The sequence below is a fragment of the Panicum virgatum genome, chromosome 1N, assembly GCF_016808335.1.
Source record: "Panicum virgatum strain AP13 chromosome 1N, P.virgatum_v5, whole genome shotgun sequence".
In the NCBI taxonomy this organism is placed as follows: domain Eukaryota; kingdom Viridiplantae; phylum Streptophyta; class Magnoliopsida; order Poales; family Poaceae; genus Panicum; species Panicum virgatum.
In genome coordinates, this window is record NC_053145.1 from 8010382 (window position 1) to 8149854 (window position 139473).

At 46.0% G+C, this 139473-nt stretch overlaps 10 protein-coding genes, 3 long non-coding RNA genes, 2 other non-coding genes and 1 pseudogene across 29 annotated transcripts; 5 read left to right on the plus strand and 11 right to left on the minus strand.

The window, feature by feature from the left end:
• Nucleotides 1-5135: 5135 nt before the first annotated feature.
• LOC120654982 lies at nucleotides 5136-5930 on the minus strand. Its single transcript, XR_005667243.1, has 2 exons — nucleotides 5718-5930; nucleotides 5136-5595 (listed from the first exon to the last, which is right to left on the minus strand). It is a non-coding gene; the product is annotated as an uncharacterized LOC120654982 (long non-coding RNA).
• Nucleotides 5931-7083: 1153 nt separating this feature from the next.
• LOC120654983 (ultraviolet-B receptor UVR8-like) lies at nucleotides 7084-10162 on the minus strand. Its single transcript, XM_039932686.1, has 4 exons — nucleotides 9837-10162; nucleotides 8723-8939; nucleotides 8345-8657; nucleotides 7084-7914 (listed from the first exon to the last, which is right to left on the minus strand). Exons 1-4 carry the CDS (start codon nucleotides 10145-10147, stop codon nucleotides 7433-7435), a joined length of 1323 nt encoding a protein of 440 aa, XP_039788620.1. The 5' UTR covers nucleotides 10148-10162; the 3' UTR covers nucleotides 7084-7432.
• A 428-nt stretch (nucleotides 10163-10590) lies between these two features.
• On the minus strand, nucleotides 10591-32748 carry LOC120654984 (dehydrodolichyl diphosphate synthase complex subunit NUS1-like). Of its 10 annotated transcripts, XM_039932691.1 has the most exons (8): nucleotides 32256-32748; nucleotides 32131-32177; nucleotides 31677-31818; nucleotides 12747-13035; nucleotides 12101-12168; nucleotides 11766-11988; nucleotides 11550-11646; nucleotides 10591-11348 (listed from the first exon to the last, which is right to left on the minus strand). In XM_039932691.1, the coding sequence occupies exons 3-8, from the start codon at nucleotides 31755-31757 to the stop codon at nucleotides 11231-11233; spliced, it is 876 nt and encodes a 291-aa protein (XP_039788625.1). In that variant the 5' UTR covers nucleotides 31758-31818; nucleotides 32131-32177; nucleotides 32256-32748; the 3' UTR covers nucleotides 10591-11230. The 10 variants fall into 10 exon arrangements, with proteins under 10 accessions (XP_039788625.1, XP_039788628.1, XP_039788623.1 ...); XM_039932694.1 differs by lacking the exon at nucleotides 31677-31818; XM_039932689.1 differs by having other exon boundaries at nucleotides 31677-32177.
• A 1349-nt stretch (nucleotides 32749-34097) lies between these two features.
• On the plus strand, nucleotides 34098-40116 carry LOC120654986. 3 transcript variants are annotated; one of them, XM_039932698.1, is made up of 14 exons: nucleotides 34098-34439; nucleotides 35481-35562; nucleotides 35680-35783; nucleotides 36018-36144; nucleotides 36239-36333; nucleotides 36587-36710; nucleotides 37236-37316; nucleotides 37985-38083; nucleotides 38213-38386; nucleotides 38493-38580; nucleotides 38664-38734; nucleotides 38817-38885; nucleotides 39173-39307; nucleotides 39607-40116. In XM_039932698.1, exons 1-14 carry the CDS (start codon nucleotides 34399-34401, stop codon nucleotides 39823-39825), a joined length of 1509 nt encoding a protein of 502 aa, XP_039788632.1. In that variant the 5' UTR covers nucleotides 34098-34398; the 3' UTR covers nucleotides 39826-40116. The 3 variants fall into 3 exon arrangements, with proteins under 3 accessions (XP_039788632.1, XP_039788633.1, XP_039788634.1); XM_039932699.1 differs by having other exon boundaries at nucleotides 34099-34439; nucleotides 35481-35587; nucleotides 36104-36144; nucleotides 39607-40083; XM_039932700.1 differs by lacking the exon at nucleotides 34098-34439 and having other exon boundaries at nucleotides 35481-35566; nucleotides 36104-36144; nucleotides 39607-40083.
• A 921-nt stretch (nucleotides 40117-41037) lies between these two features.
• LOC120654987 (probable calcium-binding protein CML21) lies at nucleotides 41038-44122 on the plus strand. Its single transcript, XM_039932701.1, has 5 exons — nucleotides 41038-41329; nucleotides 41894-42128; nucleotides 42344-42543; nucleotides 42983-43157; nucleotides 43697-44122. The coding sequence occupies exons 2-5, from the start codon at nucleotides 41936-41938 to the stop codon at nucleotides 43807-43809; spliced, it is 681 nt and encodes a 226-aa protein (XP_039788635.1). The 5' UTR covers nucleotides 41038-41329; nucleotides 41894-41935; the 3' UTR covers nucleotides 43810-44122.
• Nucleotides 44123-53776: 9654 nt separating this feature from the next.
• On the minus strand, nucleotides 53777-55639 carry LOC120654988 (probable LRR receptor-like serine/threonine-protein kinase At3g47570). The gene is made up of 2 exons (XM_039932703.1): nucleotides 54419-55639; nucleotides 53777-54295 (listed from the first exon to the last, which is right to left on the minus strand). Exons 1-2 carry the CDS (start codon nucleotides 55545-55547, stop codon nucleotides 53925-53927), a joined length of 1500 nt encoding a protein of 499 aa, XP_039788637.1. The 5' UTR covers nucleotides 55548-55639; the 3' UTR covers nucleotides 53777-53924.
• Nucleotides 55640-60231: 4592 nt separating this feature from the next.
• On the plus strand, nucleotides 60232-64384 carry LOC120654989. Its single transcript, XM_039932704.1, has 2 exons — nucleotides 60232-60671; nucleotides 62251-64384. Exons 1-2 carry the CDS (start codon nucleotides 60285-60287, stop codon nucleotides 64093-64095), a joined length of 2232 nt encoding a protein of 743 aa, XP_039788638.1. The 5' UTR covers nucleotides 60232-60284; the 3' UTR covers nucleotides 64096-64384.
• A 3215-nt stretch (nucleotides 64385-67599) lies between these two features.
• On the minus strand, nucleotides 67600-69102 carry LOC120654990. The gene is made up of 3 exons (XR_005667244.1): nucleotides 68500-69102; nucleotides 67973-68044; nucleotides 67600-67889 (listed from the first exon to the last, which is right to left on the minus strand). It is a non-coding gene; the product is annotated as an uncharacterized LOC120654990 (long non-coding RNA).
• Nucleotides 69103-78908: 9806 nt separating this feature from the next.
• Nucleotides 78909-81964, plus strand: LOC120654991 (annotated as a pseudogene).
• A 618-nt stretch (nucleotides 81965-82582) lies between these two features.
• On the minus strand, nucleotides 82583-82681 carry LOC120657887. The gene has a single exon (XR_005668419.1). It is a non-coding gene; the product is annotated as a small nucleolar RNA Z152/R70/R12 (small nucleolar RNA).
• A 129-nt stretch (nucleotides 82682-82810) lies between these two features.
• On the minus strand, nucleotides 82811-82912 carry LOC120657886. The gene has a single exon (XR_005668418.1). It is a non-coding gene; the product is annotated as a small nucleolar RNA R11/Z151 (small nucleolar RNA).
• A 2361-nt stretch (nucleotides 82913-85273) lies between these two features.
• On the minus strand, nucleotides 85274-87661 carry LOC120654992. Of its 2 annotated transcripts, XR_005667246.1 has the most exons (4): nucleotides 87443-87649; nucleotides 87110-87193; nucleotides 85737-86243; nucleotides 85274-85644 (listed from the first exon to the last, which is right to left on the minus strand). It is a non-coding gene; the product is annotated as an uncharacterized LOC120654992 (long non-coding RNA). The 2 variants fall into 2 exon arrangements; XR_005667245.1 differs by having other exon boundaries at nucleotides 85737-87193; nucleotides 87443-87661.
• A 921-nt stretch (nucleotides 87662-88582) lies between these two features.
• On the minus strand, nucleotides 88583-95490 carry LOC120654993. Of its 2 annotated transcripts, none has more exons than XM_039932706.1 (22): nucleotides 94695-95490; nucleotides 94444-94531; nucleotides 94261-94351; nucleotides 94083-94163; nucleotides 93864-93998; nucleotides 93638-93759; nucleotides 93266-93430; nucleotides 93077-93182; nucleotides 92855-92960; nucleotides 92642-92752; nucleotides 92365-92537; nucleotides 92161-92278; nucleotides 91658-91882; nucleotides 90925-91115; nucleotides 90673-90840; nucleotides 90425-90530; nucleotides 90226-90354; nucleotides 89991-90149; nucleotides 89707-89910; nucleotides 89417-89611; nucleotides 89261-89332; nucleotides 88583-89062 (listed from the first exon to the last, which is right to left on the minus strand). In XM_039932706.1, exons 1-22 carry the CDS (start codon nucleotides 95298-95300, stop codon nucleotides 88949-88951), a joined length of 3465 nt encoding a protein of 1154 aa, XP_039788640.1. In that variant the 5' UTR covers nucleotides 95301-95490; the 3' UTR covers nucleotides 88583-88948. The 2 variants fall into 2 exon arrangements, with proteins under 2 accessions (XP_039788640.1, XP_039788639.1); XM_039932705.1 differs by having other exon boundaries at nucleotides 92642-92755; nucleotides 94695-95300.
• An 862-nt stretch (nucleotides 95491-96352) lies between these two features.
• LOC120653928 (keratin-associated protein 5-1-like) lies at nucleotides 96353-97070 on the minus strand. The gene has a single exon (XM_039931594.1). It carries the CDS (start codon nucleotides 96915-96917, stop codon nucleotides 96660-96662), a length of 258 nt encoding a protein of 85 aa, XP_039787528.1. The 5' UTR covers nucleotides 96918-97070; the 3' UTR covers nucleotides 96353-96659.
• Nucleotides 97071-111217: 14147 nt separating this feature from the next.
• Nucleotides 111218-116462, plus strand: LOC120654994 (protein DNA-DAMAGE INDUCIBLE 1-like). 2 transcript variants are annotated; one of them, XM_039932707.1, is made up of 16 exons: nucleotides 111218-111421; nucleotides 111791-111823; nucleotides 111925-112049; nucleotides 112585-112693; nucleotides 112783-112899; nucleotides 113193-113258; nucleotides 113658-113720; nucleotides 113844-113888; nucleotides 114195-114256; nucleotides 114754-114847; nucleotides 115241-115333; nucleotides 115413-115482; nucleotides 115646-115722; nucleotides 115817-115871; nucleotides 115969-115994; nucleotides 116080-116462. In XM_039932707.1, the coding sequence occupies exons 1-16, from the start codon at nucleotides 111356-111358 to the stop codon at nucleotides 116209-116211; spliced, it is 1233 nt and encodes a 410-aa protein (XP_039788641.1). In that variant the 5' UTR covers nucleotides 111218-111355; the 3' UTR covers nucleotides 116212-116462. The 2 variants fall into 2 exon arrangements, with proteins under 2 accessions (XP_039788641.1, XP_039788642.1); XM_039932708.1 differs by having other exon boundaries at nucleotides 116083-116462.
• Nucleotides 116463-117185: 723 nt separating this feature from the next.
• On the minus strand, nucleotides 117186-122609 carry LOC120654996 (subtilisin-like protease SBT5.3). The gene is made up of 10 exons (XM_039932709.1): nucleotides 122312-122609; nucleotides 122080-122177; nucleotides 121820-121984; nucleotides 120316-120424; nucleotides 119060-119621; nucleotides 118875-118972; nucleotides 118547-118792; nucleotides 118323-118437; nucleotides 118008-118221; nucleotides 117186-117908 (listed from the first exon to the last, which is right to left on the minus strand). The coding sequence occupies exons 1-10, from the start codon at nucleotides 122545-122547 to the stop codon at nucleotides 117361-117363; spliced, it is 2391 nt and encodes a 796-aa protein (XP_039788643.1). The 5' UTR covers nucleotides 122548-122609; the 3' UTR covers nucleotides 117186-117360.
• Nucleotides 122610-139473: the final 16864 nt, after the last annotated feature.

The window sequence follows — 139473 nt, forward strand, 5'->3', positions numbered from 1 at the left end:
GTAGAAATATTCTATGCCATTATGTAATTTCTGATATGATTATATATGGTCGTATGTGTTTACGTAGTGAATACAGTAGCATCAATCTATGTGATTTTTATTTACTAATGATTAAAAAAACATTTGACCAAATAGGATCTTAAGACTACTTAGATTGGAGTATTTAATGAAAAATATATGTGTCCACATCACCATGCCAAGAGAGATGGCAACGACGCAGCTATGTGACCTGAGACCACCCTCGCATGTGCCGCCGCAATACTACTCTACCTTCTTGCTACTGTGCTGTTGGCAGCTTTGGAAATGCCGTAACAACGTCATCTTCCGATCCCAGCAAGACACGCTGCAAACAGTCCTGAGGTCCGCCCGTGAAGACTCTAGACTTTGGGGATGCCGCCTGCCGATTGATCATAGACACATTAGTCTGTCTTGGTGTTCTCTCTTTGAATCGGCAATGTAACACTGATGAAAATTGTAAAACTCTTTGTATTCTGATGGGCCAATCAGGGCCAGAGTAATGAATCAGGTGGGGGATCCCCCCCCCCCCCGGTTGACCTTCAAAAAAAAAAAGAATTGACAGACTTGAGACAAAATGTTCATCTCACATACAAATCCAATGAGAATTTACCAGAGAAACTGGTACTGTAATTATTTAATTTGAACAGCCACAAAGGATCTATGAACTTCATTTTGGGCGCTAACAAATGTGATATAATCAGAAAAGAGTCCATGACAAGTTACTGCTACTCTGTAAAGTGATAGCTCTTAGTACAACAACATTAAAATAACGTATCTAGCTTGGGGGGTCCTAGTATAGAACAAGCATGTTTGTTAAGGCAGCACTGGTTTAGCAAATCATCATATCACTGGGCTAAGTCAAGAGAACAAGTACTGAAAGGCAGTCAGGCGCACACAAGGTATAATTATTGAATATGTTGGATCTAACCTAGGCTAGGACGTTCCGTTGAGCCAAAAGCTGTCTAATTGCAGGACAGCATAGGCCTACAACTTCCCATTCCATAGGCCAGATTAAAGTTCTAAGTCCAAGTCAGGTCAAACCTGTAAAATCATGTTACAGCTAGCCATGCACTTTGGTACAATTGTGGCCGGGTGGAGATGACAGCCGATTGATTGTAACTACTCTTTTTTTTTGTAATTAGTGCCTCTTTTCCATGTCTATCTAATCTTCTCCTCAAGTGATTTATGCAAAAAGTTAACTTATTTAAAAGGGACATGTCTTTGGCAAATTAGGAACTAGTGAAATCATGCAAACCACTTTGGTTTTAGGCATCAAATTAACACTAGATTCCAATGAAGTTAAGTCTGAAGAACCATTGTAATATTAGAATTTAAAGTTAATCAAAGATGGTAAAAGTTTCTTCTTTTTTTGGCCAAGACTTTCACCACAGACGTGTGGTTTAGTATAAAACTGCAAGAAGATATTCATGGTTTTTCTAAGGACAAAAAGTCAACTTGCTTTTGCAATTTAAAGACGATATAGATCAATGGTTCAATGAATAAGTTTTGTCCCGAACTTGTCGGCCTATTTTCTGCCGGCAACCACAGTTGGTGACTTGGGATTGGTTGAGACATAGACACCCTGCCTGCTCATACCTTTTTCAATTCTTGTCCAAAATAAGCAATTGTGCAGAGCGTATCATTCTCCAACAGAAACACTCCAGTGCAAGCGTGCAACATAGACCCCAGCACAGTGGGTCGACATAGCGTGGTCAGCACCAGACCAGGTTATTCCAAAAAAAAAAATGTATACAAAATGGGTCAGCAAGTCTTGCAAGTCAAAATATACCAGTTTAGATGAATAATATAGAAAAAGAGGGAAAGTGAATGTAGAGAACATTGTTCATGAACAGTTGACCAGAGATTACTTTCAGAAGGAACGAATAATTCAAATAATATTGGATGTGAGGCAATGATTTCAGTTTACAAACATGATGAAGAAACAATTATGCACATCTAACAAAATGTAAAGATTTGGACCAACACTTGGTTGTGCAGATATCATATCTTAAGGCTCAGAAAGACCACAAAAAACCAACACATCTGTGTAAAGATTGGATTAGAATCTATCACCAACTAGGGCACTTTATAAATCAACATAATATTTTACACAGTTAATGCTTCGCCACTCATCACTACTAAAGACACAATAGATTGCAATCTATGCAAGGCATGAACAGGTAGATTGCTAGACCATCACCCTACTTGTAGGTTTCATATATCTAAAGAAATATAGGAAATATTAATATGCTAGACAGTGCTTACGATGGTCCAAGGAGAATAGGAGATCTATGAGGCTATGGCTATGAAAATTTTCAAACTAAAGAATCTTTCCTCCAATCTAGCCCCACAGGCAAATGGCTGAACATTCACTGAACTTCTGGAAATAAGCAGTTAAGCACTAATCTTTAGCATTTCAACTGTTCTTTTCCATTCACTGATCACATAATTTATTGCTCCTACATCTTACTGGAATGAAAGCAAAAACCCTAGGATGCTCAACTAAGCCACCAATTAGAAATTTTATAGCTTACAAAGATTCCCTCATCCACCCTCACCTTTTCTCAATTAGTTAACCTTTAATGTCCATATCGTAAATGTACCAATCATTCTTGCACTTTCAAGTTTTCATGCCTGATCTTGACGTGCCCGCCTTGGATAATTTAAAGGAAAAGCTAAACAGTTTTAATGGGTATTATTTGGTGGCCCCAGGCAGTGTCCAAGCAAGGAAGATCATGCCCAAGATGCTCTGCATCAAGCTGATTGTGACATCAATCTTTGTGGCTCAATAGTGAGGAGAAAAAAGAGGAAGGTTGGAAAAGAAAAGCACTAACAGCATCTGGAAAGATGGAGTGCACATAACCACCATCATCGCAGGTTTTAGAATATGACATCTTTTGATTACTGACTGTTACAAACACAAATAGATAAAGCAGTACCAATTGAGTACCAAACATGAATTCTTCTCTAGTACATCGATACCATTTTGGTGTCAGACAGGGTCATGAAAAAAAGGGAAAACAAAGGAAGCAAAAACTATATGATCAGCTGATAGTTTTTATTATAAATATATTTCAGCTTATTCACGGGACATAGTCAATAAAGCTCAAGAAAGAAGCATCATAGGAAAAACAGCATCTTGTGATAAAAAAGTACTTTTCAAGATTATGGATGACCAAGACGGATGATGGGTTCTTGCATCACAACCCTGTAACCCCCCTTCATCAGTGGGCTGTGTGCATGGAAGATTCCTCACAGTTTCAAGCTTTCATACTTAGTAGCAAATTAAGTGGACAACAAGTTGATCATTAGGGCTACAATATAGCAATTATTTAAATGAACACTTGCCATTAAGCAAACGGTAACACAGAAGCATCAAATAAAGGGGGTCCATAAAGCAAAAGAGAAAAGGGAATAAGGGTTCTAAGTCTTAGCACAATGGACAATGGTTATTAAAATAAAAGGCCTATGTGAACTTCTCAAGTATATTGCTTATTGATCAGATCAAGGTCCAATGCTAACTAAACAACAAAGCAGGTAGTTTAACAATCATTGTGGTTTCAAATTACAAAGATCATTGTTATGTTTTGTATTACTTAGTTTGATGGAGTAAAAAATTCAGAAAGATAACTGCAGATTCCTAAATTCCATTAGTTTGCACTGTCCCCACTCCCCAGCCATCCATCTACCTACCTTTTCTTGTATGACCATGTACAGCCACTGCTTTCATCCAATACTCTGACCAACTGCAACAAAAATAATTAAAAGACAGAAGCTGTGTTTGATCCTCCCAGAAAGTCCATATATATCAAAAGATGTCGAAACAATGCACCTTTCAAAGGCGGAGCGCTATTATACTTCTCAATAGACCCACTAACCAAGTGACTATATTTTACAATACATCTGCTTTCAGGGAAAAATGTGATGTCAATTCTATTAATTTCAATACTATTGTTACCATTGACAACTGCTGAAATTTTCTATGAGAACCATGCCTTCCTATTACAAGTTTTGCATCAGTGTAATGAAAAATCAATATTCAGAACAATAAAAATTATGACCAGAATGGATCCTATATACAACATGAACTGAAATCAGAGAGCAAATAACATCTTTTCATAAATAGATTATTTTCTGCCTTAACGTAAACAAAAAGGGAATGTTTAGCATTTGACTTAGCCAAGTATATATAACTAAGAGCCATTAACAAATTGTAACCACCTTTTCAAATGTAAATTACATGGAACCTAACAAGCAAAACTCATTTCTAGCATAAAGAACTATAGATGACATACTATTTTTAGATTAAACCTTATATGCCGAAACACACTATTTTAGATAAAACCTTATATGCCGAAACATACTATTTATAAGGAAAACAAACAAAAACTTCAGTTATTCCTAATAGATAAGGAATATTACATAAGTAACTAGCAAACTCATTTCTAGCATAGAGAAATATAGATGACATGGTTCATCAACTTATGAACAAGCCAACATATTACAGAATTACCATACCATGGACATCAAACAAATCAAAGATACCACAAAACACTAACTATATTGATGTCTATAGGACATTCTTCCTGAAATAGTTGATTCACCGCAAGTGTCTGGAACCAAATTTGTGCTTAAATAATTACTATGCTCGCCTTCTGCACTTGTTGCTTGCTTTCTGTGTCCATGCAGTAGAAAATATTTTCCATCTGATGTGATATTTCAATCTGCGTGGCATCCCTAATTGATGTAGGGTTTCAATGTGTAGACATAGGATAATTCAAATAAACCTAGCTCAATTCATTTTCAACTAGTGATGAAATCGCAGAAATGAATACAAAATATTTGATTATACCAGGTATACAAGAAAGAATTGGTTATCCAGTTTAAGGTGGCAGACATAAGAAAGGAGAAAAGGCACCTGACATGGCATTGTAGCACTCTTACAAATGCTGAATTCTTGATTCCAGATGAAAATTGGAAGTATGCAGAACTTCTTTGCCACTAGAATGCATGGAGCCATTTGCTTACCACACAAAAGATGATGCGCAATAATCTTCACTAACTGAGTGAAGTAGAAATGCATAACAATGATAGTGTAGGAACATTATCCATCAGAATTGTCTAAACGAGAGCTTTCTGCCTTGATTACATATACCCCATTCGCTTCAACAGTCATAGTCCCATAGAAATACACCTTAAGAACCCTTACAGGAATAACTGGTGTGAAATAGGAAAACACTCGCATCATTCAACATTTCTGCACGGCAACAGTGGCTCAGATAAATTGTGTAAATTATGAAAACACTGACATTAACCAACTTTTTTCTTTCTACAAAGATTGTGCACAGTACATTATTCGGAAGCTACTGTAGTTTAGTGAACATGAAGCAGAAAAGCAAAAGTGACCCGTCTCATGATCCTACCAAGAGAGGAACTCTCCACGGTACGCCTGCCTCCAAGCAGCGCCTCACACGTCCACCCCAGCGCCGCCGCCACCGCCGTCGAGGGCCTTGAGGCCCTCTGCCACCGCCCGCGCGCGGTTCTGCGCCTGCCTCTCCACCGCGACGAAGTAGAGGCCTGTGCACGGAGGCGCCAGCGGAACGAGGCCGCATCAACGTTGAGGCAGTTAGGGGAAGGCCGCGACGTAATGGTAAGGAGTAGAGCAGCAGGGACTCGGGGATTTAGGAACGGGCGCTTACTCACGGCGCTGCCCAGGGCGCAGATCCACAGGATGCGCTGCGACCACCTCTCTCCCACGACGCCCCGGCCTCCCAGCCCCATCCTGTGGTCGCCGCCGCCGCCGCCGGCGAAGCCGCTCGCTCCGACCTGAGTTCTGTTGTCTCCGCCGCCTGCCGACCGATTCCCGGGGCGGCGTGTCAGTGTGCGCGTGCGCCCAGACGAATGGGCTCTACTTGGGGCGAGTATGTGAAGAGAATGGTTTCTTGGGCTGGGCCGTAGAGATGGGCCGCTAAGTAGTTTGATGGGCTTAAATTGCATGTGCTCCGCTTGCGTATGATCCCCAGAAAACCTATCCATCTTCCACAAGATTTTTTCCAACTTACCTTCCAGTGTTTAAGATTCGTGCAAACAATAACAGCTCTTGGATCCAACTCAAACCCTAACTTCCTCTCTCTCTCCTAACCTTCTCTCTCCCGCACCCCGCCGCCGTCCGCTCGCGTTGCGTCGCTACCGCCGCCCGCGCCCCGTACGCTGCCGTCGCCCACGGCCCCGCGCGCCGCCCCGCGGCCGCGCACCCCGCCGCCCCGCGCCCCCTGTGCGCTGCCTCGTCGCCGCTGCTGCGTGCTGCCCTGCTCCGCGCGCCGCCCTCGCCGGCGCTGGAGAAGAAGACGCCCCGGTCGCCGGAGAAAGGTGCCCTATTCAACTTTCAATTTTAGTATTTTTCAACATTCCGTGACTCCAATTTCAACATCCCGTCTCTACCGTTTCAACAATTCGAAGTTAAATGTTGAACATATTTATGAAAAATGTTGAGGTGATTCTGTTGAAATATTGAACATATCTGCAACAACTAATTGGGCCAAATGATTTTTAAAGATAAATAGCTTATCTATCTTCCGCAAGGTGTATAGGAGCCCCCTATGATCCCTGCCTCGAACAAGTTTTTCTTAGGCTGAGCAAGTTTTTGGTGACAAAGTATCAACACTTTGGAGTAACCTGTTCAAAAAAAAAAACTTTGGAGTACCATGGGCAAAGGGCGACTGATATGAGGATGCAGAACGTGATTTTGGAGACTTGCACTGCAACAGTGGTAGATGCTGTAAATGCTCATTAGCTGGACCGAGGTTCGGCTAGTGGCTTGCTGTGGGAACTGAAGGAAAGTTTATGCTGTAATTTCATTTGCAGTCCCTTTGTATTTAAACCCCGATCTTGTAATCAGGTTGCCCATAGTCTAGCTGCCAGTGGTGCAGGTCTGAACCCGGGTGCTGGTCCGATGGTGGATAGTATCCCAACTTGTGTTAATGTTTTTGTAGCCATTGATATGGCGCAAAGTTCAGAGTAATGGAAATCGATTCCATGTTCAAAAAAAAACCCTTTGGAGTACCATTGTCATAACTCAGATCACGTATCAGCAATTCAGCACATCAATTAGCATGCTCATTTGCTTTAGAAAGCACGTAAATCAGATCATGTATCAGTAGATTCAGTAGCGTGCCTAAAACGATGGCACTGAGACTCTGAGAGACTGAGAGCAAGGTACATCATCCTTCCACAGGGCACAGGCCAATGGTGCCCAGATGAATGAGGCTATGAGGCCTGGCATGGGCAATGCGCACAACGGTACTGGCCATACTCCGCCGTGAAAGGTAAGTGTTGGATTTCGATCACCTGACTGTTATCGGTTCCAGTGACCAGATGAAGGATCAAATACATCTTTCACTACCAGCATGTCAACCTAGTCGGCAACCAGGAGGAGATTGTGGTCCATCCCTGCTGCAACTTGCAAGACTTGTGCTCCTTCCAATGTATCCACAAGACACGGCTCTGCCTCATCAATTGAGCTGCCCAGACCTAACCTGCCGTTGCGGCCAGATCCCCACGTCCAAACTTCTCTCGATGTGAGAACAGCCGAATGAACTCGGCCAGCCGTGGTGGATACCGGCCTCTCCCCATTCAGACAGTTGACCAGTGCTGGTATGTCTTCTTTGCCGGATCGCCCAAGCTGGGAACTACAGTTCCACCCCCATGAGAGGACCCCTGTTTCCACATCATCAGTGCCTTCAGTTGATGTATGGCAGAGTGCAAGGGAGTGGCCAACACTTGCTGACACGGAGAATGGTTTATAGCTCATGTCAACAGGAAGCAGTTTGGATAGCCCGGCCTTCCTGCCCAGCTGTCCGTAAGTGTTGTCACCACCGCTCAGTAGAATGCCATCGGCTGGAAAATTACAGAATCCATGTGAGGCAGTCGAGTCAACAATCAATAGGATGCAGTTATAATGATGGCATAATTTTGATGGTGATGTCTAACAAAACATTAGCATCCTAGCAGAACAAGAGACTCGCTGCACAACTGTCCAGCTAGATCGTATGTTAACTTTTCCACACAATGAACTATAACACAACCAAGCAAGAATTGTCAAAATGTGATAATGAATCTTGGATAACCGATGATTATCTGACATATATACTATTTGCAACTACAGCACAAGGTACTTTCCAATGTCGGCCGCATGACACCAAATATAGTTGATGCAGAAGTATGACAAAATACCAGAAAACAGCATGGAAGCATGTGAAAATCATTAAATATCACAAATGTGCACAAAAGGGGGGGGGGTCGGTTTGTAGCAGAAATAAATACTCACAGAAGAGGATCAGGGAATGATCAAGCCCACAAGACACATCAGACACCTCAAGACGACTGACTTCATGAACAAGGGATGGTTCCCAGATGATGGGCATATTGTCTTCGCTCCGAATTTTCTCTTCAACCATCTTTTCAACAGCCTCCATCATTGAACTAGAATATTTGTCTACTGTTTTGCCTATGTATTCTTCCGCAGAAAGTACCTTAGTGCTTTGACCCATTTCTCCTAATCTTCCATTTTCTGAGTAGCCCCAACCAAATAGTTTTCCATCCTTTGTCAATGCCATGGCATGCCCCCATCCAAATGATACCTACAATTCCTTCAGTTAATGTCATTGCTCATCCAGTTATTTAATTTCTGGGAGAAAGTTAGCACCTTAGCGATGTCGTAGCTAGCAAGTGCTTCAACTCTAGATGGTACTACAGCCTCTACAATGTCCTTCCCAAGTCCAAGTTGGCCACGTTTTGACCTTCCCCAAACCCATAAAGAGCCATCAGATCCAATTGCTGCTGAAACAACACCTGAAGCAGATACAGCTCGAACTTGAACATTTTCCAATCCTCTGACCTGTTCTGGGTTGCTCCAAGTATTCCTGACATTCAATGAAACAGCTAGATAGTTTTGTGCATGTCCAGTAACATTGCATAAGAACAAGATAAAATAAGCTAATGTTAAACTTATCAATCAAATCCTGTTTATTCACCGCTAGCATGGACCACTAAAATATGATTGCACCTGTCCTCTTTGAACCATGTTTGTTTTCTATATTAATATTTGAGTTTCAAGGAACTGGAAAGCAATAGAGGAAGTTTAGCTGGTATAAGGCAATGGACAGAATGTTAATATTCTAATAGAACATATTCAACAAAAAAAGAAACTGAAATCAGTAAAAGAAAGCATTGGCCACGCACACACACAAAAAAAAGTATAATCTTTCACTCCTCCATCACCTATTCACCTTCTATGTTTCTTTCAACAAATGGTCGTGACTCCTGTTGTTCCTAGTTCCATAATTATCCTTGGCTCTTTTAAGTCCTGGTATATTATCCTTCCGCAATAAACATTTTCTCCTTCAACTGTTTATCAGATGAAGAAGATATTTCAATAAATCAAAGGGGCTCTTTCTTTTTTCCATTTACTTCTTACTCTTTTCCATATCCCTGATGCTTTCTCCTAATTATTTTGTAGTACATACATAATTGACACCGCAACCACACGATGTGCGCTTTCTGCTTATGCGTATCTGTTTTTCTTCCTCCAAATCCACATATGCGGTGCAATCAGGTGATTGCGTGAGTATCAGGAGGAAACCACGTAGCTTTCACGTATCCATTCTTGTGCTAGTACGGAGCAAACACATCGTGGTTGATTACTCATTTACCCGATGCTGTATGCTTGTATCAAACTAACTTCCATCTAAAAAGAGGGAACAAATTTGAAGATAAACCGTGGCTAAAAAGAGGAAAGTTGTATGAGGGGTTTTGATCACCTCGGGGAGTGAAGCCTGCGACCGAGCTGGCCCTCGTCGTTGCGTCCCCACGCCCAGACCTCCCCGGCGGCGGATACGGCGAGGGAGTGGTAGTGACCGGCGGCGACGGCGCTCACCGACGGCGGGAGTGAGGGCACGAGCGTGGGCACGTAGGCGTCGGCAGCCGGCGGCGCCTGGCCCACCGCGCCGTGGCTGTTGTCCCCGAACCCGTACACCGAGCCGGCGCGCGGGGCCCCGCCCCCTCCGCCGGCGAGCGCGGAGAGGAAGCGCCGCGAATCGAAGGCGCGGGTGCGGGGGAGTAGCGAGCGCATTGTGCGCGATCGGTGTTGCGGGGGAGACGACGGTACGTGGGTTGGGCTAATTGGATACCCGTGCAGAAAATATGGCCCAATAAGTGAATGGGCCTTTTGGACTAAATAGGCCCAGGTTGTCATCTTCGGCCTTCCACCACAGTAAACAAACTATGGGTTCTCTCAAAGAAAAGGTAAACCACGGGAGTTTCATTTTTGCACTCAAGAAACACCCTTCCTCAAAAAAAAAAAGAAACACCCTCCAGCAGAAAATTAGTACAATAAAAAAATTACGTTAAAAAAAAGTGCAATAAAAATTAATGTCCAAAGATAGGTGGCAAGAAGGGCCATACACTGATACTCATTGCAATTCCAGGTTAATAAAAACAAAATATGCCCAATACAAGCTCAGTAATACTGATTGCCTGAGAATTACCAAGGACTGAAATAAAACAACAAATAAAAAATTAACTGGCACACAACTTTCATTTTTTAAACGAATCAGGCAGAAGAGCTGTTGATTATATTAAAAAGAAGAATAAACCCAAATTGGGTGAAATAAAAAACTATGGGAGTAGTATAGTGTACAACAATAAACTATGGGAGTTAATTTAGTTTTCTACAACAAAATACAAGCTCCACGTGCACATGCTGCCTTAAGCCATAAGCCATGGAAGCTTCCAGTGTTTCACCACACAAGACGTTCCCTTCGACCCTACAAAAAGGCAGCACAAAGCAGATAGCCGCTATGACAGGATTTTTACTTTTAAACGGAGGTCAGTTCTGGAAGCTGTGGGTCGTCTTCTGCACAACAAATCGGTCCTCCTTTACATTAGTATCCACCGTCACGAACCTGAGGAACAGGCTGTCAGGAGAGATCATTTAAGTAAAGATGACTGGCATTTGATTTAACTCTTTTCTAAAAAAAATCGTGCATAGAGCTGTTGGTTGAATCACATTTCAAGATTTTCATCCCAGTCTGAAAGTTCTGCTCAAATTTAAAAGAGTGCAGTACTTACAGAAACTTGATGTGTAGTTTGACAGCAAAACAAGCTCTATGTACAAGTTGCGTAAAAAAGACTAGCCATTTGAAAATCTGATGGCTTAACATCTTCCAACAGACAGCTTACCAATCTTACCATAATTTTGATGTTTTTGTGCGAACTGGCACAAGACTTTCACAATGGAACTGTATTTCATTGATTTCAGTGGTCCCATATGCCTGTGCAACAAATATAGAGATTTTATGGCTGTGAATTGAATTGGTAATAATCATAGTAAGTTTTCCAGAGGAAGAAACCAACGAGCACACACACCAATTATTCAGGTGGAACAACCTTGCATGTGATTGGGGGCAATGGGCAACAAGGGTGCAACAAAATTGCTTGTCATGAAATTAATGAAGAAGAGAAATTAGACTTACATTATCTCTGTGTAACGTAATCTCCAAGAAGGAAATCCCAAATGGCATCTAACTGGACCATACACAAGAAGAAGATCAAGTTCTGGTCCGCCGCTACCTGACGAAAGGTTTGGGACGTTAAGTGCTTATCCAGTATGAGAAGTAGAAATGCCTAGTTAATGGAGACAGCAAATTTAACAAGAATAATAAGGAGTCTCTTTTCCCCCCTAAACATACCTACTGTTCTCAATGCACTAGCCATGTCAGCTTCTGTAAAAACAGTAAACATTTTATCACATCCACGAGTATAGGGTGCATAGTTGTTGCAGCCTTTGCAGGAAGCTGAATAAAGTAAGTTTGCTGCTTTCGCAATGCCTTCTTTGGCATCAGAACCAGAAAGACACTCTATAACCATCCCTCCATGGCTACAATGTGAACTCTTGGTGTTTGCACAAACATCCTACATGTTGATAGCAATGTCAATTATAAGATGGATAGATTAAACAGTAGGAAAGCAGGCAACAATTGTCAGAATACAACTAGACCAATGGAAAGCTCTACTTCTTACTTACTGAAAAATTACTTGTGCTCTCATCTCTGGAGGCTTCTATACCATGTTCAATTGATTCCTTTATTACTCCTGCAGTGTATTGTTGCACTATTTATTGATTTATTGTGGAAAAATTAATGGAGTGCTAACTTAAAGACAAAAGTAATAAGAAAAATCATGAGCATCTAGACATTACTACATACTTCCAATTTAGTTGGATGCTGTAAACCTTCCAATTTCAGTCCTATTATATTCATTCTTTAAGTATTTGATTTGATGGGCAATTCAAATTCGTCAAAGTGATTTTAATATTTTATACTAAAAGTATGATTTGGAAGTTATTCTTTTTGCAGTACAAAAATACAGCTGTGATTTTAAGAGGTGAATTGAGGAATGGTATGTAAAATAAATCAATCAAACAGACCATGTCCCGTATTTGTTTCCAATCATTTCTAATCAGAAGTTCAGAACTTCTGTTTTGTTCTTTTTGGTAGAGGCCGGATGTTTTTATCCTTAATCTTAAAAAAAAGAACTTATGTTTCGTTAAGGAAAGCTATTACAGGCAGATGATAGGACAATAATATGCATCACTGGACTGAAAAATGAGAAGAGATACCTAACCCAAATCCAAGTAAGGAAGCATGTAAGAAAAATGCTCATTGTCACACCTTCTATGTCATAGAGAACTACATACTTGATTCCAACAGTGGAGAACCAGTGTAAAAGCTGTTTGATCTCCATAACATTCTTTGCTTCTCTGCTATCCACTACCACTCCCAAGCACTTAAGTCTCTCAAGATGTAGAATTTGGTACTTGGACAACAACTCAGATGAAATGAGGTAGCATTCTAGTTTCTTACTCAAGCATGACCATAAATCAAAGAGGCTGATTGCCATGTGGATGAGGCACCACAGCCATCCTAAGATGAGCCTTAAAATCATGTTTGACCAAAGTATCTGCATTAACCAAGATAGAAACAAAAACTATTACAAACTTCCCAAAATGCAACACAAAATGACTCGCATCATTAATTTCCTATGTTGTATTTCAAGACGTATTCAGGGAAAAGGAAAATAACAACGTCTGTCAAGCACCAGAACTATAACAGTTAATCAACTCAGCAATTGATGTCGAGCTGTTGTTTCATCTCAACACATGTTTGACCAAACAAACAAATATTATCCCAACTCCTCAAAAACATGAATATTGATAACATGCACACACACATAGAAGAGAGATAATGCCTTGTTGAAAGAAAAGCCCAACACTATGTACACATCGTGTAATCTTTTCTCTAAAAAAGGAATGCATTGTCTAATTTTGTAGCATATTTCAATCAACAACTTTGAGGGCTGTGTTGGAGTATATTGAGCCCATGTGTATAGAGGCCCATCTAGAGGCTCATGTATAGGTATTATATATACCCACCCTTCTAGGGTTTGAGGAATACAAGCCATTATTCTCTCCTATTCTCTCTCTTTCATGGTATCAGTCCTCCCTCTTCTCTCCATGGTCGTCGCCTAGGCCCTGCGCTGCCGCCGCCGCACATGGCCGGCCGGCCGCCGGCGCCGCCGGCCCTCTCCTCCTTCCCTCCTCTCTCCCCTGCTTCTGGCCCTGCTGCGGTCGCTGCCCGGCCTGACTGGCGATTCGATTTGGTGCCCGTCGCAGCTCGACCTGCGTGGCCCCTCCCCTCGGTCGCCGCCACCGCGGGCCCCCTGCAGCAGGGCGTCGGCGCCGCCGCCGGGGCCTGCGCGGGTGCTGCGCCGTGCGCCGCCGCCGCCGTAGCCTTGGCGAGTGCGCTGCAAAACCCCACCGCGGCTGCAGCCGCCGCCGACGCCCTCCGCATGGCCGAACTCCCCGGCTGCGGGCGCGGACTCGTGGCCGCCCGCAGCGTCCGCGAGGGCGAGGTGCTCCTCTCCGAGCCGGCGCTCCTCCTCTACCCGTCCGCCCTCGCCTCGGCCCCCCTGCAGCCGGGTGCGAGCGCCGCCGCCGGGCCTGCGGACCCCCTGCAGCAAGACGCGGGCGCCGCCGCCGGGGCCTGCGTGTGAGCCGCCGCCGGGCACGCGGGTCCCCTGCAGCCGGGCCTGCCGGGTCCTCTCCAGCCCGCGCCGCCCGTGCCGCCGCCGGGGCCTGTGCGGGTGCCCGCCGCCGCTGACGCCGCTGCTGCTCCTCTCCTGGCATCTGTGGCGCGCATCTGGCTGGAGCGGACTCGAGCGCGGGGACGACCCTGTCGAGTGCCTACGCGAGCTCCTGCAGTGTTGCGACCGTCGCGCCCACCCTCATGCGCGCCGCCGCCGCCCCTGCTGCTGCCGCTGCAGCCCCTACTGTCGTCAGCACCAGGGCCCTTCCCGTGGGCGCGTGGACCTCCGGCGCGGGCACCCCTCCCCTGTTACAGGCAGCCGCCCAGGCGCCTCCTCTGCTCCAGGGCGCGCTTCTGTTCCAGGCCGCTGCCCAGGCGCCTCCTCCACTCCATGGCGTGGGCCGCGCCGCCGACGCTGCTGCCTCCCTCGCCGCCGTGCACGCCGCGCAGGCTCAGGCCGTCGCGCCCGCAGACCTGGCCGCCGCCGCCGCCTTTGTGGCCGCCGTCGCGCCCGCGGCGCACGCCGCGCAGGCCGCGCGGGCCGCCGCCTCCCTTGCCGCCGTGCACGCCGTCGCGCCCAGGGACCCCGCACGGGCCGCTGCCTCCCTCGCCGCTGCGCAGGTTGTTGCGCCCGCCGCGCAGGTCCAGGCCGTCGCGGGCCCTCGTCCTCAGCCCCACCCGGCGGCCATGCTCGCGCGCTGCTGCTCCCCTGTTCGCGCCGTTCTGGACACCGCCCGCTCCACCCAGCCAGCAGCCGACCTGGCCTGGGGGGTGGGACCAGGCCGCACTGGCGCATTCCTTCAGCGCCATGGGGCGGATGCCGCCGGTCTGCACCGAGTGGATCGCCAACTAGGGTGCCTCCTTCCACACCACCCCACATGCTGGTATCCTCTCTTCTGTCCGACCCCCACACCCCTCTTATCCTTCTTCCATCATGGTTGGTGACGGGTCTTGTCTTCCTATCACCGCTGTGGGTTCTGCTCGTGCCTCTTTTCGTCTTCCCAATGTTCTTGTTGCTCCTCAGATGTTCATAACCTTCTTTCCATTCGTCAGTTTACAGCTGACAATTCTTGTTCCATCGAGTTTGATTCTTCCGGCCTCACTGTAAAGGATTCGGCCTCCCGGCGTCCGCTACTCCGTTGTGACAGTACGGGGCCCCTTTACACCCTTCGCCTTCCTTTTTCCGTTGCACCACTCTCGCCTTCTTCTTCGCCCTGGCCGTCTTGGTCTGCCACCTTTGCCACGATGCCGTCTTCCACCACCTGGCACCGCCGTCTTGGTTACCCTGGCCGCGATGTTTTGGCTCAGCTCAGTCGTAGTACCGATGTTCCTGGTACTAGGGCTCCTGCTGAGCCCCTCTGCCATGCGTGCCAGCTCGGTCGTCATGTTCGGCTCCCTTTTTCTTCTTCTTCTTCACATGCGACGCATTATTTGACCTTGTTCACTGTGACCTGTGGACCTCTCCTGTACTTAGCCTTTCTGGTTATAAGTACTATCTGGTGGTGGTCGACGACTTCTCGCACTACTCTTGGACGTTTCCTTTGCGCGCCAAGTCTGAGACTTTCCCCACCCTCCTCCACTTCTTTGCCTGGGTGTCCACTCAATTCGGCCTCACCGTTAAGGCCGTCCAGTGTGACAACGGGCGGGAGTTCGACAACTCCACCTCTCATTCTTTCTTCCTCTCTCGGGGTGTTCAACTGCGTATGTCTTGTCCGTATACCTCTCCTCAGAACGGCAAGGCTGAGCGGATGATTCGCACGATGAACGACGTCGTGCGCACCCTTCTGATCCAAGCCTCTCTGCCCCCGCGCTTCTGGGCTGAGAGCCTCCACACCGCCACCTATTTGCTCAACCGTCTTTCGTCCACTGCTTCTCCTGCTCCCACTCCACACCACGCTCTTTTCGGTAACCCTCCTCGCTACGACCACATTCGGGTCTTCGGATGTGCGTGTTACCCTAACACCTCCGCCACTGCTCCTCACAAGCTGGCGCCCCGCTCGACTCATTGTGTGTTCCTTGGTTACTCCCCTAACCACAAGGGGTACCGATGCTTTGACCTCACCTCTCGCCGCGTCCTGATCTCCCGACACGTGGTCTTTGACCAGTCGGATTTCCCCTACTCCACCTCCTCCACACCTTCTCCTGATCCCGAGCTGGAGTCTCTGTTTCCGACTGACCCGGTGGTTCAGCCACCTTTTCCTGTCTGTCCTTTACCTGCAGGTTTTCCCGGTACACTGACACCGTTCCCGGTGATTCCCGCTGCGCCGAGCGCGGCCCCCGGACCTCCGATCGTGCCGCGCGCGGACCCGATGTCTCCTGCTGCGCCACGCGCGGCCCCGGTGCCTTCCCCTGCACCTGCACGGTACGCTCAGCCGGTGCAGGTATACCGGCGTCGTTCGGCGCCGACACCGGCGCCGCAGCGGTACGCTGAGCCGGTGCAGGTGTACCGGCGTCGTTCGGTGCCGACACCGGCGCCGCCTCCTGCTCCGGAAGCTCCTGCGACACCTCCACCGGAACCGTCGCCGCCGCCGCCTCCACCGGCTCCCTCTAGAGCCGAGCCGGCGGTGTACCACCCGCCCGTCGTCCATCGGGATCCTCGGCATATCCATCCCATGGTGACTCGGCGGATGGCGTCTCAGGCCGCGACTCTCTTCGCCACCGAGGGCGAGCCGCGGTTCTCTCCGGTACCCTCCTCTGTCCGCGACGCACTGGCAGATCCTCACTGGCGTCGCGCGATGGAAGAGAAGTACGCGGCTCTCCTTGCCAACCAGACGTGGGACCTCGTGCCGTGTCCGTCTGGTTGCAATGTAGTCACCGGCAAGTGGATCTGGACGCATAAGCGTCGGGCTGATGGCACACTAGAGCGCTACAAGGCTCGCTGGGTTCTCCGGGGTTTCACCCAGCGGCCTGGTGTGGACTACGATGAGACCTTCAGCCCAGTGGTGAAGCCTGCTGTAGGATCAAGAACACCGACTAGAGGGGGGTGAATAGGCGGTTTAAAACTAAAACCAAGAACACTAGAGAAATTTAATTAGTAATAAAGGAAAGCCCTATGTTATGCTACTACTATCTCTAGATGGGTTTGCAACCTAGGATGACAAGATACAAATCAAGCTCTAGTGAAGTAAATTGCTCAAAGTGAAACAACAATTAAAGTGAGCAAGAGAAGTAACCAAGCTTGACACAAGAGTTTATCCCGTGGTGTCGATGACTTGCCGGTCACCCCTAATCCACGTTGAGGTGGATTCCAAGAATCAAACGCTCCTCTATCAAGAAACTCTTGATCTTGAGCCGGCTTGAATCAAGAAACCTCTCCACACCTCGATTCCACTAGAGTTGCTCTTCACCACTCCGATGAGGTGAGCACAAAACCTCTCACAACCGAAATCGGGGCTCCTCAACAATCTCCTTGGAGGTGCTCCACGAAATCCTCTTCTCCAAGCCGTCTAGGGAGCGGCAACTCCCAAGAGTAACAAGTTGATGACGCTTGCTTGAAGTTTCCCGAATGCCACAAAGCTCAAACTCTTGATGCAATGCACTAGGAAGCTCTCACACTCTCAAGAATGCAATCTCTAAGCAAGTGTGTGTGAGAGAGGGATGCCTTAGCTCTAATGTGTCAAGAATGCTGTTCAAATGGCCAAGAGAGTCACCCAATGGCCGGGCATTGGGTATATATAGACACCCCTCAAAAAACTAGCCGTTACACTCTTTTCTGCGAAGTCACGGACCGTCCGCGTTTCAAAAACCGGACTGTCCGCCGTTATAAACCAGTGAGTCAGAGTGCAATAAATGCATGTCAGAACTAGCCGTTAAGCCCTGGCGGACCGTCCGCAGTTAAGAGTTCCACACCACCAGAGACTAACATCGTCTCTGGAACAACTTTGAGGTTAGCCTACGGACCGTCCGCGCCTCAGCAGCGGACCGTCCGCAGTTTAACTTTTGAGCCCAAACCAGAGAAACATCCTCTCTGGTACAAACCTGAGATTAGCCGGCGGACCGTCCGCGCCCCATGGGCGGACTGTCCGCCGTTCAACTTTGAATCTCACACCAGACAGACACCCTTTCTGGTACACATTTGAAAAACAGTGGCGGACCGTCCGCCCACCTGGGCCGGACCGTCCGCGAGCCCACCAGAGACTCTGCAAGCTCTCTGGAACGGGCGCGGACTGTCCGCCCCTCTGGTGCGGACTGTCCGCCGTTACTCAGTCAGCTCTCAAACTTAGTCTTTTTCAAATCTTTTCAAAACACCGTTAGCCCTCATGCATGCAACTAGACATTTTGAGCAAAATGGCACTAAAGACCCGTCAAGCATGAGTACACAACCCCTCTTGATAGTACGGCTATCTATCCAACAAATCCGGTCACTTTTCATCCACTAAACGCTTTGTGACCGGTAAAATACAAAAGCCCTATTTTATACCTTTGCCTTGAGCCCGAGCTTTGCTCATCATCTCCAAAACTCCATACGTTCACAATCAAATCTCTTTCATCCGTGGATCAACCTATACTCATTTTCTCAACTGAAATCGTTAATCCACAAACTGTTGTCATTACTTACCAAAACTCGAATTAGGGGCCTAGATGCTTTCAATCTCCCCCTTTTTGGTAATTGATGATAACACTAAATTTTGGAGTGATAAAAGTTTTCAAGTCAACTTTATACACTAGGCATAAAGTGGACTTGGAATTGAACTTTGGAAGAACTTACTCATTTTCTTGAAAATTTCAGAATATGGTATGAATAAATTCACAAAGTTCGATGAGTAGAGAGAACTCCCCCTTGATATATGCATATAAATTTTCATGAATACTAAGTACACATATATATTTGAAATTTTTGACGGAGTTTTCCCTACAAGTGGAAATCGAGGCATACAAGATACAAGATATATATGATATGAATTTTAGCATGGTTAGCACAACCTCATAACCACAAGATGAACATAAATAGATAAGAGTAGCACAAACTAACATAGTTCATCACACATTACAAACCAAATGTTCAAATCCAAACACAAGTCTCAAACCGATCAAACATAAATATGTAAAGCAATACAAATGATCATGAGTGGCAAGCGGAAGCCAAAAGCGAATGATCTCCATGAGAAATCCATGAGCTCCCCCTGGATCCAAGCACTCCAAAGCTCCTTCTCCCCCTTTGGCATCAATTGCCAAGAAAGTCAATCCATCGGCGGTGGAGGAGGTGGCGGTGGGTAGAACGGCTGGTGCGGGTAGAACTCTGGAGGCGGCACTGGAGCCGGAAATACCGAGTAGAAGTGGTCTGAGAACCCTGTAAAGGCTGTGCTGAAAGAATCAAATCTCTGCTCTAGCTGCTCCTGCCTCTGCTCAAGCTGCTCAAACTGCTCAGAAGAGGGCAAATCCTCAAAACGTGAGTCAAGTGCTGCTATATCTGAGTGTAAACTCTCCTGAAACCCCTGCATCTGAGCCATCATGGGCTGAAGCATCTGCTGTTGCATGTTCTGAAAGTTGAGGTTCATCTGATTCTGCATCTGATTAGCCAACTCCGCAATCTGAGAGGACATGCTCTCCTGCATGGATGCAAAGTATGGGTCAAAATAGCCAGCTGGAGGAGCCCACTGCTGCTGTGCTGGAGGGTGCGGTGGTGGCATGGCATGCTGAGCTGCAGCTGCTCCCATGTGAGCATCATCATCACTATCATCATCATTCCCCTGTACATCAGCATCCATATCATCTCCAGGGAAAGGAGTCAGAGGCCTCAAAAGAAAAGCATTGTCATTCTTAAATGGCCTGAAAGGAGTGTGCTTGCTTTCACATAACCCTCTGAAGCTAGTCTTAACCTTGATGATGGACATAATATATGGAGCAAAATACAAGTTCATCTCCATGTTAAGCATCAAATCTGCAAGCTGATCCATGATGAGAGCAATGACATTTATCCTATTTCCATTCATGACATGAGATATCACATTCCAATAGTGTCCTCTAATCTTGTCCTTGTTGCCACTCTTAGGCATGAATGTGACTCTAGCAATCTTATTGATCACTGCAGGATGATGCCTCAGACCCTGAGTGCCCCCAAAAGTTCTAGCAATTCCAAGATGTGTAGGCTCATAGAACATGGGATAGTCATTCTCATCTAGAGGGTTTTCTAACACAATATTCATACTTTGCTCACTAGTGATGAAATTATAATCCAATTCATTTGCCTCAGCAAACTGTGCAAATGTAGCACCATAGGTTCTTTTCCCAGTTGTCCACCTAAAAGTTTCCTCAACCATGTTGATCTCTAGAGTGGCATAGAACTGGCGTATCACAGTTTCATTCCAATCACACCTATGCTGCAGAAAATTAGCTAACCCCATTTGCTGAAATCTATCCACTAGATCAGACATGACTTGATGTTATCTCATATAGCCTAGGTCAATGGTCTGATGTTTGAATACATTTTTCTTAATTAGATGACCAAAGTAAACATCTTTTTGTACCTCGGTTTTGAAGAAGAGAATGTTGGTGTCACAAGGCAAGCTGAACTGATCCACTGCTCTTGCATTTGCATAGCTTTCTACAGTCCACTGTCGACTAGGTAGATCCAGCCCCATCAAATCTGTAACATCATTGTCAACCCCCTCAGTATCTTCTTCTGAAGACTCATCACCAACATCTCCCATTGAAGATGCAGCAGCCATCTCACTGACATTTGGAGCATAGTCCACATCATCCGAATCATCACTGTCTCTTTGCCTTTTAGAAGTCATTGCCTTCTTGATTTTAAAAGCTGTGGCCTTGATGATCTTCCGAGGTGGCCTGAGTTCAAGATTTAACCATAAGAACAATTACTAAAGCAATAGGATCAATCCATAAAGATATAACTCAATTCAGCATTTCTGAAAAATCTGATACTGGCGGACCGTCCGCTCTTCTGAACGCGGACCGTCCACGGTTCATGAACTACCATGGCGGACCGTCCGCGTCCAGCAGGCGGACTGTCCGCGACCCATCTGTTCTGCGCAGGAACACAAAATCGCCCTCATCTTTGATTCACCCATATTTTGAGTTTTGATTCAAATCCACCAACCAAATTATAACCAAAGCATCTCCTCATCACTATGAATAAGATCCCCCAAGTATTTTCAAGAGTCCATGGTCCAAAAATAGATCGGAGCATCTAACCCTAACTCTTTCCAATAAAGAAAACCAAGAACAAGAGTAAGGGATTCATCGAAATACCGAGTGGACATGATGCACAATCTTGAGAAGAGTCCGGGGATGTGCTCGGACCGTCCGGGAACCACTCCAAAAAGCCTTGACCTTGTGGTCTCCCCCACGTGCTTGAGAGAGAAAGAGAGAGAGCTTTTGGATGTTTGGGTGCGGTTTGGTGGAGGGGAGTGAGAGGGACATCCAATATAAGTAAAGCCTGGCCGACCCCACCTTTCTGTCCAGTCGTGGACTGTCCAAGATGTCCTGGCGGACCGTCCGCCTTTGAATTTTGTACACTGCCAACTGACTGAAACTGCCTCTGGTAAAATTTGCCCAGCACAGGCGGACTGTCCGCGGTCCTTTTGCGGACTGTCCGCAATGTATTTCTGAGGTTGAGAACTTCTCTGCAGAGCCTCTGGTGGACAAGTCTAATGAACGGCGGACTTTCCGCCCCTTACCCGCGGACTGTCCGCAGTACCAAATTTCAGACTGTCCAGAATTGTGCCAACTTTCTCAATTCCAACCTCAATTTGGGATCATTGCTCATATAAAAATCCAAAAATCTCAAATATTGCATGAAAACCTTCAAAAGACTCATATGAGCAAGTTTCAACAAGAATTCAAAAATAAATTGAGTAGAATCATGAAAACTCATAAATGGCTCAAAAATACCTCAAAAAATCAGAAAAATGAAACAACTAGTGCATGAAAGAACCATATGCCACATGTGCTAGTTTTCAAGCCACATTTGAGAGTCAATGATATTTAACTCATTTCTCAATTTGCAAAACCGAGATTCATCCAAAGGCTTGGTAAATATATCGGCTAATTGATCATCCGTGCCAATACCATCAATCTTGATATCACCCTTATTCACATGATCTTTAAGAAAATGATGGCGGATATCAATATGCTTGGTTCTTGAATGTTGAACCGGATTAGAGGCAATCTTCACGGCACTTTCATTATCACACAACAAGAGAATTTCATCAAATTTCACACCATAGTCAAGAAGAGTTTGATTCATCCATAATAATTGTGCACAACAACTTCCGGCCGAGATATATTCTGCTTCGGCGGTTGAAAGAGCCACGGAATTTTGCTTCTTTGATGATCATGATACAAGAGATCTTCCAAGAAATTGACAACCACCGGAGGTGCTTGTTCTATCAACCTTGCACCCCGCATAATCCGAATCCGAGAATCCAACAAAATCAAAATGAGCACCCTTGGGATACCACAAACCAATATTAGGAGAATATTTCAAGTATCTCAAGATCCTTTTGACGGCGGTCAAATGACATTCTCTAGGTGCGGCTTGAAATCGTGCACACATGCAAACACTAAACATGATGTCGGGCCTAGATGCGGTCAAATAAAGCAAACTATCAATCATAGAATGGTAAAGCTTTTGGTCAACCGGGTTACCTCCCTCATCTAGGTCGAGATGACCATTGGTGGCCATAGGAGTCTTGATTGGTTTTGCATCTTCCATACCAAATTTTTTCAAGATATCCTTCACATATTTTGATTGACACACAAAGGTGCATTCCTTGGGTTGCTTGATTTGAAGTCCAAGAAAAAAACTCAATTCACCAATCATGGACATTTCAAATTCCCTAGACATCATTTCACCAAATTCCTCACAAAAACTTGGGTTAGTTGAACCAAAGATAATATCATCAACATAAATTTGACAAACAAACAAATCTTTACCAATATCTTTAGTGAACAAAGTAGTGTCAACCTTACCAATTTTGAAGCCCTTAGAGGTTAGAAATTCCCTCAATCTTTCATACCAAGCTCGTGGAGCTTGCTTAAGACCATAAAGAGCTTTAGAGAGCTTGTATACATGATTTGGCTTCTGGGATCTTCAAAACCGAGAGGTTGCTCAACAAAAATAAGTTCACTAATCTTGCCATTTAAGAAAGCACTTTTCACATCCGTTTGAAAAAGTTTTATGTTGTGAGAGCAAGCATAAGCTAATAAACATCTAATAGCTTCTAATCTAGCAACGGGAGCAAAAGTTTCACCGAAATCCAAACCTTCGACTTGAGTGAAGCCTTGAGCTACCAATCTTGCCTTGTTTCTCACAACCATTCCATCTTCATTTTGCTTGTTTCTAAAGACCCATTTAGTGCCAATAACATTATAATTCTTGGGCCTCTCAACTAGATTCCAAACTTGATTCCGGGTGAAATTATTTAATTCTTCATGCATAGCATTCATCCAATCCGGATCTCTCAATGCTTCATCTACACGGTTAGGTTCAAGAAAAAATACAAAAGAATAATGTTCACAAAATGAAGTAATGCGAGATCGAGTTTGTACACCCTTACTAATATCACCCATTATTTGATCCACCGGATGATCCTTGGCAAGAACATGATGAATTCTTTGAGGAACAATGGGTTCTTGAGATGATGAAGAAGGTGCACTAGGTGAACCAACTTGATCTTGTACTTGAGAATCATTATTACTTGAATCTTGTACAATTTGTTGTGCTTGATCATTTGAGATAGAAGTTGAAGGATTAACTCTAATAGAGATAGAAGGACCATCTTCATCTTCATCTTCTTCTCTTGGTCTAACATCACCAATTGACATATTTTTCATTGCATTTCTCAAACCATCACTTCTCACATCATCAAGATTTTCTTGTTCATTATGAGAACCATTTGTTTCATCAAACTCAACATCATATGCTTCTTCAACAATGCCATGAGTTTTGTTGTAGACCCGATAAGCCTTGCTATTAGATGAATATCCAAGAAGAAAACCCTCATCACATTTGCTTTGAAACTTTGATAACCGAGTTCCCTTCTTGAGAATATAGCATTTGCAACCAAACACTCTAAAATATGATATATTTGGCTTCCTTCCAATGAGCAACTCATATGGGGTCTTGTTATGAAATCTATGGCAATACAATATATTTGAGGCATGACAAGCCGTGTTGATTGCTTCGGCCCAAAAACTATCCGAAACATTGTACTCGGAGAGCATTGATCTTGCCATATCAATCAAGGTTCTATTTTTCCTCTAAACAAGATCATTTTGTTCCGGAGTGTACTTGGTTGAGAATTCATGCTTGATTCCTTTCACATCACACCATTCCTCAACTCTTGTGTTTCCAAACTCACTTCCATTGTCACTCCTCACTTTCTTCACCTTGAGCTCAAATTCATTTTCGGCCCTTATAAAGAATTTCTTGAATGTGTCATATGTATCGGCCTTGTAATGAAGAAAGAAAACCCTTGTATATCTTGAGTAATCATCTACTACCACAAGACAATAGTAATTTCCACCAATACTTCTATATGTTGTAGGACCAAATAAATCCATATGCAGTAATTCCAATGGTCTCTCGGTTGACATGACACTCTTAGTGGGATGAGTATTTGCCACTTGCTTTCCGGCTTGACATGCACTACAAAGCTTATCTTTATCAAACTTCACATTCTTCAAGCCAACTACTAAATCATGCTTCAAAAGTCGGTTGAGTTGCTTCATGCCAACATGACCAAGCCTTTTATGCCATAACCAACCCAATGATGATTGAGTGAATAAGCAAGTGGACAAGTTTGCCTCTTTAGTAGCAAAATCCACAAGGTATACATCCTCATGTCTAAATCCCGTAAAGATGTGATCTTTTCCATCCAAGCTAGTCACTACAACATCATCTTTAGTGAAACTACACTTATATCCAAAATCACTAAGTTGAGTGACCGCTAAGAGATTAAACTTGAGAGAATCAACCAACAAAACATTTGAAAGAGAATGATTGCTTGAGATAGGAATTGTGACAACTCATTTGACTTTGCCCCGGCTATTGTCACCAAAGATGATGTCACTATAGCCGCCTACATTTTCATCTAGAGAGGAAAACATCATTTGATCTCCAATCATGTGTTGAGTGCATCCACTATCAAGCACCCAATGTCTTCCTCCGGACTTGTAATTCACCTACAAAGAGGAAGTAACTCTTTTAGGTACCCAAACTTTCTTGTGTCCTTGAACGTTAGTGACCACATTAGTGACCAAGACTTTTGGCACCCAAATGGCATTCTTTTTAGCACCATTTATAGGTATCCCAACAAATTTTGCACTAACATTGCCATTTGAATTTTTCATAAGCATGTAACTTGAATCAAAGGATATGACTTTCTTGTTGGTGCAATTCTTCTCAACATGACCAACCTTCTTGCATTTTTCACAATATAGCTTGCCACTACTCTTCACAAAAGTAGTTTTGGTTTGCACAAAAGTCTTCTTCCCTTTCTTAGGAATATATCCAAACCCTTACTTGTTTAAGGTGAACTTTTGGCTTGTCCAACAATGATTAAACTTTGCTCTACTATCATAGCATTTTCTCAAATCATTAGTCAAGCAAGTAACCTCTTTCTTTAACAAATCATTTTCCATAATGAGAGATTCATTGCAAGAAGGGTTATCAATTTTGGTGCAAAGAGAACTAGTAGAGCTAGAGCCACAAGATTTATCATCAATTAAATCACAACTAACACCAATACTCAAAGTTGCTTTTCTTTTATGATTAAGCAAGGTATTGTGAGCTTTCTCAAGCTTCTCATGAGTTTCTTTGAGATTCTCATAAGAAGTCTTTAGCTCCTCATAGGAATCTTGAAGAGAAGTAAACTTCAACTTCAAGTCCTTCAACTTAGCCTTTTCCTTAGTCATGAATTCATCGGCATCATTAAGCATTTCAACAAGATCATCATATGAAATTTCATCAAGTTCACCATCTTGTTTTACCTTTGCACCACCCTTTGCCATAAGACAATGTGGTGTAGAGAAGAGTGATGGAGCCTCCTTGATGGCGATCCCAACAACTCCCTTGGATGGCTTGTCATCATCATCATCGGAGCTTGCATCGGAATCCCATTCAACAAAATAAGCTTGGCCATTCTTCTTCTTATGATGAACTTCTTCTTCTTTTCATCATTTTTCTTGTCCTTTTTCTTGTTTGGACAATTGACAATGATATGACCTACTTCACCACAATTGAAGCAAGTCTTGTCCCCAAAAGGATTCTTTCTTGATGATTGACCTCTCTTGCCAAAGTTCTTCTTGCTCATCATTCTATTGAATCTTTTGACAAAGAGAGACATCTCCTCATCCGATTCTTCTTCTTGGCATCCACTTTCTTCTTCATTTTTGCTATCTTGAGCTTTGAATGCCACATTTTTCTTTTTCATATCAATTTCTCCACCATGACCTTCATCTTGAGATTTCTTGAACATGTCATGGATGAGAATTTCTCCCAATATTTGTGTGGGAGTTGCGGTCTTCACATTTGACCTTACAAGTAAGGTCACAATTGTGTCATATCTTTCCGGAAGACATCTAAGAAATTTGTGGTTGAAATCCCCATCCGGTACCTCAAATCCAAGTACCTTGAGGTCATTCACAATGTCATTTAGCCGGTTGAACATCTCGGCTATACTCTCATCCTTCTTCATGGTGAATTCACTAAAATTCCCTTTAAGCAAATACAACTTGGCCTCCTTCACGGTTGATGTGCCCTCATGAATTTCCATGAGCTTCTTCCATATGTCATTTGCATTTGTGAGGCTCTTGACTCTATTAAATTCGTTCACATCAAGAGCACTAAAGAGCACATTAACCCCTTGATCATTTAGTGTCTCATTTTCCTCATCTAGGGGTGTCAAACTCTTTGGGTCCAAAATGACATATCCATCACTTACTACTCTCAATAGCTTTCTACTCATGGCTTTGAGATGAGCCGACATCCTAGTCTTCCAATAATCATAATTGTTCCCATCAAAAAACGGTGGCTTCCCAACATGAATCCCATGATCACTAGTCATTGTTCTACTCTAAGATGGTTAAATCCGCAATTAATGGAGTACTTAGCTCTGGTACCACTTGTAGGATCAAGAACACCGACTAGAGGGGGGTGAATAGGCGGTTTAAAACTAAAACCAAGAACACTAGAGAAATTTAATTAGTAATAAAGGAAAGCCCTATGTTATGCTACTACTATCTCTAGATGGGTTTGCAACCTAGAGTGACAAGATACAAATCAAGCTCTAGTGAAGTAAATTGCTCAAAGTGAAACAACAATTAAAGTGAGCAAGAGAAGTAACCAAGCTTGACACAAGAGTTTATCTCGTGGTGTCGATGACTTGCCGGTCACCCCTAATCCACATTGAGGTGGATTCCAAGAATCAACCGCTCCTCTATCAAGAACCTCTTGATCTTGAGCTTGAATCAAGAAACCGCTCCACACCTCGATTCCACTAGAGTTGCTCTTCACCACTCCGATGAGGTGAGCACAAAACCTCTCACAACCGAAATCGGGGCTCCTCAACAATCTCCTTGGAGGTGCTCCACGAAATCCTCTTCTCCAAGCCGTCTAGGGAGCGGCAACTCCCAAAAGTAACAAGTTGATGACGCTTGCTTGAAGTTTCCCGAATGCCACAAAGCTCAAACTCTTGATGCAATGCACTTGTCGACTTGTCACGTTGGGCCCACTTGTCGGGGCCCCAACGTCCTATGTATCCGCCCCCTTGGTCTATAAAAGGGGGCGCCCGCTAGAAGGAAAACTCAGGCTGGGTGAGAGGCAAGGCCCGGCATAGGATAGATTCATACACAACAGCAATCAAAACTTCTCCCAGTGGACGTAGGGTATTACGCTCCGGCGGCCCAAACCACTCTAGATCGTGTGTTCTTATGTGCTTATCTCAGAGCTAGATCAGCCCAATCGCCTAGTACCTTCCCGAGCACCCCCTCACTGGGAATAGGCGGGTGCGTTTCGCCACCCGGCTGTGGGTACCCTAGAAATCCCACGACATTTGGCGCCGTCCGTGGGGAGGATCAGGCGCTGGCTGGATCTTCAGGCTGCTGGGGCCGTGTTCATCCTCTGCAACGACGAACGAGAAGATGAAGAGAGGCATGGTGGCACCTACGCCGCATGTTACTACGCTGTGGCACCAGCGCCCTCGGTGCTACGGTGCACGGCAGCGGCGCCTGCTGTGCGTCGCCACTGCGACGCCTCAGAGCCGGCACGGTGGTGCGCGGGGGCGACGCCTGTTGCGTGCCACCCCGCGCCATCCCAGTGTCGGCTCAAGGTTTTCTCTCAAGCAACGGCCATGCTTCCTCTCCGGCGGCATGACGTCGGTTCAAGGCTTTCTCTCAACATAGAGCCTCGAGCCGACGGTCATCCCGGAGGAAGTTGGCCGTGTCGTCCTGCCGTCGCCAGCACCGGAGAGCCGCCTCAGCGTAGCTTGGTGCTGCTGCAGACAAGGCCCCGCCGCCAGGCGCGGGGGCCCCTGGCGCTAGCATCAAGGACAAGCCGGCGAACGACCGCACCTCTCCGCGCTTCGCACCGGTCCTTCTGCTGCGCAAGGGCGTCTGGCTTCTATCGGCAGACGACGACGGCGGCAGGGGGGCCCTCCCATTCAAAGCCAAAGAATTTGTCTCATGCTACCTAAGCATATGACAGCTCTTGGGCAAGGAGTGGCCCCCCGAGCTCCCGAGGTGATGCTGGATGATGCAGTTCAGGCACATCCAGGGCGCCTTCACCTCCGACGACCATGAAGAACCCCGGAGTAGTGATACCACTCCCAATCAAGAGAAGAACATGCTGTGCAGCCGAAGGTTACTCCTAAAATAGGGCTGGGAAAATTCCTCCTTTGTAATAACGTGGCGCCTACGTGTGAGTCCAGAGCGGTCATGGTCTGACCTTGTAAACCCGACCTCTGGCCCTATCGCACAAACAGGCAAGCTACGGTCCGGAGCGGTAGAGGTCCTACCTCGTAATCCCGACCTCTGATGTATACCGTGACAACCACAATAATAAAGGAGATCTTTCTCAGTTTTATCTTGGCTCCACCTTGATTACATTTTATTCGCCTTGGTTTAGCTTTTCTTTCCTCTAAAACAGAATCTTCCTATTATTGCTAACAATCCAAGATAAGTTGCTGGCTTGTGGCCAGGTGGGGACACCCCTTCAAGCTGGAAGGCAGTTCGGACCCCTAAGGACCTGATCCGGAGAAGTAGTACTCGTATCCTGGGGTAGAGAAGCTCCGCGTAGCTTAGCCTGGTAATGTACCCTAAGTTTACATACTTCACTACCCTGTTACAAGTACTCTAGTATCCGAGAACTGCTGTCTTTAGAGGTCCCGAGCTCCCTTCTAGTATAAGGCTTGGTTTCTCGCACCTTACTCTCAGATCCGGTGATATATTTCATCGGATCATCAGCAACGACTCAAGTCCACTCCGGTGGCCCGCTTCGGCGGAGACCGCTCGCCACGGTCGACTCAAGTCCACTCCGGTGGCCCACTCCGGCGGAGACCGCTCGCCACGGTCGACTCCAGTCCACTCCGGTGGCCCGCTCCGGCGGAGACCGCTCGCCGCGGTCGACTCAAGTCCACTCCGGTGGCCCGCTCCGGCGGAGACCGCTCGCCGCGGTCGACTCAAGTCCACTCCGGTGGCCCGCTCCGGCGGAGACCGCTCGCCGCGGTCGACTCAAGTCCACTCCGGTGGCCCGCTCCGGCGGAGGCCGCTCGCCACGGTCGGCTCAAGCCCACTCCGGTGGCCCGCTCCGGCGGAGACCGCTCGCCACGGTCGCCTAGAGCCAGGTCCAGGAGGTGGTGCATGCTCCCTGAGCGATCTGAGGTCTGTGTAGCCGCTTAGCTTGGTTCCGCACCTTAAGCCTACACCTTCGTCGCCCTGTGGAGAGCACTCTAGAGCCTGAACCTGGCAACCGGTGTACCGGCCTCAGGGGTCCGGAGCACCCGCTCTTTGTATAAGCATACCGACGCAATCAAGTTTGCGTGGAAACACATCTCGTTAGTGGCCCCACCCGCGGGTTCGTGCCTCTCCCGAGGTGGGCCCGGGGGCCACTGTCGGTACTCCAGGACTGGGGTACCCCCTCTTACTGCGTCTAGGCAAGAGCCTTGTAGTTATCCTTAACTACGTCCAGCAGCCGGACCCCTGCGGTCCGGAGCCCTGCTCACCCAACAGCGGTCCCGGACCCGTCCCCTGGTTGGGAAAGGTCCGGGAGCACCACGTGTCCCGGGAAAAGCTGGCGGTCAGCCCGAACGGCTGGAAGCTCCGGACCTCCCGAAGAGGACCGGATCCCCAGGGAATCCCGGACCCCCCATGGGGTCCGGGACCCCCTGTATAGTAACCGGATCCCTCTCCAAGGAAAGGACTCGTCACCCCGCCTCGGGGTGGTCCGGGGCCACTACGTGTCAACAGGCCCAGACACGTATATAAGGCTGCTTGGTCTCCTTATTAAGGCTCACCTACCGCGGCATTCATTACGACAGGAGGACGTCCGCATTAATGTAGCAGAAGCCGAGGCGATACTTTGACCAGGGGACACTATTGATCGCATATTACCAAGATAGTGGAGCTGCTGGCGCCGCCCACGCCGCGCCTGCCAGTCTGTCATAACAGATGGATACGACGGCTCGGCTTCACCCATTATGACGCCTACATAATAGCCTCCACAGGCCACGCCGCAAGCTACGCTCCCCCAACGGACACCTTGGTGACGGGACAAGAAAAGACCACCTTTTGTCATAGCGCTAGCAGGGCGTGGGAGCGTATCGGAGGAAAGATTCGTAACCACTGTTGCCATCTAAATACTCTGCGCAGTATGCTGCGCAGTCACGTTGGGCCCACTTGTCGGGGCCCCAACGTCCTATGTATCCGCCCCCTTGGTCTATAAAAGGGGGCGCCCGCTAGAAGGAAAACTCAGGCTGGGTGAGAGGCAAGGCCCGGCATAGGATAGATTCATACACAACAGCAATCAAAACTTCTCCCAGTGGACGTAGGGTATTACGCTCCGGCGGCCCAAACCACTCTAGATCGTGTGTTCTTGTGTGCTTATCTCAGAGCTAGATCAGCCCAATCGCCTAGTACCTTCCCGAGCACCCCCTCACTGGGAATAGGCGGGTGCGTTCCGCCACCCGGCTGTGGGTACCCTAGAAATCCCACGACAGCTGCCCTCCTCGATCTTCTCGGAGTTTCAATCCAGCCTCAACGTAGCTGGTGGCTAGTTGTGGCTGGGGGGTATTTGCCCTTTGTACTCTGTTTGTACTCTCTTCTTGTTCAGTCTTGAACACCGCTGCGTCGGTAGTTCAGACTGCGGGGGGGTGTTGGAGTATATTGAGCCCATGTGTATAGAGGCCCATCTAGAGGCCCATGTATAGGTATTATATATACCCACCCTTCTAGGGTTGGAGGAATACAAGCCATTATTCTCTCCTATTCTCTCTCTTTCAGGCTGCACGCCCTTCCAACCAAAAACTTCCGTTGCAAAAAAGAATTACTACTAAGAAATACCAAAACTTGAAGAATATGGAGGCTCAAGAAGCTTGAAAAAGTTTGCCTCCACCAGCTAATGAACAGCCGGTAGACCACCATCTTTGCCCTGGAGGAGGCATGCAGCTATTTTGGCTTGCAATTCTTATTTTGGTGAATCCATCTGAAGGTACAAGCAAGCATAAAAACAAATTTTTTTGAGGCGACATAAAAACAAATTGGTAAGGCTGATTGATGCTATAAGACGGTGCAAGGTATAAGTGTAACAACAGCATGGCTGGATTGAGTGGGGTACTTCAGGACACATAAACTAGAATATAGACTATAGACAGACGCTAGAAAATAGGGTAAGCCAGCTCAAGCCCAGTAAAATTTGGTTCACCATCGTAACAATCAGATGGAATTAAACATGTCTTCTGCATTTTACTTTGCAATAATAGGCACATATTTCGGCAAAAAATATCGTGGCACTTACAGTTTTGAAACCATTAGAGACTTCAGACATAAGTGTGCTATCCTTTCCTAAACACATATAATTAAAAGTCGGGTTAAACTAGATACGACCTAAGCAACTGATGAGACCTAACAATAGAACTGTACCTTAAGAGGAGTTTTACCGACTAAAGTCTATAAATTATTGGAGGCTTCAGGCTTGAGTAAATGGTTGGTGGGTGCATTATCATGATGGGCAGCATATAAGGCCCAACCAATCTTAATTAATGGCCATCGCGATCGATGCATACCTGAATGAACAGGACACATGCGGCGCAAACCTGCAACCCATTCAAGCAACGCAATCTTGGGAGTTGAAACTTGCTAATCAAAGCTACCAGATTGGTAGTAAGAAAGGATTTGCAGTGCAGATAAATGTAATGTCAAACCCAACAACCTGGCATCACAAAACCGAGAATGGGACCAAATCCCCTCACCACGCGAGGAGGGGATGAGAGCGCTGGCGGCGGGCGTGACGGGAGATGCCCGGACGAAGCCCGCCGGGGTGGGGTGGGGGAGTGCGCCGGTGAGGCGCTGACGGCGAGGGAGGTGGGCGAAGGAAGAGAGGCTTGGAAGTGGTTTTGATGGGCTCGAGTTAGGGCTAAGATTGGCTGGTTTGTTGGGCTGGATGGACGTCCAATGCTATAAGCCCATTTTTGGTTTACGATCTCGACGTCACTTGTGCTGGCTGGTCGCCTCGATATTCACACATATTTTTGTATTGGGGATCTCAATGCGTATTTTGAGTTCGACATATTTAAAACACAATCATATACTATAAGAATTAAGAAGCAGGGTAAAACCTTGGGTAAAGCTTCTCTTTAAAAGTACGCAGTGCATTACAAAAACTTACAATATCAAGAATTGAAAGTTTTGCCTATTATGTGGATCTCAAATGTCTATCAAGATTTTCTTTTCATGCAAATGCACCATGGGCCTCTTGCTTCTGTGAAGCCAAGCAAATAAGCATATATTATTTGGGGGGATAAAACGCTACTAATAATCTATAAAATGTAAAAGTTTTTATCTAATGCTCCGATTTACTGGAAGATTGACGCATTGATACGATATCGACATGAGGGTTTAGTTTCTTTCAAGCCCTCGATTTAATTTCAGAGCGTGGACAACTAATAATAATATTATGCTTTTCTGCCAATTGCTAGTGGCACCAATCTTTGTCTAGAGCCATGAAAAGTGGAAATGTCCAATATCATAGGGCCCACAAAGAAAGTTGGCAAAGGGAGAAACCGGTGAAGTCTAAGAAAGATAAGATCCTTTTTTGAGGTGCAGTGTAAAAGTTCTTTTTTCGATAATTTTCAACATGACAGCGTGTCAATACCTAGAAATGCTTGTTATACATTGTCTTTTATAATTCCCAAACTTGTTACAAACCGGATCTCCTTGTCAAACAAGCAATAACTTATGCTTGATCGGTGAAAATAATCAGGTTACTTTGTACCCCCGTCCTAAATTATTAGTTGCTTTAGCTTTTCTATAGATGCATAATTTTTTCTATACATCTAGATATATTACATGTCTAGATGCATAATAAGATCAATGTATCTAAAAATTCCAAAATGTCTAATAATTTAGAACGGATGGAGTACCTAATAAATGTAGAAATATCAAATTGTTTTACAGTTGCACTAAGATTCAAATAAAACATTTCTAGACACTAGTGATTTGTCATCGTGGTGAAAAGACATTCAAAATGTTTTGCACAAACAAACTCAAATGTTAAATTTGACAACCCAAAGACCAAAAATTCACAACTAGCAAGCCACACCATCATACGCATCACCTGCACAGTTTGTCGTACGTCTTGGTAGTACGCTGCACCTGGCCTCCACCTGCAACGGCCGACCACCATCAATGACCAAGACCCGAATTAAACACGACAAAAAGAATTCAAAATTAAAAAATCCCACCCGATCACCTCCGCTTCATTAACGTTCTAATCATTCCGCTCGCCCGCGGCCATTGCTCCCTCTCGCTCGCTCCTCCTCGCCCGCCTACCCCCTCCCGGATCCCCTCGGGCCGCCGGATCCGGCGAGGCAGAGGGGCGCGCCCCGCGGCAGATCCGAGGCGGCTCCGCGGAGCATTCCTCTGGCCCGGGCGGGCGCCACCTGGCAGGCGAGGGGCGTAATTCCGAGAGGAGGACGAGCCAGGAGGCGCGGGGGGTGGTGGATGAGCGCGGGGAGGCCCCGCCGCGGCACATCGTAGGAGCCCCGCGCGCGGGCGACAAGGCGCCATGATCGAGCAATTCGTTAATTTCGTCATCCGCCCGCCCCGGTACGCCCTGGCCCCCAGATATCCCGAGCTGCTGCAATTGTTGCTCTGTGTCTATTATTGCACATCAAATATGATGCGGCATTGGATGTTGCCGTATTATTCTGAAAATTGGAGCGCCGCGGGATCAAATGCTAGCGTTAGGTACCCCTCCAACCGCCGCAAGTGCTGCTGAAAAATATGGTTTATTGGCTGTTCATTTGGCGTTGTTGATTGAGGGATTTGTTGAGGCCCAAATAACACATGCAAATGTACGATTTCGAATTCCAATGGTGTATAAGATCATGAGATTGAGGGTTGTTACTTACTGGTTTCAGGCTTTCAGCAGGTCTGCATTGGTTCTTTTTATGTCGTTGCAAATCTGTACCATGTGCTATAAAAGCAAGGGTTAGGTTAGGTACGATTGCAATATTCATTGTGGTTGTCCATTTGTCATGTTATGTGCAGCTGAACTTGCATGAGCGTGCTGTGTGATGCTCATAGCTGTAAAGCACCACTTTCGTGTTAATATATTCATATAAGAATAATGTTTAACTGCCCTTTTAATGTTATCTTCTGCTCGAGCTACAAATTTGAGATCCTCACTGAGGAGGGACCGTGTGTGAATTTTGGGTGCTATTACTTGATGCTGTATTTTTTTTTTGTTGCAACCTTTTTGGAACACTGCTGTAAAGTGTAGCTTTGTTTAGGATGGATGTCTATGATTATTCTGCAGCATTAATTGGAACATGGCACACTTTCTTTGTTCCTCACATTTCAAAGCTGAGAATCTCATGGAACATATCCATATAGGCTGCCTGTTGGTTATATAATTTTTGTTGCAAATATGAGTTTGATGTAAAAGTACAATTAGCTGATTGATGACTTTGCACTATTTGATACACATTTGTATCATTTTGTACCTTGTCTTTCTAAAATGCAATAATGATTGGAGTCCATCAAAATGGGAAATTCTTTGAGCTAAAAAAAGTTAAATTCATTGAACAAGTTAAGGATTCATCCACATATCTGGTGTACTGTTACTGAATGGCCTCTAATTTGCAGGTCAGAATATAATCCAGATCAGTATCTATGGGACACAGAGTTTATCCTCGCTGGACGGAAATACAAACGACTAGACTTGGAGGCAAGTACGGAGATCAATTATCGAGGTTTTTTCTGTCTTTAATTTGCTGATGAGAAGTTTGATGGCAACTATAAGCATCTTTGTTGATAACCTTATTGTTATACCTGCACCTGGCAGCTTACAAATGCAAGAGGCTACATCTTAAAATGCAGCCACTATGTTCCTGCTTTTATCCCAGAGAAGACTGCGCTCCCATGTGTGGTCTACTGCCATGGAAATAGGTACTTAACTTGTCTTCTCCATGTTTCTGTATGTGTGATGGAGTGATGATTCTGATTCTGATTTTGTGCAAGTCGCTTTATATTGATACACATTTCTAAGCCTTTGGAAAATCATCTATGAGTTGGTAGCGCAAGTTACAATTTTCTGCACTCCTCTTTATTTATATCACACAGCAGCTCAAGCAGTCAATGTATCTCTTGGAATTAAACAGGCTTTGCTTTGATTCAATGCAGCGGATGCCGAGCAGATGCAAATGAAGCCGCTGTAATACTGCTTTCTTCAAATATCACTGTTTTCACACTTGACTTTTCTGGGTCAGGTCTATCGGGTGGAGATTATGTCAGCCTGGGTTGGCATGAGGTACATAACCAGTATCAATGTTGTTCTTTGCTTATTCTACATTCATATTTTGGGTGATCACACACTTCTGAAGTTCTCAACAATTTACTTCTAGAAAGAGGACCTCAAATGTGCAGTGTCACATCTCCGGGCCAATAAGCAAGTTTCCACTATAGGCCTTTGGGGGCGATCGATGGGTGCTGTTACAAGGTAATTTGTAGTTTTGGATAAAGTGCATTTTTTTTTACTTGGTGCAAGATCTCTCTGTTTAACTTCATGTGATTCATTATTTTAAAAAGCACTGTGTATTGAAGAGACTCTTGGTTCTTCCATGCACTTTTCAAATGATATTCTCAAGATTGTCTTCAAGCTTTAAAGTTTATTTCAAGGTCAAATATTTCACACCATTTGATGGATCTCCACTGTAATTTATTACAATATTTTGTATACAAATGTGATACAGCCTACTCTATGGAGCCGAAGATCCCTCTATTGCTGGCATGGTATTGGATAGTGCTTTTACTAATTTGTATGACTTGATGATGGAACTTGTCGACGTTTACAAAATTCGAGTCCCTAAATTCACGGTATGCTCAGCACACCTTCTGCATATGTGTTACTTTTGTGCAATTACAATACTACCACAAGAATGCTGGAAATGTGCATTGCCACACTACTTTTATGGCTTTCACATTCCTAACTTTGAAAGCATAAGACAATAGGACATACTTTCTTTCCCTTTATATCGAACTTTCACCTATGTTGTTGTGTTAATAAATGAATCTGCATGCTCGCCATTGGGCTAAATTTGGGGCATTCATCAAAGGATGGAGGCAGTTGTTAGATCTAGTGAAGTTCCATACTACCTTCCTTACTAGCGCAAGTGCTTTTGCAATCCTAGGGATAAGTGTGTAAGATTGGGTATAATGTGGTCGATGTATTGCATTGAGCCCCTTGGACGGTATATATAGAGTACAGAGACTTGGGGGGCAAGGCACCTCCCCGATACATATGGCAGTCCGGGATTACATATCCTAACCTATCAAATATACTCTAACAAAGTGCTTTAGTTGTAAAGTTTTAATGGCTTGTTCTGAACTTCGTCCTTTCAGGTTAAGATGGCTGTACAGTACATGCGGCGAATCATTCAGAAAAGAGCCAAGTTTGACATAATGGATCTTAATGTTTTAAAGGTATACTGCCTATACCATATCTCTTCATAACGTTAATTTGACACCCTGAATCTTTAATATAAAACCATAGAAGAATTCAACTCATGATGGTTGTACAAACTATTTCTTACTTATACAAGTTATTTTTATATTTTGTATTTTGCATCGTATACATGACTTACTGCTGTAAAAATAAATATAACAGACCTTATAAATGATAACACTATGCTATTTTTTAGTTGCTTCTAATATGTCAAGTTCATAATGAAAACCAGTTAACAACCTCTTCAGATAGTAGAATTGCCATTTTCCAGTTTCCATGTGGGATGTTTTATAACTGTAGAATTTCCAGCAAATTTCTGGAAACCCCATTTCTTTCTTTTTCTTGAGTTGGTTCAAATTTATTGTGAATTTCCTTAGATATGTCTGAGCAGTATTGGAATTGAACTTTTGCTCTATGTTTTTTTTTCTTTTTACCTAAAAAGCTGCTCGGCTAAATGGTTTCCAGTTTCCCAACAGTGATATTTGGTTATTGCCAGGATTTACATTTTTTTGGTCCTTTGTAGTCTGTATTATTTATTACTGATATCTCTGCATGCTTTATTTCCTGTACAATTCAGGTAACTTTTAAAAGAACCTGCTTATACTTCAAATTGATCTAACTTAACCGTTCAATTGTTCTTAACCAGTTGGCTCCCAAGATGTCTATCCCTGCATTATTTGGTCATGGTTTGAATGATATGTTTATTCAGCCCCACCATTGCGAGCATATTCACCAGGCATATGGGGTAAGTGTTTGTGTAGCCTGCTTTATAAAGAAGGGCATATAGATTTCAGGACATTGCTAGTCGACTATTGCTGCCGAAGAGCATACTAGTCATTCTGTCACATGTTAATCATCGCCTGGTTGTGTGCAGGGGGATAAAAGTATAATAAAATTTGAGGGTGATCACAATTCCCCAAGACCTCAATCGTATTATGATTCAGTTTCAATATTCTTCTACAAAGCTTTGCGTCCTCCTCTGTTGCCTTCAGCACGTTCAAATAAGCGACTTATGGGTGCATATAAAGCTGGTAACATAACCAATGAGGTAAAAAAATCATGAAATACTCATTCCACAATTCATTTGAACCTGGAATTATCTCATATGGTTTGACTTCTAAGGGGTCACCTTTGTTATTTTGCTGCTCTTGCAGAGCTTCTTCTCTGTATTCGTCAATGGTCTACAGTCAGCTAACACTGCCGCCTGCAGTTCATCGACAGATGCACCTAGCATTCCGAATGGTGTGGTACAGCTCCTTGAGCTGCTTCCTTGTAATGTTATGTAAGTGGTTGTATACTAACTTCTTCACGTGAAATTGTTCCAGCTAAAACACCTGCAGTTGAATTGCTGTCAGAAAGATTGAACCAGCTGTCTGTTAAGAAAGAGACTGACTTGGTAGGTTTCTTGATGTTTTCTTTGTCTGATATGAAGCCTTTTTTTCTAACTCTTTTCCTTATCTGTATTCCACTAAATGTAGGGTTTCCTTATAAATGAAAATCATAGTCTGTCAGAGATGGATGGGGATGGTGTTGGATCACGTTTGCAGGTAAAGTTCATTGTATAACAACGAGTTGGTTTACCAGAATACTGAACCCTGTATGCTTTAGTCAAGTTTAGCATTATATACATGTGATGCATTCTCTTGCCTTCCATCGACTTGTCCGTCGCTTTGTGTTAATTTAAGCTTATCATAAGATATGGCGGTTAGGTTTTAGTCCAAGATGGCTGAGTGAATGCCATCAGAAACACAATACAGTGTTAAGAACTGAGGTTTGATATACTTGATACCTGCCTTTTGTGAATTTACTGATGATAAGTCTTCCTTTCTTATAGGATAAAATTAGTAGGCACAATGAGGAGTCCTGCTCATACACGAGCTCCAACAGAGAAAGTTGGGGCAGATGTTCATCTTTAGGAGCGACCAGTGATGATGAATCATTTTCAGGGGATAATAACGATAAGCAGGAGGTACAGCTCTCAGTTGCTTGACAATTTAGTTATTTAGTGCTTGTTATATCTTAATTAAAGCTATAGTTTTCACTAGTCAATTTCTTCAAGCTGGTGGCATTTAATTTCTTAAACCGACTCTCATATTCGGTCCCTATATGAGAGCTGGGATTGTACGGGACCTTTTTTCTTCTCTATAATACAAAGAAGCGCAGTTCTCCTGCGTTTTCGGAAAAAAAAGCTGGTGGCATTTATGCAACACTTTTGAAATGATTAATGCAATAAAAAATCTGATCTTGTAATTGATCTATGCATTGTAGAATAAGGCAGTGAAGGCTCTGGCTACGCCTCTAAGACAAAGCCAGAGGAAACCATCTGAGAAAGCTAAGGAGAAGAAGATCCGAGTACTGTGGAAGAAAATTAAGTGCGATAAGGTGGAGATGGCCGGGGACAGTCTATCACAGCGCTTCAGGATGTGCCTCGGGCAATCTCCTCGGCACAGGAGGAATAAATCATCTGGAGCGCTTACAACTTCATAGCCCTGACAAGCCTGCTTGAACCACAGATCGTCCTGATTCTGACCGACTGTTGTCACTGTGACACTGTGACCTGTAACCATAGGTGAATATACCGTATACGTAGCTTGACGCCACAATCGCATGCCAGGATGCTCAAACAGCTGAGAGGTGCGCCCTTGTATCATCCCCTGTAATTGCCACCTCCGCCTTGCTGTTACATGTAACTTTCTTACCCCACTTTTGCATCTTGTAGATGCAATGTGACAACAGCTTGTTGGTGAAATGGAATGGGTTTGGTGATTTTATCTTGTACGGCCATTTGTTTATAATTCTTCGGGCATCCTGTTCGCTATTATTTTGTGGAGCCCTTCCTTCGAATGGCCATCCATACCAGCATTCAAATGCAAACTTTATGGATACTCCTCCATTTTTACCACTGGAGAAAAGATTTGCTCATCATTGCTAAAATGGTGTACGTGGCACGACACGTCGGCCGACTAGCTTGGACTCCCCGTGCGAATGACTCTACCCCTGCCTTATCCTTTACTACCCGCCTTATCGTGTCGTGCCACATATATACTTTTTGATAAAAGATGAGCAAATCTTCTCTCTCAAGCGGCAAATATGTAGATCCGTAAAGTTGGTATTTGAATTCGAAAGGGTTTCTAGCCTAGTGGTTAGATCATATGCGTAGCAGGTGGGAGCGGATTAAATTGCTCTGGAATAAAAAAATATAAAAAAGGCGCGGGCCAACCTAATTGACTTAGGTCCAAAAAAATTTGGCATTTGAACGCGGGCTGTTTGTATGAATGGTACGAAATTAAATATCCCTTGCTTAGGTGAATGTGAGTGGCGGCACCTAGCTCTATTGACATTAGCATAAAAATGGTCCATTTAAGCAATTTCCTTTTTGAAAAATTGGTAAGCCAGTTTACAGAAACAAACCGTTTCCACTGCAATATAACTATATAAGTACTTCTATAACAAAAAAAACAATTCTTAAAAAAATACGATCCTAATATATGCAAGTAGAGGTCTTATGCTGCAGCTATTTAATTGGAATATAATTTAGATATTTGATTTATAATTATATTTTTCTATAAATTTTAGAAATTAGTTGCATGTACATGCATGCTAGAGCACCCTCTAATTTTTGACACTACTGCTGTGGAGCAACGTGTCATTTTGGGAATTTCCACCCACTATTGTTGCGCGCTGACGCCAGCTGCAAGCTGGCACGAGGAACGTTGGTCGGAGTTGGCGCGGCGCGGGCGTTTCGCGCGTCCGCTCTCGTCGGCTCCCCACCGCCCTCGGCGCCGAACACGCCTGCCTCGCCACCCCATCCACCACCAGATCCCCCACACGATCGAGCGCATCCTCTCCTCCACTCCCACCGCAACCTGGCCCTCTCTTCCCCCACCCTCTCTTCAGCGCCGTAGGCGCCCCCCCGCCGATCGCCCTTGTGCCCTGCGGTGGCGTGATTGCTGCAGATCCATCCGGAGTTGGATTCGCCTCATCTTTCTTGGTAAGGCAGAAGTAGTTGTTTTTCCCTCGGGATCGGATAGCTTCGACGGATCGCTCGTCTTCTTCCGCGGAATCTTTCTCCCCGATTCGCTGGTTGTGTGCCGATTTGTTTGCTGCTTCGATCGCTGGATCTTTTCCCCCAAAATATTTTGGCAGCGTTAAGTTCGCCCAAGGTTGTTACGAGATTCTTAGCCTACATCTGGACGTTGTTAACTTTCCTTTTGTTTGACGTTTAATGCTAATTGTGCCTCCCCACTCTAAATCCTTCAGTTTCGTGGAGGGAAATCTCGGGTCAAATATCAGATATAATTGCTATCATTCCACTAAAAAAAACTCGGCCGGGTGGGGAAAGACCGCCCCACCGGTATTAACTTGAAGAAGCCTCAGCTTCCCCGACCGAGAAAATCTCCGAACCCTGGCCCCGCCCTGACACTGTCTATCATTCCACTGGCAGTGCTGTTGTTGTTTTGTTTTATCTGAATCAGAAATAGTACATGTTTTGCATTCGCCACGGTTTTAGTCTCCATTGTTAATGCCCAATCCTGAATATTATTTGCATCTACAGGCACGAAGGTTTTGCCAATTCAAGATCGTCAACATTGTGGAAATGGGAGGTGTAATCAGTGGTGAGTCGCCGAGGAACAGTTCCCCGGCATCAAAGTTAGAGAGGAAGATGGTTGAGGCCATGCAGCAGAGGGCAAGGAAAGGAACTTCTGTGAAATCGTTCAACAGTGTCATCATGAAATTCCCTAAAATTGACGAGAGCTTGAGAAACTGCAGGACCATCTTTCAGCAATTTGGTGAGCTTAACCAAGGGGATTTCGAGCCTCAACATGGTTTGACACCCATATGAGGAATTTATTTTGTTATCCACACGAACTGATCCAGAATTACCTGTCTCAATAGACTATAATTACTGACCATAATATTTCATTTGAAATTGTCTTTTATTGTTGAGGTCATTCATCAAACCCTTTTTTATATGTTCTGACATTGCAGTTTTGTGTTTATGCAGATGAAGATTCCAATGGTGAAATAGATCAACAGGAACTCAAGCACTGTTTCCAGAAGTTGGGTATCGAATCTACTGATGATGAAATAAAAGATCTGTTTCAGGCATGCGACATTTATGAACACATGGGCATGAAGTTCAATGAATTTATTGTCTTCCTGTGCCTTGTTTATCTTCTCAATGATCCTGCGGTGTCTGAAGCAGTATCCTTCACACAGTAAAAAAATTACTGTTCGACGTTTTTTTTCTTGTTTTTAGCACAATAAATCCACATAAGGCATTAATTTTCAGTCTGTTTCTTTCCCTATTTTTGATGGAAAAATAAGATATTTCTCAACTTGTGGACTTGTGGTATGTGCTTACTTTGTAGCTAATCAAGGAAATCGCTTCATACGATGCATGCCATAAAAATATTTCTTTCTTTGTGAGAATTTCAATAAAAAAGGAGCCAAAGAAGTTAATAAATAATAGTTACCTTCTTGAGGTCATTGTATAATTTTTATATTACTTATATAAGGGCTTTAAGGTGATATGTTAGACCTTTCTCAAGCTTTATACATTCCTCAAGCTGTGATCCTATTTTACTTTTTTTCCCTGTACTGTTCTTTTTATATCTTTTGTGTCCTTGACATGATGCTTTAGAGAAAAAGAATGGGAATAGGCTGTCTTGAGCCAACATTCGAGACATTGGTTGAGTCATTTGTCTTCTTGGACAAGAACAAAGATGGGTACGTCAGTAAGAACGAGATGATACAAGCAATAAACGAGACCACTGCAGGAGAACGCTCCTCTGGGCGCATAGGCGTGAAAAGATTTGGTAAGTTATCTTCTCAGTGACACCATCATCTCACAACCGCATCCCCCCTAACTTCTACTCTGTTAGTTTTAAGTGTTTTTTCATTATAACCATTCTATGTTGGCATGCCAGTACTTTGTCGGTCCACTTTTCTTGTCATTCTATTGCTTGTTTTTTTTAGAAATCAGTGATCTGTTACTTTGGTCTGGGTGGATAGTTCTTTTTCTCCTTTTAAGATCAGGACGGGTAATATGATGAAACTGCTCATAGGTTATTCTTTTTCTCTCTTTTTTTTCAGCTATGATAATAGAAAATAGATAGGCATTGATAAAAGATTAAGTTAGGATCAAGTTTCATGCTTTCAGAATATTTTAATTATTTTGGAACCAGTCCCAAGGACTCATCATTCAAAACTGATGCTTACATTTAAAGCTTTCCCATATCAATTCAGCAGAGCTTAGGAGTATTCAGTGTTGAATGATGAAATGCTTACTCCAATTCAGTTACTATTGCATTTATATGTTTGCGCTAATAATATTTTACTCTCTTGGTGGCTCCAGAGGAAATGGATTGGGACAAGAATGGCACAGTGACCTTCAAGGAGTTCCTCTTCGCTTTTACTCGTTGGGTGGGGATCGACAATGAAGACGATGACGACGATGACGATGAATGAGCGTGTCAACTGAAGATTAGGCGCTCTGAATTGGCCCATGTCAGCCCTCAGGAGCAGCAGCTTCCTCCCGACGAGTACCATATGACAGTCAAAAGTAGCTGTTCATATTTCCTTGGTGTCTAGCTGATGGTAGATGCTTAAGTTCGTATTAATAGAGTGAACCGAGTTGTTTCTAGTCGTGGCAAGAATTTGCTGATAAAAGAGTTACATTGTTGAGATGATGTTCAGTTAGGTTACCCTGTTATTCAGATGTTTGGAACCTCTTAAGAAAATGCAGAATTGCTAAGGTTAGTAGTGGTGGTCTTTCCTTTGATACTGCCTGTTTCTCTGGATTCTGTGGAAACACGGCCCCATCCCACTGTTCCTAAGCACAACAGTATCTTCGTAGAACTTTGGTCACGGCCAGCACAAACTTTGAGTCGCTTCAGCAGTGGGAATCGCCACCAAATTCAGGGTCTTTTTAGGTCCGCCACACAGATATAGGGCCTAATTGGTTGGCTACTAAATAACTAAAATTGTGGCATGCCAAAATTTGGGCATTGCCAATTCTTGGGCCATCACTTGGTTTGGTGCCAAAAGATGCCCACATCTCACATTTATTCTACCAAAATGGTGGCAAAGTTTTTCACCTAGATATTGGCCTACCAAAACTGTGGCATGCCAATTTTTTTGGCAACAAACCAATCAGGCCCATAAAGACAAAAAAAGAAAGAAAGATATAGAAAGGCCTAAAAGGCACTTATAGAGTTAATTAGATCTGTGCCATTATAACTTTGTTGTTTTTAAACAACACCACTGCTTCTCAAGTAACTACGATGGTGCCATTACAATTTATCTGATATTGGAAATACGCCACTACGTACGCTGGATACCAGTTTGGGCCCAGCTACAGGCGTATAGAGGCGTCCTCCACTCTACTATATTTTCGTATGGACGATTTTGCCCACCCCTTCAAGTGGATAAGGCCCTCCGATGCTCCTCAGACCTCCACGCTCACCCATGGCCATGGCCGGCGCCGACGGCGAGGCAGGAGTCAACGGCGGCGGCGGTGGCCCACACGAAGTCGAGCTTCCCGAGCCCGCATGCCGCCTTCTCGAGGACGGCCAGCCGGAGCGCCAGCAGCGTGAGCCGCTTCTCGGGCGGCTCGCGGCCGCCGCCACTCCTCCTCGAGCTGCCGTGCCCGCTGCCGCTGCCCGGCGTCTGCTCGCGCCACGGCTCGAAGAAGGACGCCGACCCGCCGCCTCCGGTGCCGAGCACGCCGCCGCCGTCGCCGCCACCAGGGTGCTCCACGATGTCCAGCTGGATGCTCGGCGGCGCCTCGCCGCCTCCTTTCTCCGAGCCGCCGTCGCCGTTGGACTCGCCGCCGGCGGCGCCGCGGCCCTTCTTGTGCTTCATATGGCGCCGCGCCAGCTAGAATTCGAAAGGGGATGGGATTCCTGTGCCAAATTTTTCTGCAATTCGACTGTCGGAAACTTGGAGGAGGAGACGAGGCTTCTTTGATGCAGCCACATCCGGCGGTCCCCCCACGGGCTCCTGCTCGCACCATCGGTCCATCGCACGTCGGTCCGCCGCCACTAATCAGCTGCCGCCGGCGCCTGTTGGATTGGATCTCGACGCTCCGAGCCTCCCCCTCTGTGGTACTGCTCCGGCTCAGCTGCCGCCGCCTGCCATCTGCTCCCCTCTGCCCACGGCCTGCCCCCTCTGCCCCTCGGTCCGTCCTACGCTCATCAGCGTGCGGCGGCGGCGAGCAGGGCGGGTACAGCGGCAGCGAGCAGGAGGCCGGCAGCGGGCGAGTAGGAGGAGCGCGGCGGCGGACCGGCGTGCGAGCAGGAGGAGCCCATGGGGGACCGCCGTGGCTGTGGCAAACGAGGAGAGGAGAAGGAAGGGGATGACATGTGGGGGGCACATGTCAGTGAGTGGAGAGAGATGATAGTAGCAAGGGCATTTTGGTCCATACGAAAATACTGAGGGGGCAAGGGCGTATGGGTATGCCTGCAACTGGGCCCAACATGGTGTTAGACATACATAATGGCGTATTTCCAACGACGGGTGAATTGTAATGGCACTAGCATAGTTTCTCGAAAAGTAAAGACGCGCTTCAAAAATGGTGAAGTTATAATGGCACAGATCCAATTAACCCCTTATATTACGTCCAGGTTAAGATTCAACGGCCATGGATTTCTCTGGATTTTGGCCGGCGTGTTCTATGGAGGGGAAGGGACTGGAGTCCGGGTAGCTCTGGTGACTGGTGGCCTGGTGGGTTGCTCTTGCAGCTGGGGTGCTGCCGCGCGGCCGGTTTCAAAACTCTCGGTCTCTTACTGTGTGTTTGGTTATGGGACTAGTAAGGATGGGTTGGCTCCAACCCTCGTTTTGGGGTTGGCTCCAAATCTTTATCATGTTTGGTTTGTGTTTGGAGTCGGGGTTGGGTTGGTTCAATTTTTTGTTTGGTTGGAGGGATGAAAAAGAGGGGATGGAGGGTTCATTTAACACCGTGAGCAACCGTGAGCCACTGCTTGGAGGGTCCCACCTGTAATTCTTCGGACCCTTCTTCTTCCTCGGTTCGTCTCCTCCTCCCGGTCTCTGCCCCGCTGGTCCGAGCTCCGCCTAGCCCCCCGCCGCCGCCCCACCCTACCACCCTCCGCCGCCGCCCCTGCGAGACCACGCGCAACCCTCGCCGCGGCGGGCGCTGCCGTCGGCCTCCTCAGATCTGAGCCGGTCGGCCCTCCTCCGCCGCTCCGCCCTCCTCCGGCGACCGGCCCCGCCCTCCTCCGCCACTCGTCTTCGCAAGATCCGCGCGCAACCGAGCTCGTCGTCGCCGGATCTGCTAGCGACCGAGTTCGCGTCGCCGAAGCCCCGCCGCCGTCGCCCTGCCTTCGATGCCCCGCCTGCGCGCCGCAGCCCGCCCTCCGCCGCTCGCCATCGTCGTCCAGTCGCCGACGCGCCGTTGCACGGCCTCCGCCGGCCCGCTGTCGTCCCTCGTCTGCTCCGTTGATAGCCGTAGAGAAAAACGGGTCGGCCTCAGGGGGTTCGCTCCGTCCGTCGTTTTTTGAGGAATGAGATGAACCCGCATCTGAGAGAAATATTCCTCCAAGAGACCAACCCAACCCACCTCGGATTGCATCCAAACAGCCGTAGGAGCGGGTCCAACCCAACCCACCTCGCCCCAACCCTCAACCAAACACACGGTTAGTAGCATCCAGTGCAAGCTCTCAGTCTCTTAGGACGTCCGCAATGGTAATAGTTAGTACTAGTTATTTAATCTGCTGATATAGAAGTGAGTGAGAGAGAAAAAGACTATTTATATTATTGGATCCACATACTCCTCTCACATGTTCTTAGACTACGTGAAATAGATCAGCTATTTGCTCATCGCTAGTGACTATTTTCTCCTAGTTTTTTGCTACCACATCAAATTTAATTAACTAAATAGCTAACCATTGTGGACGCTCTTACTAGCATCACCGGCGGCACGTACGAGGCATAGTCACCAACGTTCCCAGGACGACGAATCGAGGAACGAGCCTACACGACACGGCGGCCGCGCGCGCCGAGTGGAGCCATACTAGCTGCTGCGAGCAACACTGTTCCCTAGCTGCTACGAGCCTACTACGCCCACTACCACAGGCCAGTATGTTTGTAGAACTTTGGTCACTGTCCATACACACGATGTACTTTGAGTCGATTCAGTGGCAAAGGTGCTCAAAGCCGCGTAGACTATAGTAGGAATGTAGGATAGCATCATATATAGTAGGAATGTAAGAAAGCTTTTTATCAATTTCGAGCAGTGACAAGGGAATGAAAGAGCACTAGGCCGACTATAACGATTCCAGGGAAATAGTAGTTTGCTAAGCAGTCGTGTTCTTTTGGCTTCAGGCACTCACATGTGAGTGCATGAGGTCGGGATATTTCTTTATCTAAAAAAAGTAGTTATGCTTTTAGAGACGTTGCATGAGTAACGTTTATATGTATCGACGGATTAAAATGAATTTACATGCCTAATATTTTTTTCACTCCAAAAGATAAAATATTGAAATGTTTAATGAAGAAAAAAAATAAAACGTTAGCTGGTTTGGTAGGTCCTCAACCTCAAAGCGCTACCGCATTTCCATGTAGAATGTCTTTAATTTTTGCAGAAACAGTGGAGGATTTAAATTCCTACAATTTGTTCGAGGAAGATTGCAGCACACTAAAAATTGAGAAAATCCTCCCTTTTCATATATCCTTGGGATCTTCCCGTGGAATAACGCATGCTTTCGGATGAAAGGACCGTGAATTCTCTTTTTTCTTGTATCCTGATCTCCAAGAGATCTTTCGGTGGAATAACGGATGCTTTTGCATGAAAGACAATTTAAACCCGTTTCTCCTTTGTCAATTATTTCTCTGAAAGATCTCAAAGACCGTGAATTCTCCTTTTTCTTTGTATTCAGGAGATCTTTCAGTGGAATAACGGATGCTTTCGCATGAAAGACAATTTAAATTCGTTTCTCATTTGTCGTTTATTTCATAGAAAGATCTCAGAGAATATGTGAATTCTCCTTTTTCTTGTATTCAGAAGATCTTTCGGTGGAATAACGAATGCTTTTGCATGAAAGACAATTTAAACCCGTTTCTCCATTGTCAATTATTTCTCAGAAAGGTCTCAAAGACCGTGAATTCTCCTTTTTCTTTGTATTCTGGAGATCTTTCGGTGGAATAACAGATGCTTTCGCATGAAAGACAATTTAAATTTGTTTATCATTTGTCATTTATTTCATAGAAAGATCTCAGAGAATATGTGAATTCTCTTTTTTTTCTTGTATCCTGGAGATATTTCGGTGGAATAACGGATGCTTTCGCACTAGAGACAATTTAAATACGTTTCTCTTTTACCATTTGTTTTAGATCTCAAAGACTACTCGTATCTCGGGATCTTTCGGTGGAATAATGGATGCTTTCGCACTAAAGACAATTTAAATCTGTTTCTCCTTTATCGTTTGTTTCAGCGAAAGATCTCAAAGACTGTGAATTCTCCTTTTTCTTGTATCATGAAAACCTTTAGGTGGAATAACGGATGCTTTCGCATGAAAGAATTTAAATCTGTTTCTCCTTTTTTTCATTTGTTTCACATAGATCTCAAGGACTATGCAATGACATATTTCCAAATAACCGGCGCTTTTTAACGCGAGGAGTGATATAAAAAAGAATCTTGTAGAATAAAAAAAAGTAGTCCTTTGGTAGCGCTAAAGCCGTTCTTTTGAATACTCTTCTGAATTCACTTAGAAGACGACGTCCTGCCAAACCACAGCGTATAGGGAAGTACGGTGACAATGCTCCTTCATCAAACTCTTCTCCCTTCAAAACCAATATCGCATTTCCATTCCAAAAACCTCTTCATAGTTTACTATATAATTAAGGTCTTGCAGCAAAAAAGTAGAGAATTAAAATTTGTACTTCAACCTAACAAGTACAAAAACGAACAACAATTCATTTTCACTCAGAAATACGTGTTTTACCATCCCGAAGTACTTTCCCAATGGTTTTCCTCTGTTTTGCACTCGCCTTCGGCGTTCCTAAACTTAGAGGCAGTGATCCAGAATCAGCTGCGATGGCAGAGGTGCCCGAATTGGCCAGCTGCCGTGCCCGCGAGTGCGTCGTGGCCAATACTAGCCTCCCTAGAGGCCAGTGACTGGTGAGCTTGCTAGCTACTGTAGCAGCTAGCCGCCTAGCCCGCGCGGGAATGGAGGAAGCTTCCCTCTCGCGCCACCCCTTTATTTCCTCTTCGGGAGCGGACCTATCCGTCTCCTCCCCCACTCCCGCTCGCTCGGCTCGGCACCCGGAAGCGGACAGCGCACTCGGCCGACCATGCCCGTTTCAGCTCGCGCCCCCCGGCCTCTGACGCGTCCATGTCGGGGCCGATTCGTGCTCCGCGGGAGGGGAAGGGGGTGGGGGGATGCGCCTGCGCGGGGAGCCCCGGCCAGTCTCAGCTCGCTCCCTTTTTCTTCCGCGGCCGCCGCGTCGATCCATCCATCCCGTTCCCCACCTCGCTCGCTCCAGCTAGCGCGGCGCTGGCTGTGGCTGGTAGCTAGCTGCCTCGTCGTCGCACCTTTCCTTTTGCTCGCGTTCGTCCTCGTCCGGTCCGGGCCGGGAGAACGATCGATGGCGACGATCAGGGTGCGGGAGTGGGAGGTGGACCTCGAGTCCGCCCTCGACGTCGCGCTCTGGTGGCTACCGCTGCTCCTCGTCGCGTGGCTCGTCGCCGGCCGCGTCGCCAGGGGGGACCCGCTCGACCCCGTCGCCGACGCCGCCGCGGCCGCGGCCGCCGCCGTCGCCGTCGCCAATGTCGTCGCGCGCCGTCTCCGCTTCCGCTGCCCCTGGCGCCGGTAGGGTACGGTGAACCCGGCCGCGCGCTCGTCGGACGACGGGTTACTGTTGAGATGGCTGTAGCAGATCAGTGGTGCTGTCCTGTCTATGAATAAAGATAGATGATTTCCTGCTGTTTTTGTTGCGTTCCTTTAATCTTTCGAGTTCATTTACTTTGTGGCTGGGATGCTGGATGCGTTGCGCATTGCGTGCGCTTCCCGGCCGGCGGAGGTTTCGGCGCCGGACCGTGGCCTCGCCGCCGGGAACCGGTCGGCGGCCGGCCATCGAGGGAAGGTGGAGAATTCACCGCGAGCTGAGGGGAGGGGAGCGCGGTTAGCATAGGTGAGAGCTAGTTCGTCGTCTTCCTCAGTTCCTCCTCGCTCCAGGCCTTGAGGCGTGGCATTGCCCCGGCTGCTGGCCTCGCCGCCGGCCGAGCACGAGGTGTCTGCTCCTCTAGATCGTCGCGCTGGAGCTACTGATTCCTGTGCATGCCGAGCGATTTACCCGGTGACATGACAGATTGGGGGTGGGATTCCGGATTCGTGATGGTTTTTCTTCGTTCTTCAGGTGGCGATGTGTTGTGCAGTCACTATTAGGCTAAAACCTTTAATCATCCTCAAACTTTTCTTGCTGTTTCTCATGGATATCATAGCATGCGTGTTTTTTATTGGAAAAATCAAGCACGTTCCTCCTTTGTATCAAAGAAAAAAAACACGTTTTCACCCGTTTCAGCCAATTCTTTTCTATTGGGCCGGCCGATCTTAACTCGCTTAGACCCGACCCAATCCACACCACCCGGGCTGCCCGGATCGGTCTCTCACAGCCTTTTACCCTTTCGGCCTTCTCTTTCGCACCCACCTTTTTGGAGCGGGTGTCGCCCACAGATCGGAGAAGCCCAATCTTTTACAAGCTGACGAGAATATTATGTTTATATTTATATTTATTTTTGGCAAAAATAATTGCTCCAACGAAAATGTTGCAGAAATATACAGTTTGGAATGGTGTGATTTAAATTTTGCCAACTCAATGACGTGTCATCACGTACAGATGCCTAGTTCAACTACGTAGTACGTCATGTGGATTTGTCATCATGCAGTGCTTTGGTTTGGGGTTTGTTTCGATTTCTTCTGCTTAACCAAGAGTTACAGTTTGGACTTATTTTGCTAAAGTAGATTCCAAAATCAATTTGTGAAATTTATTAGCAGGTTGTCAACCTATATTTTTTTCTGAAAGGATTTGCAATCTAATGATTATAAGAACCTCGCTAGAATCTTAGATTATACTTCGACTCACCGTTATTCTAGAATTTAACTGTATTATGCTTTCGGTACTAGATGACGTTTCTGTTGATAGCGTGACGTCTGTTATAACTTTATTAATTTTAAAAATTTGCCGGCTCAATCATATGAATAGGATTTACGAGTGTTTGAGTTGTACCATATAATTAAAAAATCTACATTATTTTTATTTTTTATTTTTTTACCTATGCATCACAGATGGAGCGTGGTACCATGATCAATTCCAACGGTATTTTCCCAATCGGACGGCTGGTGAAAAGGGGGCACAACTGTACCATCACCAGCAAAGCAAGAACGGCAAGTTGACCAGGGGACGCCGGACACGAAATTACGGATGATCCACGTGGACCACCTGTTCTTGCGATAGGAGCAGGGGATCTTGGCAGTGCTGCAGTCCGAACCCCTCGAGGCCAGGTGAGGAGCCGGAAGGAATCGGAGGTGATCCGGCATCTCTCCTGCGGTAAGCAGCCCTGCAGTTTTTTACTTAGATTCTTGATATCTAGTCCATCCGGCGGCCCAAGAATCGCATGGAGTACTCCCTCCGTCCCAAAAGATCGTTGTTCTTTGACTCTTAGAAATTGTGTTTGGCCGCTCGTCTTATTCAATTTTTTTATATATATTATAAAACAAATCAAATATTATTAAAATATCATTAGTGATGTAATAAGTCATAACAAAAGTGATAATATTTGTAAAAGAAAATTAAATAAGACGAGCAGTCAAACACAGTTTCTAAAAGTCAAAGAACAACAGTTTTTTTGGGACGAAGGGAGTAGTAGGTAGGATGCAGTGTCGGATTGCGATTCTTCTCCGAGAGATTCGGTTGGTTCAACCTGTTCATTCCAGGTCTTAGGGAAGTTTATGCATTTTGAGGAATTAGGGAAATTTATACATTGGGAGGAGCATTCGAGTTCAGAATACTTGAGATGAGGATCTCTCAAATTCAATACTGGATAGGATTAGGAAACAAGGATCCCACGCTACGCTCAACCGTGTTCTTCAAAGTTCAGATGCTTCTTTCCTTTGCATTTTGTTATTCATATGAATTTTTGCATTCAAGCTATTGTTGCCTTATCTCTGCAGATTTGGTACAGTTTGACGCATTTGGAGCTGATCTTTCTGACAGCTAAAGATATGTGCAGGACATTGCGACACTGGGGTCTCAGGTACACCGCAATGGTTCTTGCCACTTCTCTGGAGGAGCACACTGGTCTCAGTTATAATTGATAATGCACACATTTTTTTGTTTTAAAAAAACACAAATTTTCAGCCAAAAACATAAGTACATAATTTTTCCGAGAGCTTTCTGACTTTGGTCATTCTGCACTATGTATAGTACACATGCCGGAGCGCTCTGAGAAGTATTATTAACAGTTAAGGTTGCAGCAGCTGCTGTGATTGCATTATGGACTCAAATATCATCTTTGCCTTGCAGCTATGATGGTGAAACTGAAGGAGTTATTGCAGAGAAGTGAAAGTTGCATTTGAGCTGGTGCTGACTGCATTGCAACACCTGATCCCAAATGGGCGTAAGTACTTGTGTAACCTTGAATCACCCACTGTGTAGTTCAGTTAAGTCTGAATATCCCCTTCTTTGGCTCATAAAGCATTTTTATAAGACTTATTATCAGAATATATGAAGCGATAACAAGTTATTCATAACCTTGCAATATTTTTTAGGAATATAAAATTTCATAAATCTGGAGTATCATTTGTCGGTTTCCTGCCATTTCGTTTTCAACATAATGGTTTCGATGCATGAGTTCTTTGCTTCTACACAGCCCTCACAAAAATAAATGGGTTTCTGATTTTCTCCTTGCGGCTTGCGCATCAGCTAAGTTGGGGTATTCATTTGTGTAAAATGTTCTGCGTTCACAGAGGTCTTGGTACATATGTTTCAAATGTTTCCCTACTTGCAACCAGAGATAATATTACATGCTTCTTTTTTGTTTCTATTTTTGGAAATTACAATCCTACCAGAAATTTTTTATGTTTTTATAGCTTACCAGCCTTCTAGTAGCAATGTTAATATTTGCAGATTGTAACTATAGTATAATCTACAGTATTGGCCATAGCTTAAGAATGGAGTACGTCAACCATTTTTTGAGCGGTAATGGTTAACAAAGCTTAAGAATATTAAAAGAAAGTAAGGTAGCAACATTTTCAATCTCAGAGTCATAGCACAAACCTAGAACAAAATCCATCATATAATTTGAATTGAAGAGGCTACCTGCTTAAGGATAACAAACAGTGCACTGGTGTCTTCTTTAAGTGTTCTCAAAAGTCATAGCCGGAAGGTCAGATGTGCGTGTCTTGTAAATCTCTCTCTGTGAAAACAATTGACCACAAGTATAAACACAAAATGCATGGTAAGGCGGCAAGGCCCACAAAATGACAATACAGTTCGAATTTCATAAATTTGCAACACTCTCATAACTGAGTACATGTTGATAGCTGTCCATATGATTTGACATGAACTCATAACTGAGTGCTGAGGAACGCATCTCTGATATTATGCATCTCTGCAGCGGCATTACTTGCTGACAGCCGCTCTCTGGGTGATTGCTTTGAGCACATCACACCTAGCTGGATGATGGCAGCCAAAACTTCTTTAGTTTCTGTTATATTTCTCGTACCATTCCCATAGTTTGTCTCATAATGCAGCCAGATTCTGGAATCCGCTATTTCCATGACCTTCTCGGGAAGAGCTGCCTTGGCAAAGTCATGCAGGCTTAACCCATCTCTGAACATATCATCTGTTGGGCTCTTTCCTGTGATCATCTCAATCAAGATGATGCCAAGACTGTACACATCACCGTAGGTCGATACTCCAAGCCCTTCTCCGTATTCTTCAACAGATCAAAACAACTTGTTGGGAATAAGCACGTAGTTATGAAAAATTGTTTAACGAGCATATAGCTAGCTAATTGAGTGTGATTAACGAAAACATACAGGAAGCACGTTAAAGTTACCTGGAGCAATGTACCCAATAGAGCCTCTTATTCCGATGGTGCTATGGGAATTCATAGAAGTTCCAATTGCAGCTTCATTGAGAATCCTAGCAATGCCAAAATCTCCAACTCGAGCCCTCATATCGTGAGTAAGAAGAATGTTACCTGGCTTGAGATCACAGTGGATGACTGATGGCTGGCAGCCATTATGAAGATAATCTAAAGCATCCACGATGTCGGCAGCGATATCTAACCTCTGTGCTAAGGTGAGTGTTCTGTTTCCATTTTGGGTTCCAGTACTTGAGTGGATCCAGCTTTCTAAACTACCATTGGGCATGAACTCGAAAACTAGTGCTCTAAAGTCTTGACCTTGGTGGTTGATGCTTGAACCGCATGTCATGATCTTTACAAGACATCGGTGCCTCACTCTTCGTAGCGCTTCGCATTCAATCTGAAAACTTTTGTATGATCCTGATTGCTGGAGGTTAAATACCTTGTCAGCCACATCAACACCTTGATTTTCTATAGTGCCTTTGTATACTGTACCATATCTTCCTTTCCCGAGAAGATTGGCTTCCGAGAAACCATCCATTCCTTTGAGTATTTCATTGTATGAAACAATTGGAAGATCTATCTCGGTGAAGGGAGTTGGCAGCTGTTCTTTCATCGTTCCTGCCTTGTGCCTTTTATAAAGAAATACAGCTAAAGCAAGCACTGAAATTAAGACCAGAATAACTCCTATTGTGACCCCTGCTATTCTAAGAGGCACTGACATGGCTTTCTCATTCTTCCTTGCAGTCGGATTCAGGCATTTTGGCAGATGAAGCTGTGGTATGCCACCGCATAACTCATTATTTCCAGTAATTGATAGTCCAGTTAGATTCTTGAATATCCCTTCAGTTGGAACTTCACCTTGTAAATTGTTGAAGGATAGATCAAGGAGGAGGAGCGATGTTGAATTGCCTAGGAGCTTAGGTATCGGTCCTGACAGATTATTGTGGGCAAGGTACAGTCCCTGCAAGCTGCCAATACTGCCTAGGGTCCCAGGGATGCTACCAGTCAGTTTGTTGCTTGTCAAATTCAGCTGAGTGAGGCCTTTTATACGATTCAGTGTTGGAGGGATGCTTCCTTGGAATGAGTTACCATCCATTGCAACCAATTGTAGAACAATGCAGTTGCTAATCGCATTGGGTATCTGACCAGACAGTTGATTTCCTGACACAGCCAGATTTTCAAGATGTACTAGGGCACCAATCTCTGAAGGAAGCGGTCCCTCCAGCAAGTTGTAAGACAGATCCAGATATATGGGAGTGATGATAGGTTCTTAATTTCCTTCGGAATCGCCCCGGTAAGTTTGTTAGTTGCTAGAGCTAGGACTAACAGCTCCCCCAAATTCCAAACACTTGATGGAATTGGTCCCTCTAGGCTGTTGATACTTGCATCAAGTTCTGTTAGGCTTGTGAGGTTCCCAATGGAGGATGGGATATGCCCTGACAAGTTGTTGGAGTCTAGGTATAACCGGTTCAATCTCGTAAGCGCCCCTATGCTTTCAGGAATGACCCCGGAGAGCAAGTTCTGACCGATATCAATCATCTCAAGGCTTATCAAATTACCCAGACCAGACGGTATAGCACCGGACATGCCATTTCCAAACATCCGAAGCTGTTGGAGGCTGGTGGACATATTGGCCAATGAATTTGGCAGCTTCCCCATGAACCTGTTGCAGGCGATGGACAGAAGTTCCAATCTGCTGCAGTTTGTCAAGGAAGTTAGAAACTCCCACTCTTTCTCATCTTTTGTCACAAACTCATTGCCATCAATGTCGAACCATCAGAGATACTGCAATCCTGCCAATACTGGTGGGAAAACCCCATGGAATCTGTTCTTGGAGACTTCAAACACCTGGAGGCCGGAAAGATTGGCGATCGAAGGAGGAACGGCCCCAGTGAAGCGGTTGAACGCAATCTGAATCTGCTGGATGCTGGAAAGGCTTGTCCCCAGGTCACCCGGGAGGCTGCCGTGCAGGCTGTTGTTGGCCACACTGAGGTAATTCAGAGAGGACATGTTGTACAGGGAAGCCGGAAGCAGACCTGAGAGGTTGTTGCTGAACAGGTGCAGGAGCCTGAGGTGCCCATTGTTGCCAATGCTGGCCGGGATGGAGCCCTGGAGGTAGTTGTTGGACAGGGCCAACCTGGTGAGCTGGGAGAGGTTCCCCAGCGACGGCGGGATGGCCCCGGTGATGCTGTTGTTGGCGATGTGCAGGAGGCTCAGCAGCAGCATGCCGCCGATCGCTGCCGGTATGCTCCCCGTCAGGCCTTTGTTGTCGGCGAGCACGAGCTCCCTGAGGCTGGCGCAGCGGGTGATGTTGCCCGGGATGGCGCCGGCGAGCGCGTTGCCCCGGAGGTTGAGGTACCGGAGGCGGCGGAGGGAGCCGACGCTCAGGGGGATCTCGCCGCGCAGGCTGTTGAAGCTGAGGTTGAGCGAGCGCAGGAAGGTGAGGTTGCCGATGGCCGGGGAGATGGTGCCGTCGAGCCCCCGGGAGCGGAGGTCCAGGGACACCACCCGCCACCGGTGGCGGTGGCCCCGGCCGCAGGTGACGCCCGCCCAGCTGCAGTAGCCGGTGCTGCGGTTCCAGGCCAGCGCGCCGCCTTGAAGGCCTCGAGGGCGGCTCGCTCGCCGCCGCCGTCCCTGTGCGCGGCCGGAACGGTGCCCGCCTCGCCGATGCAGAGCCAGAGCAGCAGGAGAATCGTCGCGATGTGCCTGTAGCTACCGGCGAGGAGAGGCGGCGGCGGCGGCATGTCGTCGTGTTGCCTGAGACGACGAGACGATGCGTTGTGTGCAAAGCTAGTGTTGCATGCGTGCATGCCTTTCTTTGCATGTGTGGTGAGCAAGTGCAATGCAATCATGCTGCGGCTGCTGCTAATGGTGTCTGACTGCTAATCCTGCTGGACTTGCCTTGTTCCATCTTTTTCTTCCATCTTCTTTCTGTCTGTCTGTCTTTTTTTGTTTCTTTCTTTCTTTCTGAAAAATGGAGAGAATGCAGTCGATCCAATACCTCTTGTGCATACTAAATTGTGTCAGTTTGGACTTTGGTGTGTCTTGGCGTTGATGAGTCCTGAGTTCCTGATCGAGCCTTCAACTGGCTGTCTCCTCCTGCCTGAAACAAGTCCTACTACTTGGCTAGTGGCCTAGTGGGCGTTATCATCGCCTCAGGCACTTGGCAAGTTGCATGGATCATCCGGCTGGTCACTGCCTTGGGCTGCATGCATGCATCCCTTGAATCGGTTCACATCGGAGCCGGATCCCATTGACGCACGAGCAGTCGAGCACGATCGAGCCGCCGCCTCTGACGGCAGCCATCCCATTGGCAGTGTGCCAAACCACCGTGGACGTTCAGAGTGGCGAATCTAGGATCTAAATTTAGGAGGGGCTCATTTTTCGCTTCTTCTTCCTCTCTTCTCTTTTTTTTTCTTCCTCCTCTTTTTCTTCTTCCTCTTCATCATCATTGTTGGATTTTTTTTGGTGGGGGTGGTGGGGGGGGGGGGGCTCTATGGGAGTAGGGGGCTGGAGCACCCCCAGCACCCTCTAGCTCCGCCACTGGTTCACACAATCATTGTTTTTCAGATTATCGAAAAAATTCTGGTCTTGATCATTCACAAGCGAATGGCTACAATCAAAAGTGTTACAAGAGTTCTTAGATTTTGAACCTCAAATGAGGAAATTCACAAATACAAGAATGAAAGCTATAAACAAAACAGAAAACTAGAAGACTAAGCTTTAATATTCTTCTTCGTTCCCGGTTCAACCCTGTAATGTATTCACGCGGCATCAATTCATCACATCTCTCGTCTGTTTAGAAACTTGATGTTCGAATTATCTGTTGCTCGCTGAATCTTCATACAATCATCATAGGGACATGTACAATAGTTTAGGTAACATTTATCGTGGCAGTTGTGGAAGGAGTGCAATGGTCGGACTTTCCGTGGCGAGGCGTTGCCGTCATTCTTGGTTCTTCGTTTGATCCAGCTCGACTGGGAGAGGGATAATTGGATTGCAGCAGGAACTACGAACCTAGGTCGTCCATTTTGCGAGGAGTAGCCTACTTTTTCTACGTCGGTTGTGTTACGCTATGGCCTTGTTCAGGCAAGGTTCGGATAAGATACCTTGCCTGAGATGAGATGAGAAATATTAAATTAATTAACCCAAATGCTAGTGTAGCTTGGAGCCTAAAAAATAAGAAGGTTTTTTTGTGTTCTTACCTTGCTTTGAAGTGCAATTGTGGTTTCGCCTTTATTTTTTTAACTTTGTGATTTTGCCCTTTATTTTTTACAAGTTATTACGATTTTGCCCTTAATCTTTGCGTATTTGCTCCCTGTTTTGACCGTTGACTAGGGGTAAAATCGCACTGAATTGTAAATAGTAAAGGGCAAAATCACAAAATTAAAAAAATGAGGGCAAAATCACAATTGCACTTCAAAGTAGGGATAAAAACACAAATGCCCCAAATAAGAATCTTCCCCCAAAAAAATTTCTGTGTAAGAGCATCTCCAACATTATTTAAAATCATACCCCTAAAATTCAGACACTTGAAATATAGGAGAAGTAAAAAAAAATCTACGGTTTCTTGAACTGGAACTCTCTTTCAAAAAGTCCAAAACACCCTATAAATGGACACTAAAAACCTCTCTATATATATGCTTGCTATTATTCGAGGCGCGACGCAAGCTTGGCGCGGAATTAAAATTAAAGATATGCAAAGAAAGAAAAGCACAGGATCGATCGAGAAGCTTTATCATCCATGCTCATTGCCCTTGCGTTCCAGGTGCTATATTATTTTTTTGAAAAGACAGGTGCTATATTATTAGATCCCTTGCTTATACCGAGAGGCCGGCCGGATCCATGTGTCGTAATAACCTTAACTTTGGATTGATGCTAGCTTGCTAAAGCTAGCATGTGCCCCGTATATATATAGGCGTACAGATCAAGCACGCAGGCAATGACAAGACTATAGCTTTGAATCTGTATTAGAGCCAGGGCACAATGCAAGCAGCTTGGGGCTGAAGAGAAAATTAAAAGGAAAGGAAAGCACACAACAAGCGCTAGCTTTTATTCGTCTCTTCTGTCGTCGTCCGTGCTCTTTGCGTGATCACGATAGTATTCCTGGTCCCGGACTATGCAATATGCGTGGACGCTTGATTTGTGAAATGAGGTAGTTCACACACTGTCGTCGTACGTCGCATTCTTTTAGTATTTTTTTTTGTTTTGTTGGTGGAATTGAATGAGTTGATTCGTCATTGCATGATCTCATTTCTTACAAGTTAATAATTAATACTCACTCCGTTTCAAATTATAGGTCGTTTGACTTTTTGAACCCCAACTTTGACCATTCGTCTTATTCAAAAATACAAAATATCTTTTTTTTGTGGGTTGCTTTATCAATACAAGATCTTCAAGAATGACTTAAATTTGGCAATATTTGCATAAATTTTTTGAATAAGACGAGCGGTCAAACTTAGAGTCAAAAAAGTCATACGAACTACAATTTGGAATGGAGGTAGTACCAATATGAAGAACAAATTTCCACTAAATTTAGGTGGATGCAATGGACTTGTAAGAATGCATCATCTTAATGATCCATCAGGGTGGTGGATTCCCTAAACCAAAGAATTCCTTGCTTAGATTCTTTACACACAGGAGGTCCAATCCAACTTTAACTTTTGATATATTGCTGCTTTATGTACTGTATAGCTTGTTTATCAATTCCCATTGCTTGCAGACTGCAGAGAGCTATATATATAGGATCATGCAGCATTATCATCAGAGCAGAGCGGGGTGCAAGGCTAAACCCACCACTAAATAGCTAGCTAGCTCTAGCCAATTCAATATAATGATGAACATCTCAAGTGTGGTGGACTGGTGGGAAGAGTGGCAGCTGCGCATCCTTGTCTTGGGCAGCCTTGCCATCCAGCTGTACCTCGCCGTCGTCGCCCCATTCCGTAAGCTGACGGGTCTCAACTACCTGAATAGACTTCTTATCTGGGTGTCGTACCTCGGTGGGGATGCTCTTGCGATATACGCCCTGGCCACGCTCTTCAACCGCCAGAAGAGGCTGCAGCACAATGCCCCTTCTTCTGTGACGAATGGCAGCCACGACCTGGAGGTGCTCTGGGCACCCATCTTGCTGATGCACCTGGGTGGGCGATTGACCATATCCGCCTACAACATGGAGGACAACGAGCTGTGGCTACGCCATGTTGGCGTCGCAATCTCTCAGGTATATATTATCCTTGTACTGCTTCATTAATAACATATATGGTGTCAAAAAAAATCATGATATGAATCCGAGCCCATGGCTAACCAAAATTGCTTATCTTTGTTCTCTTTATTTTGATATGCATGGTATTCATATAGATATTATCTTGTCTTTAATTATTATCTGGTTATTAATATGATATAGTTCTACCCCCAATTACAATTTTCTCCTTTGCAGCGTACCTTCGTGTCAGTTTAACATGTGTTTATTTGAAAGCATTGTCTCTAGTTATGTGGTTGACATAAATTTTGGTACGGCAATAGCTTTCCTACATGCATTTATATGTGGTATGAATGGTAACACACATCATTTATATATCTATCTTGAGTTGTTCTTTTTAATGATGATGAGATGATGATGACGAAGATGATGGTGGCTGTAGTAGCAGCCAATTGATAAAAATGCATTTGTAGGGGAGGGTGATGCCCCACCCACCCCTACAATTGATTTTCCAATTTTATGCTAAAAATTTGTGAATTCATAAAAATAGTAAAACACAAAAAAATGTGAAATTTTTACCATAAGCATATTAGGATATGTAGAACATAAGAGAAATATTAAAATTACATTTAAGCATATATAATGGATAAATATTTTGAAATCACAATGTGCACCTGACCACATTATGATCTCATACCACTCAAAGCTCACTTTGCGTTTTCAACACTCTCCATCATAATTTGTATTGAAACATGTTTGTCGTATTTTTTCATGTACTTCAAAATATGCTTCTGGTAAAAATTTCACTCTTTTTCGAGATGTTCTCTATTCTCTATGAATTAAATGATTTTTCAGCATACATTTCGAAAAAATATTTATAGAGGCGGGTTGGGGGGTGAGCCGCCCCTAAAAATATCATTTGTAGGAGCGGCTCACCCCCTCAGCCTCCCCTACAAATGGGCGCCATTTTCAGGGGCGGCTCGGTTGCTACAGTACCTTCGCCCTATTTGTAAGAACGGGTGACATTTTGGTCCGCCCCTAAAAAATTTCGAAGCGTTGCTACTAATCATTTTTGTATTAGTGTTGAATGCGAGTACTCTAGGATATCTTTTTTTATAATGATAGATATATATGTAATGTAGATATACCTATATTTGAATGACTACTGTAAGTTATTTCATAATATATGGGAAGTGGGTAATTTAGACATCATTAGGTTACTTATTAGACTTTTATAAAGGCATAGATATGGTTACTAAGCTGTTATTTGTAAATACATTAGATTAGTTTTCAATTTCATGTGTGGTTGCTAAATTTGGGTTATTTTAGAGTTGTTTTCTAAAAGTAGGAACACAAATAGATCCGATAGCTATTATTTGCCAATGATGACCCGTAGTTGCTGAATTTTCTGAGAACTTTGTAGCTAATATTTATCATTCATTTTTATTACTTCAGCGTGTCTATTGAGAAAAATTGATTTGGGATGATTAGAGTCTAGTAATAGCAAGATATATCATTATATATAGAGGGCCTAATTTAATTAACCATTACATTTGGTGGCGACGATGTTAATTTTTGGACACTTGGATCTATTTCTCAGGTCACAGTAACCGTCTACGTGTTTTGGACAACATGGTCGCCGTTGGCTGACAAGAGGTTATTGGCTGCAGCAATTGTGCTGTTCATCCTTGGGATTGTGAGGTGCTTCGAGAAGCCCCTTGCTCTCAAGAGAGCTAGCTTTAATAACCTAGTCACCTATTTCGTTGCAGCAAAGATGACAGAGATTACTGCCAACAGAGAAGTAGAGCTTGAAAAGTACATACAAGATGTAAAATTTTGTTATAGGCAAAGCAACAACATCCAGCAGCAAGATCCTGCACCAACATTGAAGCGGGCTGAAAAACAGGCTCACATGGAGATAATCTCTGCACCTAACAAGCTGTTCGTAGACTATGCATATGCCTACAATGTCCGTCTTGAGAAGCTAAAATCCTTGAGGGCACTGGATGCAGAATCTGCTTTTGAAGCACTACGTGAAGGGCTTTCCAAGACTTTCGATCTTGTTTACACCAAGATCTGGCGACAGGGTAATGATGAAAACTGGGCTAAACCACCTAGTACATTTGTTGATTACCTATCAGTGATTTTAATGGGCATTTCCATGACATTCCCTGTCGCTTCGATCATCCTCTTCCACATCAGCCATAAAAAAGCCTACAGGGGAAGCGACATCAAGGTTACATATATATTACTGTACATCACATATTTTTCAGAGCTTATTTCAGTGCCAGCAAGATTGAACATTTCTAGCTTTAGCTTTCAATGGTGGAAGGTGTCAGCAGTGTGGCGTCTTATGGGTATTCCCCCATTCCCTTTCATCAAGGTTGAACAGCATAGCCTTATAGGAATCTTGGATGCTAAGGAGAAGAAGAACTGGCTTTTAGCCTCCATTGCTGGAGGTGGCCCCGAGTGCTGTAGCTGCCAGGACTTGCTTCAGCAGCGTTGGTTCGGGCGCAACAAGTTGTTTCGCAGGGGCAAGGACATTTCGAGCTTGGTCATCGCTCATGCTGAAGATGCATGGATGAACAGCATAGAGGATGTTGAGAGTTACTGGAAGCTGAGTGATAGCAGGGGCCACTGGACTCTTGAGCGTAATGGATGCCAAGAAATGGCGATCCTCTGGGACAGCTTGGAGAAGCCCTTTGACCAGAGTGTAATCCTCTGGCATATGGCCACAGATCTTTGCTTTCACTGCAAAGGGGCATCTGCTGATCCTAAACTTGCCAACTTGTGCAGAGTTATTTCCAACTACATGTTGTATCTGCTATGTGCTAACACTGAGATGTTGTTGCCTGGGAGTAGAACATCTCTGTTCAAAGATGCCTTAAGGGAGCTCGATGGTATCTTTCAGGCCCAGGGTGAAGAATCTGAAGATGATAAACACTTGACACTGACAGAAAAAGTAATCAGTAAGGCAGCCAGGTCCAAGAAGGGTTTTCTTCGTGATGCTTGGGTGCTTGCTCAAGGGTTGATGCAGTTACCAGGTTGTGGTGATGGTGACGGTGACGGTGACGGTGACAGTGACGATAATGGGAAGAAGATGTGGAAAGTAATCAAGGGTGTATGGGTGGAGATGCTCTGCTTCTCTGCAGGTAGATGCAGGGGTTACATGCATGCCAAGAACCTTGCCTACGGCGGGGAGTTCCTCACATACGTGGCGCTCCTCATGTGGAACTCGGGATTGGAGACGTTCGCGGACAAGCAGCAGAGGATGCAGCTCCGCCTTTGCAAAGAGGAGAGGCTGGAACGAGCAAAGAGGATGGTTGTTGTTGTGATCCAAGAAGAAAACCCTGCCACCACTCCATCGACGACGGCTTTGGCTTCGGCCCAAGGTGAATGCACTACTGCCCCAGCTTTGGAGGTGGTGGTTGTTGAAGCAGTCTAAGTGACACTGGCTGCTTTTTTTTTTTTGAGTTACAAATTGTGTTGCTGCTGCCTTTGAAACGCTTCACCGTCTAGTGTTGTGTGGGCCCCTTAGCCTGTTGCCTTCTTTCGTCATGTTATTTCCGAATAAAAGTGTATGTAATACGTGTGTGTAATAAAAGTGTATTGCTAGTCTTGTTTCGGATTTCAATTACTCCGTGCTGCAAAAGCGCTAGCTAGCACGTACTCCAATAAGAGTTTGTTTGTACCCCATGAATTGAAACCAATATACAGGAAGTGTTTCTCATTTAGTTATTAGATTACTTTTTCAATTCTTATCAATTCCTATATATAGTAGGAACCAAAGTGGACCTGTCTAATTAAGAAATTGGAGGAGGAGAAACTGGATGAGGAAGAACACTCGTGTCAACCCCCCTTGATCCTTGGTTCGATTCCACCATTGAACTTGACAGATATATATTTTTCATAGTTCTGAACACCAGAACACTGAGTGTGCAAAAATGCTAACAACCTCCAATTGATAGCAATCAACTTCTGACTAGCTAGCTAGGTGAGTTTCTAATATAGCTTTTACCTGCTTCTTTATTCATTCATGGAATCATTATTCAGTTTTATCAAAAAAGAAAACTGAACAACCTCCATCCGATCATAGTGAGCAGAGTTTCCAAATAGTTCTTACAAATTTCTTCAATTATTCAAATTTCCTTTTTCAATTTAGTTTACCATATAGCAAGTGATTCAACTATTGCGCATCATGGTGTTACTATTTTGTTTTCGCTCGCTCAGTGTTGAACAGTAAGCAATTGACAAGTCGTCCCCTTCACATAATCAGAACTTAGACTGGATGGGCCGGGAGTACTGACTGACTAGGACACAAAGACTAATATTTATACCAATGCAATTATATATAGAAAGACCGTTTTAGCATACACAGGCTTCATACAGCTCTGGAATCTACACTATCTTTCCTGACTTTTTTGTATACTCAGTTTGTTCCATGAAAGATTCAAATTAACATGTGCATATTATGTTTATGCTATTTCTCAATCCAAGAAACATTCTTTGTAAAAGCGATATAACAGCAGCATGTGGAGTATCATCTAGTACTAGTAATTCAGAAGTCCCTTGCGATAAAGTATTTGAGACAAAGGAATAGCGAAGTGTCTTTGTTCATCGATCCCCGGGGAGTAGTTATATACACATCGAGTGGTTACAGGGAGAAAGCAGCGGCGGATGCACAGGGGGGCTGGGGGGGGGGCTCCAGCCCCCCCTAAAGCAAATAATTACACTAAAATTACTGTAGCAAAATATTAAATCACCATTAAAACTTTATACAAATTAACAACTTCATTGATTCAGCCCCCCCTTCTTCTCCATCCTACCTCCGCCACTGGGAGAAAGGATCTATCACGCAACCGCGATGCACGTTTCGTGGTCGTGGGAAGTGGGGGGAGTTCCTCTGTATGTACCTGATCTTACCGAGTATTCTCTGACTCAAGATAGAGTCTTGGTTGACTGGGTAGGAGTTCCTCGGGACTCAGGAGTCGGTTCGGATGAGATTACTAAAGATATTTGTAACAATACCCTTGATAGAATCCGCACTTGAGATCAATGAATGATATTGTTCCTCCAAAAATTCCTCTAGGATAAAAACAAGGAAGAATACATGTAGATATACTATTAAAACTTCTTAAAATCCAGTGGGCAACCAAGGAGAAAGATATAGCATATATATAACGAGCATTGCCTCATTGTAAACTCTTAAGAGAAAAACCTTTTTCAGGAGAAAACTCATATATAGTTTAGAGAACAATTTATGTCTTTGATATCCCTTTAAAAACCCTTGTGGTGGGGGGGGGGGGGGGGATATGGAATATAACGGTGGCGGGGAGCCCGCCACGGTTGAAAAGTCACCATTAATGGGGTAGCGATGAGCAAGTGCAATGCAATCATGCTGCGGCTGCTGCTAATGGTGTCTGACTACTAATCCTGCTGGACTTGCCTTGTCCCATCTTCATTCTTTCTTTTTGTTTCTTTTCTGAAGAATGGAGAGAATTTTTATCTTTAATCTTTAATTATTATTAAAAGACGAAAGCTGACCCTACTGTCAGGCCAAAATCGCATGTCTATTTGGCCACGTAATCCGAATTTGCAGATCGTCCGATCACAACTCGTTGATCTCGTACTTGCGTCGCACGTGTTTCCAGACTCTTCGCTTGCCTTCGCGCGACCTGCCGTCCCAGACTCCCCTCCCAGGCCCAGCAGCGCCTCCCGCGTCATCCGCTTGCAGCAACCGATCGGGCCGTACCTGTACCAGCTAAACCTGCTAATGTGCCCAAACTGATCCAACTCATAAATTTCTCATGGCCCAAACTAAACCAGATGGTTCTTCTCCAAATGGTCTAAACTGATTCGTCACCTCAGATGGTGATTTGCTTCTGCCGCTACCAGCACTGACATGCTCAGCACGTGCTGCAAAAGCTGAACTTTAGTTATCTCACATTAAATGAGAATCATAATATTTAAAATCATTAAATAAAATCTAATTATAAAACTTCTACATCCATAGAGGCTAATTCGCAAAACTAATCTAATAAACCTAATTAATCCTTAATTTGCTATAGTGATGTTACAGAAAATTTCCGCTAATTATGGATTAATTATTCTTGTTAGATTTATCTTGCGAATTAGCCTGATGCTACAGTAACATCCGCTAATCATTAATTACCCTTGTTAGATTCATCTCACGAATTAGCCTAGGAGTTTTGCAATTAATTTTTTAATTAGATTTTATTTAATACTTCTAATTGTAAGATTCTCACATGGTTGAAGTTTAGCCCCGCGGTGCATTGTGTTTTTCTTTTGCTGAATCTAAAACCTCAACAACACTGGCTAGCGGCTATAAAGATTATAAAGATTAAAGAGGTTGTCGAGTGCACACTGCATATATGCTTGAAAGGTGATGCCAGTTTACGGCGCACTACTCCGTATCTTTACTACCATGCACTAGTAAGTGTAGAGATCAACCGTGTTCATATAAATTGCAAATTATAAGTATTTGTAGATAGGATGGCATTTCAAATCGGCACCTCATGGATATTACTAACTGTGAATTAATCTGTCCACAAATCATCATAATCACTACCAGAAAACAAAATTGCCTTGGCGGCCAAAAACTGCCAAGGAATATAGGAAAACCGCCAAGGTAATTGTTCTTGGCAGCTAACCGCCAAGCAAAATCCGTCAAAAATAGAGAGCCAAAGAAACTCAATATCCTTGGCTGCCAAGAATTACTTTCTTGGCAGTTCTACTTCACCGCCAAGTTAATAGCTTTTCTTGGCAGTGAAGAACCAAGAACCGCCAAATAAAATGGTTACCTTGGCAGCCCGCAACCGCCAAGTAAACTAGTTATCTTGGCAGCCCGCAACCGCCAAGATAAATAGTTGACTTCTTGGCAACCTTTTTTTGGCTGCCAACCGCCAAGAAAACACATACCACCAACAAAAAAATATATCAATCAATTTTAAATCATACACAGATACAGTTAATTAACCATGCATATTGTCAACATCTTAGCACATACATCAAAAGCTTTCGTAAGCAACAAAATGGCTTATCTCCTAGATAAGCAAATTCATTTACCCTACAATATAATCCACAAGTAAACCCATGCATCTAAATTTTAAATACACAAGTCACTATCAGCTAACAAAGTTATCTAAACTCAGAATTACCCTCATCTCATCCCACTACAGACCACATCAAACTTCCTTGTCCAGGTCGTCAAAATGGTTCCTGCAAAAAGATAGCTTCACTACGATTTGAATCTAGGAGAATAAAAGATTTTCTTTTAGTTCAACTCCGGTTGCATGTTGTACCTTGAAAAAACAGAGAGCGTCCAGCAGCCCAGCCCTTTTTCGTCTCTGGGTCTCTCATAGTCCTGCCAATCACTAAAAAATGGCATAATTAGACACAGTAGGTGGTTATTACCTAACAGAAAGAGCTATATAATCCAAGAAATGAGCACCAAGTTATGATCATAGCAGGTTGCCTATACTTTTTTTTTCAAACTAATAGTCAATGCAACATCCTAACATCGACACTTATCCAAATTAGAGGATGAAACAGTTGAATATATGTTCATAGAAAGGAAGAGCGATACAACAACAAGAGTATCTAGCAATCCTTACTTCCATACACAACAGTCACTGGTTCAATGGTTCATCATAGATAGGATTTGTTAGACAATAGCAGATTCGGATAACAGATTAGCAGAGCACACAATTACGAAAGCCCTTTACAGATATGCAACATTGCACAGACTGAACCATACTGTCACTAAATTTACAGGAAAGTAAATCCTGCAACTAATTGTGTAGCATAATGAAGGGAAAGCTGAACGAACCTTACTGGATGCACTTAAAAAAAAAGACAGATTGCTATTTTGTCGAACAACTAGCTTGCAACATCTCTCCATTTCTCTTCCCCCCAATTTTCCTTCGCTGTGCTTCAATGCATCAAATCAGAGGAGGTGCTGCCCAATCGATCAGCTCTACTTCTCCAATCACCGCCACCTGCTTCTTCCCCAGCATGGCAGCACGCGTCCTCCCTCCGTCGTTTGCTCCCCGTAGCAAGAATCTAGCAGGAGCGGACAGGCGGGAGCTGCGACTGCAGGCTCTACCAAGCTCCGCGGCCGGATGTGGGCAAGATCCGCGCGAGCGGGCAGGAGCCACGCGGCAAGGCTTCAGCGAGGTCGCAAGCGGGCGAGAGTAGAGCGGGCCGGCTATGTCGAGCACGGACGGCCGCGTGCAGGCGAGCTCCGCGCCGGCGGGAGCGCGCTTGACGACGGCAGCGGCGTCGCTGGGAAGCATGGGTGGATCTGAGGAGAGGCGAGGCTGCGTGGGTCAGTGGCCGCACTCCATCCGGGAATCACGCAGCCCCAGTGCGCCGCTCGCGGGGAGGGAGCTCGACAAGGATGCGGCCGTTAGGGAGGACCGGAGCAGTAGGGCTAGGGATGGGCAAATTTAACCGAAACCGAAGAACCGAACCGAAAGAACCGGAACCGAAACCGAAATAACCGGAACCGAAAAATTCGGTTCCTTGTTCGGTTCCAGATATTGAAGAACCGAAATAACCGAAAAAAATTTGGTTCCTACCCTCGGGTAACCGAATTAACCGAAAGAACCGAATTACATAAACTTTGCATTTTGTAAGAGTATATTTAGTTTACATGTGATGTATCATACTTCAATTGCCATGTATTTCTCTTACTATATTGTTATTGTTCTCTTCTCAATTATTATTCTCTAAAGTAGAGGAAGTATTGTCTAAATTTGCTATAGAACATGTATATTTTTCTTGTTATCTTAGCTTTCGGTAAAAAAATTCGGTTAGTTCGGTTAGAACCGAAACCGAACCGAAAGAACCGAGAACCGAAATACTCGGTTCCTGAAATTTCTTGGAACCGATCGGTTCCTATTTTCTAGGAACCGAATTTCTTCGAAAACCGAGGAACCGAACCGAACCGAAGAACCGAATGCCCACCCCTAAGTAGGGCGCGGGGAGCAAGGGAGGAGAGGGAGCGGCACGGCGTGTGGGGAGCAGGGTTAACGTATCCGACCGGTGACCCGTATCCGCCGGCCTCCGGTTCCGGTATACCGGTCCGGTTTGGCCGGTTACCGGTCGGAACCGGTGGAATTCAAATTTGAATTCAAACTTCCCCGTTTAATCGGTTCTGACCGGTATACCGGCCGGTTAGACCGGTATACCGGCCGGTTTGGCCGGTATACCGGCCGGTTTGGATGGTAACCGGCCGGTTTGACTGGTAACCGGTCAAATTCAAATTTTTTTCTTTTTTGTTTAAATTCAAATGCCCACAAAGTATACTAAATAAATGTTTGTACAACATATTTTAGTCTAAATGAACCCTCCAATCTTTTTTTATACTACTTTTACATTGTATTTGTATACTTTCGTATGCACATTTTTTTATTTAACTTATAAATTCCGCAAACCATACTAAATGAACGATTTTTTGAGAAAATTTGACACCATTAGATTCTTTGCACCTTGAAATATTTTTAGGAATTTTTTGGGAATTTTTCATTTTTTTGAATTCAAATTTAAAATTTGAATTTGGACCGGTTTCATACCGGACCGAACCGGAACCGGTCCGGACCGGTTTGACCGATAACCGGTCAAACCGGACCGGTTACCGACGGTTCGGTTAACCCTGGTGGGGAGAGGATGGGGACGGCGATGTGGGCGGGCGCCGGGGAGGAGACCCAGGGTTTGAGCTGCTGATTTTATACCATAGGAGAGCGATAAGAGCCATCGAATCGGTGATGGACGGCTACATCTAGTTGGATTAATTGGGCTGAAATAGACCTTGTTTGCTTAACGTTTTTTTATCATTTTCTTTTTTATTTTATTGTACCATTGTGAAGTGATACATAAAATATAATTATGTTATATATACCAATATAATTTTATGCACATTAAACTGCATATAAGTTGTCTCTTAGAAGTGTTAACAATTTTTGGACACATTTGGCATTTTCTATCATTTAAATGATCATTTATGTGCTTATTGAAAACAATTTTCAGTTGAACTATATGTACCTCCAATAAATTTTGAAAAATTGCAACAAAATCATATTTAGTCTCTAAGGCTCATATGTTCGATTGTAACCTATATCTTGAAGATAGATGGAAAATTTAATTGTCATATAGGGACAACTCAAACTTATATCTCCAAATTACCACGTAATAATTATAATAATATCTAAATTTTGTCAAAAAAATCTACAAATTGACGTGACAACATATTATTGGTCCATAATATTTCCATAAAAACTTAAATAGTTTTCCATAAAGTGAGACAATACATTATTCACAAAATATCCATCTCTCACGTAGTTTCTTATAACTCTAAAGTCAAACATTAATATTTGAGTATCTCAGAATATTTTCGATCTCATATGCACCTCGAATTTGAACACAACCTTATATTTACTCTAGTACTATAAAATATAAAGTCACATTAGATTCACTACTCAATTTTATGGCACATGAGTTAGTGAACATAACAAGACATGCTATACGTGTGTTAGTGAACTTAATGTAACATCCCGAAAACTCACTAAATTAAATCGTGCGCTAAAACTGTTTCTCGTCGTTGAGCTCGACCCCTCCTTAAAACCCTAACCCCAACTTTCCAGGAACCTCCCTGTTCCGATCTTCCGATCCCCGAAGGACCTGACCCGACACCCGTATCCAGTACCCTGTTTCTCCCTCGACCCGCGCGTCGCGCTCATGCGCGCCCAGGCGCCGCGCGTGGCTGACCGAGCGCCGGTAACGCCGCGAATCCCGCTCTCTCTTTCTCTCCTTCTCTCTCTCCTTTCTTTCCTTTTCTTTTTCCTCTTTTCCATTTCTTCCTCCCTTTTTCTTTTTCTCCCTTTCTTTCTCTCCTTCCTTCCTCCTCTGCTACGCGACCTGGCCGCGCCACCTCCCTGCCCCGAGCCGCTCCGCGCCCCCGGCCGTGCACCTCGCTCGCGCACACCGCCCGGCTAGGCCCCGACCTCACCACGCTGCAGAGCCGCGTGCACGCACGCGCCGCCGGCCTCGAACGCCGCTCGGCCGCCGCCCGCCCGCGCGCACACCCCGACCCGCCGCCCGCCCGCGCTTGCGCACGAACACGCGCACCGCGGCGCACCAAGCCGTGCGCGCGCCCACGCCACGCCGCGGCCTCGCTCGCACGCGCACCCGGCGCGCCGAACCGAGACACGCGCACGCGCACCGCGTGCTCGCGCCGCACGCCGTGCCGCTCGCCGCTGCCACGCCCATGTGCCCGTGCTGCCCGCCGGTCCGTGCCAGCGCCACTCCCCTGAGCCGCTCGCCATCTCGGCGCGCGCACACCCGCGTGGCCACGTCGCTCGCTGGCCGCCCCGGTCCCGCTCGCCGCTGAGCCACGTGCTCGCCTGACCACGGCGCGGCGCCCGCCGCTGCCCCGCTCCGAGCGGCACTGCTCGCCGCCTCGACGCCCGCGCTACCGCCGCACGCCGCTCCACGACGGACAGATGCGGCCGGAGCGCCATTACTCTGACCCGTGCCACCCGCCGGACGCCTCACCCACCCGCACCTACCCCGCTCCGCCTAGCCGACCTAGCACGCCTATAAAAGGGGGCACCGGCGCCGCTCCTCCACACCCAAGCTTCCCCGGCCACCGCCGCCTCCCCTCCCCAGTGCCAGCGCCGCCGCCACACTCCGTTAGCACCGCTGCCGCCGGCCCGCGTTGCCCCGCTCCCTCGCAGCACCCCGAGCCGAGGTGAGCTGGGGAATCGATTCCCCACATACCCGAGCCCCTTTCCCCCTCCTCTCCGCCCCTCCCCGAGGCCTAGGGCCGCCGGAATCGGCGCCGCCGACGTCCTAGGCCACCTCCCCTGCTCTGCGGGATGGAGGAAGGGGAAGGAAAGGGCATTTAGCCTAAAAGCCCCTCCCCTTTCCTTTATTTGTTAAAGAGCCCCTCCACCATTGTGTTTCTTTCAAATAAAACCCCCTCTTTTATTATTTTTCCTCCACCGTATACAAACATTTATAAATAGAACCTTGCCCTTTTATAAAATAACCCAGATATGTCCAAAAAAATTACAACCAGGCCCCTACCTCCTCAAGGTTAATTACAACTAGGCCCCTGACCCCTTATCCGACCCCGAACCTTTACTAAACCTATCATTTCATGTACCAAACGATCTCTGATCAACCCGAAACTTTACCATGCCTCACTTAACCTAGTTTCGGCCATGCCATTAGGAAACCGCTCAAAGATGTCACTTCTATCTTCATATTTTATGTGTTTCCGATTCGAGCTCAACGATAAACCTTTATTTTTCTGTGACTTGATTGTGTGCTTGTTTGTTTGCGTCGTAGACCATGGTGTGAACGAAGGAGATCCCGTTAACGAGCAGTACTGCGAGCAAGTGAGCGAGGACCAGTTCCGCAACCCCGAGCCCGAAGGACAGGACCTCCCCGAAGGCTACGAAGACGGCAAGTTCAATCCCATCCTTTGATGCATGTTTCTGTCCTAGTTTTTATAAACACAGCCCAATAGCCTGCTTTATAAAATTGCATATGTTTTTCTTGCATGAAAACACGGTTGGATAGCCACCCCTTGATTTGTGATGACCATTCCTTGACACCGAGATTAATGTCTGATTTTGCTTGGACGTTAATCGATATTAGAACGCTTAGGACTTTACTCATAATACTACTTGTTTTATAAAGAAAATGTGTGCGTATGTGGGGAGGGATAAATGTGGTGTTTTTGTAAAGAAAGTTCAGACGAGATGGATGGCATTTCTACGGATTTGCCATTTGGTGTGCTCGTGCCAGTGTGGCAGGGCGAGGAAGGGAGATATCCATCTTGTCGTGTCTAAGGACTGAGTTGGTGTGTCATCTCACCTAACTCCACTGTCGTGCAAACCACTCGACCGTTGAATGGGCAACGGCTTAGCATAAACCCCACTAGTTGATGTGATAGCCATCAGGAGGGCTGAGAGCAACGGGTGACCAAGGAGCAGGGATATGCTCAGTGTGACTTATACCCCGGTTATACCTCAGAGTTAGGTCGATGACCCCTTGGTAAATCCCGTGATGGCGAATCAGGTCTAGCTAAGGTGGGTAATGGCTATGTCGGGATCTACACCGACACCACGGTGTTCGTGTTGTGGTACCCGCTTGTGGGTAAAGTTGCACACCTCTGCAGAGTCGAAAGCTATTCGAATAGCCGTGCCCACGGTATTGGGCGAGTTACGGTGTGGTCACCTAACTAGTGTTACTTGGGATGGGCTAGCGTGAGTTGTTTTGGATTTGTGTCCGGCAGTTGTACCGTGTGCTACGACGGACGGGGAGCCCGGTAGCAGTTTAAAAACTTGAACTCCGTGTTACTACAAAAACTGATTTCTAAAAGGTTTTCTGTTAAATAAACCCCTGCATAAAATATCGTTTTTCTGCAAATTAAACCGTAACCTTATCCTTGATTTACCTATGCATATTATTCTGATATAACCCCCCTCCGTGGGTGTGGTTGGACTTGCTGAGTACGTTTGTACTCACCCCACTCTTACTTTTTACAGAAGAAGACCCAGACTTCGTGCCAGACGACGATGAGTAGGGTTATCGTTCTGCACCCAACCTTGCCTGTGGAACCGGCCCTGTCGAGATGCCTTCGCTGTTGCAATACTCTGAGCCCGAGCTGGATCCCATGTGGGTCGCGCTCTGGTGCTATGTCGTAGCTTGGTTACTTATTATCATTATCTGTATCGAGTGTCCTCCAAGGTTTGTACGGTTATGAACCATCTGATGTAATAAATGTGGCATCAGCCTCCTGGGACTGGTGTTTTGTATCACATTTAAGTTCTCTCCCATGAGGGGACGCTTCACTTAACAAGACAACAAGATTATATATGTTTAAGTTAAAATAACCATATCATATATGTTAAGTCAATATATATAGGTACTCAACAAGTGATAAAGTATATAACAAGCATCTATCATATAGGTTAATAAGCGAAAATAAATATCAACAAGTACTTTCTTGGCCACCAAACTGCCAAGGAAATACGCCAAGGAAAACATATTACTTGGCAGCTTAGCCTAACTGCCAAGGAATTACATGTTTACTTGGCGGTTTAGCAGAACGGCCAAGAAAATTGCAACTTTACTTGGCGGCTTAGCCGAGCTGCCAAGAAAATTGTACGTTTACTTGGCAGCACAGCCGAGCTGCCAAGAAAATTGCATATTTTCTTGGCGGTTTTTATCGAACCGCAAAATAATATATATTTCTTGGCTGTTTATTAGTACAGCCAAGGAAAAATCATATTTCTTGGCTGTTGCAATTCAGCCGCCAAGGCAAACCCAGTTTGGTGTAGTGAATGTTTGTCGTGCATATATCTCTTCTATACCTAATATTCTGAATCGCACAATCTAGATTCACAAAATCATGATTGACTTGGAGAAGGAAATATATTAAGGTATATGTAGAAAAAAGAAGTACTCACTCCGTTCCAAAATTTAGATCGTTTAGGCAAATCTAAATATATAAATTTTGCTATACACCTAGATAATTATTGTGTCTAAATATATAACAAAAAATATGCATCTAGATTTGTTAAAATGACCTATAATTTGGAAAGTAGGGAGTAATAGCTTTGCAGCTTCTCATTTCAGTATTTTGTGTATGCTAGTATGTTACAATTATCTAAAACAAATTTGTGTATGTAATCCATACAAAAGGGTACAAAAGCTATTCCAAAACATATTAACAAAATAGAACGATGTGTTGCTGGAAATCTAGCATCGTATGAAAGATCATAATCGCTTTTAGAAATAATATATGATGCAACTACAATTACGCGTGCACGTGAAAAGTTGCATAACACATGGTAAATATATAAAGCATACTGCACGCAGAGCTTGTGGCTGGTACCCACACTTAGAGGAATCTACATTTACTAAGACAAATAAAAGTGTGTATTTTGATTTTTTTTTACAACTGCACGAGTCCAATATTAGTTACGGATGAATAGTATACGTAAACAAGAAAATTACGCCTACAAATACCTAGCGAAAGGGTTTGTAGACTACTAATTACAAGTGCCTCAGTAGCACACACTGCTAGAAAAACGTCTATTAGTACCGGTCGGTAACCCATATTTAGTACCGGGCTCCCGACCGGTACCGGTTGGCCGGTACTAAATGAGACATCATTTAGTACTGGTCAAAATGCCCGGTACTAATTTAGTACCGGTCGGTAACACGGACCGGTACTAAATGGTTTTGAGCCCAAAAAATAAAGAAAAAATTGACGAAAAAAGTCACAAGTCACGCGAATTTTTCACGCGTAAATGCGCGTGCGCGGTCGCGAGGATTCGAACTCATGACCTCCAACCTCGCGCGTTGCTTCCTTACCATCTCACATATGCATCACATGTGACTGGGTGGGGGATGCTTTCCTTTTGAACCAACCCGTGGAGGACCATTTAGTACCGGCCGGTAACACCGACCGGTACTAAATGTCGCATTTTAGTACCGGTCGGTGTTACCGGCTGGTACTAAATTGACGTGCCATTTTAGTACCGGTCGGTAACACCGACTGATACTAAAATGCGACATTTAGTACCGGTCGGTGTTACCGGCCGGTACTAAATAGTCTTCGAGGACCAAAAATTTCTATCCGGTACTAATTTCACACATTAGTACCGGACGAAAATGCGTCTGGTACTAACGTGTTGGACGAATGCCCATTTTTCTAGTAATGACATGGGGTCTTGGGTTTGCTCTCAGTGGGAGCTAGGATTTAACAGTGTTGTACTTTCGGTGGTAGGCGACATTCCCGTCGATAGCGAGGCGCATGTGCTGACCTCATCAATCTCAATGATTCGCCGACTCAGTATTTGAAAATACAAATAGAGGTAGGTTTGCGTACGTACGTATGTACGTGTGATTATAGAGGTGTGAGTGGGCATGTGTTGTGAGTATCCGAGTTGTATTGTGTAATGTAAACAAAATTCAACAAATACTTCAATTTATAATACGAAATTATCCAAAAATACTAAGAAATAAAAAACGGCGTCTACCATAGTAACACTGATCGAGCCGCGCACAGTTTCTAGTGCAGTCGATCCAATACCTCTTGTGCATACTAAATTGTGTCAGTTTGGACTTTGGTGTGTCTTGACGTTGCCGAGTCCTGAGTTCCTGATCGAGCCTTCAACTGGTTGTCTCCTCCTGCCTTGAAGCAGGTCCTACTACTTGGCTAGTGGGTGTTATCATTGCCTCAGACACTTGGCAAGTGGCATGGATCATCCGGTTGGTCACTGCCTTGGGCTGCATGCATCCCTTGAATTGGGTCACATCGTAGCGGGATCCCATTGACGCACGAGCACGATCGAGCCGCCGCCTTTGACGGGAGCCAATCCCATTGGCAGTGTGACAAACCACCGTGGATGTTCAGACCATCATCGTAGGGACATGTATACAACAGTGCAGATAACATTTGTTTATCGTGGCAGTTGTGGAAGGAGTGCAATGCCCGGACTTTCCCTGGCGAGGCGTTGCAGCCATTCATGGTTCTTCGTCTGATCCAGCTCGACTCGAGAGGGATGATTGGATTGCGGTATAGATGTCCAGATGGGCTGCATAGCATTAGCCCGATTGGGCATGGCATGGTTTCTGCATGGCATGACGAGGCACGATCGGCGAACCCTACCGTGCCGCGTGTCAGCACGCCGTATCGCCGCCGCGGCGCAGACGTGGCACAAAGGGTGCGTGATGATGCCATGCTGGCACGATGGCACAGGCGGCCTGGACGGGTCGTGCTGGGCCGAGCCCGATGCGGCAGTTGTGTAGGGCGGCTACGGCGGTGACGGCAAGCGCCGAGGACAAGGCGGCAACGGCGAGGCGCATGGGGAGGAGGCGACGACAGCATGGCGTGCGGGGAGGAGCCGGCGGCGATGCCGAGGCTCACGAGGAGGAGGAGGAGGTGGTGGTAGCGATGGAGAGGTGTGTGGCCTTCCCGCACGGGCGGCGACGTCGAGGCCTGCGGAAGGAGGTTGCAGCGGTGAGGCACGCGGCAGCGCCGTCGATGAGGGAAGCCTGCATTGGGGCGGCGGCGAGGCACATGGCGGTGGGTGGGGAGGTGAGGGCGCGCATACACTCGCATTGGTGTGCGAGAGAAGAGAGAGAGAGATAGAAGGAGGAGGTGAGCAGTGGTGGCCGGTTGGAGGGTGAGGAAGAGGAATATTAGTGTCTAGAGGGGATCATAGAGAGTATTTATAAAGGATTCTATGGGCCAAATTTTTATAACAGACCGAATCATGCCAGCCCATTTAGCTATTCTGGCCCAAACACGGCATGGTACATCAGGTCGGGTTGGTACTGACACTGCTATCTATAGTGGGCTGTGTTAGGTTAGGGTCGTGTTTTTTCCGGGTCATCTATAGATTGTGGCAAGAAACACGAACTTAGGTTGTCTCTTTAGCGAGGAATAGCCTACTTTTTCAACCTATGTCTCTAGGTTGTGTTGCGCCATGTAATATAACATATTTGAGTGGCGCGGGCGTGAGCACAATTTTGCTGTGCACAATTGTAATTTCTAAAAAAATTTTAATATAATAATGTGCAGCTCTCCTGCGTATTTAAAAATATTGCAGTTTTTAAAGAACCTTAGCACCACAGGGAAACGATAATCATACATAAAGACTTGAGATAGATTATTTTCGTCTAGGCATAGCTGTGCAGAGTCCAAACAGCATAGACATTACACTAAGCTAAAAGTTGCACAAAATGTTTGGTTCCTAGCTACATGCTCTCCCTAAGTTTTAAATTATAAATTATTTTAATTTATTAGATATACAATTTTATTATGTATATGAATATAGTGTATATCTAGATGTATAATAAAAATTATAATATAGAAATATAAAAGATGGTCCATAATTTGGAATGGTGATGAAGAAACTTGCCACCACAAAGCGGGGAAGAACTAATAAAATAGATTGTCAACGCAACGGCATACTAGAGAGGCAAATCGATCACACACGTTGACCCGAAGGGGGAGCACGTTGATCCATCCCAATTTTATTTCCCAATCGGACGGCTGAAAAAAATCACCGTACCGTTACCAGGAAAGCAAGTACTGCAAGTTGTCCAGAAATAGCGAAAAGCCTGCCACTGGGGCCCACCCGTCAGCCTCTCGTTAGCCCGGGATCTGGCTCTGATCCCAGTGGCGCACGTGTGAATTGCCGACCAAGCCACGTGGACCACCAGTCCAGCAAAGCGACAGGAGGAGGGAGATCTCAGCTCAGCAGCCCGAACCCCTCGCGCGCGGCCACCAGGAGGCGGAAGGAATCGGAGGTCATCCGGCGGCCTCTTTCTCTGTAAGCAATCCTGCAGGTCCGTCCTGGATTCTTGATCTCTGCTCTGTGCTCTCTCGTTCATTCGGCCCCAAGAATCGCATGGGGTAGTAGGTGGGGATTGCGATTCTTCTCCGATTGATCCGGTTGGCACCCGCGCTCCATTCCAGTTTCTAGGAAAATTTATGCGTTGAGCAGCGCATTCGAGTTGAGATTGAGGTTCTCTCATGTGGGAATGCTGGAAAGGAATTAGGAAATAAGGTCCTACGCTGTCAGTAATTCCGCTCAGCGGCGTTCTTGAAAGTTCAGATGATTAGTTCCTTTGCATTTTTTGCACTCGTATGAATTTCTCAGGGCCAATGCGAGCTATTGTTGCCTTACCTTTGCAGGAGCGGGTTTGACACATTTGGAGCTGACCTTTCTGACATCTAAAGATGAGTGCAGGACACGGCGACACTGGGGCCTCAGGTATACTGCAAATCTGCAATGGTTTTCTCTTTACCACATCGTAGATTGGTGTATTTCTTCTTGCTTCTGCTTTAAAGGAACACGCTGGAAATTCCGGTGTTAACATGTCTGTTAGTGACAACGCACGCATGTCCAACCAAAAACATGAACATGCAATTTTTCTGAAGGCTTTCTGATGTTGGTCATTCTTCGTGCTTATGTATAGTACACACACTGATGCTCTCTGAAGTACTACTTAACAATCAAGATCAAAGCAGCCACGGGTATTGCACTATGGGACTCAATTTCATCGTTGCCTTTGCAGGAATGATGACAAAGCTGGAGGAGTTGTTGCACAGAAGTGAAAATCGCATTTGTGCTGACTGCAGTGCGCCTGATCCCAAATGGGCGTAAGTATTTGCGGCACCTTTGACACCCGCTGTGTAGTTCAGTTGAGTTTGAGTGTCCCTTCTTTAGCTCTGGTAATGCTTGTGTAGAAGATATATTAGCGGAATATTAAAGAAATAACAAGTTATTTATAGCCTTGCAATATCCTTTGTGTCCTACCCTTTTCGTTTTCAACATAATCAGGTCTGCATTGCTGTACACAGAATTATTTCACAGCCCTCACAAAAGTAAATGGATTTTCTCCCTTGCAAATGCAGGTCAGCTAACATTGGGGTATTCATTTGTGTAAAATGTTCTGGTGACCACAGAAGTCTTGGTACACATATTTCAAAGGTTTGCCTAGTTGCAGCCAGAGATAAACCTTACATGCTTTCTTTTTCTGTTTTTAGAAACTAGAAGGTTTCTATGTTTTTATATCTTACCAGCCTTCTATAGCAATGCTCCCCCAATTCCAACCCCTAATCCACGCCTTCTACAGCAATGCCAATATTTTGTAGGTTGTAACTGTAGACTAATCTATAGTATTACTTCATGGAGATATCATCATTAAGTCATAATATCACCACTAAACTATTATTTATCTGGAACAGGTTCTGTCAGTAACACTAGATAAGTGGACTGAAAATGAAGTTGAATCAATGATAGAAGTTGGTGGGAATTCTAATGCCAATGCAATATATGGAAAATTCATCAGGTATGTGCATATTTGGAAAATTCATCAGGTAGTGGCTACCAGAAGCCACACCCAGATTCTAGGCCAGAAGAGCGAGAAAAATTCATCAGGTATGTGCATATTTGGAAAGGGCTTTCTTTTTAAATGGACACAGTAAATTTCATCCGAGCTCTTTGAGGATTGCTGTCTGCTTTACAAACTTGATCTGCAGAGGGCATCTCAATTCAAGAGTTTGGTCTACTAATGAGTTCCATAGTCATTGTCGTCGTTAGTCACTAGTGACTAGTGAGGCATACATTCCCAATGTTTCAGGTCAAAATATGAGCTGCAGGAATTTCTGAAGCCAAGCCTGCGGATTGTCTCTCACCAGACTAGTGACTCCGGAAAACATGCAGGCAGTGCTTCTCATTCTGATGGTTCCAAGAGTGAAGTAAGCTGCCCCAGAACCCTATCATATATTACATGATGCTCGCTTTCTTATTCATTATTCAGGATGTTCAGGAATTCTTTTTTTTTAAATGCAGATAGGCATGATCGAATTCATCGGAATATTGAATGTCAAGGTGATAGGAGGCACCAACCTGGCCATCAGGGATATGTCAAGCAGTGACCCATATGTCGTCCTAACGCTTGGGCACCAAGTAATTTCAATCAGTTTGCCATATTTCCAACAGAATAAAAACGTGTTCTTTGTTCTCAAATTTCACCATGCCCTTGTTGAGTGCAGAAAGCCCAAACTTCAGTAATCAAAGGCAACCTAAATCCTGTCTGGAATGAAGAACTGAAGCTCTCTGTTCCTCGGCAACATGGACCTCTGAAGCTGGTAATAAACTCCACATGAATCACACAGTACTCTACTACGGAACATTGATTTTGAGGCTTTGATCCTGAATCTGATGACGCCTAGATTTTGATGTTTTTGACGCACCTGAATCTTTTTTTTTTGAAATACTAACGACGCACCTGAATCTGAGAATGCCACATTAAACAACTATTTGATCCTTTCTTTCACTCTCACGTGACAACAATGCAAACAGCAAGTGTTCGACCATGACATGGTGTCCAAGGACGACCTCATGGGGGAGGCCGAGATCGACCTGCAGACGATGATCAACGCCGCTGCCGCGTTCGGTGATCCAGAGCTGCTGGGTGACATACAGATCGGCCGGTGGCTCAAGTCCGAGGACAACGCGCTCGTCAGGGACAGTGCCGTGGTGGTCGCCGGCGACAAGGTGAAGCAGGAGGTGGCGCTGAGGCTGCAGCACACCGAGTCCAGCTGGAGCTGGAAATGGAGTGGATGCCGCTCAACATGTAGAAAAGTCTGTCAAGTTGCACATTTCATTTTCTGGAATCAAATTATCTGCATATTGGCAGATGATATGTTGTTGTGCTCTGGTTTCAGGAAAAAAAAAAAGATTAATGTTGTTGTACCCAGGAGGATTCGTTTTGCTTTTGTTGCCATCAGAAATTGCAGTGTTTGCTCAGTCACAGGGGCTCCGCAATAAAACAAAGATGCATTTCAGAAGCATTCTTAGAAGTAGAAGCCTTTGCAATTTTGCATCTGATTGGTCAGAGATAGAGCTCATATTGTAAACTCTCTACAAATATCTGTCGACGTAGTACATCCTGTAGAGATTTTTTTTTTTTGAAAAGAAACATCATGTAGAGATTGTCATGCCGATAATGCGTTTCAGAAAGGCTTCGACATCCCTTCCAGAAGAGAGATCTGAGAGTTCAGATCCATTCTGAAACCAAATGATCTGTATGGCTGTATATGTCATTGGGATTCAAAATATTATTTTGATTTTGTCTGCAAACAATTCTATGCATATTTCAGTTTGAAATTGGTGTGTGGGGGGTGGCATCTCATTAACAATTCAAGTGCCAGGCATTCTCATCCCAGGCTCGTTGTACGTCCTTCGTATGAAACTTTTATACAGACATGCAAAGCCAATCAGAACAGAGGTTAAAAAAAAACTTTGCCATAAACATTACAAAATAACTGGAATGCTAGACTGAGAAAACCAAGGCGATATTTTGAAGAAAACAATGCTCAGTGGAAAGAGAAGTCGTTTTTTGGTTTGACGGCTCACGGTGACTGAAGAGGCCACCACTGCCTCAACCTTTTATGAACACATCATCGCATTGACAAGCTGATTTTTCTGAACCGAACACAGTAAAAATCAGAGATTTCTGCCTATCATCATCAAAGAAAAACAAGACAGAAAAATCAGAGGAAACGAAGATGAGCGAATGGAACTGCGAGACGTAGCCATGGGCCTTCAGTGTGTGTAACAACATGAAAGCGATCAACGGCGGACGAATCCGCCTCACCGAAATCCGCTAAGATCCTTTCGGATCCAAATCATCATCAGCCCACTCTACGAATCCATCACAGCACGAAAGGAAAATCTCGGAAGCAAACAACGAGCGAACAGAGAGACGAGAACAACGAGCCGATTCGAAAATCAAATCGAACCTGCGAAAAAGCAAGCAAGCTCCGTGCCATCGGCGGCGGCTAGGGTTCAGAGCAGGGGGTACCTGGTGCTCCCCCGGGAGGTCGATTTATATATAGAAGAGTTATGGAGGCGGCGGGCGCTAGCTGCTAGGGTTTCTTCGCCGGGAGCCGTCGGACAGCGGCCTAGCCTCGAAACGCCAAGGCCAAGATGGGCCAAGGAAGCCCAACACCTGGCTCGCGCCAAGACGGGTGCACGGGCTCTCGGCGCTTTTTTTCATTTTTATATTAAAAAAACAAAATTTCAAAAATATTGAAATTTTCAAAAATGGGTGACTGTCGCCCCCTAATAGGCGACAGGGTGCCTGTCGCTCATCCAGTTGACGACAGGACTTAAATGTAAAAAAAAATACATTTAGGTCCTGGCGCCCAGGGCGCATTAAATAATGAACTTGTAAAATCGATATAAAATTATAGAAAAATTAAAAAAATATAAACTCAACTGTTCTGGATTCTATGAAACAAGATCTGCAACTTTTGTTACATAAAGTTTTCATTTGATCAATGTATCTTGCTCTATTTTAAATACCAGTTTAATGCACTTTTATGTAAATCTCAAGATCCATCCTTTGGATGCATGTCATCTTTAGCCAGAGTGTTGCATATGGTGAGCATAGGCTTGTACAAAATTGGTAGGCCCAGAAAACATTTCTAGAATAAGTTTTTAAATTAGATCTTGCAATATGTCTAGTTTAAATGGGTTATTTATCCATGTTGCTATACTGTGTATTAGAAGCTATAACTTTTACAGTACCATTATTTTATTTTCTAAGATTTATAAAAAAGTTTGGTAAATTTTAGATAAGCACAACTAGACCAAATGAATTATTTCATATTTTTCTATGTACAAGACTTATTTTTCTTGATTTAGATACATTGATCAAATGAAAAACTTTATGTAACAAAAGTTGTAGATATTATTTCATAGAATCCAGAACATTTGAGTTTGTACTTTTCCGATTTTTTTACGATTTTATATCGATTTTACAAGTTCACTATTTAATGCGCCCTAGGCGCCAGGACCTAAATGTAATTTTTTTTTATATTTAGGTCCTGTCGCCAACTGGATGGACGACAGGCACCCATTTTTAAAAATTTCCCAATTCGACATATATTTTTGAATTTTTTTTAATATAAAAAGAAAAAAAAGCCGGGCTCTTGCTATGGCTACTTCGGACCTGATTCCATTTCCCAGCCGAATCTGGCCCGCACCAAGGAACCAGGCTACGGTTGGCCTGGACCAGGCCATGCAAGACAACTCTGATTGGTTGCATTATAAGAAGCATGTGAGGGGAACGAGCGGTAGCTCGGTTGGTGGAGCGGCTCGCTACAGCGCCCACCGCCCCGCGTTCGAGCGGGGGTTTGGGCGGGGTTTTTCCACCGAGAACAGTAGTTTTCTAAATAATTTCAGGTATCTGTCTCTCGTGCGTGGAGCTACAAAGAGAATGCGACGCGTCCGTCGCCTACGGAATCGGAGGATTCTGGTGATCTCAAGAAGAACAAGGTGTTAAATTTGTGTGTAGTTGTAGGACTATTTGTATACAGATGGTGTGTGTGGCGTATGTGTGGAATGAGCATGCGTGTGTATGAACAGATACTACAACTATACCCAAATGAGAGACACTTGAAGAAAAAAAAAGCATGTGAGATTGGCGGCCGCATGCTTCCTGCGCCCCGCAAGACGGTACGAGCCAGGCCAAAATTCCTCGCAACCACGGGAGACAGGCTGGAGTTTTTTTATTATTTTATTATTTATTTTTCGATTTTTCAAAAATATATATCAGAATTTTTTTTTTGCATATCTGCCCTCTTGTCGCCAGTCTAACTGGCGGTAAGGGCATACCACCGGATGAACCGGCGATAGGGTACTGTAACAATGTTATCACCGGTTCATCCGGCGGAATTTTTTTTTGACCTGAGCAATTCATTTTCAAAAAATCATAACTAATTTATATAAACTTCAATTTAGATAAACTTTATATAAAAATTATAGATCTTGACGAGATCTACAACTTTGTAGTTCAAACTTTTTTCATTTAGAGCCATCTTGGTGCTCAAATAATCGACAGGCTGCATGCAGTAGCCATCCAACACCCCCTCCCTTGTTTCTTCACTAGTATCATGTACGGGCAGCAAAAACATTTCCATCGCAATACATAATGCATAGGTAACACCTTATTGAAATATACAATAATCAAGAAAATTAATCTCATGATGCCAGAGGGGTGGAAATAGTTCTCATTAATTATCGCTTAGACAAATAGAGTGTGGAAATGGCACAATCATAGCATAAAGGGTAGCAGCTAGTTGATTCAGGAATCATATCTTACATGTTGATGGTAACACAACAAAGATTGTCTAAGTGAACACACGTATTATCCATATACAAACATGGAATCATTCGTGTATAAGAAGGGCATCCATCAGCATCATATACACATGAGACTCTGAATGAAGATACGGTTGTAATTTTCCACTATACATATATCCACTTGTTAAAACATCATCTCTAGGGTGTCCATAACAAATCAAAGAAGGGCATCCATCAGCACATTGATGAGTCGACAATCCCGATACCGAACACCCGATGAGTTGCTGGAAATCAAAATTGGTATGCAATCAACAACTGACGAGTTCATGCATCCGAGAAAAATAAATCGCATTTCTCCAATAATGAGTATACTGACCAGAATGTGAAGTATTTTACTGTTGCTACCAGAAAATGCAGAGTACAAATTTACCCATTCTCTGCCTCTTGCTTTGGAATATTGAACATATAGCTCAAGCCTATGAAAACAGAATACATGTAACAGGATAAATTAGCAGATAACTGGTCCTCTGCTCCTATCCACCTGCCCATGAGCTCTGCAGTTTCTTTGCGCATATTATTCTTGAAGAGTTAAAGCAAACTTAGTTTCTCTGCATGTAATTCAAACAATTGTCGTTTTAAACTCACCAAAACATGTGCAGGTAACGGCTTGGCCAAGTTTTGGAGTCTTGTTATATCATTGATCTTGTCCTTCTCCTCCTCAATGGAATTAGCATAGTCCAATTCGCCAAAGTGAGTACAAAGACTGTAATTCCTAGCAACAACTTGTGCTGCATGTGATGAGTGGCAAGTGTACAGTAAGGATGCAACAAATCATACCTGCGTACTACCAGTGTACCACTCGGGCTGCTGGAAAGTTGCCTTGCTGAATGAACACATTATAAGTAGCTAAAGATAAGCTTTTATAGGGCAACAAGATTGCTAAATACAGTAGCAATATGTGGAAATATAGATTGTGAAAATTAGACTGCAATATCTTTATAGTGTTACTATTGCTCAGAGAAGTAATGTTCAGACATATAAATTCACAATAGCCTTAAGGAAACATCATCAGAAGCAACATGCACAAGAGATGTCACAAATGCTATTAAATTGTACTACTTTGTGTTGTGTCAGGAATTGCTAACATCACCGTTCCACTGGAATTGCTAACATCACTTTAGAGAATAGACGAATTATGAAATTGCCAAACCTTATGTTTTAAAGTAATCCATGTTACTCATTAATTTGTCAAGGTAAGATGCAAGTCTCAATTTCTTTATCCTGACATCATTTTAAGATATCAAATGAACATTGCACCAAGCAGGTCTGATTTTTCTATAAAAAAACAAATGAAATGCAGATATCAGCTCCTGCTAATTCTGATTCAGCAAAGCAACAACCATAATGAACAAAACTCCTGCCTGTCTAGCATGTTCAGCATGCAACGAACCAAGATCAGTGGCGTGTTAAACTGGAGTCAGGCATATTAGCACAACACAAATTACAATGGCAACCAACTAACGGGTCATAAGCCATTTAGGGATGTAACAGTGGCAAACTGTTGTATACTTAAATCAGGCTTAGATATATGCTACATCCAAAATCTGTGCACCGACAAGGGAAAAAACAGTCACGACGATTGATGCAAAACTCATGGGCTACCAATCTCAAAAGAAATCCCTAACACTCTTCGTTAACCTTGTATGCACCCATTCTTCAGCCCTAAACGCAGCAAATCAGGAATAGTACCTTCATGGCTGCATCCAATGTGTGAAGATCATAGCCAGGCTGCGTTATTTGAGTCACAATGAAGATCATAGCCAGAAATAGTACCTGTTATGAAGGAGTATTGTCATTATCTCAAGTTCTTATAAACTAAGTACATTCTGTGTGTGTCCGTGCCCTATTAAATTTCTATCAGAAACAGCTATATTTTTGTATCACGTGGTATTAACACAAAGCCTAGAACCTCAAGCAAGAAACCTCTAATTGCATGGACATTTTTCATCTAATAATTTCATAAGTGTGTTGGCTTTAAAATGAAAAAGCATCAGACGCATGGTCTGTCGTGTAAGAACTTACTAATTTGAAGTCCAAACTCATCTAAGCCTGAACGATGAATCTGAGACATAGCTGTCAGGGTCGTACAGCGGGTGCAGATATGATGCATGGTTCACGGATTTGGACGAATGCTCTGCTCTGCCCCGCCGCGGCCCGGCCGCCGAAGGGAGCGGGGGCGGGCCGCCGCCGCGCGCCGGCCGGCCGGCCGCGCCCACTCGGCCACCCGCGCCTCGCTGGGCGCAGCGCCGCGCGTGGTCGCCCGTGCCTCGCCGCCACCAGCGCCGGGGGAGGGAGGGGCCGTCCTGCGTGCTGCCCGGCGCCCTCGCCCTTGGATCCGGCCTCTCCGAGCCGAGCCTCGACCGCGCTCCCGGATCCACCTGCGAGGCCCGCCGCCGGGGCGGGGCCCCTGCCCGTGCTCGCGGGCGAGCGGCCGGGCCCCGCGGGGGGGCTTCACCGCCGGCCAGCCGAGCGCGCGCCGCTGGAGAGGCCGGTGCGGGGATGGCCGGAGAGATGGGAGAGGGAGAGAGAGCGCGCGACGGGGGAGGGGAGGAGATTGGGGCGGAGGGGATGGGAGAGGAAGGACCGGCAGCATGCCCGCTGATTCCGCGGATGTCCCTGGCGAGCGGTGATCCGTATTTTTCTCGCGTCCGAGATTAGCGGCAGGACAGTCGCAAAAAAAAAATAGCGGCAGGACGAATTTTTAGGTTTAGAAAGAGAAGAGATCCTACGGCGCGTGTGCATTTGTTCGTCTGGTCGTGTGATCGGACGCTTGATATTGAGCCTTGGCTGAACCAAAGCGCAGGTCGCACTAAGCCGACGTTCCTCTTAGACAATTTTTAGGAGTAGAGAAGAGATTTTTAAGGTGCAGGATCAGCTGCGATCTGTATTTTTCACGTCGAATTTATTTGAAGATATAAATGCTAGTAATTTTTTTGTCAAAATTTAAATTTTGAGTTCTCAGGAAGCAGGAGTTGCATTCTTTGGGATGGAGTGAGTACGAAACTTTTTAGATCAAAATCTGACTGGGTTTCTCTGGTTCGGAATAGGAGCCGTAATTTGGAGGAGAGCTAGAGAAACCGTGCGCTGCGTGCAACGGTAAACTGGTTCCCCAGTGCCGAGCAAGCTGCACGCGCCACCTAAACCCAAGTCAACTATAGGTAATGCATCGATCCAACTCTTAAGGAAGCAACAATAGTTCCTGATAGTTACAACATGAATCCGTGGTAGCAATACACCCTCGCAATATGTATTCCTACTACTCAGTTCAACACTTCCAGTCCCTAGTAGTACAAGCAAGTACACACACTCGTTGTCTTTCTTTTGGAAAGCAAAACCTGCTTACCAGTTACCAGTGACAACTTGTGCTTTGTTTTCTTTTTACCTCTTTTGGAACAACCAACAAAACACTATGAACAGAAAGAATTGGTCGTCTCCACCCGTATATAATCTGCACACCAAAGAATAAAACAAACCCAATTCCAACACCAGCCTTTTGCTGAAGCATCTTGTGGAACTTCTACACGCTTTTTAGCAAAGGATGGAGCGGGCGTCGATAACCGACTGCGGTGGATGCAGGTCCTTGTCCTGGAGGGCATTGCCCAGCAGCTTTTGCATCTCTGATGCAAAGACATCATCCAGGATCTGCGTGAGAAAATGTCAGGGTTAGCATGATGGTCATTGGAAGGCAACACTACAGGATGGAAATTGATTCTTAATTTCATTTTCCATTAGTTTTCAGTCCCTATAGCTTTCAGCACCAGCAGTTTTGATTTTGGGAAATGCATGGCTCGTCCTGAACTCCTGATACAAGTAAAAACTTAGTGCCAAGTGCAGGCTTACCCGTAGAGCATAATCAGATCCTCGGAACCAAATCCTGTTCTCCTTTCTACTCTCAAGAAACCTCAACACAATCTGCCCAAAAATCACTTTGATGCATAAGCACAAATTGGCAGCGCAAGGAAATGTTCAGAGTATTCTGGTTCTTGTCAGATTTACCTGGCCCAACCTATCCCAGACACCTCGGCAGATATCAACGAATATTCTGCTGGAGAAGACCTCATGCAGATTCCGGATGGAATCCAAGAGCTGAAGGCGGACAGCCTGCATCCTCTCTCTTATATCACTTTCACCATCGGCCTCTCTTGTTTCTTCAAGGATTCGCTTGAGCCTTGTATTCCTGTTAGCTTGTGCCTGAAAAAGGCATAACAGATTATGACCTCAGTCCATATGTAAACCATCTTAGTTAGCACTGGATCTCTTATAAAGCATGCAAAAATCATTCTTACATTGCTAACAAGCTTGTCCACTATCGCCTTCAGGTAGTTCTTGTACTTCTTCTTCAACATGACTGTGATGGAGTTCATTTGCTCTCCAAAGACATTGTTCCCACTTGTTATGGTTAGATACGCTGCCCATGACTTGAGAATTTCTTCAACTCGGCAGTGTAACACATCTAGCATCCGTTTAACTGTGTTCATGAATGCCCCCAACTGTGATAAAGAAAAGTGAAATTGTTCAGTAATGAACTAATCACTGCATCATTGTGCACAATATCTACAGGCATATCTACCTGACTTGGCACAGCATAGGGAGCTATAGACTGTCTTCTTGTTAGCCTTTGGACCTGCTTCTCAAGATATTTTGGTATGCCGTCTCTCAGAGGCATTAGAGTCTCCATGTATTGCTTCTCCAGTGCCTTCATAATTTCTCTTTCCACATCAGCAACGGCCTGAATAAGATAAGAAATATCAATTGACTCCATCGCAGGAGAAACATAAGAGCTGAAGCAAGGAATGTGTACATACACTCTCTAAACTCATCAGATATTGAGGCCATCTATTGATAACCACTCCATACTCATGTATGCTCTCTTTTATTTGCTCATACATTTGCACAACAAATGGTGAGATTGTTGACACTGCAGGGCATGATGCCTGCAAGGACAGGTGAGTGAAATCAGCCATTTGATTTATTTCTCCTCAGTTTTTTGTTTTTGAATTTTACCTTCTCAGCTTTGCAATTATCAAGTAAGTGCAACCGAGTATCTTCAATCCAAACCATTATATAGTCATGAAACAGCTCCCTTGAAACCACACCCCCATGAACAGGCCTAGATTTGTAAAGATGGAACAAGTTGAATCAGCTAAACATAGTCGATATTGTATAATGAATCAGCCAGAAAGAGTGTAGCAGTTTGGGGCACATATCAATTGGAGAAGAAATTAAATGAGTACCAACTACTCATTTCTTACCTCACTTGCCAGGAGTGAAGATCTCTCTCAAAATCGGCAGTTGCAATTATCAGTTCAGCAACATGTTGTGATGGTCTCGATGGGGGACTTGAAGAAAGAAACCCCTTCAACCGTTTGCAGAGTTCGGTACTATATATGGATGCTGCTATGTTTGTCAGATCTATCGAACTAAAATATAAAAAAATGTGAGTGATGTTCAAATTGCTTATAAATACGATAAAATAATTTTACTAAGGCAAGAATATTTGCTACCTTGGAAGTATATTCTGATTGTGAATCTTAATGTCCGCTTGTATTTCACAACTTATGTTAATGCATAGTGTCTTCATTTTGAGATATGCAGCAGATATAGTCATAGGGTCTGTAAGAAGGCTGTCATTATTGCTTGACAGGAATTCATCTGTCTCAATCATATGTCTCCTGCACCTTTTTGCAGCAGCAGTCTGTAAAAACGGATTTTTATGATGTTCAGTTCTGTCTACAAAAAATAAATAACATAAAAAAATGTACTGTATTCATCATTGACTTGTAAAAACGGATTTTTATGACTTGTGCTGTAGATTTTCTATTGACTGTACGCTTGCACCACAAGTAAAAAAAAGGGAACATTTTTTCCAGTATATGCTGAATTCACATGCATTATTCACTAGAAAGAGGTCAAAATATTTGTTAACAAGGATTGATTAGCTAATGTCAAATAATCATACATGTAAAACCATTAATCGCATACAGTCATCATTGTTTCATGCAGGCTGGACAACTAATAAGAAACAACTGCATTTGACAAACAATCATAAGCTTGAATGTTCACAGATTATAGTCAGTTGAAAAATATATGAAATATAAATTGATTTATCGTGTATTGCAGAAATATAAATGCCTTCATCATGCTTGACACCAAGGTAGTTAGACATACTGACGTGTCTGAAAACGGCATCCAAATGAAAAATGCTAAAAAATAAGTCTGTGAAATGTGAAGTCTGACCTGCAAATAGCTTCTAAGTATGTCCTGTGCTTCTTTGGAGAGTATATCATGAAGTACGCTGAATATTTGAACTGCAGGTGCCAAAGCTGGTGCTGCACAATCTGATATGGGGCCATATAGATCTGACAATCCAGTAGGAGAATGTTCGTCCAGTGACTTGTAATTTTCAAACACAGCTGCTAGGAGACTCTTAATCCGATCTTCACAGTCCAGCATTATACTTCTCTGTTATTTAAAAAGAAAACAAGGCTCAATAAATGATGTGTGTTCTCCAATTTCTTCCTGTGTCTACGTACTATTGAAATCCAGAATTGTAAAAGGTTCTCATTTTGCAAGTATACATGATGCTAAACGAATTGTGCTACCAGTAACATTGAAATAAATGAAATTTGTCAAATACCCTGTGTGGCTGGACATTTTAATGCTTGCACAGCACAGTCACCTCTGAATCCATGGCCTATACATACAAGTTATGAGATATACATATGGAGCTTAAAGTTTACCTCTTGTCTTGTTAAAGTCCTATCTTCCCGTGCTTTCATGACAGGAAGAAGAAGTTCATGTATAAGTTCCAAACAATCCTTTGTTGGTATTGCCACATTCATAATGTAAGACAGGTACCTATGAAAGTAACAATGGTATTATCATGTTCGACTGTGTTTAACAATCATAATTCAGTGTCTACAAATCATGGAGCAATAGTTCACCTCAATTTTCTATATGCATCTGAAACTCCATAGTAGTCAGCGAACTCATCCAGTAGCCATTTCCATGAACCACTGATATGAAGCATTTTGCTATTGAAACTTTGAGCTCTCATTGCTGCTTCCAAGACCATGTCATATATGATGGTATCAACAGCTGGACCACCTTGCAGCATCTGTTGTAACGATATCACACAGTGCCCTTTCAGAATGTGATATCACATGGTATTATGACAGTTTTTTAATTGATTTGGAGTAAGAAAAGAATAGAAGAAATAACCTTTTCAGAAGCATAATTGTTGGAAGACATGGATAAGTTCATACATAGCTGAATTTTTCCTACGCACTCTTGATCCTCAAGATATAGAGGCCACCATCTAATGATTTCATCCTGCTATTTTCCAAACATGTGCAAATAAAAATGATTGCAGTGACTTTTCAGTATGATCATGAAACCTTTGCACAAATGTCTCGTTGAGTTTGTGTAACATACTTGAGTATCAGTAATTGAAGAAACTTGAATTTTTGCACGGCCTATGACAACCCTATTGTTGTCTTGTACTTCAACAATAATAACATCCCCCTGGCTCTCTAGATAACTGAAACACAATGCAAGTATATGAGTCAAGAATATTATATGAGTGAGTTTTGTAGTACCAATCATAGAATAAATACATAAATATTTAAACTGAACAATAACTAGGATACAACTTACAAGAGTTGAGATTCACCAGTCCCTGGTTTCAGATATTGCGGAGAAATGGAATCTCTCTGATAACCTCTGCAGGAGCTTTGCAATTCTAGCGTGCATGTGAACATTTCTGCAAGTATGCCACTGTGTTACTAAGAATGCAAATAAACTGCGAATGGTGGTTATAGAAAAAACTAAAACTGTAATATTAACCTTCTGGCAAAGATGTAGATGATGTGGATGTCAACATCGTAACCTGGCTCTTCAGAACTTTAGAAATCTGTCTGACATAGTCGCTGCCAGCTTGCATATAGAGATTTCTAAAGGATGATGTTGCCCGAAGCTTTGGTCTATGAGGTACAACACGTATCTTCTTTACTGTTAACAAAATTAAGAATGTGAGTCAGTGTAACCTTAATTTTTTTTCTAGGTGGTGCTTGACTAGTCTATAAATTTATAGTTCTTCCATGCCTTGCTTGTTAATAGCTTCTCAAGAATTTGTCAATGCACTGGTACAGCGTAGATGAAATAGAGGTGGAGGAGCAATGTTTCGTACTGAAGACTGAAGCTATTGCATACACATACCTTCGATCTCAATCTGTTTAACAAGCTTTCTTCCCTTTATGGTACAACTTCCATCCTTATCATACACTTGTTTCCCGTCAACTTGACTGCTGTGTTTGGGATGAAGCAGAAAATTCTGTATTCTGTTCATTAAAAAGTGCTCATAAGCTGTGTGCTCAAAAGCAAAATGTGGCACAATAATTCTAGATCAATCAGAACATTAATTCATGTGTAAGTAGTTGCATACCCAAAGGCACTTCGGAGCACCATGCACTCATCCCGAAGGAATTCTGGAGCCTCCATGCAGTTTCTTGCCCATGCATTCAGACATAACCGGAAGCATGCATCGTATGCAACAAATGATTGCCATGCATTTTGGACACTAACAAGAGAGACCAGTAATAAGTGTAGACAATAAGATCCGTAGATGGGTAAACTGTAAAGTCACAAGTAAAAGAAATCTCACTTAATTGTGAAGCTCGGTATCTGAGCTAATAAGTTATTCTCGACATATGGCATCTGAACACCATGTTCATGAATGTTTGAGCTGAATTGCATTTTATAACAGGCAGAGACCAAATGTCAGCTAGAATTGTTCCAAGTGAAAATGCGTAATGCAATTTACCATCTCCGGATTGCTCTACCTCGTAGGAAGCTCATGGACATCATGTGCCAATATATCTGCTACTGATGATAGACCAGTCCTCTCAAGGCCTTCACTTGTTTCAGCCGTTTCTGTTTACAGCATCAAAATTCAAATCAAATGTCAGCATATCCACCTCTTTAGCACAAAATTGAACCGTATTTCTATTACAGAGTGCTCTCACCTACTGCATCGAACATGACCTCATCCTCATCCCCAGCAATTGGAGGGGCACTGGGTGTCTGAAACTTCTGCTCATCAAAATAGTGCCCCTGGATATAAAAATGAGAAGTTGCACGTTTATACTAATTTCGAATAATCATACTTCTGTAAGTACCGAAGAGTGGATTTGCAGAAATTGAATAATCCCAAATGCTTGTTATGTAAAGAGGGAGAAGATTATCCCTAGCTACAGAAGTAGAGAAGCCTCCTTACATGCGAGCTAGAGTCCACTGGATCTTGTGCCCCGGCGCAATTCCCAGCCGCGCCCGCGCCCGCCGCACGCACCTCCACCCGCAGGAACTCCTTGGAGTGGCCCCGCACGATCCCGCCGCCGCCCCCGCCGCCGCCGCCGCCCTTCCTGCTCAGCTGCGACGTGACCTCCTCGTCCCACCCTCCGGGACAGCGGTCCATGGCCCTCCGCAGCAGGCTGGAGTCGCTGGAGCACGCCTCGTCGGCCGTCTCGGAGAAGTTGCCGCCGTAGCAGTCCTCGGGCATCCCCCACGACGCGACGCTCTCCTCCTCGCCGTCCTCCCACTCGTCGGAGTCCGCCGCGGAGAGGAGCGCAGCGTGGCGGCCGAGCAGGCCCGAGTGGCGCGCCCCCGCGGTCCGCACGGGCGGGAGGCCCTTGGGGGAGAAGAAACCGGCGCCGCACGCCCTGGCGTGCAGCGCGGGGCTCCTCGGCGCCGCCGCCGCCGCCGCCACCTGCCCCAGAAGCGGCCGCTCCGCGAGTGGCGACCGCGGCGGCGCGGGGGCGGGGGAGTCCGTGCCCTGCTTGATCCAGCTGATCGCCGACTCGTCGAGGCCCTCCGTGAACATCATCGTCGCCGTCCGCGCAGCCGCGGTGTGGCGATGTGGAGGGGCGGGGATCCGGCGGACGATCGATGGGGATCGCGGGCGGGATCGCCGGATCGAGGCAAGCGGGTTGGGGGATTTGGGGATTGGTGAGGAGGGAGAGGAGAGGAGAGGAGTCCGGAGGGGGTAGTAGTAGGAGCAGCCCGACGAGGAGAGGAGGTCGTGGCCTCGTGGGAGAAGGGGGGGGGGGGGGGGGGGGTAACGGCTAGTTCCTCGGGCGCGGGTTTGAAGGGGTCGACGCTGCTGAGCTGGACAGCGCAGCCGGCTGTGCTCGTGGGCCCACGTGTCGGTGTGAATCGGATGGGATCGGTGGGCTTGTGATGGAACTTCCTTTTTCAAGGACCTGTTTGCTCAAAAATCAAAATGGATCAAAGTCCTCCGAAATGAATTTTTTTCTCTAAACAAACAAGTTGAGCCAAACCAAAGGTATTGCGGTTTCAATTGTAAATATAATCACATCTTGCCATAACGTATCTAATGTGTCCGCTGCCCAGTAGTTGGTGACTTGGTCGCGAGCAATTGCATACTTAGAGCATCTTCAAGATCTTTTGTATTTGGATGAGTTTTCTAAAAAAAAAGCAAGACAAAAAATTCATATCTAATAGAAACTCTATCTACCTCGTCTTCTATACTCGTTTTCTATCCAGGGAGTGCCGTTAGGCATCTTTGCCTAGCGCTGAGCGCTAGCCATTTCTTTTTGGATTTTGGAGAAATTGTTGGATTTCATCTCTTTTTCGCTAACTATTTCATTTTGCATAATAGCTATATCAAGATTTTAGCTATTAATAGATAGAAGAGCTCTTGGAGATGCTCTTAGGTGTTCCATGCCCGCAAATAATCTTCAATTTCTTTATATTATAAAAACAATTATTCATTTCTTGCCCCATCGGCGTAACCGTTGTTTTCCATCCAACACAAAACTGAACCCAAACCACGAGCCACAGAATCATCAGCAGAAAGCAACGGAGCACATGACACATGGAAGATTGGAAGGATAAATATAATGATCCTTTACGGAAGAAAAAAAAAGCGATCCATCTCTTTTAGATGATTATATTAACAGCGTGATGTTTAGCAGGAACAACGCTGATGGTATCCAGGCAGGGATGTCCTCAGATACAAAATCAAAGGGGAAGGAATACAAGAGCAGCAGCCATGGGCACGGCGGAGCAAAGCTTCCCGCTGCTTATTTTTGCGCGCTTCGCCGTGCCGTGCCGTGCCGTGCACGTGTGGGTATGTACAGCGCCGCGCACGCCGGCGAGCCTGCGCGCGTGGTGTGGTCTGCCGATCGCCGGCGGCTGCGTTGACGCGGTGGCGCGTGCTCGGTCAGGAGAGGTAGGTGCCGCAGACGCCGGCGCCCGCGCGGCACCCGCCGCAGCCGCAGCCCTTCCCGGCGTTCCCGCCGACGAACACCGGCCCGCTCGCGCGCCCGCGCTTGCCCCCGCCCCCCGCGGAGGAGGAGCCGGCCGCCGCGAAGATGATCAAAGAGAGCAGCGAGAGGCACGCGATGGCGACGCAGAACACGACGTCGCCGCCCGCGACGCCCGCGCGGGGCTCGAACACCATGCCGCCGCCTCCTGCCATACGCAGCGACCTCTCGCGCTCCCTCGCCGTCGAGAATTGTACTAGCTTTGGTCGACCGGCGCGGAGCTCAGCGGAACGAGGCGAGAGCGAGCGGATGGAGACGGCGAGCCGTGCCGAGCGGTCGCGGGTTATAAAGGCGGCTCGGCGCGCGGCGCTGCGGCTGAATTAATGCGGAGGCGCGCGCGCTGTCGCGGTCGTCGGCGGCGGCGGACAGGTGACGCACGGGGAATGAATCTTCCACGCGTGCCCAGGCAGCGCCGGTCGGATAAAACCAGCTGCTCCCACCCGGCGTTGCAACCGGCGACAATTAGGTTCGCGAAATGATAAAAAATACTTTTTTATTGTTATGTTTAATGATATTTAATAATATAAAACTTTTAATGAAACTTCTATTAATAAAATTTACATCTAGACCAATAAAATCTGTTAAGGCTAGTTTCAGTGGGAGTTTCATGGACAGACGGTAAACTAGGTAACTGTGCAAGATGTGTTTATGATGATGAAACTCTTCTCACATCCATGAAACTCCATCATTCTCTCTCATTGTCATATCAGCAAAATTAATAATATTTAATATTATAAAACTCTCCATAAAACTATCATTGAGATTGACCGACGAGCTGTTCGTAGCGCGGCGGTGCGCCAGTGCTCCAAATCTCCAATAATGGAGGGGACAGATTGGTACTCCGTTTGGTTGGATGATGAAGACGGTTTCGTTTGGACCCTTAACTACAATTTGATTAGCTCTAATATGAGGTTTTATTAGAGAGAGAAAAAATGGGAAGGATCGGCATTCATCAATGATTTATTATTGGCCTCCGTAATTTCGCGCGTACCAAGAAGTCTTCACGTAGCCGGCAGGCCAGCACACAGATTTGACACGAGAGGCTGGACCGGACCGGACTCTCAAGTCTCTTCACCGCCCAGAAGAGAGGTTTGACATTCTTCAGGACTCTCTAGTAGGCTGGAATTTTTTGACGCCAGATGGAATTGCCAGACGGTCACCTAGGCCGGCGCCTGCGCGTTCAGGACCGACGACTCGGTTCACCTAGGCAGGCGGAGAGGCATGTGCGGCTCCCCACGGGCCACGGCAGGCAGTCTCCGCGCGGTCCGTGGTTGACTAGAGCTAAGTATTATTATAGTGCCAGCCAGTGGCGGATTCAGAAAAGATGTATAGAGAAGTTGAAGTATTGAGCATTTGAGTTAGAATTTTTTGCTATTCTCCTATCTCCTCTGCGACTGTGCGTGCTTCCACGCCTGCTCGGCCACCAGGTCGCCACGCCCGCGCTCGGCCACCGGTCGCCGCGCGCCGCCGCGTGCTCAAGCAAAAGGCTTCCGGCGCCGTCCAGCCGCCCTGTGCCCAGCCGCGGCCCTGTCCAGCCGCCTGCCGCCCCGCGCCCCGCAGGGGCCGAGCGCCCGAGCAGCCGAGGCGGTGAGGCCCCGAGGTGATTCGCCCGCTGCGGCCTGCGGCTGCGCAGCCGCCGGCCTCCTGCCCGCTTAGGTTAAGCGTGACGTGAGGAGCGGAAGCCGGGATGAGTGGGCGAGACTGCACGAGAGGTGGAGAGACGCGACAAAGAAGCCAGCAATCGAGAGAGATGAGACCGAGAGGATAAAAAAAGCCTGTTGCTGGGCTTTTACACTTGGGCGTAGGCGGGGGGAAACAAATTTGGGCCAAATGGCCAGGCGAATAGCCCACTTGCACGGGCTGCCGGCGGGACTGTGCATCTTCAACCTTCGGACCTTCGTATCATCTCTCCCATGGCAGAAATTTTAGGAGGGGCTGGGGGGCTTCACGGGTTCTCCGGCGGTAGGGGGGCTCCAACCCCGGCCGCCCTACCCGTAGATCCGCCACTGGTGCCAACAAAGTAGGCGGGGAGCACAGTCACGCTAGAAAAATCACTGTTAGCGAAGAGAGAAAAGAAGAGAGAGTGTGTGGAGCGGACCGCTCACCAAATATCGACTGAAGCGAGCGGATGCAAGCGCATGCAACTCATATTCGCTGGGCTACTACGCTTCTGCCGATTCGCTACTACTGCCCACTGCTGCATTAAATACTCTCCACATTAGTTTTCATTCAGCCAGCAGCAGGCTGCACCATAAGTCCTGCTCCTAAAGAGGAGAGAGGATGACGGTGGGAACCATACGCCTGGAACATTTGTGTTTGGTGATGGATTGGTGCTAGGTCTAAAATTTTAGACCATGTCAAAAAAATCTTTGTATTTAGAAATATTAAATAAAGTTTAATTACAAAACTAATTGCAGAATTCTTGGGTTAAACTGTGAGATGAATCTATTAAGGTATATTAATTCATAATTAGCGAATGATTACTGTAGCATCAATGTGACAAATAATGGATTAATTAGGCTCATTAGATTTGTCTCGTGAATTAGCACCCATATGTGCAAAAAAATTTAGAAACATATTTTATTTGATACTCTAAATGGTAAGATTCTTTTTTGATGTGACTGTGGTTAAAATTTAGCCTCGGGAAACAAACAGTTGATATTGACACGGTCTTAAAAAAAAGTTTGACCACTATTTTTTAATATAAATTTATAAAATATATTCAATATATATTTACGAAGGTACATTTCAAGATGAGTCTATCTACATGGCTTTCATATTTTCATTTAACATATAAATTTTAACGAAACTACATTTCAAGATGAATCTACTTACATTGCTTTCATATTTTTAAACTTTTATTTAGACTCAAAGTTTAAAATGTTTGACTTAAGATAAACACAAAACGACTTTCTTTACCAACAAGGGAGAGTATTTGGATCGGTAAAATTGGAAACACGCTGGTGAAAAAGCGATCCAATGGACTCTCCTTCCTCTCTTCTCTATCCGGCTCGGCATCTCCTCCCCTCCACTAGCTATCTTTGCCGAGCGCCTGCAACTCGCCATCTCCCTCCTCCCACGCTACTTTCTCCTCCCGCACCCTCAACATGTGGGTCGTGGTGGGTTGGGGGGGTGGTTCGACAAACTCACGACGGCAACGAAGCCGTCGATTGGGATCAATTGCACCATGAGCGTCCTGCTGCGAGGCAAGCGTGTATGCCGCCATCGTGGTGCTCCTCTACGCAGGCGTCGGAGCGTCGCGGAAGGAGGAGCCGCCGAGGAAGGAGAGGGGGAGCTTGCCACCCAAACACGTCGCGTTAGAGGAGAATCGGCAAATCCGCAACAGTGTTGATTGGGCTCTGTCCCACCATGGGCGTCCCTTTAAGGGCTAAGCGTGTACGCTACCGTCGTGGTGCTCCTCTACACAGGCATCGAGGCGTCATGGAAGGAGGAGGTCATCAGGGAAGGAGAGCTCGTCGGCCATGTGCGACATCCGAGGGGAGTCAAGAAATCTCTGGTGGCGACGAGCGGGCTCCACCTGAGCGTCCTTCGGCATCGAGGGTCTCCTGGTTGCGTCGTGGAAGTAGGGGCGCAGCGCATCGGGCAGGTGAGCTCATGGGCAGCGTGTGCCGTCGAAGCGGAGGCGGAGCCAAGATATTTGGAGAGCTTACTGGTTTATCCTACTGTTAGTAAATTTTCTATTTTTCTACCATTCTTGTAAAACTCTAAATTTAGCTAGAATTATTCCTCCGACTTTTGGAATTGATGTAAGCCACGAGAAGCTGTATGCCATATTGGTCCATGGCCCAACTGCTCAAGGCTATATGATAATATGGATATGGTATTCCAGGATGGAGTTGACTGTATATGGCATTTCTGTTTGGAGGAGGATGCTCGGATATATCTGAGTAACGAGGAATATGGTATGTCTGAATAGAATGAATATATCTTTATATAAATAGGTAGAATGATTATATCTGTGTAAGGATAAGTAAATTTGTCTATCCATATTTGGGGCCTCATTTCAATTTTGCTCAGGCCCCCAGCTACTGAGGTACAACCTTGCCTCCAAATCCTCTTTAGTTCAAATATTTGTACTACTTTTTAAAATAAGATCTTAGTTTGGAGAAGTAGTAAAAATATTTAAACCGAGGGTCATCAATTTACACTATAATCTCTTGCTCTTGTGGTGATAGCCATGGTTTGAAATCATATCCGAGTTAAAGTTATCCTATTTTAATTGTTTGAGGAGAAACATTTCTAGATTTCAAGTTCAGAGGGTCATAAGTAAACTCAAACATTAGCTGAAAAGCGGGAATATGAACTCATTCCTAAAGCAACATGCATGATTGGGAGAGACAAATGTTTTTCTCCTAGCTAGGATAGATTGCTATGGTTTTCTCTTTGGCCACACAAAACGGTAGTATACATTGTTATAAGAAAAAGTAGCACACATCCATTGATTTCCTAAATTTTATTTTGAAGTATGTTGTAACAAAAGAAAAATATAAAATGAAAAGATTATGTCACAATATCTTAATGCTCATCGAGTAGACAACTTTATGAGACAAGTCTTTGTTCAAATTGGTTTCTACGATCTCCAAGGGACAACACATGATCATGTCTGTCATCAATCTTGAGCTTTCCTCTAATATACTGATATAGAACTTAAAAATAAAAAGTAATTTGTCTGTACATTTGTAATAGAACCTTTTAATCAAATTAAATGTCCATTTGTATGTTTTCACCTTGTTGTCTAGGTGGGCGGATGGGGTCTTAGATTTAAAGCTTTGATGATATTTTTTAAAATATTATTATGTTCAGGTAAAAGAGTAAATTATGCTGAGAACATGTAGAGTGTAGACCCATGCTTATTTAAGAAGAAATAAGAAATGCACGAACTATCCAGGCACGACCCATCACCGCGCTCCTTTTCTCGGGATTTTGTTTCGCGTTGTAAAAAGTTTGGACGTGGTCACGTGGAGAAATAATATCTATATTTATGTTTATATATACTCCCTCCGTTCCAAAATAAATACAATTTTAGGACTGAGCACGCAAACCAATAATAGGTGTAAAATTATAAAAAATACCTTTTATTTTTTTTGTGATGATTGAATGTTATGTTAGTTGTCATTTGTGAGAATCTTCCGAAAATTAGCTTGTCTTTTGTGGCAGGTGAGTTAAAAACATTTTTTGTGGAACAAATTTTGAATTGTAGAATTGCATTTATTTTGAGACGAAGAGAGTATATCTCTATTTCTACTACTAATAAAAAACCGTTAAGATATTGGGGAACGTATCTGGTGGAAATCACAACCTTCGTGAAAACCCGTGCAAACCACAACAAAAAAAGTCGTCTAAATTCACCAAAGAAATCACACATGTAGATGATATGATGATACACAACCTTGTAAAATATCTTGTCCAAACTCGACTTTGTTTGTAAGATATAAAAATAATAAATTTCAAGCTAGAAAGGTGTCCAAATCATCCAAATGATTTGTTAGAAATTTGTTATTTATATCTCACAAATAAAGTCGAGTTTGGACAAGATATTTTACAAAGTTGTGTATTATCATATCATCTACATGTGTGATTTTTTCGCTGAATTTAGACGACTTTTTTGACATGGTTTGCACGAGTTTTCACGAAAATTGCGGTTTCCACCATATATGTTCTCAAGATATTGTCCATAAGCGACTATGCCCTTGCTCCCGCGGTGCCCTCCCGCACTGTTCCACCGACTCCGAACCGGTGCCCGCCTCCCGCACTCTTCCTCCGCCATCCATTCTCTATTAAGACTGACTTCAACAGCATATGCAATTCCATTTTTGCATCACCGATTGGAACTGTGCACTACGAAAGTGTTCTCCAAGATCAGGCAAACCGGCGATGGATTTTGCCTTCGAGGAGAGAGGAGAGGTAAAAATACATCCCCTCTCTCCTCGAATGCATTTGGCCAGCGGCGCGGGGCGAGCACTGGGGCGGCGGCACGGGGCGAGCGCGGCGCGGAGGAGCGCCGGTGGGAGGCGAGCTGTAACATCCCGAAAATCCACTAAGTTAAACCGTGCGCTAAAACTGTTTTTTTTGTCGTTGAGCTCGACTCCCCCTTAAACCCTGATCACTAGTCCCAGAAATTCTCCTGAGCAACCCGACACCTGTTTTAATGCACGTCCCGTCCATTTCCCACCCAGAGCGACGCGTCGCGTCCGACCGCCGCGAATCTCTCCCTCTCTTTTTTCTCTCTCTCCTTTTCCTCCCTCTCCTCCCTAGCGTGCACCCGGCCGCGCACGCCGCCCGCTGGCCCGCGCATCCCGCAATCGCCGCCGGCGCGTGCTCGTTCTTTCCCCTCCTTCCTTTTCCCTCCCTCCCATTTTTCTCTCTCTCTTTTCCTCTATTTCTTTTTCCCTTTTTCTATTTCTTTTTCCCCTTTTTCTCTTTTTCCTTTTTCTTTTCTCTCCCTCTCTCCTTCCTTTCTCCCTCTCCCTCCTCTGCCTCGTGCCCGCACGCCCCGAGCGCCGCCGTGCCCGGCCCCTCCTCCTGGTGCGCATGCCTCCCCTCCTCCCCGAGCCGAGCGGCCTGACCACCTCGCCGGCCCCGCGCATGCGCCACGCCGCCCCGCCCCGGCCTGCTCCCACCGGCCGCGTTCGCGCGCACCGCAGCGCCCCGCCCCGGCCAACCGTGCGCCCGCGCGCGCACGCACACGTCGCGCCGCGTGCCCGCGCCGCTCGCCGTGCCCGCGTGCGTGCCTGGCCCCGCCGCGCGCCGCCCGTCGCTGCGCCGGCCGCTCAACGCCGCGGCGCCCGCCGCTAGCGCCTTGCCCCGGTCCCGCTCGCCTGCGCCCGAGTGCCCGCACCCCCGCCGCTGCCAACCCCGCGTGGCCACGTTGCACGCCGAGCCGCAGCGACGCGAGCTCCGCCGAGCCACGTGCGCCGCCCCGCCACCATTGCTGCCGCCTACCTGTGCCGCACAGCGGCACCGGCCCCGCTCGCCGCCTGCCCGAGCGGTCACTTCGCCGCTGTGCCACCTCGCCGGCCGCGCCGCTGCGTCCCGACGCCAGCAAGCGGCCGGAGCGCCATAATTTCGCCTCGCACCGCTCGCCGGACGCCCCCTGGCCTCACCTACCCGCCATTACCGCGCTCGACCTCCCCGACCGCCTTAGCTCGGCTATAAAAGGGCCCCCGAGCTCCACGACCATCCACACAACCTCACCGCCGACCCTAGCCTCCCCTCTTGACCCGCAGCGCCGCCGCCGCAGCCATTCCTACCCGCCGCCGCCGGCTCACGTCGCCCCGCTCCCTCGCCGCGCCCCGAGCCGAGGTGAGCTGGGGAATCAATCCCCCGCACACTCGAGCCCCTTTTCCCCTCCTCTCTGCCCCTCCCCGAGGCCCAGGGCCGCCGGAATCGGCGCCGCCGGCGCCCTAGGCCGCCTCCCCTGTTCTGCGGGATGAAGGAAGGGGAAGGAAAGGGCATTTAGCCCAAAAGCCCCTCCCCTTTCCTTTATTTCTTAAAGAACCCCCCTCACTTATGGCTTTTATCCAAAAAGAACCCTGCCTTTTGTTCTAATTTCAAGTAAACCATTCTAAGTATACCCTTGACCCTTCCAGTTTAGTCCAAATGTTTTTAGAAATTACATCTAGGCCCCTGCCTTCTCGAGGAATAGTTACAACGGGGCCCCTGACCCCTTATTCGACCCTCGAACCTTTACTAAACCTATCATTTCATGTACCAAACGACCCCGAAACAACCCGGAACTTTACCACGCCTCACTTAACCAAGTTTTGGCCTTACCATTAAGAAACCACTCAAAAATGCCACTTCTATCTCCATATTTTATGTGATTCCGATTCGAGCTCAACGATAGATCTTTGTATTGATTGGATGCTTGTTTGTGTGTGCTGTAGACCGCGGAGTGAACGAAGGAGAGCCCGGCAACGAGCAGTACAGTGAGCAGGAGAACGAGGACCAGTTCCGCGACCCCGAGCCCGAAGGACAGGACTTCCCCGAAGGCTACGAAGACGGCAAGTTCAATCCCATCCTTTGATGCATGTTTCTGTCTTAGTTTTTATAAACACAACCCAATGGCCTGCTTTATAAAACTGCATATGTTTTGCTTGCATGAAAACACGATTGGATAGCCACCCCTTGATTTGTGATGACCATTCCTTGACTACCTAGATTAATGTCTGATTTTGATTGGACGTTAATCGATATTAGAACGCTTAGGACTTTACTCATAATACGATTTATTCTATAAAAAAATGTGTGTGTGTGGGAAGGGATAAAATGTGGATTTTCGAAAGATGAGTATGGACGGGATGGACGGCATTTCTGTGTGAATTGCCGATTGGTGTGCTTGTGCCTGTGTGGCAGGGCAAGGAAGGGAGATATCCATCTTGTCGTGTCTAAGGACCGAGTTGGTGTGTCATCTCACCTAACTCCACTATCGTGCAAACCACTCGACCGTTGAATGGGCAACGGCGTAGCATAAATCCCACTAGTTGGTGTGATAGCCATCAGGAGAGCTGAGAGCAACGAGTGACTAAGGAAAAGGGGTAAGCCCCGAGTGACTTATGCCCGGTTATACCTAAGTGAACGGTCGATGACCCCTTGGTGCATCCCGTGATGGCTAGTCAGGCTTAGCTATGGTGGGTAATGGCTATGTTGGGATCTACACTGACACGACGGTGTTCGAGTTGTGGAATCCTACTTGTGGGTAAAGTTGCACACCTCTGCAGAGTTAAGAATCTATTCGAATAGCCGTGCCCACGGTATTGGGTGAGTTACGGTGTGGTCACATAACTAGTGTTTCTTGGGATGGGCTGGTGTGAGTTGTTTTGGATTTGTGTCCGGCAGTTGTGCCGTGTGCTACGACGGACGGGGAGTCCGGTAGCAGTTTAAAACTTGAACTCCGTGTTACTACAAAAACTGATTTCAAAAAGGTTTTCTGTTAAATAGACCCCTGCATAAAATATCGTTTTTCTGCAAATTAAACCGCAACCTTATCCTTGATTTACCTATGCATTTTATTCTAATATAACCCCCTCCGTGAGTGTGGTTGGACTTGCTGAGTACGTTTGTACTCACCCCATTCTTACTTTTTACAGAAGAAGACCCAGACTTCATACCAGACGACGCCGAGTAGGGTTATCGTTCTGCACCCAACCTTGCCTGTGGAACCGGCCCTGTTCGAGATGCCTCCGCTGTCGCAATACTCTGAGCCCGTGCTAGACCCCATGTGGTTTGCGGTCTGGTGTTATGTTGTAGCTTGGTTAATTATTATCATTATCTGTATCGAGTGTCCTCCAAGGTTTGTACGGTTTTGAACCATCTGATGTAATAAATGTGGCATCAGCCTCCTGGGACTGGTGTTTTGTATCACATTTAAGTCTTCTCTTATGAGGGGACGCTTCACGAGCGCGGCCCCCTCCTCACCTTCGGCGGAGCTGCTGCCTCTCCCCCTCCTCGTCGTCTTCCTCGCAGCCGAAGCAGGGGCAGCTGGAGCAGGGGAGGCCTAGCGCGAGCAGCGGGCGGCGGGCGGGGGCGACTGGGAGGACCTGGTGCGCCGCATGTTCCCGCCGGGGACCACCATCCCGGAGCTGCCCGCCAACCTCGACTACTCCATCGTGCTCGAGTACGACGGCCCGCCAGTGTCCTACGAGCTCCGGCGGATCGACCCCGCCGCGAGGGCCACATCCACCGCCGCTCCAGGGCCGGCGGTCGCAACCGCGAGCTCCTGGGGCGGCGGGGCTCTCCAGGGCCGGCGGTCGCGACCCGCCATGGCCGCCGCCGGGGAGGAACGCGCCGCGGAGGCCCTGGCGTGCGCGAGCGGGGAGGAGGAGGCACCGGGGGCTTGCGGGCGGAGGGAACAGAGGAGGGGAGCAACGCGCCGCGGAGGCCCCGGCGCGCGCGAGCGGGGAGGAGGAGGCACCGGGGGCTTGCGGGCGGAGGGAACAAAGGAGGGGAGCAACTCGAGCTTAGCTGCGCGGAGGTATGCATCTGCGTTTGCCTCCGTGTGTTGGAGACGAGGATTTTCGCATGCGGGATCCCTCTACTGTGTACAACGCAAATGGAGGAATGCTTCTCCAATTTGCATCTATCTGTTGGACTCAGTCTAAGGTGGGGAACGAATGGTCAATGGCTGAATAGTGAATGCCTGAATGGGAAGCGAGACGGTGGAAGTGGCTGACTTGCAGATTTATTCGGCCTGGGGTGCTATGCATATTGGGCTCATAAATAGAAAAACTTGTATTATGTCGGTACCCTGCAGCTGGGGTATCCACTCCTACCATGCCAAGACTCGCGTAGTTATCCGTAACTACGCCCTAAGGAGCTGAGCAGCCGGATCCCTGTGGTCCACCTCCATCTCACCGGACCAACGGTCCCGGACGCGCTTCCCGCTCGGGGACGGGTCCGGTGTCACCACGTGTCCCAGAGGTGGAAATGCTCAGCACCTGTGACCGCGGACCCGGACCCCCGCAGGTGGGTCCGGGACCTCCACGTGCCGTCCGGACTCCCGCAGATGGGTCCGGGACCTCCACGTGCCTATCCGGACCCCCGTGAGCTCTCGGCTCAGCTAGCTGCTCGGGAGGGGTCCGGAGCCGCCACGTGTCACGCAGACGCGGGGGCAGGCGCAAGCCTTCCGCTGGAAGCTCCCTCACCCACCCGCATTAAGTGCGAGTGGTTGAGGCGGGCTCTGCTGCCTCTGGGCATGGGGCAGCTTTTGTCAGTCCACACTGTGGATCGTCAGTTACCGAGGCGGCTCGTCAGTTACCAAGACAAGCATTAAAGGCTCAGCGCCGTGCGCATGGGCGACGAGTCATGATGACCAGCTACTGACTGGAGCAACAGTGCACGCTGCTACAGTGGACTGAGTCAGTAGTTCGGCGCTTCATCATGACCTCGACACGCGGCTGCAGAGGATAGACTCTACTTTGACAGGACAGCTCAAGACCATCCCTGGTCAGAAGCTACGCACGGAAGCCGACGACAAGATCTCCGGATCTGAGGCATTGAAGGCCAAAGTGTAGTTTATAATACATCGCCGGGTCCACATGTCGGGGCCCCGCTTAGTGTACATGCTCTCCTTGGACATATAAAAGGGAGAGCATGCCCGCTAGAACATAGAGACACACAGAGCCTCAGACTCTCTCGAGACTCATCGGGAGAGCGCAAGCAATACAACACACAGTGGACGTAGGGTATTACGCTCCGGCGGCCCGAACCACTCTAAACTAGCTGTGTTCATCGTGTTCTTCCTTTGAGATTGGGCTAATCCTAGCTACCCCCGAGTACTCACCCTCAGGGTTTAGTCGGGTGCACTACGCCACCCGGCTGTGGCTTTGCACACCACGATATTTGGCGCGCCAGGTAGGGGGCTTTAGCTAGTTTTAGCTCATCTCTTGCCCATCTCCATGGCTCGGGTGGTTGAGCACTCCCACTACGACGACGACGTGGAGATGACGGAGGGTGTGGCGTCATCCACGCCACACACCTCTCGCCTTCCTGCGCCAGGGGCAACCGTGCCCGTGGAGCAGCCACCGTCGGCAGCGGCACGCGCTGCACGTCGGCAAGAGTCAGGGCGCCCGTCAAGGGCCCCCTCACAAGCTGCGAGCGGCGGAGCGACAAATCCCAGCTCGCAGCATACCTCACTCATGTGAGGAAGCCCGCTCCGGCGGATAGCCGACTCCGGTCGCACCAAGCCCGCTCCGGCAGAAAGCCGACTCCGGTCGCACCAAGCCCGCTCCGGCGGAAAGCCGACTCAGGTCGCACCAAGCCCGCTTGGGCGGAAAGCCCACTCCGGTCGCACTAAGCCGACTCTGGTGGCTCTCTCCGGCGGAAAGCCGACTCCGGTCGCACCCCGACTCTACATCTCTGTAAGTCCTACCCTTTGAGACTAAGCAGGGAATAAAAACTTTTCCTTTGTAACTAGGTAGTACTTCCGTGTGGTCCAGTCCTATGAGCCTCCCCTGTGGAGGGGTCCGGACCTCTGCGAATCAGGTTCAGGGAAGCGTACTCACCCTCCGGGGAGGTCCGGAGCCGTATAGCCGCTTAGCCTAGTTCCGTACCCTAAGCCTGCATGCTCTACCTCCCTAGGGCGAGTACCGTAGTAGCTAAGATTGGGGGCCCGGAGGTCCGGACAGCTCCGGCCTCATAAACCCGTGTTCTGGCTTACATCGCACATCTCATGTACATCTAGTTATAAAGAAAAAGTTTATTCTCAGTTCGCCTCTAAGGATGTTATATTCCAATTTCAATCTACGCATTCTGGTTGCGCTAACCCTCATGTGGCTTCTTACTCTTGTGCGGTGATTGTGGTCCGAATTGAGTTGGCTAGTTAGTGACTTAGCTCGAGACCCCTCATGGAAGAGAGGGGTTCGGACCCCTGGGAACCTGCAGGTTCAGGGAAGCGCACTCATTCTCCGGGTAGGTCCGGAACCGTGTAACCGCTTAGCCTGGTTTCCGTACCCTAAGCCTGCACGCACCACCTCCTGTGAATGAGTGCCGTAGTACCTAGGACTGGGAACCTGGAGGTCCGGACTTTCTCTTAACCTAAAGGCCGGCCCCTTGAGCTTCGTTCACTGAACCTAGCTGTCTATCTCAAAGGATTACAGCCAATAGGATTTCGGACCCGTGGGCACGCTACTAAGCATCTACCTCGAGTCATGTGCAGGTCCAAACGTGATGATGCAGCAGGTGACCCAAAGGATGGACGACGCAGGACAAGACCCTTGCGGCGCGCACCGCTGGGCGCCAGAAGCAGCCTAATTGCTCACAGTAGTGGCCCCACCTGCGGGTTCGTTGCCTCTCCCGAGGCGGGCCCGGGGGCCTCTGTCGGTACCCTACAGCTGGGGTACCCACTCCTACTGTGCCAAAACTCGCGTAGTTATCCGTAACTACGCCCTAAGGAGCTGAGCAGCCGGACCCCTGGGGTCCGACTCCATCTCACCGGACCAATGTTCCCGGACCCGCTTCCCGCTCGGGGACGGGTCCGGTGTCACCACGTGTCCCAGAGGTGGAAATGCTCAGCACCTGTGACCGCGGACCCGGACCCCCGCAGGTGGGTCCGGGACCTCCACGTGCCGTCCGGACTCCTGTAGATGGGTCCGGGACCTCCACGTGCCTATCCGGACCCCCGTGAGCTCTCGGCTCAGCTAGCTGCTCGGGAGGGGTCCGGAGCCGCCACGTGTCACGCAGACGCGGGCGCAAGCCTTCCGCTGGAAGCTGCCTCACCCACCCGCATTAAGTGCGAGTGGTTGAGGCAGGCTCTGCTGCCTCTGTGCACGGGGCAGCTTTTGTCAGTCCACACTGTGGATCGCCAGTTACCGTGGCGGCTCGTCAGTTACCAAGACAAGCATTAAAGGCTCAGCGCCGTGCGCATGGGCGACGAGTCATGATGACCAGCTACTGACTGGAGCAACAGTGCACGCTGCTACAATGGACTGAGTCAGTAGTTCGGCGCTTCATCATGACCTCGACGCGCGGCTGCAGAGGCTAGACTCTACTTTGACAGGACAGCTCAAGACCATCCCTGGTCAAAAGCTACGCACGGAAGCCGACGACAAGATCTTCGGATCTGAGGCATTGAAGGCCAAAGTGTAGTTTATAATACATCACCGGGTCCACATGTCGGGGTCCCGCTTAGTGTACGTGCTCCCCTTGGACATATAAAAGGGAGAGCACGCCCGCTAGAACATAGAGACACACAGACCCTCAGACTCTCTCGAGACTCAGCGGGAGAGCGCAAGCAATACAACACACAGTGGACGTAGGGTATTACGCTCCGGCGGCCCGAACCACTCTAAACCAGCTGTGTTCATCGTGTTCTTCCTCTGAGATTGGGCTAATCCTAGCTACCCCGGAGTACTCACCCTCAGGGTTTATTCGGGTCCACTACGCCACCCGGCTGTGGCTTTGCACACCACGACATATTATTATATAATTTATAACATTCTCTATTAAGTTGGTTCTTAAAAAATTGTATTAGACGTTTAAGGTATTTGATTTGACACGTTGGATACATATTCTTTCACCATCTTCAACATATATAAGATCTAGTACTTATATATTTTATATCTATTTTTATATCTATACATATTTATAAAGCACATAATGTCACCATCTAAACTTTTAGTTTGATTAGCTTGTATCATTAACATATGAATTTTAGTCCATTTCGTATACGAGTCGAATCAACTCTTTATTCACGACTTGATCACGTGCATCTTATAAATTAATGTACCATATTTACATCAACTTTCTCCGTGCAATACAGCACCGGTGTATTTGCATAGTAAAAATAAAACACGAGGAGAGAGAGAGAGAGATCAATCTCGGAATTCAATACGTAGTTTATACCGAATCGTACTTCTTGCTTGGTTGGATAATGTGATTCGGTTTGATAATTTATATAAATATAAATTGCGGGTTCTTGGCTTGCCAACTCTCCAAGCAAACCCCTCTAGCGGAGCCAAAGGCCCCGACTTTACTGACACGGTGGACTCCAGCTCGACTCCTCTCGCCCGCAACCCCCCACTTCTCTCCCTCCGTCTCTCCCTCCGCGAGTTCGATTCCAAACGGCGGCGGCGAGATGAAGGTCACGGTGATGACCACCGACGAGCAGATTCTCTCCCTCGACGTAGACCCCGACGAATCCGTAAGCTCGCCCGCCCCGTCCTCCCTCCACCTCAATCTATCTGTTCGCGGCTGGCCCGTTTCGCTAAATTTGGCGATGAATCTGCGACGAGAGCTGGAAATGATCTGGAATTTTGGGAGGGGTGAGCCCGCGTTTTGAAAGGAGATGCGCAATTCGGTCATCGTAGCGTGATTTCTCGTGTTTAGGCGTACTGATTGGTGGGATCTTTTCTTTTTCTTGCTATAATTCTGGTGGTGGTTGGTGCTGTATCGAGATGTCCGTCCGATCCCCTTCGGCGTGTTGAACTCTACCTGCGTCATGTAGCTTTGATGCAAAAGTTGCGATTTTTCTGCTTTGTTTGGCTAAATCGTGCGGCCTGCGTGCTTGCAGGTGGAGAATCTAAAGGCGCTTCTCGAGGTGGAGGTGAGCTGGGGCTGGGACCTTGCTTGAGCTTCCTGTTTGAAGAAGCTTTGCCGTCACTTGTTTGATCTCACATTGTTGGTTTTGGGTGTCTGTGTGGACAGACTCGTGTACCGTTGCGACAGCAGCAGCTTCACTTCAATGGGAAGGAGATGCAGAACTCCGACAAGCTCAGCTCCATTGGGGTCCATGATGGTGATCTTGTCATGATGCTCCCCTCGAACGAAAGGTGTACTTCTTTAGATTAAATTAATTGATATGTGCAGCCTATAACTGTCGCTTTCGTAAGGGGCTTTCTTGAGAGGTTGAACAAGATTCCTGTCATTTTGCTTATATGTGATCTAATGCTTCTGGCCTTATTAGGTGCTATGTTGCCTAGTTGTCCATTAATTTCTAGCACAAGAAAAGGGCTTAGGTTGTTACAGCAAATGATTTCTTATACTTTTTGGTGTCCACGTGATTTGGTTTTCTGTAGTTTAGTTTGCCTGTTGGACGTCTTTATCAAGACTTAGAATTGGGATCCGTTGAAGAGATGCAGTCGCTTTTCTTAGCTTACCTCTAAATTAAAAAACAGATGCCACAAAAGTACCAACAATTATCGGCGTGGTATTGAAAGACATGCAAAACTTCTTTTACGAAACTCTGGATTGGCATCATATTGGAAACACGTGCAATAACTTTTCTCAGTTCAACTAATAGCAAGAAGCCGAATGCCATGAAAGCACAAATGCATTCTCTTAATTGTCTTGGTCGAAAAATTTCAGGGCCTCTCAGGATGTTCTAAAGTTAAATCCTGACGGAACTGCTGCTAATCCTCAAGCTTTTCAACAACATGTTCGAGGTGATTCACAACTTATGGCACAGCTTCTTCAGGTAAAGTTTTCTTGTTGCCTCATTTATTTACTAACATGCATTAATTGCAGACAACATGCTCTCATAGAACAACACTCTCTTGATTGCAGAGTGATCCGCAACTAGCACAAGCTATTCTTGGAGACAACATCAATGAACTACAGAATATACTGCGCTCCCGCCACCTACAGAAAATGGAACTGAAACGCAAACAAGAAGAAGAGCTTGTGAGAATCTCTTTGTTGATTTTCTTGCATTGTCTTAATTACAAAAGCTATATTACTTGTAAATTTTACTTTCAGCTGTTTCATATGGAAGATTATTGAATCACTCTATGCCTTTGAAGAAAATATCTCTTGTTGCTTCCTATATACTTGCTTGAAAACCTTGCAAGTTCTATAAGATTCATATGTTTCATCACGTTGCGGCTTGTTTTTTTTTATGTTCACTCTTGTTTATGTTGCTTAGCTAACTTGTTAATGATAGTAGGTCAAGTGATTAATACATTTTCTTTTTGTAGGCTTTATTGTATGCTGATCCTTTTGATGTCGAAGCTCAGAAGAAAATTGAAGCTGCAATTCGGCAGGTAGGTATTACTTTCTCAGGACAACACATATTGGTTATGGCAATTTTTCTTTCTTTCATATGTCACTGAAAAAAACATTACATATGATGGATATCATTAGATAAACATCTAATGGTTAAGGAGGCTTAAATAATGTGCACTACAAAAAAGAATAAGATTAAATGAGCAGGCTAGTATGATGTAGTGAAGGAATGTGCATAGAGGAAAAGCATTTCCTTCTTTACGCATCATACTTCTGCTAGATTCTTGAGTTTCCACCACAGCATTGTTACTGTAGTGGTGCCAAAAGTTGTTTTTTTTGTGTCCTGAGTCTTGCCTGTAATTTATACTTTCTTCCTCTGAGAATTTGTTAAGTTACATATTTTATATTGTTGTTTCTTGTCAAATTCAATATTTCAGAAAGGCATCGATGAAAATTGGGAGGCTGCCCTAGAGCACAATCCTGAAGCATTTGGTCGAGTGGTATGTTTTACTCTCAGTCATTCGTCTTGTTTTACCATTTTTGCTGAAGAGAAGAGTATTCTCCTACTCTATGTTCTATGCTTTGTAGTACTCATTAATGAAGCAGTATTTGTTTCATACCAGGTAATGCTGTATGTGGATATGGAGGTCAATGGGGTGCCCTTGAAGGTATTAAAATTATCTCATGTATTTGTTCCAGTATAATCATTTAGCACTGACTATTTTACAACAGTGTTTTCATATGAGGTTCTAAATATCAGAAAATTAGCATATACTTTGTTGCCAAGTCTTATTGAATTTAATGTTGGTAACGTAACTGATATACTTGGTAATAATACTATTTACCCCCAATGATCTTATCATGATTGTAACTTTTCCTTGCTATGTGCCTATGTCTTCTCCTCATGGACTTGCATTGGCTGAATTATTAGGATACATCAGTTATTGGGATCTTATCTTTTCTTTCATCTTCAGGCCTTTGTTGACAGTGGAGCACAGTCGACCATCATATCAAAAAGTTGTGCTGAACGTTGCGGGTATGATTGTAAATAAGTAGTTGACTGGAACTATTCCGATTTATATTTGTAATACCATGTTTTTTGTGAACATTCAGAAATGACCAACAATATTACATAGCAACCTTAGTTTGCCAAGCATCATGGAGGTTTACTATTTAAAGAGGATAACATATCATACTTGGATTAGTATAATCTAGGATATTATACTCTATTTTTATGATGGTACTGTCCTCATCTTAACTTTGTATTCATCTTCTATTCTTTTATGGAATAGAGTACCGGTATTTTACTCGAATCCATATATAAACCATATTGGTTTATTCTTAGAGAATAAATTTCATCTAATTAGTTCCTTTTTTGAGGGTCAAACCACACCTCTTTCATGTTTAGTTTCAACTTTGCTTGTCTATGTTCAATGAATAATTGGAAAGAAATAAATCGCTACTTCTTGACAGTGAACTTAAATGTACAGTCGCAGTATGTAGATACATCACATCTTGTAATGCATTATGCAGGTTGTTGAGGCTACTTGATCAACGGTTCCGAGGAGTTGCTGTTGGAGTTGGTCAATCAGAGATACTGGGAAGAATACATGTAGCTCCAATAAAGGTATGTTTGATTGCTATGGTTTCACTGGTTTTACGAATTTTCATTTGAGACTTGCAACAGCATGACTTCAAGCATGCTGCAATATTATTTTAGTAAATATACATGCAATTTGAAGACAATTATTACCAAATTCATCTCTTGAGAAGAAAAAAAATAAATGAAATTATTTGTTTGTGAATACCTTGGTTCTTGAGATGCATGAACCAAAGCCAAACTCCCATATCTGTGGAAGCCATGTGTACACTCCTACTTGGAATACAAGAGACTTTAGTGCCCGTCTTTCTTGTATGTGTTTACAGTAATACAAGCTTCCATGTTTACGAGATTCTTAATAGATACATATACCGTATCAATTCATTCAAAATACATTGACTAACAGCTCATGTCTGACAGATTGGGCATCTCTTCTATCCTTGTTCTTTCACTGTATTGGATGCCCCCAATATGGAATTCCTATTTGGGCTCGATATGCTGCGAAAACATCAGGTAATTGCATGAATTGTTTCTGAACTAGATCATTTAATTTGACTGATTACACCTCATGCTTTTTCATTGTCCTACCCAGTGCATGATTGACCTAAAAGACAATGTTCTTAGAGTGGGAGGTGGTGAGGTTTCAGTGCCCTTCTTACAAGGTCAGTAAATTTTCTATAGTTCTCAATTGTGTTCTACTGACATAAGCTACTGAAGTAGCTAGAACATTAGATATTCTTAGATTTTCCTACATTTTCATCTGGTTATTCACATAATCAATTTGCAAGTTTCAATTCACCAATCAGTCTACTGCTGTATCTTCAGAGAAAGACATCCCTGCACATATACGAGATGAAGAGAAACTATCTAAGCTAGCATCTTCTCTCGGCCAAGCAACTGGAGTAAGCAAACTCACAGCCTTTGCATACAGCTTTTAAATTTTCTTCAGCTATGATTTGTACACTGGCATATCCTTATTTACTTAATACAATCCAGGAATCATCAAAGGCACGTGAGGGGACTCCTGATTTACCGCAACAAACTCCTGCAGGTTAGTTTGATTTTCTCTAGTACTTCAATGATCCCTAGGACTACTAGCTTCTGATAACTGTACTGATTAAGAGCTACTACTTTATTTTTGCTCGCAGGAGCTCCAGTTGCGAATCCTCCACAGGTGAATTCAAATCTCTTTCTTTATCTATTATCATTTGATGCTCACTTTGTCTTTATTGAATAACATCTGTCCTAACCATTTCTAGCAGGCAGGAGATTTCGAAGCAAAAATCACGAAGCTCATAGAACTTGGATTCGACCGAGCATCTGTAGTACAAGCACTCAAGCTGTTTAACGGGAATGAGGAGCAGGCTGCTGCCTTCCTCTTTGGTGGTTAGAATCCTGGGAGCAGCCATTCCCGGCTTTCTGTTTGCTCAACCCTTTCCCAGGGTTGAATATTGATTGATACAAAAGTGATTAGGAGATGGGGTTTCTCTTTGGAAAATTGCTTGGCCAATGCAAAGGCTTGCATTTATAGACGCTCCATATTTTCTCTTGTTTCTGTGAACAAACGTTCTTTCTTTCTGTACCTGATACAGTGACTGATAGACACCTGAATGCAAACTGATTTGTGAAAATGTCTTGTTTATCTGCCGGTTTTTTTTTAAAGGTGGAGGGGGGAGTTGTGAGAACGAGACAAAAAATGGTCGACAAATCTGTTCTCTCCCATGCCAGTTCTTGTTCAATTTTGTGTTAAAATTGTTACTACTTTATTAAATATAAGACGCCACTGGCTTTTTCATTCGTTGGACCTATCTAAATAAATATATTTAGGCAAATAGATAAATATATAGGTTAGATCTGAGGTACCTTTGATGATAGGTGTAGTGGTAATCATTTTACTTTGTTTAACTAATTCATTAAATAAATATTGTTGGTAAAAGTTTGAGAATAAAAAAAATCAACGGTATCATATTTAAGAACGGAGTTAGTACATTAGAATATCCAAGTGATTAAATAATAGGATTGAGAGTTGGTTAGAACATTCACTAATATTGCAGCATCCTTTCAGTTTTCAAAAAAAAAAAAAAACATTGCACCATCCTTTCATCACTATCTCAAGTCAAAAGTTTGATTTGTCTAGCTGAACTTTCGAAAATTCAAACATATGAAAGTCAAAATTAACTTAAAGGTGTAACTTTATAACTATCTAGAAAGAGAATTTTACTGGTTAGTGAAAAAGCGAGAAAAGTGAATGTTCGTTGGATGGAGAATCCCAATCTAAGCAACTTTGCGTACAGATTAAAATTTTGTTCAGTTAGTTTTATTTGTTGTTGCACAGCCTGAGCAAAGAAAACGACCAAAAAAAGTCTGAATAACTGAGATCACTTAAATTTGCTTATAATTTATTAAATCAGAGGCCGAAATTCACAGCCTCCGTCCCTGCCAAACAAATCGAACCAATGTATCATCCTCTCTACACTTGCGTCGTCCTAATCTAATTCAAATTAAACCCAAACCCTACATTAGGAGCTCAACCAATCAGGTCAAGCCATGGCCTTGACCACGAGTGGGCTCCTCACGAACTGCTTACCGTTGGTCCAGACGAGCGCGCCGAACGAGTAGTCCTTGGCGAGCGCGGCGTTGTTCACCTGGAAGCTGACCTCGAATCCCTTCTCCTCCCCCTTGGCGTGGAACTCGAGGATGCTGGGGGTCACCGTCACGTCGACGCCGGCGGGCTCGGTGACGAAGGCCCAGTACGTGCCGGGCCTGCCGACGTTCTTGACCCGGCGGCGCGCCGTGGCGCCCGCGGCGGTGACGTTGACGGCGGTGATGGACGGGTAGTTGAGGTCGGCGACGCGGCGGGGCGCCTCGCCGGGGCACGTGTAGGGCCCGCCGTTGAACATGGCCATAACCGTGGCGTTGTATCGGAGCGCGCAGAGGAAGTCGAGGTAGTCGGCGTCGCCGAGGTCGTAGACGAGGCCGGGGTTCATGGCGCGCGCCGGGGAGACGTGGCCGGCGCCGAAGCCGAAGGGGCTCGACGGCAGCGAGGACGCGTTCAGGATCAGCTCGCCCTTGTTGTCCATCTCCAGCGCTGCGGGGCATTCATGGCGTGTCAGTCAGAGCTGCTGCATCTCAGGAGCGGCCATGGCTGCCGGCAGCGGCGGCGCCGGTCGGTCGGTCGGCGGCTTACCGGTGGTCATGATGGCCGACTTGATCGCGGCGGGGCTCCATTCCGGGTGGAGCGTGCGGAGGAGGCCGACGACGCCGGAGACGTGCGGGCACGACATGGACGTGCCGGACTCGGAGTTGAAGGCCACCCGGCGCAGGTCGAAGGCGAGGTCCGTCGGCGAGTTGGCCCGGGTCCACGCCGCGATCACGCTCACACCGGGCGCCGTGATGTCCGGCTGTGCAGCACACAAACCCACCATTATTGCAACAAGTGAGCTTCACGACGATCGTTCAAGGATGGATCGGTCAGTCCGAAAGCTTTGCTGCAAGAACGAACCTTGAGGATCTCGGGGGTGATGATGTTGGGCCCCTGCGACGAGAAGGCGGCCAGGAACGGCGCCGGCTTGGTGCCGACGACCGTCGCCGGCTTGGTGATGAAACCAGTCGGATTCCTTGGATGAATTGAAAGCAACAACAATGTCAAATTGTCAACGCCTCATAAGCTAAGAACACTACTAGAGCGGTAGGTAGAAATGATCGATGTGCTGCCGGCTGGCTTACTTGGTGGAGTTGAGGTAGGAGTAGAGGCGCAGGCCGTCGCGGTACTTGATCTGCGTGGCCGGGAGGACGTGGGCGTCGGCGATGATCTCGTTGCCGGTGCTGGCGTCGTTGGCGAGCACCATCCCGGCGCCGCCGGCCTGCTTCACCGCCTCGCCCTTGGCCACCCGGGCGCTGATCCCGCGCAGGCACACCACGATCTTGCCCTTCACCTTCGCCGGATCCAACGCCCCGATCATGCACAGCTGCCTGCACGCCATGAACAAACATCATCAGAATCATCAGTTAGTAAGATCGCTGCTGATCGCATTGAGGCTGCCTGACGACATACGCGTCCTTTGTGGTTGCATTGGCAAGTCCAGCCTTAGCCGAGTCGATCAGTTTGTAAGAGGTCTTCTCCGGCAGCGTCGTCATCGACAGGCTCTGCCCCTGCACGGATCCATCAGCAAGCACGCCATTAGAACAGCTAACAATTAACTTCAAGAATGGATCTTTGATGTGTCGAATGCAGCGTGCCTTAAGCTTGATGATGCTTTTGCCCGCTGCCATGGCCTTCCTGTGCTCGAAGACGATGTAGGACGGGAAGTCGCGGTCCATGGTGCTGGCGCCGGTGGTGAAGATCCACGGCGCGAGGTTGGAGGCGGTGCCGAGGGCGGGGCCCGAGTTGCCGGCGGAGCAGACGACGGCGATGCCGCGGCGGACGGCGTGGAAGGACCCGATGGCGATGCCGTCGTCGAAGTAGTTGGAGGGGTCGCCGCCGAGGGAGAGCGAGAGCACGTGCACGCCATCGTGGATGGCGGCGTCGAACGCGGCCAGGATGTCGGCGTCGAAGCACTCGCTGCCGTTCACGGGCGGGTAGCACACGCGGTAGGCCGCCACGCGCGCGCGGGGCGAGCCGCCGGACGCCGTGCCGTTGCCGAACCCGAACACGGAGGCGCCGGGCACCGGCGACCCGGCCGCCGTCGACAGCGTGTGCGTGCCGTGCCCGTCCATGTCGCGCGGGGTGTTCATCGACGCGTTCAGCGCGCCGGCCGCCGCGGCGTAGCCCTTGTTGAAGAAGCGCGCGCCGATCAGCTTCCTGCAACCACGCCGGTAAGGGATCCAAAAAGTTCATCACCATGGAACTTAACGTAAGAAACACTTAAAAGTCTTTATTTGCTTGTAAAAGGTTCCCTAATGCTCATGAAAAAATCTTTCAAATGAGAGAAAATTGGACAAGAGCCTACTCTGTTTTTTTTTCAGGTTGAGATTTGAGATTTTTGAACAAAGGTTGAAACAATGCATCAATCAACGTCAGAGCACTGTTGAGTGGGATCAAGCTGAACCATGATGCCTGGATGGACGCCCATGATCATTGCCGCTTGATCCCAGGCATCAACTGGTGGTGGTCTCACACCCGCGGTCATGCGTGCAATGTGGTGGTCTCAACTGGATCAACCCCCATAATATTCGTAGTACCACACCGTACCAAACCAAGCAACTCAATCTTTTGGTATCACACATACACTGAATATGCTCCAAGAATGGATCAGAGTTTCTAAACTACACCCATACTTTTTGAAATCGATTGAGTTTGAATATATGGTTTCATATTCCACAGGACTACAGGAGGCCAGTAGACTTAAATTTAGTCAGAAGCATGTTATTCAGAGATTAACACATTTATGAAATTGAAAAGGAACTAATTAATCTAAGTTTATTAAATCATGGATACAACATACAAAAACACTTGACTAAATTCAGACTTTAAAGGGAAGTATTTGCATGATTACCTGTTGCAAGAGAACTTATGATCCTGGCCTTTGTCGCATGCTCCTTTCCAATGGGATGGAACTGATCCCAGGCCATCATCCTTAAAGCTCTCTGATTCCGGCCACACACCTTTGTATCCACAAAAAGCACATAGTGAGACAAACAAAATCAAATTCCAAAACCATCGCAAAATACAAAAGCATCATCCATGCAATTCAACACAAAGTGAAAAAAATCTAGGTACATCAAGCTAGCAGTGGACATTCTTTAGATGCCCAATGCTTTGGCCACATCTGAATCTTATGCACTTTGCCAGCTACATAAAGGTCCCCGGAGCAAAGAGCATGAAGGAAAAAAGTTAGGAGGAACGCACACATCACCGTGCCGGCCAGATCATTGGATGGCCCTACGCCTTTTCTGATAACGAACTGGACCTGTTGATTTGCTATGGTTCATGGGGAAAGCCAGCAGCACTACTGCGGCATTGTAAATGACTTGGTCCATGTTTCTTGATCAGATGGGACATGTGCACCTTAGTTTGCATTAGGTGTAGACAAAAGTTTAGGTGCTAATAAATCATGTGGATAGAGATGGTAATAGTTTGTTGGTTGAAGTATCATTGACAGGAGTCCAAGTCGAATGTTCTGACAGCTAGCTAAGCGCCGGTTTTCTGGATGCCCAACTGGCCTGAACATGCTGGGAAAATACTGGGCAGGTGGAATTTTGCTGAATTGTATGTTCAGTGCACCGATCACCGACAGATAAAACCCGTTTTTGTCAATTTCTCAACCACTATCTATTAATACTCAACTCTTCAATGAAAATGTCGTGGAACTACTTGAGCACCAATTGTGTTTATGCTTTCAAATTTGTGCAAAGTTTCCCAAATAGAAATTTAAAACAAAAAAGGTTAGGTTCTCTTTTTGGAAGTACTAGTGCCCCTGATTTATGTTTTGACTAAGTCAACCATGTCATGATCAAAGAGGAAAGAAGTGCCATCATTAGTAGTAGCTGCAGAAAAGGTACAGAGAAAGGGTGATTTCTTTTGGAAGGACCAAGGAAAGAGCTTCATCCTATCAGATGGATTAGGAAAGTTGTCTGTGTTTAGCGAGGAGAGTCAGAGTGATTAGCGAAGCGGGAGGCCATCGGGCGGGTGCAACATCTTATCTCCAACCGCTGCCTCGAAAACGATGGCTGCGGCGAGGATGGGAGCACCGAAAGGCGAGACCGGCCGGGAAGACGGTGGCGGAGGAGTGGGGTGTCACAGCCCATGGGCCAGTGGGCCGCGCGGGTTACTGTAGCTTGTCGTGTTTACAGTATGGGCTACAGGCTATGGGCCAGTGGTGGTTTAGTCCCATACTGGAAATGGGAAGGGAGCTAATAACTCCGCTTCGAACCTTTTGCGCGAAGCGAGGACGAAAGGGCAAGAGAGTTATTTAGCAGGTGTAGTTTACTCAAAGTGTAGAGTAGATCTTAGCCGTTATCCTGTACCGGGTCGTTACATGGGGGATGGCATGGGCTCACCGGTGTCGAAGTTGCCGATGATGGTGTCGGCGCCGAACCTGGCCTTGCGCCACGCCCCGCCGCGGGGGGCGCCGCCGGGGCCGGCGAGGCCGAGAAACTGCCACGACCGGGTCGTGTGCAGCTGGCGGCCCCGGTTGGGGAACACGGAGATCACGCCGGGTTGCCCTGGTGAGAGGAGTCAACAAGTAATAAATGAGACAAAGAATTGTGGACGAGTGGTCGCCGGCCGGCCGGCCGGCGGCAAGGACGAAAAGGCTCACTGGCGATCTCGGCGGCGGTGGCGGCGTCGAGGTTGGCCGCGAAGCCGTTGATGTGCTTGGTGTACGAGTAGAAGATCGCCTCCCGCGCCTTCTCCTTGCTGCATTGCAGGATCACGCGCGCCATTAGCGGTTTTCAATCTTAACACAGTAGTGCCATGCCGGCCTGCCAGCCAGATTAGTCGTCTAATCTAACGAAGGAAGAAAAAGAAGTTCTAGCCGATCGCGTCCGTACTCTCCGCCGAGGACGCCGGCGAGGAGCTCGTAGTGGGCGTCGGCGGCGCCGCGCTCCAGCGCCGCCAGCTCCTCGGCGCCGTGCGTGCCCAGCGCCGCGCCGTGCGCGTGCTGCCCGAGGTACACCACGTACGACGACCGCTCCGTGCCGGCTGCGGCGGTGGCGAGCGGGAGCGCGCAGAGGAGGACGGCGGCGAGGGCGACGACGAGCGCCATGGATCTCGCGGCTGCCATCATGGCCACAGTTGCGCGCGCGGGAGTTCGGAGGTGAGCGAGACGGGAGCGGGCGCACGAGCGCACGCGGTGGGGATATATATATACACCCCGCGCGCGGCGAGGAAGGCGGTGGCGATCGGGTGGACTCTGCCGCCGCCGCCGCCGCAGACGGTTCGGATCAGTTGCGTTCGTTACGGCGGGGAGAATCCTTCGCGCGAGTTTTTTTTTCCGCCGGTTTATCTCATAGGAGTTTTTTTTTTTGAGACAAGTTTATCTCGTAAATAGGAGTAATGCGTTCTATTTCTATTAGCTACAATGGAGTATTTTTTTTGCACTTTTTTATTTTCTAGCAGCAATATTAATATAAATTTGTAGGGGTGGAAATTAGCTGCAAATTGTGGATATGCACGTATCTCTATTATGAGATATTGCGGTTGATATCGCATATCACTGACGGTTTGTTATTATTAGGGCAATAGAGAATTGTAGGGAGTCAACTGTAAACTGTTATCAAAGGGATGGATCGTATCAGCCTTCAACACGGAGAATCATATCACAACTCTAGTAGTTGATGTACAACCAACCTTCCATTTGAACTTCTTGATATGTGACAGGTTGGCGTTTTTTAATAAAAATGTGAATATCAACTCAGAACATTGGGAAAAAATTATATATATGACAAACTCGGCTCTGTTCATCTAGGTTCGCGCTCATGTATTTTTTTTCTAGATTTATTTTTAGTAATAATTGATGCAATTTATCAGTAATGGGAAACATGCTTATTGACAATGGTACACATGTGGATCGCCAATATAAATATTTCCAGGAATGAATATGAGTGTGAATATCTGCAATATTATATGTTTGAAAAGAAAAAATAATAATTGCTTAGTTAATAGTTGATGGATTTGTCTTGGACAAAGATAGATGGTGAGTATGACATCCCTCTTTTTAGAAGGACGTGCGGTATCTTTATATTTATCGATACTCTTTGTTGGAATTGATCTTGTTGTCCAGGTATGTGTCCTTTCATGCGCGAGAGTAAGTCGGAGTCAAGTGCTACTTGAAGAGTCAAGTAGTAGATCCGGATTAGTGAGTACTATAGCTAGAAACTACTGCTAGAGTCAAGTATCTAATTGTGTGTAAGAGTTAGATAGTGTTTTGATATATTCAGCAAATTTATTACTCCATCCGTCTCAAATTATTAGTTGTTTTGGCTTTTCTAGTTGCATAATTTTTACTATGCATCTGGACATATATCATGTCTAGGTGCATAATAAAATTAATGTAACTAGAAAAGCCGAAACGACTAATAATTTGGGCGGAGGGAATAACTGATTAGATAGATTTAGCTAGGTTGAACTAGCTAATTTCCAATTGCTATTTAGCTTGTTTTTAGATAATGGAAAAAAAGTACCCAGCCTTGGCCTCAAAAGAGGGTACAACTGCTTATTACAAAGTTTGCAGCACACCGTCTGCGATCACATTGACAACATTATAAAAAGGCGACATAGCCAACCCAGAAGTTTGATGAAGATGCTTATTAAAAACCAATCATATTACTAAACCTCCATCCATTGTTGGCAAATAACTGCATGATCATGACCTCCATGGTTTGACATGAATCGCCTCCTTGTCTTCATCACGTCTTTTGTAACTATGCCTAGAATCTCAGCCAATAGGTACCGCGATATAGTACCCGCAAATAAGTTTTAGTTGGAGATTTATCGAACACCACATCATTCCTACTAAGCCAAATGACCCGACATAAAGCAGATGCTCCTACTAATAGTTGTCTTTTTAACTTTGTTCCAACGCTCCTAAGCCAATTACCAAACAAGTGAAAGGCAAAATGTACGGCTCTCCATAGGAACTTGGTGATATGACAATAAAAAAGAGATGTTTAATAGTTTCATCACTAGAACAAAAACAACACTGTTTGTTACCATTGCAATTCCGTCTTGCTAGATTGTCTTAAGTAAGAATAATACCTCTCTTTAAGTACCACATAAATATTTTAATTTTAAGGAGCATTTTAGTTTCCACAAATATTTGTCAAACTGTACATTACCATTGCTATTTAGCTTGTTAGAAGAGATTTAGCTACGCATAAGCTGGTTCCATTTATATATCCACCATAGCTAAATTAGTTACCTACCAATTAGCTGGTGGATCGAAACATGCCCTTAACCTTATGTATATGCGCTTCCCTATATCACTATACATCTTGCTTTATAAATAAATAAATAAATAAATACAATATAGAAAGAGAGAAAATGCGCTACTTAGATACCAGACAAGTATTGTCGAGTGCTGATTCTTATTGTTTGATCCTAGTGAAAAAGCCAACACTTCCTTCATCCACAAATATAATAAGCATTTCTAGCATTTAAATTTGTCCAAAAATGTAACCACTTATGGCATAATCTACCATTATTCCCTCTTGCGCGCGCGCACACACACCATTAATAGTTAGTTTGTTTATTTGTATCAAAGTAATGATGGCATTTTTAGCATATGCCATTTCTGACATCCTGTAAAAGGATGTGTTAATTTCTTCAATCCTTCTCTACTATCATTTTTTTTTTTGCGAAAGGGAGAGAGCTATATTAACTAGCATGAGAGTTTACATCCCGAGCAACAAGCTGCTCCACACAAAAAGGAAAACGATTGCGCCAAACCGCACTATGAGATAAACGTCTGGCGAGCTGCGCAAGCGTATGAGCGACCAAATTGAACTCTCTCCCAGTATGGAGAAACACTACACTTGGTAGTTTCCTCGCTTCTTCCAGCGCCTCCTGGATCGTGAACGCAGATGCCGAGCGTTGACGTTCCGACTGGTGCAGATACTTGATGATGTTGGCTCAGTCACTCTCAAGGATCGAGGGCGACGCCGTCCACTCAGCCGCCAACGTCAGTCCTTCTTTGCATGCAAGCGCCTCCACCTCCTCCGCCGAGCCTGCATCAGAGATAAATTTCCAAGCGGTTAACAGGACCGAGCCCGAACTGTCATGAATCACCACGCCAATACCAGCTTCTCTCGAGCTTTCCATGTAGGCACCATCTTCGGGGGTTTCCATCTCTCATCGGCATTCGGCAGTTTTGCAATGCTTCTAACTCTGATGTCCCCCACCGGGCACTTGCCCTTCTCATCCACAACGCCTCGCCGGATAGCTACTAGGTTATCCCAGTAACTTGTTAGGAAGTTGATCGATGCCGAACCATTGATCCATCTGCCCTCATGGACCCAGCTGTTGCGGACGAACCATGAGCGCCACAGGATGAGAATGAGCTGGCCTGCAGCATCCGCCTCAGCCAAGTCAATCACGTTTAGCAGCCATTCAGGCCCAGTAAGGCGAAGATGTCTCTCCTCAGGTAACGGCCAACAAGTTCACATTGCTCCTCTCAGTGCCTTCGCATGGTCGCATTGCATAACCGCGTGATATCCTGTTTCCTCCTCTGAGCCACATATGCTGCATTTGGCATCTGGCTCCAGGCGCCTCCTGTGCTTGTTGGAATTTGTTGCTAATCCACCATGGATCAATTTCCACTCAAAGATGCGAACTTTGTGAGGGATCGGCAAGAACCAGAACTTCTTCCACACCGGGCGACTCCCATCTGGGTGCCTGCTGGATGATCCCAATCCTGAATCGACATCCTTCAAGTTCACTCCCAGCTTGTACGCACTCCGCACAGTGAAACAACCAGATTTCTCGAAATGCCAGGCCACAAAATCCTCCGATGGGCGCCACAGAATTTTGATCGTTTTAATAACTTCCACGTCATGTTGGTAAAAGTATCGCTCCAGAACATCTACCTTCCAGCTCTTCGTTTCCTCGTCAATCAGGTTACTGACCCACTTTAAGCGGCATGGCCTTCTTTTCCTTGCAGGCATCAGGGATAGCCCCCTTGGGATCCATGCATGCCTCCAAATCTTAATGTTGGAACCACGACCAACTCTCCAAATTGCCCCCTTTTTCAGTAGCTCCAATCCATGCATTATGGCTCTCCACGTAGGCGACACCTGGGTAGGGAAAGCAGTGTCCAGTAAATCGCCATTAGGAAAGTATTTGGCCTTCAACAATTTGGCACACAGACTGTCTGGGAATTCGATTAACCTCCAAGCTTGTCTGGCCAACAATGCCTGATTAAATGTTTTGAGGTCTTTGAAACCCAAGCCACCTCTGCCTTTACATCTTGTAAATTTCTCCCATGCAATCCAGTGGGTTTTCCGTTGATCGCCATCCTCCCCCCACCAATACTTCCTGATCGAGCGTTCCAAATCATCACACAGTGAGGCCGACAACTGGAACACACTCATCATATAGGTCGGAATAGCCTGCGCAATTGATTTGATCAGTACCTCTTTTGCCCCCGATGACAGGTGCTTCTCTGTCCAGGTGTTGATTCGTTTTGCCAATTTCTCCTTCACTAACTGAAAGCGTTCTTTCTTCTGTCTCCCATCCGGCGTCGGAAGTTCCAGGTATTTTGCTTCAAACTCCACACATTCAACACCCAGAACTAAGCGAATCTGTTCCTGTGTTAGCCCATCAAGCGACTGACATGTCAAAATGCAGCATTTTGCTGGGCTAAGCAGCTGGCCAGTCCCTGCCTGAAACACCTGTAACACCTGCTTGATCTTCTTAGCCTGCTCTACTTCAGCTTTGAAAAATAGCAATGCATCATCTGCAAACAAAAGGTGTGAAACACCAGGAGCATTGCAGCTAACTTTCAGATCCTCCACATTGCCCTGGGCAACTTCTTTCTGTAACAGCACAGACAAAGCATCAGCGACAAATAAAAATAGATACGGTGAGAGCGGATCTCCTTGGCATAAGCCACGGGATGGCCGGAAGGGTTCTGAGAGAACTCCATTGAAGCGGATAGAATAGCGCACAGACGACACACAGGCCATTGTCCATTACACCCAAGTACTATTAAAGCCCAGCTTCAATAACGCTTTTTCTAGGAAGCACCAGGCAACCCGATCATACGCTTTGGACAGATCCAGCTTGAAAGCACAAAAATTAGTTCTAGCTGAAGAAGAATTCTGAATGGCATGAATGCACTCGAAAGCTATAAGAGCATTATCAGTAATTAGCCTCCCAGGAATAAAGGCACTCTGATGCGGCGAGATAAGCTCTTGGAGGAACGGCCTAATTCTTTTTACTAAACATTTTGAGACGACTTTATAAAGAACATTACAGAGGCTAATTGGTCTAAAGTCACTGAGCAAGGAAGGGTGAGACACTTTAGGGATCAGGACAATTGTAGTATCATTTACCTCGTCAGGCATGATGCCGGTCGAAAAGAATTCCTTGACCGCACGTACAATGTCCTCCTTTATTAGCCCCCAATTGCGCTGGAAAAATCTTGCCGGGAATCCATCAGGGCCCGGATCTTTCAGTGGGCCAATCTGAAATATAGCATTACCAATTTCCTCCTCCGAAAACTCCATGCACAGCTTGTCATTCATCTCCGTGGTAACTCTTTCCTGTAGGGACGGAATTATCAGCTCCGAGTCCACATTATCATCACGCGTGTACAGGGCCTTGAAGAAATCCTGGGCCATTGTCGCCATTTGTCTTGGATCATCGCACCATTGCCCATTACTGGCCTTCAGCCGACAAATTCGGTTTTTCCTAGACCGCCAGACAGCCTTTTGATGGAAGTATTTGGTGTTGCGGTCTCCTTCTTTTAGCCAGGAGATACGCGATCGTTGTAACCACATCATCTCCTCCCGGTATAGCATTTCATTCATTTCATCAATTGTTTTCTTAGCTTGTTCCCTGCTCGCATCATCACCACGGCTTTGGAACAGAGCAAGCTGATCACGCAGCTCTTTCAGCTTCCTATGTACAGAGCCGAATTTCTCCTTACTCCAATCTTGTAGGGATCGCTTCACATCCTTCAAGGTGGTGGTAATAGAGCCCAAATCTGTCCTAGCAGGCGAATTGTCCCTTGCAGATAACATAACCTCCCCCAGCTCCTCTTCTCTTTCCCACATTATCTCATACCTGAATATTTTAGATCCATTATCAGCCCTTTGTTCGGGTAGTCCCAATCTCAGCATCACAGGGCAGTGGTCCGAACATGGCGACACCAGGTGTTCGACTGACGCATGCTCGAACAAATTCGACCAAGCCTCCGTGGCCACCACTCTGTCTAGTCTGACCCGAACATTACGTCTACCAAACTGTTTATTATCATAAGTCCATGGGAGCCCCGAGAAACCAATATCATGCAGATCACAGAAGTTCAGTGCGTCACGAAAGGCCTCCATCTGCCGCTCCCCTCCTTGTTTCTGAAAAATGCTCGAATTGCCAAATTGTTTCATTAAACTCTCCCATCATCACCCATGGGTTTGTGTCCCTATATTTGATCCGCTTCATAAATTCCCAGGTGAGCTGCCTATCATAAACACGTGGTTCACCATAGATGAAGGTAATCCTCCATACTAGTGAGGCCGGGCATTCTTGTACCGACACATCAATCGCCTTATCCGATAGAGTAATTAGATTGACAATCAATGATTCATCCCAGAACAAAGCCACACCACCACTTCTCCCCACGCAGCTTCTAGCAAGACATCCCTTTAGACCCCGTCTCCATCGGAGTTGCTTCATTTTTACCTCACTTTGCCTGGTTTCCGAGAGGAAAACCAGTTTGGGGTTATAAGACTGCACAAAGGCAGCGAGCTCACGAACTGTCCGGGAGTTCCCCACCCCCCGGCAGTTCCATGCCAACGCATTCATTGCACCTGACGGGGCTCCTCTCGAGCTCCTGTTAGGGGTGTAGAGCGCGAAGGGGATCGTCTACTGCGCTTTGCAGGGGATTCACCATCCTTCCCGCTTGTCATACCAATGGCCTCCTCAGCCCACACACTCTCCTTTTTGATCTTCAAACCTTCAGCAATCAACCCAGCTTCCTCAAGTTCTTGAATGGTCGCTGCAATGTTTGCTGCGTTCTTGTTGCGTTTCGCATTCTCAATGTCTTTAGCTATACTGCGAACACCCAACGGTGATCTCTTGTCCCCGCCAATACCAATCTTTGTTCCTTTGGCCCCCACTAACCTCTCGAGCATGGAGAGGTGTGCTGTGTCATGCAGCTCCGGCATAATTCCACCTGAAGTATCACTCGATCCCACATATGAATCTAGACCAGATACCTTCCCTCTCCCAGGCTCCGGTGGATGGACGTTTAGATCCGGGATCCTGGAATCCACGGCCATGTTCTTTACTCCATCGACTAGTTCCACAGGAATCTCGCTCCCATGTTTCTCCTTCTCTGGATTGGAAGCCGGCGACTCACCCTCCCTATACCTCCTTCTGTTACTATTAACCCCTTCCCCTCTGCGGCTATTAGAGGAATAAGCTTCTGCCAATAATCGTCTCTGCTGATCACCACTGAAATTCAGAGCGCGCCGCGCCCCTGAATCTTCTGCAGGAATAGTTATACTCCTCCCTGTCCCGAATTTTTGTGGTGAACACCTGAGAGCTTTCCTAAACCGCACTCCACCAGTTGTCTGCCCCTCATCTGGACATTCCTCCTGTGCGTGCCCGATCCTACCACATCCAAAACAAAAGTGCGGTATGTTTTCATATTTAACAGAGAACACCATTGTACCTTTTCCCTTCACCTTCTTCTCAATCATGTGCATGATGGGCTTCGCCAATGGAAAGTCCACCCTCACTCTCTTGTAGTTCTGCACCGCCTTGCCTACTGCAATCACCCTCCCCAATTTGGAGCCCAAGGCTCTCGCAAAACCATCAGTGATCATAGAAACCGGGATGTCATAAATTCTTACCCACAGTGCAATGGAGTCAATAATCACCTCTGACATCCGTTGTGCACCATCATAGGGAACAAAAATCACGGCATCCTTCTTGTGCTTCCAGGGACCACCCTCCGTGACTCGCTTCCATAGTTTTTCAGAGTCAAACTCAACAAGGAACCTATTATCCCCCAGTTCCCTCACCGGGATTGGATCTGTTTTGCCCCACAACGAACTTAGTTCAGAGAACAAAGCCCATGTAGAAAAAGCTTTTCCAGAGTAATACCTGGCTATTGCTAGCCATCGAGGTTGCATTTGCGTTGCTTCCTCATCATCCTCAAACGCATACTCTTCATCCTCCTCCGCGCCCCCCTCATCCTGGCTCTTATTCACCAGAACTTGTTGCCGATCTAGGTTCTGACCAGCAGAACCTTTATCCTTCCTGGAATCCCATGAAACATCATCTGCTCCAGCTACATTGGAAGCAGTTTGAGATCCGTCCGGCTTGGCATCCATGGCCGCCTTCCCCTCTCTCTGCACCGGATGCGACATGCCAGCCATGCTGAACCCTAGGACGAACTCGCTGGTGTCTTTGGCTTCAGGTGGGCAATTTCCTCACCGGAAATCCCTTGTCACCCCCACCTCTGAGCGACAGCAAGCGAACTAGGGCATGAAGCAAGCACGTGGCGGTGCTGGTACAACGAGAGGAACGACCAGACCCTAAATCCGAACCCTTCAAAGCAAAACAGATCCTCGCAGTCCCAAGAAACCCAAATCGGGGATCCGAACAACTCCGTACCAGATCACAACAAACTCTCGTCGTGGTACGTCAGGACTCCTAGATAGGTCGAGAAAGAGAACAAACCGCGCCCACAACCCTGACAGGCCGCCGCATTGATACTAGGATGGGATCCTAGCGCCTGCCCGACGTAGCCGTCGGCAGTAGACTCCGGTAGACCGGGAAGAAACTCAAATCGCGACGTCGCCGTCAGCGTCGCCGCCAGATCGCTCAGTCGCCCGCTCCGTCATTTCCGGAGGCTGTTGCACTATTCAAGTCGCATCAAAGCAGTTGCTCGCAATCATTTCACCTTAACTTTTTCAAAGCATGTACCTTGGCACGCCCATGTCCACTAGTTATTCTTTATTTCTAAAACAAGCAATGTTTTCTTGGTCTGCCAATCGGAATTGGAATCGGAATCCGAATAAATCAGTCCGCATTCTAATCGGAACCCGGACAAATCAACCAGAATCCTAATCAGAACAGGGACAATCAATGTCTCGATTGCACAATCACGACACGGTATGTACATGGAGTGAATGAACCCAAAGTTGATAATAGTACATAGATCTATTATATTATCCGTAGGAAAGCACGAGAACTATACTAGTTATTTGTAAATTACCAACAATTGACAACGTGGTTAGGATGAAAAGGTTGTACAAGTCATGTCATGTGCAAGTAAGTGTTAAACTTTTAGCTGATATAATAATAATAATAATAATTTCAACGTATAAATGAATAAATGGTTTAACCATCCAGCCTAAACATCCAAACCAATAACCCTTCCAAAAGAAGAGATGCTGAACATCCAAATCAGTAGAGTTAGCAGTATCCCAGTCGGGTATGATACCGCGTATCTTTCACGATGTAGTTTGATACATGTAGGACCTTATTTATACCATTATTGATGGATTAATATAATGTTTTTTTTCTCTGGAGCCCATGATTCCTTTGTAGCCTTATCCAAGCAACATGTAGCCGGACAGAATATAAACTCACCGTCGTGTATGAAAGCAATCGACCCCATCCTCATACTATTTGCGACTAGTACAACTGAACGCGTCGATGGCGTACTGTACACGATCGAATCCGTCGCGGTTCCGTAGAATACGGACGTTCCTAACAACCATGCATGCAATTATAGGCAAGGCACGCAATCATCATACCTGTCCAGCTGGGCTGCGTGAGCCACGTTATTCTTCTCCTAGCTACACGATGCAATTATAGGATCGTGCTCCTTTATTTAGAAGTCGTTGGACTGTATTATTCCCTCGAAATTAAAAAGAGAAGTTATTGGACTGTACTCCCTCCATCCCCCGAAGACGACGGTTCGTTTAGCTTTCAAATTTTGTTACACAAATACTGTTCATTTAGATTGACGTAAAGTTCATCTTATTAAACCAATATTAAATATCAAGAAATAATTGCATAGAGAAAAACATGGAACAAATCAGATGCTTAAGTAGATGTAATTTTTTCTAGTTCCAATGCATTTGCATTTATTGAGGATCTAGGAAACCAAATAAATATTGCGGTCTTCATCACAACTAATATAATCAACTAGAGGTAACATGATCATTTTACACTACTAATAATATGTCTGAATTTTTCTAAACGAACAGTCTTTGTGGGACAAAGGCAGTATGTGTCCTTCAAAGTTTTTGCAAAAGAAAAAGAGAGAGAAATAAATCAAACAAGCCATGAATTATTGTTCCGTTTAGATAGTTGGGAAATCAGCCCAGCCGGCTGGTTTTGGGCGCCCAGCATCGGCCTCTCACTGTTATCCCACCCCAGCTAGTCCAGCCAGTTCTGACCATCCGGGACAAAAGTCTCCCGTCTTTTGTCCCGGAAGGCGAATCCCGGTTCTAAAATCGGGACAAATGGCCCTGTGTAATCGAGACAAAAGACTATTTTTGTAGTAGTGGTCATTGCACGGTTACCTAGACTGTGAACTAGGTAATCGAGCCGGAGGACACTCCTCTCACATCTCATGACGTTTCCTTTTCTCTTTCTTCTGTCACGTCAGCAAATTTAATGCTCATGACACTCCCATGACCCTCCACTGAGATTGGCCTTAGCAGTTTATTATGAGCTAGGAATATCTAGAATCTTAGACAATATCAGACTTGGCGCGGTCTATTTTACGACTCATTCTTGTATCTGCAAACATCTCGCATTTTCATTCTTTATTATATTTTGTGCCATTAGGATTATCAGCATGCGTGGAGGCTCTCACGTGTTATGCTTCAAATTAAAAGAAAAATATTTATACGTGCTGGTTTAATTTCTATATATCCGAGCACTTGTGCGTGGACAAGAGTGCATGATGGCGTGGAGCGCGGCCGCCGGCCGGGTAGGCCGATCCCAACCCAACCTAGAAAGTGTCCAACCATTCATTACCATTTACCAGCCTCGGCCATACTCTTGGGCTGGTTGTGACCTCATTCCGGCGTGTTCCGAATTGAACCGGCCGTTTCCGATCCGCACGCGTACGTCGACGATCCAGTCACTGACGGGGCAATTTTGACCGCCTGTCCTTTTCTCGATCGCCATCCGATCGTCGATGGAGGCGTGGAGCTAGCATGCGATGCCGGTGGCTCCAGGGTATGTGTCGGCGTCTCTTGCAGTGGGAGCATCGCTTTCCAGTCTCAGTATGTAACTCCAGCAGCAGCATCCCTATGAGGACCAATAAACGCGAAGAGGTGCAACTTGCCTCAGTGTCGACGTCAAAAAGATTTTTCTTTCTTTTCCAAGGTGCAAGTATACTCGAGACTATAAGCACTTAGAGAAAGTTTAATAATTCAGCCAGCTGGTGGCTGTAAGGATCTTTAGATCCTTACAGCCTACCTCTCAGTCCACTTATATAGTAATTAGATCTTCACTATTAATATAAGGCACCACTCAATATTTCTTGGTTCTTATGTCGAAGCCGGCTGCAAACTTGCAGCCCATTTCTTCTTTTTCTCCTCTTCTCTTTCCTCTATATCAACATTTAGCTTTCTTGCAGCCTATTATAATACTTGCTCTTGAACTGAACGAACCGTGTTTATCGGCTGGGGGTAAGCGGACTCGATAAGACGATATATAACTGGCCAATCTTTTTTTTTGTGACTTTATAACTGGCCAATCTGTGTGCCGTAATCTAGCTACCCAGTCTCAACGTGGGGAACGTGCTGCACGATGGAGCGTGCGTGCGATGCAGCGAGATCGTGCGGCTCCAATTCCCGCCCACTCCCGGCGCCGGTCGTCGCGGCACGCATGCAGATCGCGGCGCGCCGGCCGGCGGCGGGAGTCAGACCCAGACCCGGCACCGGCACGCACCATCAATCAGCGCGGGGCCAAGAACAGAAACGTTCGGCGCGAGGGGGGTAATCTTGCCGGCGCCGCCGTTCTTGGCGCCAACGACAGCTACACTGTGTCGCATCATCAGAAATTCAGAACCAGTTCTTCTTCTCGTTCTTCTTTTTACATGTCTGCAGCAGGAGCGGATTGGATTCAGAAAAGATCAGCGCCGTAGCGCGACCAATTTGGCGATAGCCTTTTTGTCTCTTTCGGCATCTAGCGCGTTCGACCGGTGCCTATGTGCGGCGGCCGGCAGGTCAGCGCCCTGGTCGCCGTCGCCTCCACGGCTCCACTCCATCTGGCACTCTCCCTAGCATAGCTGGATTGGTGCCCACAGAGTTTACTGCGGACGAACTGCTGCTCCGTCTGACCAATCTGCAGTCTGAACAGAAGCTGTTCAGATTGTGCTGTCTCGCGCCACACGCGGCGCCGCCCTGCTGCCGGTGGCAGGCCCGTGCGGATAGATTTAGGTCAGTCTCACCTCCCTGTCATAAATATTAAATTTGCTGTCATGACAGATGAGAGAGAAAAGAGAGTGCCACGAGATGTACGAAGAATGTCAGCTATGACACTTCTCTGGCTCGGTTATCTAATTTACAGTCTTGGTGCCTTAAACGGCGAGTGGGGGTGGCGAGTCCGCGACGGCGAAGCGACACGGCCGCAGCTAACCGGACCACGCGTCGCGTTGAGCGCCGCTGCATTGCCCACAGAGAGGAATAAGAGGATCCGCCGACCGACCCAGGCGCGCACAGCCCATCCAATGCCCAGCCAGCGTGTTCGTCCACGCCGGTGTTGCCGCCGGCCAGGAAGGCCAGTACGTACGGGGCCAAACTCATCATCCTTTAAAATCATCCTCTGTAAGAAATCTTCTATTCTAGTCATCGAGATTCTCTCCTCTATCTCCATTTCTTCTGCACTCGTGATACTCTATATCTCATCCTCTATATCCTAGTCATCTATATTTCCTACTCAAATCTATTTTACCCACCCTCTCTACTATGACTGACAAATGGGACCCATCCAACCTCATCTACACCCCACATCTCTCTCTCCTCCCTCCATCTCCACCTCCCTCTCTCTCCACTCCGGCTTACCTCTGCTCGGGCCGGCGGCGGCGCGGCGCTCCATCCTCCCTCCTCGTTCTTCGCGGGTGGCGGGTCGGCTCCAGCGCGAGGCCGGCGGCCGGCGCCCCTCCTCCCTCCTCCTCCTCCCTCGTGGGCGCCCCCCCTCTGTCTGCCTCTCTCCTTGCCGGGCGGACCGCGACGGGGCCGGACCGCGCCGGGCGGAGCGCGTCGGGCCGGATCGCGCCGGTGCCCCGCACGCTGGCGGCGCCCGAGCTCGGGCCGATTCGCAGGCCCCGCAGCCGGCGATCGGCAGCGGGCCTTGCGGCGGAGCAGCGCGGCGTCACGGCGGAGCTATACGCACGGCGACCGGAAAGCGGCGGAGGAGTGCGCGCATGCCGCCATCGAGGCCTCCGCAACGCCTCCCTCCCTTTTCTCTCGCTCCCGGTGGGCCATGGCGGAGGCTCTGCTCGTTCGACGGCGCCGGCGGCGTGGACCCGTTGGAGGCGAGGCGAGGCGAGGCAGGCAGGCAGCGTTGGGAGGCGAGCCCCGCGCCACGTCGGTGGATAGCGCACGCTCGCTACCTCCGCTCGATTTGGAGGACGCGGGGCGCTCCGCGTCGATAGCGGAGGTCATACCAGACGCCGCTGCAGCCCTTTTTCCGCTACCCGCGTCCTGAAGGACGGGGTAGCGGATGCCGCTGCAGACAGCCTAATACTCCCACCATTCTCTTTCAATAACAATATTTTAAAATTTTAAATATTCATAAATAATATTATATTTGTTATTGGTATAAATTAAGAGTTTCCAGTTAAAATAATGAATTATTAATAAAAAAATCTATGTTACATTTATATTATATAATATAAGTAAAATTATTTTCTTTGTCATCCGGACCGTTTTGTTAGGCGGTACGATTATAAATCCAAATACCAAGACGTTGACGTCGAGCGGTGTGCGTGGCTGGTTTTGATAGCAGCGTAGCCTGGCTCGCACCACGCACGCAGCCCTGTTTGGTTTGGAACTGGCCAAAGCTGCCTGGGCCAGGCAGCGCTCCCAGGCGTTCGATTTTGATCGCCTGGGGCTGAGGTCGATGCCTGGTTAGCGAGGTGCCTGGCAAGTCACCAACCAAACGTGCCCGCAGGCTCTGGCCAGCCAGACTCACTAGCTGCAATAGTCTTTTGTTTGGTTGATGTATGTGTCTAGCCAGGCTTACGTGGGAACTTGTTTGGTTGGCTGTTCAGCTGACGCGAATTAGCTTTTTTTTTTCTCTCTGCACGCTCACCCAAGCACACCCATCACTTGCACCTCGCCGGCCAGGCTTCGGGGAAACCAGCAAAAACTCCGTATCCCGGGAGCCAGGCCCAGGGGCGGCTCTTGCTCCGCACGAACCAAGTTGTCTGATGCAAGAAACTAATCACACGTATGCTGCATCTAGCGGACCTGGATAGTGTGGATGCAAGCAACCAATCATCCCAGAAATTGCATGCCTCCATGCGTGGAGCGTTGCAGCTCGTGCATGCTGTCGTGGAATGAAAGAATGAGAGAGATTCTATTGTATTGATAGGGAGAGGTTTTTACATATATACTCTGCCAACAGGCATGGAAGTGGCCCTTTCGAGGCACCCCTTCGGGTGGCATTTCCCCTTTGGATTTACCCACTAATTACTTAATTAAATAAATGATTACAATATTGCTCACTAATTAATATAATTTTTCTTCAACACTCCCTCTTGATCAATTTGTTCTTCTGCAGTCTTGTAATTTGTGTAATAACTCCTTGAAAACCCTATGGGAAAAATCAGGAGATATATATGTATATGTATATGTCATGGGAAAAACTCCTTAAACCCTTTTGGAAAAATAGGAGAAAATGTTGATATGACATATATGTATTGGTGTTCCATTAAAACTCCTTTAAAACCCAGTGAGAAAAATATAAGAAGAAAATGATATGGAATATCATTAGTTGCAAATATTATATGAGGAAAAACCTTTGAAAGGAAAACTCATAAATAAGTTTGAATGTCTTATGATCTGGGGATCATATCTGAACTAATTCCCCCCCAAAACCCGATGGGAAAAATATGAGAAGAAATAATATCTCGAATATCTTCCCAAAAACAGAAGATATGATAGATGAAATATGTCCTGAATACCTCTTTAAAAACCACGGTGGGGAAAATTAGAGATATGACAAAATATTGCCTCTTTAAAAACCTATATGAGAAAAACCTTGATAGGAAAAACTCATTTAGGAAAAGAGTACAATATATAATTAGAAGATTATAAATGTGTTATATCAAGAGTTTACTCCCCCGGATACTTGCAAATCTTTAAGTCGTCTCATACCAATTCTGAAAACATATTTTTGGAATAATGATGTAGGTAAAGACTTCGTGAAAAAAATATGGAAGATTATCACATGATTTTTTTGCAAGATTTCTATCTCACCATTTTTCTGTAATTTGTGAGGATAGAATAATTTTGGGGCAATGTATTTTGTGATATTGCTCTTAATATAACCTGCATTCATTTGTGTAATGCAAGCTGAATTATCTTCGTTGATAATCGTTAGTTTCATGATTGAACCAATATCACATGACTGCTGTATGTGATTGATCATTTTGCGAAGCCATACGCATTCACGTGAAGCTTCATATAATGCAATTATTTCAGAATGATTAGTGGATGTGGTTATTAAGGTTTGTTTGGATGATTTCCATGATATTGCCGTTCCACCATGTAAAAATACAAATCCTGTCTGAGATCTGGCATTGTGGGGATCTGATAGATAGCCAGCATCTGTATATCCAATAATTGATTTATCTTGGTCAAACTGATAGAATAAACCAAGATCTGTTGTACCTTGGAGATATCTAAAGATATTCTTAACTCCTGTCCAATGATGTTTTGTTGGAGCTGCGCTATGTCTAGCTAGTAAGTTTACCGCAAATGCAATGTCAGGCCTGGTGCAATTTGCGACATACATTAGCGCTCCGATGGCACTTAGATATGGAACTTCTGTTCCCAATAATTCTTCATCTTCGTACTTTGGTCTGAATTGATCCTTATTCATATCAAGTGATCTGATGACCATAGGTGTTTTTGATGGATATGATTTATCCATGTTAAATTTTTGACGAATTTTCTGGATATATGCAGACTGGTGTACTAATATCCCTGATGGGAGATGTTCAAGCTGAAAGCCTAAACAAAATTTAATTTTACCCAAATCTTTCATTTCAAATTTCGTCTTTAGATGGTTGCGTGCTTCATCTATATCTCGTGGACTCCCAATGATATTGAGATCATCCACGTACACGGATATAATGCAAAATCCACTTAAGAATTTCTTGATGAATACACATGGGCAATCATCATTATTGGAAAAACCTTTCTGAAGAAGGAATTCCTTTAGTAGGTTGTACCACATTCTTCCCGACTGCTTCAAACCATATAGCGATTTTTAAAGCTTTACACAATACATGTTGCGTGAATGATTCTTGTTCGGAATATCAAGCCCTTCAGGAACTTTCATATAAATATCCGAATCTAGTGACCCATAAAGATATGCTGTCACTACGTCCATGAGATGCATGGATAGACCTTTCTGGGTTGCCAATAATATTAAGTATCAGAATGTTATACCACTCATAATCGGAGAATATATTTCATCGAAATCGATGCCGAGTCTCTGTGTGAACCCTTGTGCTACAAGCCTCGCTTTGTATCTCACCACCTCATTATTTTCGTTTTTTACGAACGAAAACCCATTTTGATCCCAAAGGAAAAATGTTTCGAGGAGTAGGTATAACCGATGAGAATACCTCTCGTTTCTTAAGCGTGTGCAATTCTACCTTGATTGCTTCCTTCGATTTGATCCAGTCCGAGCGCTTGATGCACTCTGCCATGGTCTTAGGTTCTGGATCAGGTTGGAGGTCACTTGCAATCTTGGAGGCAAAATTAATGTCGACAATTGTAGTCTT

Excerpts from the sequence above, each read along its gene's own strand:
- LOC120654983 (XM_039932686.1), bottom strand. The coding sequence starts at position 10,147 with ATGCGCTCGCTACTCCCCCGCACCCGCGCCTTCGATTCGCGGCGCTTC. Across the intron at positions 8,940-9,836 it reads CGCAGGCTTCACTCCCCGAG|GAATACTTGGAGCAACCCAG; the intron begins GTGATCAAAACC and ends ATTGAATGTCAG. Across the intron at positions 8,658-8,722 it reads CTAGCTACGACATCGCTAAG|GTATCATTTGGATGGGGGCA; the intron begins GTGCTAACTTTC and ends AAGGAATTGTAG.
- LOC120654984 (XM_039932691.1), bottom strand. The coding sequence starts at position 31,757 with ATGGTGGTCTACCGGCTGTTCATTAGCTGGTGGAGGCAAACTTTTTCA. Across the intron at positions 13,036-31,676 it reads TCCATATTCTTCAAGTTTTG|ATACTTTGGTCAAACATGAT; the intron begins GTATTTCTTAGT and ends TGGTTAATGCAG. Across the intron at positions 11,349-11,549 it reads TTACGTTACACAGAGATAAT|GCATATGGGACCACTGAAAT; the intron begins GTAAGTCTAATT and ends TTTGTTGCACAG.
- LOC120654986 (XM_039932698.1), top strand. The coding sequence starts at position 34,399 with ATGATCGAGCAATTCGTTAATTTCGTCATCCGCCCGCCCCG. Across the intron at positions 34,440-35,480 it reads TTCGTCATCCGCCCGCCCCG|GTCAGAATATAATCCAGATC; the intron begins GTACGCCCTGGC and ends TCTAATTTGCAG. Across the intron at positions 38,387-38,492 it reads CTGGTAACATAACCAATGAG|AGCTTCTTCTCTGTATTCGT; the intron begins GTAAAAAAATCA and ends CTGCTCTTGCAG.
- LOC120654987 (XM_039932701.1), top strand. The coding sequence starts at position 41,936 with ATGGGAGGTGTAATCAGTGGTGAGTCGCCGAGGAACAGTTCCCCGGCA. Across the intron at positions 42,129-42,343 it reads GACCATCTTTCAGCAATTTG|ATGAAGATTCCAATGGTGAA; the intron begins GTGAGCTTAACC and ends GTGTTTATGCAG. Across the intron at positions 43,158-43,696 it reads CATAGGCGTGAAAAGATTTG|AGGAAATGGATTGGGACAAG; the intron begins GTAAGTTATCTT and ends TGGTGGCTCCAG.
- LOC120654988 (XM_039932703.1), bottom strand. The coding sequence starts at position 55,547 with ATGGATGGTAACTCATTCCAAGGAAGCATCCCTCCAACACTGAATCGT. Across the intron at positions 54,296-54,418 it reads TATTGGGTACATTGCTCCAG|AATACGGAGAAGGGCTTGGA; the intron begins GTAACTTTAACG and ends GATCTGTTGAAG.
- LOC120654989 (XM_039932704.1), top strand. The coding sequence starts at position 60,285 with ATGATGAACATCTCAAGTGTGGTGGACTGGTGGGAAGAGTGGCAGCTG. Across the intron at positions 60,672-62,250 it reads TTGGCGTCGCAATCTCTCAG|GTCACAGTAACCGTCTACGT; the intron begins GTATATATTATC and ends TCTATTTCTCAG.
- LOC120654993 (XM_039932705.1), bottom strand. The coding sequence starts at position 95,300 with ATGATGTTCACGGAGGGCCTCGACGAGTCGGCGATCAGCTGGATCAAG. Across the intron at positions 93,999-94,082 it reads ATACCGAGCTTCACAATTAA|TGTCCAAAATGCATGGCAAT; the intron begins GTGAGATTTCTT and ends CTCTCTTGTTAG. Across the intron at positions 90,355-90,424 it reads ATAATTGCAAAGCTGAGAAG|GCATCATGCCCTGCAGTGTC; the intron begins GTAAAATTCAAA and ends CTGTCCTTGCAG.
- LOC120653928 (XM_039931594.1), bottom strand. The coding sequence starts at position 96,917 with ATGGCAGGAGGCGGCGGCATGGTGTTCGAGCCCCGCGCGGGCGTCGCG.
- LOC120654994 (XM_039932707.1), top strand. The coding sequence starts at position 111,356 with ATGAAGGTCACGGTGATGACCACCGACGAGCAGATTCTCTCCCTCGAC. Across the intron at positions 112,050-112,584 it reads ATGCTCCCCTCGAACGAAAG|GGCCTCTCAGGATGTTCTAA; the intron begins GTGTACTTCTTT and ends GAAAAATTTCAG. Across the intron at positions 115,723-115,816 it reads CTCTCGGCCAAGCAACTGGA|GAATCATCAAAGGCACGTGA; the intron begins GTAAGCAAACTC and ends AATACAATCCAG.
- LOC120654996 (XM_039932709.1), bottom strand. The coding sequence starts at position 122,547 with ATGATGGCAGCCGCGAGATCCATGGCGCTCGTCGTCGCCCTCGCCGCC. Across the intron at positions 119,622-120,315 it reads CATAAGTTCTCTTGCAACAG|GAAGCTGATCGGCGCGCGCT; the intron begins GTAATCATGCAA and ends GCGTGGTTGCAG. Across the intron at positions 117,909-118,007 it reads GTCGGCCATCATGACCACCG|CGCTGGAGATGGACAACAAG; the intron begins GTAAGCCGCCGA and ends AATGCCCCGCAG.